This window comes from Mesoplodon bidens (genome assembly GCF_964165515.1).
Source record: "Mesoplodon bidens genome assembly, chromosome: 4".
Lineage (NCBI taxonomy): Eukaryota > Metazoa > Chordata > Mammalia > Artiodactyla > Ziphiidae > Mesoplodon > Mesoplodon bidens.
In genome coordinates this window covers 33,459,174-33,603,352 of record NC_138160.1, presented here as the reverse complement: position 1 = coordinate 33,603,352, position 144,179 = coordinate 33,459,174, and the positions used below count along the sequence as shown (strand labels likewise).

The window sequence follows — 144,179 nt, the reverse complement described above, 5'->3', positions numbered from 1 at the left end:
ATAATAATAGGTGGCATATATTATATAAAATCACATTTAATTTATGTGCACATATGTGTGATGAGTAGGTACAAAGAAAATAAAGACAGGGTGGGGGATGGAGGAAGGAAAGAAGGGAAGAGACTGTGAGAAGAAAGAGAGCCTGTGCTTTCCAGATGTTTCCATTCCTCCTTACTCTGTCAAGAGAATGCAGTTTTCCACAAATTAAGCCACAGATGTCACATTACTCTTTCTTCAATAAACCTAATTGCAGTGCGTCACTCAGCAAGGTTGATAAGAAGTTTGATATCAGTTGCTCTTGGGGTCTGAAGTCTCATATAGATGTCCAGAAAGAGGACTTTTCATCCCCATCCAAGCTTCTATGTTTTCTCCTTCTAGGACCTTGAAGCTGGTTAGGTGTAGCACTCCATCAGGGGTCTCACACCGTGGACACTTGTGCAGATGTTTGCCCAGGACACTTTGGATGGCTGTGTGTTGGTGAGGGGGGCAGGGGTGGTCCATAGGTATCATGGAAACCTCTAGCCTTTTTTTTTAAAGTATAGCTGATTTAAAACGTTGTGTTAGTTTCAGGTGTACAGCACAGAGATTCAGAGTTTTTGCAGATTATATTCCATTATCAGTTATTGCAAGATAATGGGTATAATTTCCTGTGCTATACAGTATATCCTTGTTGCTTATCTATTTTTTTATTAGTTTCTTCTTTATAACAAAGTGAATCAGTCATACATATACATCTGTTCCCATATCCCTTCCCTCTGACGACTCCCTCCCTCCCACCCTCCCCATCCCACCCCTCCAGGCAGTCACAAAGCACCGAGCTGATCTCCCTGTACTCTGCGGCTGCTTCCCACTATCTATCTACCTTACGTTTGGTAGTGTATATATGTCCATGCCTCTCTTTCGCTTTGTCACAGCTTACCCTTCCCCCTCCCCATATCCTCAAGTCCATTCTCAGTAGGTCTGTGTCTTTATTCCTGTTTTACCCCTAGGTTCTTCATGACATTTTTTTTTCTTAAATTCCATATATGTGTGTTAGCATATGGTATTTGTCTTTCTCTTTCTGACTTACTTCACTCTGTATGACAGACTCTAGGTCTATCCACCTCATTACAAATAGCTCAGTTTTGTTTCTTTTTATGGTGGAGTAATATTCCATTGTATATATGTGCCACATCTTTATCCATTCATCCGATGACGGACACTTAGGTTGTTTCCATCTCCGGGCTATTGTGAATAGAGCTGCAATGAACATTTTGGTACATGTCTCTTTTTGAATTATGGTTTTCTCAGGGTATATGCCTAGTAGTGGGATTGCTGGGTCATATGGTAGTTCTATTTTTAGTTTTTTAAGGAACCTCCATACTGTTCTCCATAGTGGCTGTACCAATTCACATTCCCACCAGCAGTGCAAGAGTGTCCCCTTTTCTCCACACCCTCTCCAGCATTTATTGTTTCTAGATTTCTTGATGATGGCCATTCTGACTGGTGTGAGATGATATCTCATTGTAGTTTTGATTTGCATTTCTCTAATGATTAAGGATGTTGAGCATTCTTTCATGTATTTGTTGGCAGTCTGTATATCTTCTTTGGAGAAATGCCTATTTAAGTCTTCTGCCCATTTTTGGATTGAGTTGTTTGTTTTTTTGCTATTGAGCTGCATGAGCTGCTTATAAATTTTGGAGATTAATCCTTTGTCAGTTGCTTCATTTGCAAATATTTTCTCCCATTCTGAGGGTTCTCTTTTGGTCTTGTTTATGGTTTCCTTTGCTGTGCAAAAGCTTTGAAGTTTCATTAGGTCCCATTTGTTTATCTTTGTTTTTATTTCCATTTCTCTAGGAGGTGGGTCCAAAGGATCTTGCTGTGATTTATGTCATAGAGTGTTCTGCCTATGTTTTCCTTAAGAGTTTGATAGTTTTTGGCCTTACATTTAGGTCTTTAATCCATTTTGAGCTTATTTTTGTGTATGGTGTTAGGGAATGATCTAATCTCATACTTTTACATGTCCCTGTCCAGTTTTCCCAGCACCACTTATTGAAGAGGCTGTCCTTTCTCCACTGTACATTCCTGCCTCCTTTATCAAAGATAAGTTGACCATATGTGCGTGGGTTTATCTCTGGGCTTTCTATCCTGTTCCATTGATCTAACTTTCTGTTTTTGTGCCAGTACCACACTGTCTTGATTACTGTAGCTTTGTAGTATAGTCTGAAGTCAGGGAGCCTGATTCCTCCAGCTCCGTGTTTCATTCTCAAGATTGCTTTGGCTGTTCGGGGTCTTTTGTTTTTCCAAACAAATTTTGAAATTTTTTGTTCTAGTTCTGTGAAAAATGCCAGTGGTAGTTTGATAGGGATTGCATTGAATCTGTAGATTGCCATGGGTCGTAGAGTCATTTTCACAATATTGATTCTTCCAATCCAGGAGCATGGTATATCTCTCCATCTGTTTGTATCATCTTTAATTTCTTTCATCAGTGTCTTATAATTTTCTGCATACAGGTCTTTTGTCTCCTTAGGTAGGTTTATTCCTAGATATTTTATTCTTTTTGTTGCAGTGGTAAATGGGAGTGTTTTCTTGATTTCATTTTCAGATTTTTCATCAGTAGTGTACAGGAATGCCAGAGATTTCTGTGCATTCATTTTGTATCCTGCTACTTTACCAAATTCATTGATTCGCTCTAGTAATTTTCTGGTAGCATCTTTAGGATTCTCTATGTATAGTATCATGTCATCTGCAAACAGTGACAGCTTTACTTCTTCTTTTCCAATTTGGATTCCTTTTATTTCCTTTTCTTCTCTGATTGCTGTGGCTAAAACTTCCAAAACTAAGTTGAATAAGAGTGGTGAGAGTGGGCAGCCTTGTCTTGTTCCTGATCTTAGTGGAAATGGTTTCAGTTTTTCACCATTGAGGACAATGTTGGCTGTGGGTTTGTCATATATGGCCTTTATTATGTTGAGGAAAGTTCCCTCTATGCCTACTTTCTGCAGGGTTTTTATCATAAATGGGTGTTGAATTGTGTCGAAAGCTTTCTCTGCATCTATTGAGATGATCATATGGTTTTTCTTCTTCAGTTTGTTAATATGGTGTATCACATTGATTGATTTGCGTATATTGAAGAATCCTTGCATTCCTGGAATAAATCCCACTTGATCATGGTGTATGATCCTTTTAATGTGCTGTTGGACTCTGTTTGCTAGTATTTTGTTGAGGATTTTTGCATCTATGTTCATCAGTGATATTGGCCTGTAGTTTTCTTTCTTTGTGACATCCTTGCCTGGTTTTGGTATCAAGGTGATGGTGGCCTCGTAGAATGAGTTTGGGAGTGCTCCTCCCTCTGCTATATTTTGGAAGAGTTTGAGAAGAATAGGTGTTAGCTGTTCTCTAAATGCTTGATAGAATTCGCCTGTGAAGCCATCTGGTCCTGGGCTTTTGTTTGTTGGAAGATTTTTAATCACAGTTTCAATTTCAGTGCTTGTGATTGGTCTATTCATATTTTCTATTTCTTCCTGAGTCAGTCTTGGCAGGTTGTGCATTTCTAAGAATTTGTGCATTTCTTCCAGGTTGTCCATTTTATTGGCATAGAGTTGATTGTAGTAATCTCTCATGATCTTTTGTACTTCTGCAGTGTCAGTTGTTCTCCTTTTTCATTTCTAATTCTATTGATTTGAGTCTTCTCCCTTTTTTTCTTCATGAGTCTGGCTAATGGTTTATCAATTTTGTTTATCTTCTCAAAGAACCAGCTTTTAGTTTTATTGATCTTTGTTATCGTTTCCTTCATTTCTTTTTCATTTATTTCTGATCTGATCTTTATGATTTCTTTCCTTCTGCTAACTTTGGGGGTTTTTTGTTCTTCTTTCTCTAATTGCTTTAGGTGCAGGGTCAGGTTGTTTATTAGAGATGTTTCCTGTTTCTTAAGGTGGGATTGTATTGCTATAAACTTCCTCCTTAGAACTGCTTTTGCTGCGTCCCTTAGGTTTTGGTTTGTCGTGTCTGCATTGTCATTTTTTTCTAGGTATTTTTTTATTTCCTCTTTGATTTCTTCAGTGATCACTTCGTTATTGAGTAGTGTATTGTTTAGCCTCCATGTGTTTGTATTTTTTACAGATGTTTTCCTGTAACTGATGTCTAGTCTCATAGCATTGTGGTCGGAAAAGATACTTGATACAATTTCAATTTTCTTAAATTTACCAAGGCTTGATTTGTGACCCAAGATATGATCTATCCTGGAGAATGTTCCACGAGCACTTGAGAAAAATGTGTATTCTGTTGTTTTTGGTTGGAATGTCCTATAAATATCAATTAAGTCCATCTTGTTTAATGTATCATTTAAAGCTTGTGTTTCCTTATTTATTTTCATTTTGGATGATCTGTCCATTGGTGAAAGTGGGGTGTTAAAGTCCCCTACTGTGATTGTGTTACAGTCGATTTCCCCTTTTATGGCTGTTAGTATTTGCCTTATGTATTGAGGTGCTCCTATGTTGGGTGCATAAATATTTACAATTGTTATATCTTCTTCTTTGATCGATCCCTTGATCATTATGTAGTGTCCTTCTTTGTCTCTTCTAATAGTCTTTAGTTTAAAGTCTATTTTGTCTGATATGAGAATTGCTACTCCAGCTTTCTTTTGATTTCCATTTGCATGGAATATCTTTTTCCATCCCCTTACTTTCAATCTGTATGTGTCTCTAGGCCTGAAGTGTGTCTCTGCTTATCTATTTTATATATAGTATTCTGTATCTGTTAATTCCATACCCCTAATTTGTCCCTTCCACCTTCACTCTCCCCTCTGGTAACCACAATTTTGTTTTCTATATCTGTGTCTGTTTCTGTTTTGCATATGTATTCATTTGTAATATTTTTTAGATTCTGCATATAAGTGATATCATGTAGTATTTGTCTTTCTCTGTTTGACTTTTTTGCTAAGCATAATATCCTCTAGGTCCATCCGTGTTGCTGCAAATGGAAGTTTTTCATTCTTTTTATGTCTGAGTAATATTCCGTTGTGTATATATATACCACATCTTCTTAATCTGTTCATCTGTTGATGGGCATTTGGGTTGCTTCCATGTCTTGGCTATTGTAAATAGCACTGCTATGAACATAGGGGTGCATGTATCTTTTCATATTAGTGGTTTTGTTTTATTAATATACATACAGGAGAGGAATTGCTGGGTCATATGGTAGTTCTATTTTTTTGTTTTTTAAGGAAACTCCATACTGTTTTCCATAGTGGTTGCACCAATTTACATTCCCACCAATAGTGTACAATGGTGGGAACCTCTGGCCTTAATGCCAAGTTTTTTAGTACAGATCCCACCCCCCAACCTGAGAGTCTGCCACATTTGAGAGATAGACAGTTGCAACACTTTCTTTCTCTAGTCCCCACAATCCAACCACCTTCTTGAGGTGAGACCACTACTCTTTATATCCACAAGAATCCTCTCCATTTTAGACAAGGCAGTTTAAACATCTCTGCAGGTTAAAACCTGAAAAAATAAAGATAAAGTAATGTTTTCCCTGAATTGATAAAAATTCAGACTAAAGAATTCAAAAGCTTCTCTCTCCTCTTGAGAGGGAAATGAAAACATATCAGACCTTTTTTTCTATATCACAGATAATTATTTATATTTATAGCTATTATCAATGTCTACTCATCTACTTCTATATATTAACTATCTGAATCTTTGTATATATCAATCTATAGCTATATCTACATCTACATCTCTATTATCTATCTGTATCTCTTTCTCCATAGCTACCTATTATATCCTAATGGATCATTTGCCGTATTGTGTTGTCAGCAAATCATCTTGATGCACTTATTTTATCCTACTAGCCACACCGTTCCTTTGGAAAGATTGCAAAATCAGAGGAAGTGTAGGGCTGAAAAGAATCTCAGAATTGACTTATTTGGTATTTCCTAAACTTTTAATATTTCAGCAAATATTTGGTATTTCCTAAACTTTTAATATTTACAACTTTTTTTTATACTCACATGTCATAGTCTATTATTTTCTTGATAATTTCTTTAAATCAACTCATTTATTTTACTAAAATACAATATTCTTTAAGTAAATCTTATTAACATAAATGGAGAAAAACTTGCAAAATAATTTGCTTGAGAATAAATAAAATGAAAACAAGACATTGTTCACTCCTAGTTGCTAGAGTAGGCAGACTCTGAGCTTCAGACTGTTTCTTGCCCCGTTTCTTTGTGACCGAAAGGAAAATTTTCAAAGAAATGAACTTCTCTGCTTGTGATTTAATCATACTTAATTCTGAGTCTATATGTTATGAAAAAAAGAAAATATTATGCATCATACTTTGAGAACCACTGATGGAATTTTTCCCTTCACTTTGCTCAAGAATTTAGCCCCAGAGAAAATGGGTTCCTACCTTGCTTCTGACAAAGTGAGACTAGTCTTGGAGTTTCTTGACCTTGAGCTCTGTGCACTAACTCACATCATCCAACTAACTTACCTATAGGTTATTACAGGACCATTCCTTTATCTGTGCCCTGTCACTCTAACTGGGTGGAAAGCTCACTGAGGTCAGGAGCTGTGATCCTGTTCTTTACATACTCTCCTGCACATGGTGTCTTTCACTCCATAGATGCTCAAGAAATAAAGTTGGATTTGATGTGAAATGCTAGTGGTGTCACCAGGAAACGTTTGTGAGGAAATCAGAATTGCCCCTCTGTCACCTCCAGGTTAGGACAAATTGCCAGGCATTATGCCAGAGACTTGGGTGTCTGAGACACAGCCTTTACCCCCAGGAAAGTCCAGGTGGTGGCAGGGAAGAAGACAGATGGATGGTGGAAGTGTTGCATAGATATAACTCTCCTAAAAGCAAGACATGCTGTATGAGTGCTAGTCATGAACAGCTTAAGGAGTACAGAGGGAAGAACCATTATGAGAACAAAAACAGATGAGGAATTAAAGTAGAATGTGCAAGAAGAGGAAAATGAAGAATAAGAGAAAGAGGAAAACCTATTGGTTCAGAAGACTAGAACTCTTTATGACGCTGAGGGAGGACTAGCTCAGCTCAAATAAAAACACTCGAGGAACCTCAGCTATAAAGTTTGGTTTAAAATTAGAATATAATACCCAGAGCTCCCCAGAACAAGGGAATTCAGTTGCAGTGATTTCCAAAATCTCTGTCTAGCCTATGGAGCTGGGTTGACCACATTGGTCCACAGTCTCTCTCTCTCTCACTTACTTAACATGACTGTGTTGATCTCATGTTGGTGGTCTAATGATTTGCTACAGGGCAGACTCTAGTGCCATATGGGAAGCTCGTAGCCATGGACCACCCAAGCCTCAGGTAATGCAGCAAGTGTTGGGGAAAGTCCACCCAGGCAGCTGAGGTGGATCCAGCTCTGCAGCCTGACCTGACAGAAAATTGTCTTGTGTCCCAGATAGAAACTTTTCTCTTTGCCTTATTTCTTAACTTGCCTAAAGGCCAATTTACACTTCTGAGAAAAAAACTCATTCCTTGGGTAATATCCATCTACAATTTCCCTTAACTGCCATATTACTGTAAACAGGAGAGAGCTCAGGGCAGCTGTGTTGGCAGAATCTATTACTGCTGTGTTTTTATGAAAATCTAGCAGCTTCTCAATCCCTTTTATTTTAGCACCCCCCTATAACTTCCCACCTTCACACTCCTGCCACCTATCCCCACCCCTGCTCCTTCTCTGGACTCATTATTTTTCTTGGAAATATTTTTTGACATATCAGCCAACTACAGGAATTGGCCCTGATGCACTCCAGCCTGGAGAGGATTCACAGTTAATGTCAGAAGGAAGAAATTGTCCAAGTTCACTCCAAGAGAACCAATTAGCTTCTAATAACAAACCATCTCCAGAGAATGTGATGGTCTAAGTGTTTGAGCAAAAAACACAGGCTGAATTCCCCACCTCCTACACTCATTTTTCACCCCCAGATATAAAAATCAGTTTTTCCACACTCTTCTGACTCTCATTCATTTTTGTACCTCCCCAAATCTAATATAATGGTGCTGAGCAATGCTCAAAACAGAAGGGTTGCCAAATGAATGATTCATAAGAATTCAGGAATATTCCAGTGAGTTACATGTAAAGGTAAAGTAGATATGTAGATATCCAGTAACTTTCTGGTAATTCAACACATGGTTGTTGCATTACCTAGAGATTTCCTGTAAAGTACTCATAATTGAAGCACTTGTCAGTCATATGTGACTTCTTGGTAGTGTTCTTCGTTGTACTTCGTGAATTCTAAAGCACAAAGTGTTGCTTTAACCCGTATGATTTATTAGTTTAATTAGTAACGCATATAGCCTGTGGAAGCACTATTCTGTTTAGAGAGGTCAGCTATGAGGCTGCCCAGATACTGCCTGCACAGAGCTGTCTGAAGAAAGAGTATATGAATAAGTAAAGAAGACATTGAGAAACAGAGAAAGATGGAGGGCACTAACCTGTCTACAGAACGGGCCTCAAAACAGGGGAGAGGAAGGAGGTCAAAGCACTGAAAATAACTTTCAAGGCATGCCTCATCTTTTCCTGGATCAGCATTGCTTTCCAGGGGGTCTGATCTGGTAGACAGAACATAATGGCAAGATTCTAGGCTGGGGTGCTTTGGGAAGTCAGGTGACCAGTGATCAGTATTGTGATTCCAATTGGTCCATCTGGCTTAAAGCTCAACTCCTATTAACAACTAGGGATGCAGATGGGAAGTTGCAGAGATAAGAAGAATACATTGGTAAAAAACTGGGCAAGAATCCTGTTATGGGTTGGATTGTGTCCCTCCCCTGTTCGTATATTGAAGTCCTACCCCCAGTATCTGAGAACGTGACCTTATTTGGAAATAGGGTCATTGTAGATGTAATTAGTTAAAATGAGGATGTACTGGAACAGGGTGGGCACCTAATCCAATATGACTGGTGTCCTTATGAAAAGAGGAAATTTGGACGCAGACACACACACACACACACACTCACACACTCACACACACACACACACACAGGGAGGACACTATAGAAAGAGTGGAGTAGTATGGCAGAAGCCACAGAACACCAAAAATTGTCAGCAAACTACCAGAAGCGAGGACACAGGCATGGAACAGCCCTCACAGCCCTCAGAAGAAACCAATTCTACTGACACCTTGATCTCAGACATCCAGCTCCAGAACTAGAAGACAATACATTTCTGTTGTTTGAAGCCACTGGTTTTGTGGTATATTGTTAGGGCAGCCTCAGGAAACTAATATAAACCCCCAGTCAAGTCAACTGGCAAAGCTCCAGGGAGCTGGGGCACCAAGCAACACTTGGGACATAAGGTAGACGGGCAGTCACAGGCACTAGGCAGATGTGGCAGAAGTAAGGAGGGGATGGCTACAACATGTCCATGCCACCTCAGTCCCCCCCGCCCCACAAATCCATGCACTGGAAAGAGAGCAAGCCCGATCTCACACACTACCCACTGGGGGCCCAAGCCTCCCCTCACACCCCAATGCTTTGGCCAGTCCAAGGTCTGAGTGGGTCGAGAACAAAAGGGCTGAAATTCCCTGTGTCTATAGGGAAAGATAGCAAGCAGGCACAGCTGATGCCTCATAGAGAGGCTGAATCAGAGGTCATTGCCCGCCAACTCGGAATTCGCAGTTCTTTTCCTGACACGCTTTTACAACCATCCCACAGATTTTTTTCTATGATACCTAACATCCCTTTGGTTCTTAAATGGGTTTGGGATTTAAATCTGAGTTTTTACCTGCCAGTAGCCTACGTTCCCCAAACATCTCTCTTATAAATGCCAACCCCAATATTTGTTTATAATACTTGAATTTCCTTTGGTTCTTAAATGGGCTTTGCTTTTTGGTTTAAGATCTGTGTATACCTGCCACTAGCTTAGACTACCCAAATGTTCACCCTCTGTTCACGATTACCCCCATTTGCCTTCTGGGCTCCTTTCTGGGCTCCACCCTCCCATCTCTGGTTAGTGGATCCTTCTCTTTGACCTCCTGTAATGGACTAGTCACACACCCAGAGACTATTTCTGCTAAGTTCTGTCCCGTGGGACAGGACACCTCCCAAACAGGCAGCCAACAGACAGATTGGGAAATCATATGAGCCAGAACAGCTGCTGTGGGAGATGCTAATAGTCCAACATGATGCGAGTACAGAAAATTACTGGCTGTCCAGAAGCAGAGAATTTTAGAAATGTACCTCATACAACTCTTATTATACAGATCGGGAAACAGATCAGCAATTTCATCATACTCACAGAGCTGGCAATTCAAAGAGCCGGCTGTTTGCCCTGTACCTGGTAGGACCTGCTGTACTTGGGTGGGCAGCAGGTTCTACAGAAAGGAGCCAGCAGCAAAGGCTTGGACAGGAGTGGGAGAGTAAATGAATACTCTGGGCACAGGTATGGGAATGGAACCAGCCAGAGAACATGTTTACAGCAGAGACCTCAGCAAGATGTGCCCAAAGGGAGCTGAGGTGGGCAAGAGAAATACCTCAGAACCACAGGGTAGCTAAGATGGATAGCTAAGATGGATAAGTGAGACTGCGCTCTTGAAATAGCTCGTGGCAGAGGGTAGAGTGATCGGAGAAGGAGCTTTAAAAGAAAGGTGAGGGCTTCCCTGGTGGTGCAGTGGTTGAGAGTCTGCCTGCCGATGCAGGGGACACGGGTTTGTGCCCCGGTCCGGGAAGGTCCCACATGCCGCGGAGCGTCTGGGCCCGTGAGCCATGGCCGCTGAGCCTGCGTGTCCGGAGCCTGTGCTCCACAATGGGAGAGGCCACTACAGTGAGAGGCCCGCGTACCGCAAAAAAAAAAAAAAAAAAAAAGGTGAAAGTCTTACTGTACTGGGTAGAGACCATGTTAGAGAATTAATATATCAATTGTTCTTAGATTTTGGTGTGTAAGATATAGATATTCAGTCCTAAAGATGCTGATTGGAGCCTTTGGAGTAAAGACCCAGAAGTCTATGTTTTTTAACAACACCCACCTCACCTCATGATTCTGAGACTCATTACTGCATGTGAATATGATAAAGACCCAGTTTGTCTTCCAGGCTTTTGCGGCCTATGTGTGGGTATGTGTTTGTGCTGCACTCAAGATGCTAGGGGAAGGGAGTATATGATTCTCAAAATAAAACCTTAAATTTGTAAAATTTAAAGGAAAAACATTCAAGGGGTTATTATTTATTTATAGTAACAGCATGATGTATTTGCTAACACATCATGAATACAGAATTAATATTGAATCAGAGTTTGAAGAAGGGGCTCGGGCTGCAAGTGACAGACAAGGAAAGAGGACAACGACATGCTCATTTCTTTGCTGCCGTGTGTGGAGTGAGAGCAGCTCTGTGACTTGATGGACTTCCTGTAATCCCAGATATTGACAGCGCCCGGCTTGTCAGCACCTGAGCCCTTTAAACAGCTCTATGAGCAGAGCTTCCAAAGAGAATAAAAAGGCAAGTTGTCCATGGCTGTCTACAACTGAAACCAGAGCTGGACAGACCCAGGCCGAGAGCAAACCTGACCCAGCCTGAGACATGCACGTGAGCACACACACAGGCATGAAAAAGAAACCCACGCTGGCTTTTTTTAACCATCAAAGTGTAGGAGTCACATGGGTAATACCTTTGCAAACAGCTAGCACTTAGTCATTTTTCACAGCTGATGGATTGTGTTTCCTTTAGCCTTTTGGATTACATTTTAAAAAAAAAAGAGCAACCACAGGGTCTGCACTGAAATCACCAGGGACAATGAACTGCATTGAATTCACCAGGGAATGCACCCTTCCCTCTTTATCTTCCTTTGCCCTGTGTGTAGAAATACTTACATTTTTCATAACAAGAAAGGATTTGAGACCCTGTGAAAATTTTATAAATTGTTCCTGTGAATCACCCTCGAGTCACCCTCGAGGCCTCTCCATCCCATTCCAGTAAATGTTATTCCAGTTCATGACTGTGCTTGCTGGCTGCTGCGAGATCCCTGGGAACGGCTTGGACCTGGCAAGATGGGTCCTCAGGGTAATGGCCTTCCCTGCCTGCTGGAAAGAATCATTTTTAAGTTCAAGAACAAATATCGTCTTTTGCATTTCAGTTGTTGGGTTTTATTAACCAACTGTGTCTGCTGAAGACATCTTGACCTTAATACTAAAATGTCCATTTGAATCTGTTTCTATATCTTAGTAATCGACTTTTTCATATATTCATCGACAAGTTGATATTGAATACCTACCTTCTTCTCTGCATTGAACAAACATTATCTGGAATGAGCATTCTATAGGAAATAAAAAACGTATATAGAGCCAAAAATTCTTGGTTCATATAAGATTAGATATATGATTAAGTGTCAAAATTAGGTAGACATTCAAATTCCAAGTAATATTCTCATTTGTAAGTGTATTAGGCACATAAGGTGCCACTATGTCAGAAATTACCCAAAGTGGAGATTTTAAGCCCAACTGTAAAATTAAGCTTTGGTTCACATGCCAGGGTTTCAGATGATGCTGGATTCTGTGAAGGGATATTAAGCAGTAAGTTTAACATATAAGTAATTCTGTCCCTGCTTTTTTAACGCACATGGATGGATTTTCATCTAAATCTGAAATTGTGGGTGTTCTATAACTGCATTTGTTGCTTCTTAATGTATATTCTCATCAATAGTTTTCTCACTTCATATCTATTGGGTGACCTTCTTGTGATAAAGGGAGAGAGGATGTTTCTAAGCAAAAAGGTTGACACTGAGTCCACTTGAGTAAGACTAATGATAATTTTGATATGATGAAATGTATTTACTTATTCATTTTTTAAAAAACAAATGACATGGCTGGATTTGCACAGGTTACATTTAAACTGTTCATAGTGTAGAACTTTCCAGTCTCTCTGTGACTTAGCCATTATATATCTGTGTGTTATTTCAGGATTGCTTAGAAGTAGATACCAAGACAGAATTAGATATGCAAGAGATTACTGGGGAAGGAAGCAGAAAAAGGCAAAGAGATCCTTGATATGGGGCCGCAGGTCTGCTACCAGTAGGAGGAGAGAGGAAAAGGAGGGTTGGGTGGAAGAGTTGCAGATGGCAATGAAATTTCAAAAAGTTTTGGCCAGGCCAACTGGAATTCCTTGGGTCTGGTGGAAAGTCCTGCATCTCACAGCAATTGGCCTGTGTTAGTCTCCCCCATCCCCAGCTCACACCCTGTACTCAGTCGTGGCTAGGAGCAATCCTTTGGAAACATGACCACAGCACAGACACAGTGATGGATTCAGAGGGGTGGCAGCTGAGACCCTCTGTCAGTTGACTTGAACAACACATTCTAATGCCCACCACTCTCTGTCCATAAAGGTCTCATCAAGGATGTGGAGAAATTGGAACACTTGTACACTATTGGTGGGAATATAAAATGGTTCAGCCACTATGGAAAACAATATGAAGCTTCCTCAAAAGATTTTAAATAGAACTACAATATGATCCAGCAATTCCACTTCTGGGTATATATCCCAAAGAATTAAAAGCTGGATTTCAAAGAGATCTTTGCATACCTGTGTTCATTGCACATGAACCAAGTGGTGGTTATCTTCACAATAACCAAGAGTTGGAAGCAACCCAAGTGTCCACCAGTGGATGAATGGATAAACAAAATGTGTTATATACGTACAATGGAATATTATTCAACCTTTCAAAAAAAAGAAGGAAATTCTGACATATGCTACAATGTGGATGAACCTTGAGGACATTATGTTAAGTGAAATAAGCCAGCCATAGAAAGACAAATACTGTATGATTCCATTATATGAGATATCTAAAGTAGTCAAAATTTAAAAACAGAAAGTAACAATGGTTGTCAGGGGCTGGAGGGAAAAGGAATATGGGGTTGTTTAAGGATATAGAGTTTCAGTTTTGCAAAATGAAAAAGTTCTAGAGTTCTGTGGCACAACAATGTGAATATACATAACACTGATGAACTGCACTCTTAAGGTGATTAAGATGGTGACTCTTACGTTTTTTTTAACCACAATTTAAAAATTTTTAATTAATAAAAGCATCATCATAACCAAAGTTTGTGGATCCCATTTGTTCACTCATTTATTGAACAAAGCTTTACTGAGATTTACTATGTGTCAGGCACCATGTCCCATACTGCAGACTCTACAGGAAACAAGCAAAGTCTATACCCTCATGGATTATGTTGTAGAGTGTATTAATACCCTTGAAAATATTGCCTGAAAATGAGGCTCTCCTTCACTAGAGACATGTTGCCCACTGCTAATGGTTAAGGAAATGATTACTTTGGATCTTACTTCAAAGTGTCTATTTGGGGACTGAGTTTGCTGTCATTTACTTATTAGAATCTGCACACAACTATGTAAAATGATCCTGCCTGTGTTCTACCCTAATCTTTTAATGTTAATACACTGGATTGAACAATTACATAAGTCAGTATTTCTTAAATGTATTTGACCACACAACCATTCCAAATTCTGTGTGTTTGTGAATTTTCCCTTCGATAGTTGAGTGTGAAATCTAGAATAGTGGATGACAGAGACATACAGAATTGGGGGAATATAGTAGGGATGAGAAGAAGCCATCCTAGTTTTTTTTTTTCCCCAATGTATATCCTGTTTCTACCTCAGTGCATGCTCATTCCCATGTACTACAAAACCTGAAATTCCATCATTAAATATTAATCCCTTTGCGGTAAGGATTAGCCTCTCCAGGTTTTTCTCTTTTTTTTTTTAAATTGCAAATGGTTTGAGAGAAATAATATATACATCATTAACACCTTTGTGTGGTTGAGGCTATCAGCCTACTTTTCCTGGATGAGGGGAAAGAATGTCACATTGGGATTACAAAATGCCTGGAGGTGAGAGGGACTGAACTGATAAACTCTAAGTTTGTCTGTGGTCAAACAGAGAACATCAAAACACACAAGTTGCAACATCATCAGTGAGATGGATGGTGATGGTAAACTGGTCTGCTGGATCCCAACAGGAGTGTTATCTCTGCACATATTCTGGCATTTTTCTTATTCTGTCATTGCAAAGGTATGCAAAAAAAAAATCAGATTTCAAACCAATCTTGAATCTGCAGAACCGTAAAAAACTAGATAATGCTGACCTGTCAAGTGCAATAACTAGGGCAGTTTTCACTGATATTCACATCTTTCAGAGTTATCATCAAGTAAAATAGTTAACTAGATGAAAATGGTTTGGATTGCCCTTATCTCTGCTTTTGGCACCCACCAGTTCCCCTTTGTTCACCCACCTGAAAATCCTGTATCCTGAGCTCTATCCAAGCCTTCCTGACCAGTGTATCATGTTTGGGACCCTTTCCAACTTCATACATCATCATCATCATCATCATCATTGCCAGTATCTATCTAGTGTTTTCTCTGTGCAGGCATATTACATGAATTATCACATTTAACACCCACAGCCCTATTAGGTGTCTAGGTTTTATTATAATCCACATTTAATGAATGGGTACATTGAGGCTCAGGAAGGTTAGGCAACTTGCACAGGGTAAAGAGCTAGAATGTAGAAGAGCTGGGTTTCAGATCCAGACGTGTCTGGCCCATACACTCACCTCACACATGATCAATTCTGGCTACCAGTTTAGGGGAGGTGGACACCAGGCACATCCCAAAATCTATCTAAGGAGAGGTTCGTCCCCGCGTACTATTCTGAATACTTTGTGTTCATACACACATTTGTGTACAAGCTGAAGACATGGCTTGCCTTTACTGGCCTGGGCCTCAAAAGTCTTGACACAAGGGTCTATTCCATAGCAATGAACTCTGGGCTATGCATTCCCATCCCAGGATCAGGAATCTATTTGGGTTTTCAATACTAGCTCAGGAATTCCCCCCCACCCCGCTCCAAGTTTTTCTACTTCCATCTCCACCAGGTTTCTGAGTAAAAACTGCAATTTGTTATTCTCTTTATTTAAGAGAGAGCATCGCAAATGGTAAAAGGTCTCTCTCATGATTCCCTGGTTTTATTTGAAATCAGATGTGATCAGGCCACAGGAATGGCCTCTTGTTCATTTTACAGTCTGGATAAGGATGGCCATGTCAAGCGTGCGATTAGTTAAATGACAAGTAGCTACTATTTGTGGTGCTTTAATCATTCAACACATATTCAATGAATGCCTTCTCTGCCAGGCACTGTGCTAGATTCTGGGCATACAGTGAGCAAGGGAGACTTGTTTCTTGGCCTCACAGAGTCTACTATTTGGAATCCCAATACCCAATATGTACTAATAATCACCATATTCTTTGAATACTTATGCACTCAGTACTTTACATAAATTAGCTCTAATCTTTACAACAACTGTGTGAAGTAAGAAGACAATAGCCCCACTTTACAGATAACTAAACTGAGGCTCAGAGAGGTTATGTAATTTGTTCATTGTCATGTGGCTAATAAGGTCAAAAGCTGGAATCAAAACCAGCTGTTTTTGACTAAAAAGTCCATTCTCTCCTTCATATTATTAACTATAAAGTAGGAGTGAGGGAACCTCGACTCCAGTCCCAGCAGTCTCCCCATGCTGCCCCCTCTGTATTACAAGGTAGCTGTTTTAGGGCCTAAGGAAACCCCTTTACCCCTTTATGTTTCATCTTTCTTAACTGTAAAATGGAAATGATAATTGCACTTTTATAGGAATGCTTAAATGGTGAAAACATCTATAAATACTAAATATCATTATTAATTTAATAATGTGCTCCAATTTTATAATTCCCCCAAATTCCCAGTGAAGATGAATTCGTAGTCCTCTTGCATGCTAAGTGTGTGTGGAGTGAAGGCTCATACAGCCTCCTCCCACTCTAAGTGATGGTTCAAACAAAAATTCGAGTTGCCTTTGGCTTCTCATAAGGCAAACCCCAGCTTTCTGGAAAACGGTGCCAATGAGTATGATTCAGTTGAAAATCAATTTGACTAAACTGGTGGTAAAGTAAAAGTTCTGACCATTTCAATAGAACACAGTAAAAAGAAAACATTGAAGTATATATAAGACAATTAACACTGCATCTGGAACACTGGATTTGCTGATTCAGTTGGATATTTATATGGTCCCAGTTTTCCTGGCACAGATCCAGTTTATGCTGTAATACTAATAGATTTCACTTTTAATTAATAATAGAATTATTAATTAACTAGCAGAGTTTCCACACCAGAAGAAACCAATCCCAAGTATGGTGATTTTGCTGAATGACACAGCAGAACTACATAGATTTTGCTTTAAAGACTAAAAAAACTATCTATATGATCAGAAGCCTAATGAAGTGATTAGAAGCATCCGTCACTCCTCAATATTCTGTCCCTGGGGGCTATGGATAATTCCAGCAAGGACTGGCAAGGGTTAGAGGCCATTATTTTGGAATGTTAAAATTATGAAATCTTAAAGCACCGTACCTACCTTTAAGCCCAGAGTCTCCACTTCCCCCAGTTAGTTGAACAGTGTCAAACAAAGGTCAGAGAAGTTGTTTACATTGAAATAATCAGCACCCTTGTAAAAATCAGTCTGCATCTCAACACTGATGAATCATTTTCACCAACTCCCAGATGAGTTCTTTTAGAAAATCTGTAGCCACATGTACCATCCTCTTCTCCTCTTAGAATAACCAGATTCAGAGACCATGTCACTAATATCTGGGTTCCTTAAAATTTGAAAGCCAGAAGGATACCTTTCAGTGAGCTAAAATCCCTAGTTATTGGGGCCCTAGTAGCCTAAAGAGTTAATATGGCAGTTCTCAAAGCATGGTGCCCAGAATCACAGCAGCATCACCTAAAAACTTGCTAGTAATGCAAATTCTCAAGCTCTCTCCCAAACTCACTGAATCAGTAGCTCTGTGGCTGAGCCCAGAAATCTGCATTTTAACAGACCCTCCAGGCAATTCTGCTGCAAGCCAAAGTCTGAGAATCACTGAGTTAATAATACAAGTCCCCATCATTTCTGATTTATTCTCAGGATGTAAAACTTTTGCAGCTTAGCTCAGGAGCCACGAAGTTGAAAGTTCAGCAACTAACAGACAAAGTCGAGTTTGATAGCAGATTGACTTGCTTGGTGGAATCTCTGTATGAAGTTTCAAAATATGGAAAATTGAGCTCTGAAATGTTATGATGTTGGTATTGGCAACCAGTACTGCTGAATTGCAGAGAAATACAGGATCCTCCTGCTGTTTCTTTTTCGCTGAATTCCTTTCTGGCCTCTTGGAAAGGTTCCCTTGAGGCATTTCTGAAAATATAAACCTCCCCATGTAAATGAGTTGTTTACCCTCCCGATCATTTGTTAGAAAGCATTGAATTTTGCTGAATCAGGAGAAATTGCTTTTGACAAGCATACACATAAAACAGTAAGTGATACTGAAAACACTTGGTGCAAGTCTCAAAACTTGGAACACTCTAGATTCTTAATAATGGGTCATGCCATTTGGCAAATCTTTTCATGCAATCTTAAACAAAGTCAGGCCAACCAACAGAATAACAAAAAGTGAATATTAACAGTTGAACACAAATGAGACCTTATCCTGGTAGAGAGACAGAATGCAAGGCATATTAGAGACTGCAAAATGCTGGAGCTTTTAAATATGATAAGTTTAAGCTAGTCTGTCTCAATACTACTTAACTAGGAAGAGACAAATCTATAGAGAGATAAACTGGACTCAAGGAAGTGGACAGTTTTTTACTGCTCCAGGAATAGAGAAAAAAAAGAGAAAATTAAAAAAAAAAAAAGCAAACTACACTATTTAAAAAAAAAGTTATCTTCCAAATGTAGTTGCATTTTAATCCTTTAGTAATTTTAATTTATGTATAATTTAGCTTACTTTTTCTTTATTTTTTAATTATGAAAGCATAGTATTAAATGCCAGTATTAAATTCAAATATATTTAGAAGAGGCGAGAATAAAAGGTAAAATATGCCCCCCGCCCTGTTCATTTCTTCTTTTTTTCTATCCATACTCTAAGACGTTGCCACTGAAAATTGTTTGGTGTAAATATTTCCAGGCTTTTATATGTGCATGTCTTTAAATTTGAATCATATTTCTGCCTATTGGTCTTTTACTATATCACATGAAATTAGCTCAGTGAATAGTCACCAAATTTTGAGTATATACTTGAAGACATCTTAAATAAAATAAACAAGAGCAGTTTCCAATATTACTCCACATTGAACATGAAAAGGGCAAATATTTGAATTCCATGTATTTTTATTTGGAATTAAGCTGCTTCTCATGTGAGCACTGATCTTCAGCATAAGCCAAGATAAATTACAGCAGGTATTTGTTTAACTAATAATATTTAGGTGTCTCTTCAGACAAAAATGGACACAATAGCTTTGTTTTCTGTTTATTATGAAATAAGTGATTGTACATATTGTCATATATCATGAATTTTTTTCACTGTATTTATTGTGCACAAGTTTGCACGTCAGTTTATACAGATTTACTTCATTCCTGTGGAAATGGGATAACAGCCATCGTATAAATGAAGACTCTACCATGATTTATTAAGCCTCTCCCCATTGATAGGCCTTGGTTTTTTCCATATTTGCTACCATAAATGATCCATCTATAGCCATCCTTGTACATTAATTGTGTGTTTTTGTGAGCATTTTGGTAAAGTAGATTCATAGAAGTAGACTTTCTGAATAAAAAGCAAGGAACATTAGAGTTTTGTTTTGATAGGTACTGCCAAAGCACTCTTTTAAAAGGCAGCAGAGAATGAAAGCACCTATGTTCCCACAGTCACCAAATCTGAATTGTATCACTGCTAAAATACTTTTGTTCTAGTTAGAAAGGGGTATTTTTCTTCAAGATTCATTTCTTTGTTAGAAGATTTGAAAAGCCATTCTGTGGGTTGTCTTTTCACTTTCTTCTTGGTGAAGCACAAAAGTTTTTAATTTTGAAGAAGTCTAATTTATCATTTTCTTTTGTTGCTTATGTTTTTTGTATCCTATCTAAGAAACCATTGTTTAATCCAAGGTCAAAAAGATTTAGTCTATGTTTTCTTTAAAGAATTTTATGGTTTTAGTCTTACATTTAGGTCATTGATCCATTTTGTAATTTTGTGTATGGTGTAAGGTAGGAGTCCAGCTTCATTCTTTTACAAGTGAGTAACCAATTGTCCCAACTCCATTTGTTGAAAAGACTAGTCTTTCCTCCATTGAATTGTCTGGTACTTTTGTCAAAAATCAGTTGCCTGTAAATGTGGTTTATTTCTGCATTATCAATTCTATTCCATTGACCTGTATGTCAATCTTTTTGCCAGTGTTTCACAGTCTTGACTGCTGTAGCCTTGCAGTAAGTTTTGAAATTAGGAAGTGTGAGTTCCTTAAATTTATTCCTTTTCAAGATTATTTTAGCTACCCAGCTCCTTTCCATATAAATTTTATGACCACTTTGTTGATTTCTGCAAAAGCTATCCAGGATTTTGATAGGGATTATACTGAGTATGTAGTTCATTTGGCCCCAAGTTTTTAAAAATATATTTGCCTAATGGCATGTTGACCAACTTGAATTTATGAAACTTTTATAGTTTTATTCAGTCATTCATTCATTCATTTAACACACTTTTAGTAAACACTTAGTATATTCAAGGCACTATGCAAGAAATTCCAGGTTGAATAGGATACAGTGATTCCCTTCAGAAATTCATATACATGTATGTGAATAGATGACATATTCACAGGTAATTGGAATACAAGGCAGTATAAAAATGCAATGTGAAATATGGCATCTTTCATGTGGCATCAACTATGGCAGGGAAACTTCTTTGAAGAGAAGCATTCCATATACAGAGTGAGGAACAGTAGCTATAAGCCCTTTCTAACCTAAGATTATAAAAATTGTTTTTCCCAATCTACTTTAGAGAGTTGTTCAATTCTTACGGGTCTATTTCATCACGCTGATAGAAAAGAAAGAGTGATAAACTGAGCTTCAGTGACTCTGTGCATGTTCAAGTTTTCTGCCTCATCTGATACTTGGAGGTAGTGCGGCAGGGGCGTGCTTCTAGTGCATGGAAAGCCAGCACAGACTTCCCTCTGGCTAAGGCCCCAGGAACAAGTTTCAAATTCTACCACTCATCCTTTACCTGCTGGAATAGTGATTTGCATATCACTGTGGCTCTTGCCCCCGAGTTTGATCTAAGCCTTTCGGTCTGGGCGGATATTTAGAATTGATGTTAATTTAGGAGCACACATATGTATTCCAGTACTAAGATATGAACTAAAGCTGAAAATGGACCAAAGAATAAACTGCCCACCCAGAAAGCCATGTAACCCACACTTGAATTTAACAGAAGAAGAAAAATAAATCCCTGCCATTTACTTTGAGCAAGGCAGTAGAAAGAATGTGGAAGACTGTTGAATCATCTATTCACCTCTCAGCTTGAGATGTATTTTTTTTTTTTACTAATCATATTCCTCTCCACCTCCCTCCTCTTTGCTGAGGGAGAGGGATGGAATCAATACCCTGAACAACCATAACTGTTTTAGGTTGGCAGTGGGTGGGAGAATGGCTCCCCCTCTATGACCGGGCAGTTGACTTGCTGGGCTGTGGCAGTGCGCCATGCATACATTATCCAAATAGCCTGCGGTGCAGCCAGCAACCATGCATGAGGGCAGCAGAGTTACCCCCAGAGGAGTTCACTGTCCCCTCTGGAGAAGAACATTGCTCCACCCACGCTCACTGGCCAGCGTCTGTGTATCAAGGATCGAAAAAAGTGTGGCTAAGGGCAGTTTCTTCTTTTAGAATAAACGTTTATCCTCTTGCGTTAACATCCACTTAAATATCCACCCCAGTCCCTCAAACACAAGAGCACATAGCTGCTTCCAAATGAATCTGTATAAATTGTGTTGAAGGCAGAGGAAGCCTGGTGCCCCCTACACCTCCGCTTACATTCTAGGCTTTGCAAGAGTTTTGTTGGTAACTGGGCCGTGGCTCTCTCTAGCCAGGGATAAAAAACGTTCCCGAGATGAGCGTGCCAACAATCAGTCTTAAAACCCCTTCACCATCACTCAGTCAGAAGTGTTTTCCTGCCCTCTTCAGTACATTGTCCTCGGTCTGTCCCTTCCTAACTGGACCCCCTCTTTAAGACAGTCCTTGTGCTCGCTGTAATCTGATTTCAGCTCCATAAATGATGTTCTGATCTTGTCTTCATTTGAAATTTTGATATAATGATTCCCTCCAGATTTTGTTCACCGTGGATTTTTTTGCACTTATTTTTCTTTTTCATAATGTTGCCTTCAAATACTATTTGTCTTGATGACTGAGTTGTTTGGCACTCTGTACACTCTGTTCCCAAAGCACGTGACTCCATGGCCTTGCCCTAGTGCTGGCCCTGATCAGCAGGGTTACACTCAGGGATTGGACAACGATTGTCCTCCCTCTGTCATGGCCCCAACAGCCAAAGCTCTTTGGAAGTACTGAAATATCAATGAAAACATGAGGTTCTAATAATAAACTCCCTTGTGCCAGAGTCAGTAGTGCTGGAACCCAGAAAGACAATAGCATGCCTACCTCTTCCTGCAACTGTGTTTCTGTGGAATCCTTCTAGAAATGTTCTGGAAAACATTTGAGTACAGCCTAAAGACACATTCTCTATAACATTATTTCTTTGTTCTTGTATTGAGTTTTGCTGTGAGGTGCTCTTACAATAAGTATAAAATTCTAAAGTACAGTGAAGAGAATATCTTGAGGCACATATTATTTATTCTGAGATAGCAGTCTCCTGCTGGTATATGAACACGGATTAAGCAAAGTGGAAACATTATGGAAAATAAATGATGAAGCAAAGCTGACAAGCTTATTTTCAAAGCATGAGATGTGGATCCTGTAATAACTTTCCACTATTGTGACTGTTTCCATTATTCCACATGATTGATGTATGTTTAATGATTTTTATCTGATGTGTCCAGGACCTGGATAAATGCAATTGCTTAGGTTAGTGTACATGTCTTTCTTAACAAGTTAAGATGTTTTTATCCACAAATCGGAGATCTTGCTTCTCAACTTACATTCTTCTTAGAGAATCACCTGGTATGGCTCCTTCACCTTGAGAGATGCAGTCCAGTCACCAGGTTTGACATAATGGTCCCTGTGCTCCTAGTAACATCACATTTATGAGAAAGTTTTATGTGTGTGGTTTTGTTCACCTACTTAAAACGTCATCTTGCAGTGGGTTCACAGGGGAGGAAAGTGGGGTAAGAGAGGATAAATGAAATGTGTAGCTGTGCATTGAACTGGCAGTGGGCTCAGACTGTGTGCTCCAACCTTCTGAGTGTGTGGCCTGTGCTCTTAGCTAAATGGGAGATTTAATTAATTTTTGTGCTTAGATTATTAATATACCCACAAGCACATGAGGTTCCATCTATTTTATATGTTAATTATATCCCTCTTTAGTATCTTGGAGCACAAGCCATGTCTGAGAGCTCACATCTATCTTTCTTTTTTTTTTTTTGCGGTACGCGGGCCTCTCACTGTTGTGGCCTCTCCCGTTGTGGAGCACAGGCTCTGGACACGCAGGCCCAGCAGCCATGGCTCACGGGCCCAGCCGCTCCACGGCATGTGGGATCCTCCTGGACCGGGGCACAAACCCGTGTCCCCTGCATCGGCAGGCGGACTCCCAACCACTGCGCCACCAGGGAAGCCCTATCTTTCTATTTTTATCTGATTTCCACTCCCTTAATCCTACTGAGAGGTCCTCCTACATTAAGAAGCATTCAAGGAGGGGGATGTGTCCTGCACAGCAGAAGCCCTTTAAAATGTTGGTGTTTAAACTGATTTTACCAGAGATGGGATAAGACACTCAACCTATAGGATCAGATTTGTCTTCAGCACATTTTTCTTCTATTATATTTGTTGCTGTTCCTTCCCTCTTATTTATTCTGATCTCTTCCTTTGGGACATATGTTATTCATATTTGGAGATTCCTTCTATGCCTTTTATATCGAATGTCTTCTGGAATCATTTTTGTCTCTTTGTCCCTTCTGATTCTGGAACACATTTTCATCTGTGTCTTCCTACTCACTCCATTTATCTCCTACCGTTTCCATTGTGCCAGTTCTTCTTCTAATGTAAATGTAATCCTGTTATCATAGTTTGGTCTTCTCTTATTCTTTCTCTATCCCCTTTACAGTTTCCTATTTATTTCTGCTTGCCTCCCAGCCAGAAAAGTTTTGCTGTGTTTTGTTTTGAAATCCCAGTCTGGTGTCATATCACCTCATATTTAGTTCACAAGTCCATATGCTCTTGATTTGTATTAAGAATGAAAGCAGGTACGTGTAAAATTATTTCTCATTTCTGCAAATGCTTGTGGTTCCCACAACACCTTTAGCTAAATCTCTTCTTCCATCTTACGAAAGCTTTTAATGGGCCCCATGATGTTTTGTCCTGTTACTCATATATGAATAAGAAAATGTGCATTAGGGAATTTCTCCAAAGTGCATGCGTGCATGCTCCTGGGTTCCTAGGTTGCTCTTAAATACCCTTTCTCAGATATTAAGCTAGAGGACTGACATATGTGTGTTCCTAGCCACCTGAGAAGTGGTGGGAAGAGAGGAGAGTCCCAAGGAACAAGCAACCTCCATGATAACCTCTGTACCTGCAGCAGCCTCCCCTGTTGCAGCCTCGGTGCTTGACTGGAGGCCTCGCTGTTCATGGACCTTTGACTCAAGGGCAGCCCTGGATTGGCCAGCCTTCTATGGGTGTGGCTGCCTGTTTTCTCAGGGGTTCTGCCCACACATTTGCTGCACCTGCTACTCACTGCTTCCTGGGCTCATGACATGAATCCAGGGCCTCTCAGAGGTACTAAAATGCCACTTAGCTCCAGGCTGCTAAATGGAACCCTAGCAGTGTGCTCCTCCAAGTAAGACATTTTGATGCAACCATGTCAGGGTGAGATTTTGATGTAAGCTTTTGGACACATAGTCTTTTATCCAAATGGGCCTGTAAGAGTGTATAATCAATGGTTCTCTATTACCAGCTAGAGTCTGCACAAACATCCCTGAACCCAATGCTGATTATGGTAGACTTCTATATTTGTTGTTATTTCTTGAATTTCTGTGTTGCTGATTTTTCCCCAAAATATAAAATCCTTAGGGAATCAAGTCAGTACAAAGTTTCAGGTGAGTGTGAGAATCTAGAATTAGACTTTTGAGATTAAATTCTGACTCCATCACTTACTAATTGTGTGACCATAAGAAATGTCCATGTGACTCAGTTTCCTTAGCTATAAAATGGGGAAAATAATACACCAAACTTAGCATTTTTAAACTTAGAATAAATTAGTTAATATACATAAGGCTTTAGACTAGTGCCTGTCACTGGCTAATCACTCGATTAATTTTAGATAACATTATATTTTTTAAAGATTTTTGTAAGTGGATAGATGCCCATTTTCTGGAAGAAATGTGAACACTCAGAAGATTATAAAAGAATTAAAGTCTACACTCCTAACCCTTCTAGAACTCATTCCCTTCCATCATAAGCTAGGATAGAGCAATAAGTAGTTGGGGGCAATAAATCCTCTTTTAGGACTACCTGGTGCAATTCCTCTCACATATTGGGCATGCAATAAATGTCAGCTTATTTAAAGGGTCTATCTATGTGATTCCAGGGCATCTTATATATTTCTGGCCCACATACCATTTCCATACTGCACAGGGCATCAGAGACCACATATCCTGACCAAAATGACTGAGAGATGCTGTTTTTAAAGAGACAGAGATAAAAGCTATAAACTGATTTATTCTAGACTACAGAGAAAGTATTAAGGTAGTTGTATTTAAATACTAAAATTATAAGAGACCAGCCCAAAGGCCACCTGGAGGATACATAAGGGCCACCAGTGGTCATCAGACCACACGTAGAGAACTGCTGGTTTATGTCTATTTTTATATCTCAATAGTGAGCTTCCTTTTTAAAATGACACTGCTCTATCATTTTGTCATGGTCAATTTGGGCTTCACTTATACAATGCCACATCCTTTTTCTGCTCTGGGGAGATACAGCAAGTTTAAAATTAGTTTTTTTGCTCTATTTCATTTTTAGAGTCATATAAAATACAGCTTATAAAGACTCAAGCATAAGCCAAAAAAAATGCTTCTAGTAATGCCATCAAGAAAACAGAATAACTCCTGAAAGCATAACATGAAAAAACAAATTTTTAATTGCCATTTCTCTAAGCTGTCTTCCTCCCTACCAAGTTCTATTCCTATTTCCCTATTTCTTTCCTTTGAGGCCCAGCTTTGAAATTGGCACTGAACAGTCAGAGTGGCCATTAAAGATTCCATTGGACTAAATGTGCCAAGCAAACATAAATGCCAAAGTCCTGAATAAACATACTGCCTGGAGCCTTGGGAATCAAGAAGGGATGATGCTTGTATAGGTCAGGGGCACTGGGCCTCCCAGCAGCCATCGACCACAGATGGATTCTGGATCTGAACGACAATGCAGATTTCTGGATTTAAGATCCCCAGCCCTCTAGGCAGGAAGCCTGATCGGAAAGCTTGAAAAGCCAGCGTTCTGTAGGAAATAAATAAGGGACATTTTCTCCCCAAGTATTTCCTGTTTTAAAGAAGAAGTAACAAAACAACTAAATTCGCTGCCATCTCCTCAAGGCTCTGATTTTTTTTGTTTAATATTAAAAACAGTTTTTAGAGAGCAAGCCCCAAAGAGGAGACCTATGCCAACTGGAATTGTGGGAGGAAGATTTCTTCCTAACACTTAACAACTCTTAAGAGCACTGGAGGAGGAGTCAAGACCTACGATTTACTACTTTGAGTTCTCAGGCACTTCATGAACCACGGCTGAGCCACATTTTTAAATCAGCAACATGACTTTTTTGATGGGATATATTAATAATTACCTTTAGGATCCTTTCTAGGTTTAGAGTCTTCTTTTGTTCTTTTGATGCATGATACTATTCTGCTAATGATTTCATACACTCTGAATTTGATAGTATAATAGTAAATAAGAAGGCAGTATAATATTAACATCAAGCCAGTGTAAATCTTAACTCTTTTGTCTTCTAAATCCATATCAATCATTATATTAGCACACAGCCCACCCTCTATTCTTAAAGCTCACTGAAGAAAAGATTGGAGAATTTATATGTATATATATGAATAAAATAGAATATATTCTAGTACATTGTGGGAAATTTTATATATATATACAATGTGAATATATATATATAATTGTATAATATATATAAGAACTGCGACAAAGCACTAGATTTCAAAGTATATAAAGACCTACAAATCAATAAGGAAAAAAGGACAAGCTTACAGAAAAATGGTCAAGACTTGAAGAGTCATATCACAGAAGAGGAGCAACTACATCAGCAATAAACATATTAAAAGATGCTCACCTTCTTTGGTAACCAGGAAAATGCAAATTAAAACCATGATGAGGAATACATAGATAAGCAAAGCTAAAAATTGTCACGAGTTCAAGTGATGATGAGGGTGTGGAGAAAGAGAAACGTTCGTGCACCGTAGGTGGGAAGATAAATTTGTATGACTCTGGAAAACAGTTCTACATCATATAGTAAAGTTGAAGCCTGTGATATAACACTATGACCCAGAAATGCGGGACGTGTTTTCCAAGGCACATGAACAAGAATGCTCATAGCATACTCATAATAGCCCCAGTCTGGAAACAACACAAATATTAACCAACAGTAGCATGGGTTGTCTTTATACACTGGAATACTATACTGCAAAGCAAATGAAAAGGCTCTAACTAACCAACATGAATAAATCACAATATTGAGTAAATGAATATTTATAGTATGGATCCCTTGACATAATATTCAAAAATAGGACAAATAAGACTATATTATTTAAGGATGTGTATAGTGGTAGTAAAACTATAAAGAAAACCAAGGAAAGTAATATAGTAAAAGTTATTCTAGTGAAGGAGAGAGGATGTTATGATGAGGAAAGTGCAGAGGGAAGCAGTTTCAGGTGGGTTATGCTTTGTATTTCTGTTCTGGGTGATAGTGGCATGGATATTCTCTTTATAACCACTTTGTTAAACCCTAGTTTTAGATTTTGTTTTTCTGAATGTACATTATATTTCACAGTTGCAGAATTTAAAGTTTAAAATAGAGAAAGTTTTTAAAAAGACTAGCAGGTTGATGTCTGAAAATTAGAATCTCTACTGAAGAATCAAATACTTGGTTGGAGTGGAAATGACAGGCATTTGGGAGTCAAAGTGTGATGTAGGAATATTCCAAAATTAGGAAACTAACTTCTAAGATTAGGAGCATATTCATTTCCCAGAACAAGGCAAACTATGAGCCAAAAACATTCCTCTTTTAAAATTTTACTTTTATTTTCTTTGGGAAGGAATTCAGAGATCTAAACTGGCTCTACATGTCAAACTGTACTCAGAGTGACGGGTCACCTTGGTTGAAATGGTTAAACAAGTTATAAATATTAACGTAATGAGTAACTTCTCTGAAAAAGTCTGTGAAGCCAGTAACAATGCCAGAGAATCAACTGAATGGGTCTCTAAAGAGTGAAGGGCTCACTCTCTTCAATTCCTGCGTATGATTCACCCATCTGAACACTTACATACATCCCTAGTTTGTTAGTTCTTTTAAATTTTTCATCAACAATCTATTATGTCGACTAGTTTACCTCATTCCTCTGTGCTCCTGTTTAATCTATCTCCACAGAAAATGGAAATAGACAAGATATATATGACTTCATATATATATATATATATATATATATATAGATAGATAGATAGATAGATAGATATAGATATATATATGACTTCAGTTTCTTTCAGTAATAATGCAGTATCCTCAGCCTTAGCTACTTGAGCTCAAACAGTCCCAGTTTTTGGCTGGGTCCCTGTAAATCTCAGCAGTTGTAGGACTTCTTATAGTTCTCCAATTAGTTTTTTGGTTCACTTCCTGTCAATCTTTGTAACATCTACAACCATAGGGTGGATGTTTATTTTCTCTTTACAAAGATTGCCTATTAAATTTAAAACATTTTAAATGTGAATTGCTCAAAAAGAATAAACACAGAGGTCATTCATTACCAAAACTCCTTATCTGAGAATGGATTTGTCATGCTATGCAGACTGCTGATCGCTCAGCACATGCAGGTGATGATCCTGTCCTGTGGCCCAGCGGACAGTAATACCATGTGTGGACAAAACATCATTTCTTTACTAAAAATATGGGAGCGGGGGCAGAAAAAGGGAAAAAACAGCTACTAAAACTTTGCTTCAGATGGCTGCAATTTAAAATGTTTGTTTCCTAAGAATTTATCCAAAGTTATGGGAATACTTTCTTTTTAATCCTAAATCTAGACTACATGTTTTTCACTACATGATTTAAACACCTTTGTTACGCTTTCTCAGTTGCGTCCTGAAGTTCAACTTTGACACCTCACCAGCAAACATTCTTTTGCTCAAGCTTCGTATATGATGTTCTCAGGAATATTTTCCATACTTGAGGACAGACCATTAGAACATGTTATTTTGCTTTGGACTCACCAAGAGAATCATTTTCCTTAACATGGTTTCACCCTGAGATCTGAGACCACCCAGTGTTGAAGCGACAAGGATTCTAGAGTTTTGCTGTCTCTACTCCCCTCCCCTTGAGCCTATGCCTGAAGTTGGTTAAGAACATCTATGCCAAGGGGGCAAGATGTGCAGGCAGAGAGGTGGCGAGGAGGCCCGTAAAGGGAGCTGTTCTGCTCCTTTCCTCCCCTGCACTTCATGCTGTGACCCAGGACAGGGCACACAGTTACCACATCCTGCCAGATGGACTAGAGCACAAAGTCAGCCCTTTCTTCCTATTTCCTACATGTAGAACACCTGAGTGTATGGTAGTCAGAAAATTGTTTCTATTTCATCCAATTATTTACTCCTTTAAAATATAGAAAAAAAGAGATCAAAGTGTCTTTTCTAAAGCCTCCTCCAGTTTTCTGGTCATCCGTATCCTGACCTAGTTGGGTTGAATAACTGCAGTGCAAAGTTATTCTTTCACTGTGGCCACGACAGAGAGGTAAATTGTTAACAAAAGACCAGGTGAGTCCATAATTGCTGACATTCTCGGGTCTCTATGATGTCAGTTGAGGCCACTGTGTAATCAAGTGGCCGGTGTGATGGTTATAAACAGAGCTGAAATGCCATCAGTACACCCAGTCTTCCCATCCAGATCTTCGTTTAAGTTACTGCAATTTCTTTCAGTTACCCTTCCTACCAATCACCCACAGTGTATTTTCTCTCTGGACACAAGTGAAAGTTGGCTATGGCAACCACCATTTACCATGCACATTCTAGTTGTGGATTTTACATGTCAGTCTAAGGAGTTAAGTTTCTTCAGAAAAGTCTCTTTTCTAGTCGACTAAAACTCAGGAATCCCCAGTGCAATAATAAGAAAGTTCATACAGGCAGTCTTTCATGATTAGCTCACTCGTGTTGGACAGGACGAAAGGAAAATTTCCTCCTGCGTGTGCAGGGTGGATTGTGTCTCTCCAGCAGCCAGTGTCTGCAATTGTGATGTGCTGAAACTAAAGGAATCATAAGAAATACATTCTAGAAGACAGAATGAAGGCAAGGCAAGGAGAGGGAGTTCAAGAAGAAAAAGAGAGAGGGGCTCTTTATTTCAGGGGGTCAGAAGACAGAGCCTCCATAAAGTCTGATGAGGAAACCCTGCCAAGGAGGGGCAGAATATGGATTTGGCCAGTGGCGGGGCACTTCTTCAGAGGGGTGCAATCCGGGCTTCTGAAGGGATGCTCTGAATTCAGGGCATTTCGCAAGACCATTGAAAATGCTTAGTAATTGTTTGCAGCTGCTCTTCAGCCATTTCCTTTACATTCCATGGCCCGGGAGACAGAAAGAACAAATTCTTTATGCCCGGTTTTGTGGACCATAGTGTTAGCTGTAAATCCACTGTAGTCTATAAAATATTGTTTTTGTTTCATTGTTTCTACTTCATGCCAAATCATAAAATTTTAAAAAATAAAATAAAATGAAAGGAAGAAACAAATATAAACAACAGAAAGGCTCTTTCAAGGAAATTGCCCTTCATATACAATAAAAGTTCAGTGATTCAGATCTGTCTAGATTAGTGAAAAGTCTGGATTGCAGGCTCTAGAGTTTCAACATTTAGGTTCTTAGAGATAGGTGCACGTGTGTGTATTGGGGCATTTCTTTTCTAGGGTAACATAGATGGCCTAGCATGTGTACTGTGCTGGACGGAGCACTGGGACCCCTAGCAGTCTCTGGGCCTCAGGCAAAGTTCCCTGAAATGAGAGATTGGGACAAGGCAGGATGGCAGATACATGGTATGTGCCAAGTAACTTTCCATCCTTCTCCCATGGCCAATTTTACTAATCTGTCTCAGTTAACTTTCTATTAGGCCCAGAAGCAGCCTCCGAATGTGTCTTAGCATAGAGTTCCAGGAAACAGTCATCAATCTCTCAGCCTCAGCATACACCATTAAGTCTAGGATGGTACTAAGATGATTTCAAAGATTCTTGGAGCACTGTAATTCCAAAATGCAGATAGAGCGCCTGAAGGAACCCACTTCAAGGAATACAACAACATAACTAATATATGGTTTATAATATACAAACCCTTTCCAAGTTGCTTTGCACGTACTTAAAACATCAGCTAACATCATAGAATACAGTAGTTCTCACCAGACTAAAGGGAAGGGGTGGCGAGGAGAAGGAGAAGGCTGGCGGTTGGAATCATCTAGGGAGACTTCTAAAAATACCCAAACCTGGGACCCACCCTGTTCATTATCTTTGCTTAAGTCTGCGATGGAGGCAGGAGAATATTCTTGCTTAAAAATCTGTTAAGTTTTGAGACAGACTCCTGTCCAAAGAACATTTTCTGGAGTCTTGTTTATATGATTTATTTCTTTAGACCACCTATTATTTCCAGAGAAAGCAATGGTAGATGTTATGTCAACCCCTACTTAAATTAAATTTACACATTTCCGATGAGTACAGTGCAAATAAAATGATTTTACCATTGATTGAATATGCAGCTTTATTTCTGGACCAAAGACATTGAATTTTTCAGATAATGGTGTCCACTCAACCCTTCTGGTTTTTCAGGCCAAAAACCCTGGAGTCATTCTCAGCTCTTCTCTTTCTTTCACAGACCTCATCCAATATATTCAGCCAATTCTGTCAGCCCTTGCTGCTTCTCACCACCTCCTTTGCTAGAGCCTTGTGCAGATTATTCCACTATCTTCCTAGCTGGTTTCCTGCTTCAGTCCTCGGTCCCCAGTGTCTAATCTCCACCCAGGACAGAGTGATCCCAATAAAACTGAAGTTGGACCATGCCATTCCTCTGTTTAGAAACATCCAAGTGCCCTCGCAGCTTAGTCCCATTCATCCCCAAAGTCATCGGAATGGCCTGCCAGACCCTGTACCTCTTGACGCTCCCCCTGCCTTCTTTACTCCTTCTTTTGTCCACTCAATCCTGGACAGTTTGCTCCTAAATTTGTATGTATCCTTCTACTGAAAGTTTTGCACATGCTGTTCCCTTTGCTTAGAAGGCAAATCCCCCAGATACCTGTATGACTCTCTCCCTTATCTCTTTCAAGCCTTGAATCAAATGTCATGTTATCAGGGAGCACCTTGCTAATCACCACTCTCATTAAAATTGTAACCCTACTCCCCATACTGCTTTCCTGTTTTAATTTGCTTTATAGAATGTATCACCATATAACATAATAGGCAGTTTAATTACTTATTTTGTCAGCTCCACCAAGGCAGGGGTTTTGGTCTGCTTTGCTCACTTCTCTATCCCTAACATGTAGAATAGTGCCAGGCACATAGAAGATGCTCAATAGATATTTACCTAATCGAAATAAAAGAATGGATCAGCCAATAGACAATATGATTCAGTGATTGGAGGAAGCAATAAGCAATGAATAATTGGGCCAAGGTTTTCTGGGAATTTCCATATTTGGTTTCCCCCACCATAAAACTGACTAATCATTCCTCCCTTTCACCAGGTCACAAAGTTGCAGTTAGAACAAACAGGGATTTATTTTAACACTTTGGAAGAAATGTTCTGTCTTATCTAAATATTCAGGAAATAATTATGTAATTTGCTAGATGTGTCATTTACCTCTTCTTTTCTTTCCCTGCACTATTTCACTTAGCAATTTCATAAAACATCAATAGTTAAAGAAGGGATAAAAGTAAGCTTCAAGAAAATCCATTCAGTTACTTCTCCATTCTCTTTAGATAGAGTCATCATATTTTACAAATAAAATACGTTAGGCTTCAAAAATAATTTGGGGAGAGTTTCTAGATATAAAAGGCAATCTAGAATAAACAGTATGACCCCAAAATATTTGAATTAACCAATGATAATGGCTAGTATTTATGAGCATTTTCTAGACAGTCATTATGCTACAACTTTGCATGCATAATTTTATTTTATCCTCAAATTCTAAAATGGAAGAACATATGAAAAAATTGAGGCTTCAAAATGTAAAACATCTTACCTAAGTTCACACAGCTTAGTGGGTGGCAGAGCTGTGATTCAAATTTCAGTCCATCCAAATCCAAAGACAACATTTGTAAGGGCTTCACTTTTCTAAGACAGTGGTTTATGGGGATGGTAAGATAAAATATTTCAAATGAGGATAGTTCTATAAAAATTGGGTCATAAGCTTAGGGCATTTTACATTATCCTGAATTTCTAAGTGTTGACTGTAAAAACAAAAGTTATTATCCTAACAAGTCAGAAGGAGAAAAACTGCTGATAGTACCACAGGGTGACTTTCCCCCAGGAACCACAAAGTACTTTCACAAGACATACTAACCAAAAAGGCATTCACAGCATAAAGTAAAATGGGGATATGGCATTCGTCCAGATAATTGGATCAATGGGATACAAACTGGATGACTCAGCTCTCAGAGTAATTTTTTTTATTTTTCATTTTGAATTATTCAACTTATCTGTCTCAGGAGATCAATGAATTGAAGCTGGGACTACAATGTCACCTCCTGATTTCCTGTCTGGACCATAACGTATTTCCAAGTGAAGACATCTTGTCAAATTAGCACATGAAGAGATGTCTTTAGTAAGTCTGTCATTTGAAATTATATGCCTATTATTCTGCTTATTTTGGAAAGAGAAGGAGGTATCGGACCTTGCAGAGATACAGGAGAAAAGAGTTGAAGCATACGTATGTGGTGTATGGTGTGGTGTGGGGTGTGTGTGTGTGTGTGTGTGTGTGTATGTGTAGTTTTCCTGGCAACTCATGGCATATCAGAAGTGAGTGTGTAATGGCGTAGGGGTGCTATATGGGGGATCCTAGTTCCTGCCATCCTGTTATTTCCCAGCAAGGTCTTAGGAATTCCTACGATCTTCAAATACGTTCTCTACCAAAACACACACCACAAAAGCAATCATCATGACCTTCATTAAGTCTAAAGTTCTTGTTTTCTTTCCCTTTATAGATGATTTATGTGACCATTTTCTGGATATTGTGAAGCTATTTGTTGCTATAAAATGTTAAAAAGGACTTTCTCCCTATTTAATATATTTTTCTATTTAGAACTTTTCAATCATTCATTTATATCCCAGTAAACCTCTCACATGAAAAGACAGAAAACAGAGACTGTGAATCAGTATAATTTCATGAGTGGAAGATGAGGAATCTTGGTGAATCTAAGAGAAGGTCCATGGAAAATCAAGGAAGTGTCGGGAAAAGAAATAAGTGGTGATGACAAATGGCTCATGGGCTACTCGATACTGGCCCATGTGCCATCTTTGGATCATTAGCTAAACAACATGACTTCTGCCACAAAGGGAGCTGTCGAACTGTAATGTGGGCCCAAGGCTTTGACCTTGAATTAAAACTTTTACTTCTTTTAATGTATAAATGATTATGCTGAACATTAGCCAAGAAAAATTAAATACACAGAATGACCTCATATTTAAGAAACACTTGACATTACAGAAATAAATCATCTTAGAATTAACTAGGATGAGAACATATGATATCTTACTAATGAAGAAAATACAGCCTCCATTTAGGGGAAAGCAAATGTTCTAATTAACACTATTTAAAAAAAAAAAAGAAACTACTAGCTTAGAAAAAAATTTTACTATATTTACCGGAACTGTCTTTGTAACTAAGGCTAAAAGTATGCAGTAGGCAGGTCTTCAGTTTCAAATGTCCTTTCCGAGTTCTGCTTCAGAGTGGAATGAATCAGGTGGAAGCGCTTCCATAGAGGGCTAGGTCAAAGCAGAGACGTGCCACTAATGGGGGCTTTGTAGATGCAACCAGAGATTCCATGGTGTTTAAAAATACAGCCTCTGGTGCTAGACTGCCCAGGTTCAAAACCAAGTTGTGCCACTTACTAGCTGTGCTATACTCAGAGATATTATTTAATTATTTAACATCTAAACTGTACCTCAGCTGTTTCTTCTAGAAAATAGAGACAAAAATGAAGCCTTCTTCATGGGGTTCTCTGGAGGATCAAAAAGTTAACTTATATAAAGTACTTGGAACTGTGCCTTGCACAAGGTCAATGTCATATAGTACTAGCTATTGTTATTTTTATTGTTACAGGTGAATAGAGATACCAAAAAAAAAGCTGGAAACATCACAGTTGTACATGAATCACTCCTATGGCAGAAGATGAAGTAAGCCAAGATGACAAATCACAGGGTGGTACACGGCACAAGATAGATGATTAATAAATATATGTTGAATGAATATATTAATAAGTGAGGGTCCCATTTGTAAGCCAAGAAGATTTAAAGCTAATCTGTACGAATATGAGAACAGCAAAGAAAATAGAAGCAAACTAAGATGGCCAAGACTTGGTTTCATTGTCAGCTCTGTACATCTGGAGTGAACAGGGCTAGACTGCTGCCAAAAAAAAAAAAAAAAAAGGAATACATATTACTAACCTGAGTCACTCACTGTTTTAAAAACTTGTGCTTTGATTTAAGTAATTTTTTTCTTCTACTCCATTCTCAGTGATTTGATGCATTTAAGAAGTCTCAGTAGTATTGCAAAATGACACTGCAATTCACTGGATAATTTTGGTACAATAACAAATAAGGAAATGTGACTAATCTGCCTTCGTCTTATCTTTTTCCTGTAGTAATGAACCAGCTATTTTGGGATGGTTGAATATTGTTTTCCCTTCCCATACACTCCCTTTCCTAAAACACTTTTGGAAGTTTTGTTCGTCAAAAGAAGTGTATTCTAACTACTTCATTCACAACATGCATTTTACAAGCTTCTGACAGAATTCCCTCTTGTACTCTAAAATAGTTTTTTCCTAGAACTCTGTACGAAAAAGACTTTACCGTGTAATGGTTAATATTTTCAAGATTCCATCTAGTCATTACCATGGCCTGGATAGGTCAAATAAAAAGTAAAGAGAATAGCATAACCATCTAGGGACAGTCCAGAATGTCCATTTTACTATGTTGGGTCTTAGTCCACTGACCAGCAGTGTAGGCAGGGGTTACACTCTTCAGGTTATCAACATGAATTCAGATTAGTTAAATAGAATGATGAGGGATTGGGTAGTCATGATGTTGGCAGTACCCAGGATCTCCAGGACTCATATGCAGTACAGAAGATGAAAATACTTTAATTGCAGATTAAATTAAATGCAGATTTAATTAGCATGTGGTGTCTTGGATAGTCTACAGGGCAGCATAGTGGACTTTAGTCAAATGAGTCAGGAAGCAGAGCCTGGCTTGGAGCAGCTCAATGTCTTCAGGCAAGAATTGTACTGAAACTTCCAGAAGTCTCTGCTGCCTTTTCTCTTAGGACAACTGAGGCATCCCTGCTCAGTCTTCTTATTCCTGGCCAGGCTTTTGGGCTTACAGGATCTTCTGTCTATTCTGAATAGGTGGCCTCACCTTCTCTATCTTTCGGCAGGTGCATTCCCTGAAAAAGCAGAGGGGGATTTGCAAGAGAAATTTAAACATTTGGGGGAAAAGGTCTTGGGTCAGAGACTCCCACTCCTGCTGCTATTGCAGCCAAGTAATATCCTAAGAAAGCTCAAAAGTTATGAAAACAAAATTAATTTTAATATTAAAAGATAAACGTCTGCTTTATAATAGTTTGGGATTTTTGATCAAGGGTAGAAATAATACAGTATGAAATTTTAAAAAATTAGATGTAACTATTTTGCAAGTCAAGTGAATGTCAGCCAGAAAGTCTCAGAATGGAAAGTTTGGGGTCTGATTTGTCTCAATTCAGTGGTTTGCCAACCTGGCTACATATTAGGATTGACTGAATGGCTTTTAAGAAATTTACTCTTCAGATAAGTTAAATCAGAATCTCTGGGAGAGGAACCCCCAACACTGGTATTGTTAAAAGTGCCCCAGGTGATTCAGCATGCGTTCAGAATGGAAACCCACGGGTAGAAATTATCCTGATTCGTTAGTTGCCTCGACTAGAGGTTCCCAGACATAGCTGTTTAAATGCTGTTGAAAACAGATTCCTAAGTACAGAAGGATTGAATCAAAGTCTTTAAGAGTGGGAGTGGGTGAAGGAGGGGTTTGAGGGTGTGGTGACATGGTGATAAGAGGCAGAAATCAGTATTTTAAGAGTACTTTATGGGAAGTCACTTCATTTTACCATCCCAACTCTTAGGAACAATTCTGATTCCATGTTTTGGTTTGCTTAAATGAGTAATCTACTAAGTCATACTACTTGGTTCAGACTGTTTTCAGTCTTATTAAGAATATTACCTTGACTTGGCTTGATACAACACAAGTCAACATTAACTTTCCAGATGGCTTTTCTCTGTCAACTTTTTACAAGATAATGAGACTGCTTTGATAAAGACTGCCCTTATAAATCTGTGTGTTGGGCTTTTGGAATTCCTTGCTGGATATGCTCTGTGAACACACATGCCACATGTTATGATGAACCAGGAAGGAAACAAAGATATTGAGTTTTTAACAACTCAGCTTCATCATAGACCCTTACCATAATATATCACCCTACCTTTCTAGTCTCTCGCCCTGGACTGACTCTTCTGAAAGTTTCCCTTTAGCAAACATTAAAGACCACCCTGCTCTCCTAAAGGAACTCCAGTGCTGGAGTGTCATTCACTGAACCACTGCTGGAGCAGAAGGTTGACTTCCTGATTTCCAAATGTGCCTATTTCCACTGGCCAGCAATATTTTATCTATGTGGTTTCCCAGGCCTCTCAATTGACTTTTTCCTCTATAATGGAAAAAGTAGAAAGGCACCGTCTCTGCATTTTTCTCCAGTTCTACTATGACCAAGCACACTTCCTTTTCAGAGGGGAGGTTTATCCACTGGCAGAAAAGTCCACTTTCCCTCTCACCGCTGACTTCCTCTACGTGGAGCTAATGGATTTTAAACTTTGAGATTTGGGTGCTCACCCATGCTGCCTTACTTTGTTCTGAGGCTCTCAGAATGCAACTATAGCTAAGAGTCAACCTAGTACCACAGAAAGGAGAAAATCTGCAAGGGCTGGGCAGAAAGTAGCTGTTTTATAAACACACTTCAACAAATACCTTTGACTAGACCTCCGTCTTATCAAACAGCAAAAACAGACCTGTGGCAGAGAGTCCTGAGGCCATAAATTCAAGAAAGGCTTGCCTCTTAACCCAGTAGAAGAGGAATTTTGTTTATCCCAGAAAACTTTTTTAGTTCTTAATATACAAACTTTCTATTAGAAGATTGGGCCTAAATCAGTGATGAAGGCTGCCTACATTGACCAAAAGCCCTTGAAAATAGCTCAACTTTACACTTCAGTCAACCACTGAATATAACCACATTCAATCCAGTTTCCTCACATAAAAAAGAAATGTTGGTAAATGGAACTTTTTAGGGAAAATTGAGATCAGAGTGAGTGAGGTCAAAGGGAAGAAGGTATTGAATACTGACAATCTTCCAGGAACTCAGTTTGTACTCATAAAGAACAGACATACAAAAATGAGGAAGTGATGGAGAGAAGCATTGCATCCCCAAAACATTCATTTTATAGTGCATCCACCACAGGACAAAGCAAAACAAAATAAAACAAAACAAAAAAAATTGAGTTCTTTCCTTAAAAATATTATAGTCTTTGTAGGAAGATAAGGCAGACACCATGAAAGGTGAAATAAGAATACAGTGTAGTATTTGACTAGATTCTAAGAAATTGGAAAAGAGAGCAAATGTTGTAATGGTTCAGAGATTCTTCTTGGTAGGGTGTTGTCTTGAACCAAGTAGGATACAGCTGGGCCTTCAAAGACAGGTAAGAACTCTAAATAAGGAACAGATTATACCAAAAAAAAAATTAAATGACTATAACAATCATCATAATCTTACACTCACTTGAAATAAAGAATAATAAAGAATTTGTTTATTCATATGTAGCTGTTTTGAATTATTTTATTTTCATGCAACACATATAAGCTGGTTCTAGAAGCTCTCTCAGATTCCATGCAGATCTGAGAGAGTCTTGGATTCCACTGACATCACTGTTGATCCAAAGGACAAAGCTTAACTTTAATTAAAACCCTGAGTCTGTATATCGTGTCACTCAAGAAAACAGGTCTCATTACATGATATTGACCATTATCACCAAACTTGATCCCCACTTATTCACCAAGCTGAATTCGAAATAATGGGAAAAATTAAATCTGTTCTCAAAGGAAAATATTTTACCACTAATGAGGTTATTCAAAGAAACATATGGCAGGTTACAAAAATAATTGCATGCAAAGGAATTCCAAAGTGGTTTCAGGCTGTGGCATCACTGCTGAAATAATACATCCTCTTATGATGAGTACGTGAAGCAAACGCCCTTCTTTGGATCAATGACCATCATTTTAAAAAAATTCAGGCCCATTTCTCTTCAGTCATACCTCATGTAAATGATGTGATTTCAAGGGTTTCTTGGGCTCCCCAATTTTCCATTTGATTTGGGGTTGAGGGAGATTGGACTGAATCACTCCTTGCTGCTTATCTTTTTTTTTTAATATTTAAAATATACCATGATTTTTATTTCCTTCTTTTGCTATTTCTTCACTTTTTTTTTTTTTTTTTTTTTTTGCGGTAGGCGGGCCTCTCACTGTTGTGTCCTCTCCCGTTGCGGAGCATGGGCTCCAGACGCGCAGGCCCAGCAGCAATGGCTCACGGGCCCAGCCACTCCGCGGCATGTGGGATCCTCCTGGACAGGGGCACGAACCCGCATCCCCTGCATCGGCAGGCGGACTCTCAACCACTCCGCCACCAGGGAAGCCCCTTGCTGCTTATCTTGAGCCCACAGAATGGAGGCAGGGAGCAGCATGGTGGAAAGGGCCTAAGCCTTGGAGTCAGACTGACTGTTTCAACCTGGGCTCTACCACCTATTAACTGTGTAGCCTTGGATAAGTCACTTAACCTGTCTGATCCTCAGATACCCTATCAGAAAATAGGGATGATATATACTACATAACAAGAACCTTATAAAGGTAGATTCTCAATACACAGGAGTAATCATCCTGGCATCACCATTAATATTTACTTGTATTATTATTTCTGATGTGATTCTGGATGAATCATTAACTCTTTCCAGGTTTCAAATACCCTGGTTGTATCTCAGTGAGGTGTTATGACAATCTTTTCACTTCCTTCCAGTTCTAAGATTTTATGAAGGAAATCACATCTGCCACCAACCTAAACCACAAACACAAGCTAGGAATTTCTGCTGAGAAGTAGTTCTACTTCTGCATTAATGGAAATTTCACAATTTACTTAAAGAAGACAGAGCAGTGGAGGCAGAGGGTTTGCTAGCTACATATTTCTCCAAAACACACTCTCCAAACTGGGTTCCGGGCGAAAACCCAGTTTAGGCAAGGGGAAGAATACCATCTGTTGGAAACAGGAAAACAGCCCTGACATTTTCCATAGGACTTATTTATACAATATTCACATTATTTTTAGTGAATTTCTCACACAAGATTGTATATAAATCAGGATGCTGTGGCCAGGGAAAAAGAGACAGACAGGCCTGGAAGCAAGGAGGCCCTGCTTTGATTCCCAGCTCTCCCCTCTGCTAACTGTGTGACCTGAGCATCCCTTTTCTTACTATCAAGAATAAGAACTTACACATTTAAGGGTGCTGTGCGTTGACATTGCAGCAGGCCTGGAACATAGTGACTCAGTCCCAATGATCTTCTCTTCACCATCCACAGGAACAGGCATGTCACTGTAGTCTTCTTAGTCAAGAAAACTGCCAGCGCTAGATGGTCAGATAATAGATGTTCAATAAACATTTGCTGGGTTGAATTGGACACACATTCTTTCAGGAGTCAGTTGACTTCCAGAGAAAACTGCAAAAGTTCATTTTTTTAATGATGACCGAAATAGTGATCTGCCAACATTTTATCCCACATCTAGAATCAGGCTGATTTAAAAGCAACGTTTCCCAAAATGTGTAGACAAGAGCTCTTGGAGAAAGGAGTGCAGCTCTCAAATGTTTTTGAAAAAGCTGGTGTTCTGAAAATGTACTACCACCATCCCTCCACTTCTCCCACCCCTTCACCCTCTCCCTACCACACACCTGGACTTAGGAATTCACAGTGTTAAATAACTGGTCAAGGGCTCTATAAAATGCTGCAGCAAGAAATTTGTTTTGCTGTATTTAAGCCAGTAGCATTTGACCATGGAACCCTTAGAATTTAAACTGAGAAATACTGTTTTTTCAAGAAATGGAAAGGAAGTAACAAGTATGCATAATATGTTCAGATTTTGAAAGCCATTATAAAATATGTTTTAGAATTTCAATCAGTGTGCAATTGGGTGCAATGTTTAGATATGAATAAGAAACTTTGAATAAAGCTTTAAAATAGAAAATTAATGTTCCCAGATACTTCAGATCTTTTTCCCCAAACAGGTATTATCATTTAATATCTGGAGGAATTATAGAGAGGAATGAGCTAGCGTTGATCAGTGAGCAATAAATATTCTGAAATAAATTAACAAAAAATAAGTTAATAAAAATGTGACTAACATAACGCCACAATTCATGAAATGACAAGACTAAGAAGAAAATAAATATTTTAAGATTTAATAAGTCTATATATGGTAGATAAATTTTAATGTATTTAGGTTTAAATCTCTAAAATTAATTCAAATTGAGTTCACATTATATTTCAGGTAGGGTGCTGGTTTCTAGAAACAAAACAGTGGGGAAAAATTCTTGCTTGCATGGAGGTTAAGAGATGTAAATCTAATAATAAAAATAGGTGTCAAGTTGTGCTTGCAGTAAGTCCTGTGAAAGAAGACAGACTTGTGCTCTGATTTCCACTTTGGACAATGAGATCAGGAACCACACACATGCCTCACTTGCTATTGTATCCCAGGCCCTGGCACAGAGCCTGGCACAGAGAAGTTGCTCAGTAGGTATTTGTTGAATTATTTGAGCGAATGCGTAAGTGAATAAATGAATGACTGTAAGAGGATATGACAGTCAGAGTTGTCAAGTAAGAGGACCCCTTAATGAAACTAACTTCTGAAGGTTGTTCATCGAGTAAAGAAGGGAGGGAAGGCTATGCCAGCGAATTCATGTGCAAGGGAGGAAGCATGGCACAGGAGGGCTGGGGTGGGTGTCATAAAGAGGAATGGAGTCATCCATGCAAGATGGCACCGGGAGCTAAGCAAGCAGGGGGGAGGAGGTTTTCTAAGACCAGGTGGGAATTTTGTTTTTATCTTAAGGTCAAAGGGAAACCACTGAGTACCTTAAGCCAATGGGAAGTGTAACGCAATCAGATTTGTATTGAAAATAGCTATTTTGCCTGTTGCATCGGGGTGGGGTGGGAGGAGCAAAAGGAGTTGTAGGTGGGCAATCTGGGAAGCTAGCACAGTGGTGTGGGTAAGATGATGGTGACATGGGGCTTCCCTGGTGGCGCAGTGGTTGGGAGTCCGCCTGACGATGCAGGGGACACAGATTCGTGCCCCAGTCCGGGAAGATCCCACATGCCGCAGAGCGGCTGGGCCCGTGAGCCATGGCGGCTGAGCCTGCGCATCCGGAGCCTGTGCTCCGCAACAGGAGAGGCCACAACAGTGAGAGGCCCGCGTACCGCAAAAAAAAAAAAAAAAAAAAATGTAAGATGATGGTGACATGGATTAATGCATCTCATGAGGGAGTGGAATGATTTGAGAGGGGTATCAAGGAAGGCCCCCGGATTTATGGTCTGAATAACTGAAAAGATGGTGTGTCATTCACTGAGTTAGGAAATAATGTAAGGACGGAGGGGCAGGGACTCATGGATTCAGTTACAGTTATGGAATGAATGATTGTGAATGAATACTTTAGGGCTAGAGCAAAAGAATCAGAATATACTTTTTTGCCTCATTCTTTCCTGTTTCATACATAGTTAGTGAGCACTTCTTTTAGCCCAGGTTGTGGTAGTCATTGCTCCTTAAGGCCATTGGTCAGTGTGTGTCCCTGACTTGTTTAAAAAGCCACAAGAAAAAAAAAAGTGTGTAACTATGTGTGGTGATAGATGTTAACTAAACTTATTGGGGTGATCATTTCACCCCAATATTTGATTTGTACATATTTGTACATATATCAAATCATTATGTTGGACACCTTAAACTAAAACAAAGTTATATGTCAATTATACCTCAATAAAACTGGGGGTTGAGGGAGCCAATACAGTGCTGGGCACATGAAAAATGATTTTAGGAGTACTGATACTTTCCCCATACAAAGACGAACAGAATCTCTCTGTAAATGTGATTTTAACATCATTCTTCTTTTAGCATACCTTTTTAAGAAGCCCGTAAAGGATTGAAGAAATGACTGTAGAAATACAAATGAAATAATATGTTGTTGAGGGTTAGAGGTAATCCCCTAGAAGTTCACTCAAAATGCTGAAAATGCAGGAAAGGAAAAATAAAGTCCAAAGAACAACTAACAAGAGAGTAATAATAGTGTCCCCTTCACAAGGCTGTTGTAAGGATTTTAACTGAGACGATTATGGGCCTATTGTATTTCCTGAATGTTAGCTGCTGGTATTATTAGTATTATTAAAGTCATCACATCAGGAGGTGGTTGAGACTAAAAGCACAAATTAGTTGAAGAGTGTTTTAGGTAACTTCATAGTTGATGGATTCACAGGTACTGTAGTTCTCAAGGCGGATCAGAACGTTTGAGGTTAAGGCATATCACTGTGGTATATGATCATTGAGTTTAACCCATTAGGTAAATCTTATATTTTATGTTCATCATTTCTCATTAATCCATTCAGGCTGCCTGCCCAAATACCAATGCTGATAAAACAGATTTGTACCAGTTTCTGGACACAGAGGACTCAAACTGTCATGACAGGCATCAACTCCATGTGAGAAAATTCACCTGCAGGACTATCATAAAAATAGGTTTATGCTCAAACAATTGCATGCTTCTATAATAATAAGACTTTTCCCCTCCAATTCTCTCCCAGTGAAATGCTTTTGTGTCCAACATTGGAGATGCATAAATTACCCAGATTTAAAAAGCATGTGGAGAGAAGACGACATACTCAATCCATCTCATTGAACATGCTGTGGATTTAAAGGGAACTCTGACTCTTTTTGATATGCAGTGTGCCCCACAGGTCCTTCTGGGACACACGGGGGGAGAAAGTCCTTCAAAAATAATTTACTTATTGACGTCAGTTAGTCTGAAGGCGAACAATTAAGTGCTTTCAATTCATTTTATCTCGAACAAGTGTGCATTGAGAGTCAGCTGTACATCTGCCATTGTCCTAGGGGATGTGTAAGGGCAAGGAATTTAAGAGTCAGTTCCTAGGCCCAATAAGTATATGACTGACTTGTCAGAAAAGTCACCCACACATGAACAACAGCAATGTGCAGGACGCCATGAGACTGGTTATCAAAGTGGCATTCAGAGGAGGCACCAAAAGAGGATAGAGATGGGAATGATTGGGGTTTGTGGAGAATATCGCCTGAGGAATTTGATTTGGACCTTGGAGAGTGACTGGATTTGGATGAATCTAGAAGTTGGATAGCCATTCCTGGCCAAAGCAATAAGAACAAGCCTGGCAGCATGTGGCGGTGGAGGACTTGGCATCACTGTGTGCCTGCAGAAAATAATGGAAAATTGTAAAATAATATCCATTCAGTAGAGTGGGGCAGGACCGTGGAAGGAATTTGACAATCAACTGAGGAGACAGGAATGAGAGAGGGCAGTGCACTGGAGGAATAAGGGTGTGAATACATGTATGGTTATATACGTGTATGTACATGTGTATTTAGCTAACAGCTGGGGAAACTGTTGAAACTTCCATTTCCAATATAATATCAGGTGATAATGCTAACACATATATTATGTACCTGTAGCATGTAGCACTTAAATCTTGTCAACAATGAAAGAATTCTGGTGTCAGAGTGTGTGTTCATCCTACTCTTCCAGCCAGGAACTCATATCTAGCAATACATAGAAGGACCCTTTGACTTGAAACTTTTGTGAGATGATGAAAGAATTTACCTACAATGATTACATCCACAATTCTTTAACAAATAAGAATTTTATGCACTTTAATTTTCTAATTATAAACAATGATGTAAAGAAGACCATCAACGTGTTCTACTAAGCAGCTAGTCATAAGACTTGTCTACATGACTAGGGGCTATGGAAACAGATCTGATCTTGTCTGATGCTCTTCTGTGTGTACAATGTGATGTCTGGTTTGGGTTGTCTGGCTGGAATGTCCATTTCTTTCTTCAGGATCCTTATTCCTAAGTCTAGGTCATTATTCATTGCCACGGTTACTCTTTATTGATGAAATTCTTCATAAAGTTCTGCTTCCCTCAAATGCTGACTATACTTTGCTGCACTCTACTCTGTATCTGTAAGTGCCTTCTCCCTGGCAGCTGTGTTTCCTCTGGGAGAACAGTGGCCTTCTGTCTGCTGTCGCAAGCAACAGTCACTTCTTCTTGTAGTGAGAACTGAAACCAGAACCACCATATGCCATTTCCTGGACACTTTCTATTAAAGTCCCCTTCCCCTCACCCACAGAAGCTGTAGTTTAGTGGTGAGGAACATGGGTTCTTGGATTTGAATGTCAGCACTGCCACTTACCAACGGCACGCTCTTGGACATTTAACATTTTTCTATACATCAGCTTTCCTTTTTTTTTTTTTTAGAATGGGATAATAATAGTGCCAACCCATAGAGTCATTGTGAAGATGAACTAAGTTAATACGTGTAAAAGGATTTAGAAGAGTGTTTGGTGCATAACAAGTACTCAAAAAAGGTTGGATTCTTTTTCTTCTTCTTATATCTCCTGATGCCCCAATATCATGTGGATATCACTCAATCACTAACTTTCTCCACTCAAAATAGATTCTAACACTACAACCCATCAGCTAGTTGACACATCCCTGAACCTGTACTCTGGGGCAAACTGAAACAGTGTAAAGCAATGTAATTCCTATTGATGATGTTGTTATAGAGATGAGATTTTTGTGTATGAAAAAAATTAAAAAGCAATACAAAATTGAGCACATTATGGGAGGTCAGGAAAGAGTGAGATAAAACAGGCTGAAATTGTAGTGTGAAGAATGGAGAATAAATACCAGGAAACATTTATGAACAGTAAATGCTATTAAAATGGGGTCATTACAATCTCCTTCCCCAAGAGCCTTAACAAATGAGGATTTAGATATAATCCTATTTTAGCTCAATAATTCAATGCATACTTTGGAGGCAAAGGGAGTGGATTTGATTATCTCGTTAAGGGTCCTTTGGTGCTGTGATGCTACAATGCTGAAAGAAACTGCTTGGTACCTAAATCTCATGTTTCTCAGCTAAAAACAGGAGAATAGTAAATTTGTGTCTACAGTGCTCCGAGATCTTTAAGCTGAAGGTGTTATGAGCAGCAAGGACACATGTATTTATTACTAACTGGGGGAACTGAAAAAAAAGGAGGCCCTCAGAAATTTTTACATAAGTCTTTCTTAGCATTTCTTGATTTTACAAACATTCTAACCAAGTGTAACCAAATGTAACCAAAAACATTCTACAATATTTTTAAAGCGTGTTATATTTCAGTAAAGTTTTTCTTAAAAAAGAAAGTTACTAGAAGCTAAACTCTAAGACTGAATCAACAGGTATTTATTTTAAAAGCATTATAATTGTCTCTTCAGAAAATATAGCACCACTCTCCCCCGCTAAGGTAGAGAATCCATAAGGAATATGCACCTACTGATTTAATCAATAACCCAGCTTTGAGTTCTAGTTACACTGTGTACAAACTTGGAAGATTATTAAAGGACTTCTTTATGTATCTTTCCTACTGTGACCTTACAGAGGAAAATTTCTCCTCTTTGTGTTCATTTTTGAGCTCATAAAATATGCCAGATGCTGTGTTGGATGTGAACTAGAGAAAGACAGATAAAAAAAAAATAAGAAATTTCAAGAATGATATGTGCTGTGATGAAAAAACAACAATGAGTTAGGATGTGTCTGGGTAAGGGTGACTACTTTAAGTTGGGTGATATACCTATCCTTTTTTTAAAATTTATTTATTTATTTATTTATTTATTTATTTATTTTTGTCTGCGTTAGGTCTTCGTTGCTGCACACGGGCTTTCTCTAGTTGCAGCGAGCGGGGCCTACTCTTCGTTGTGGTGTGCGGGCTTCTCATTGCGGTGGCTTCTTGTGTTGCAGAGCACAGGATCTAAGCGCACAGGCTGCAGTAGTTGTGGGACGTGGGCTTCAGTAGTTGTGGCGCACAGGCTCGGTAGTTGTGGCGCACAGGCTTAGTTGCTCTGCGGCATGTGGGATCTTCCCGGACCAGGGCTCAAACCCGTGTCCCCTGCATTGGCAGGTGGATTCTTAACCACTGTGCCACCAGGGATGTCCCAATATACCCATGCTTGATCTGATTCCACTCAGATTAATTTCTCCTCCATGTCCTGCTCTGCTCTGTACCAGAGTGGGGCTGACCTTGCAGGTTACATTCTACAGGCTCCTATGTTAGCTAACTTATGGTTGGGTTTAACAAATGGAATCACTGAGATTGGAGCACTGCAAGAAGGGAGAAATTAACGTGTTTTTCCCCCTCTCTCCCTGCCTTGGGTAATGTCTTCAGCAGAGGCTACATCCCTTCCCTGACTCTTGCCAGTCATGCCTGAAGTGCTTCTAGTTTCTGCTGTGGTCCTGGACTTCAGTAAACCTACCTCCTCTTTTTGCCTCTCCAACCCAGAGTTGGTAGTAGCTTTCTGCTGTTTTCAAGCTCTGGGTTATTTTTCCATCTCCTTTTTGGCTTCTCAGCTCTCCCACCACATGTGTAACAACACTGTGTGTTAAAATTCCTGTTTTAAATACTTAAGCGTGGTTTCATTTTCCTGGATAGACTCTGACTGTGACAGAGTATCAGGTAAGACTAAACGGAAGAAGCGAGATTTAAGATAAGAACTAGGAAACTAAAAGGATCCAGACGTATGATGCTCTAGAAGGAGGACAGTCCAGGTTGACAAACATGAAAGCCCATAAAGAATGAATAGCCTTGGACTTTCTAAGAAGCATAATGCAATCCAGTGCAGCTGTACCATCATGTGAGAATGGACAGTGATCAGTTAAAGCCAGAGAGGCAGATGGATGCAGGATCACATACATAGGTTTTTATTCTAAGTGTGAGAGAGATGGACAGACATGCTTTTTTTTTTTTTAACAGACATGCTTTGATTTGAATTTTTTGAAGATTACTCTGGCTACCTTGTCTATAATGGATTCAATGTTGGAAGGAAAGATAGTCCGAAGTAGCAGCTAAGGAGATGAAGAAAAGTGGGAAGATTCACAAAGAGCTTTTTTAGATAGCGTAAATCCAATTTATTAGTAGTGTCGATGCTGAGTATGAGAGAAAAAAAAGAAGATCCAAGGATGACTGTAAATTTTTATTTGAGCAACCAAGTGGATCTTGGCACCATCAATTGAGAAAAATGAGGAAGAAGCAGGTTGAAGAATGAGAAACAGAGAGAATTAAGAGTTCTTGTCCTGTTAGGTTGAAATGCCTCTTAGACCTCCCAGTAGAGATGTATAAAAGGCAGCAGGTATTTGAGTCTGGAGTTCAGGAGAGAGGTCAGAGCTGGAACATAACTTTAGGAGCTCTTGGTGTATAAATGGTTTTTTAAACCACAGATTTGGATAACATTGCCTGAGAAGGGAGTGAAATTGGAAATGATTTATTGCAAGCCATCTGTGATTGTTCTAAACACAGGATTTTGAAGAGAAAAAAGTCATTAGACATAACCATGTTTTAATAAATAGACTTTTTACAGAACAAGTAGAAACTTTTTGTATGTATGTTTAAAACTAGTCTGAGAACCCAAAGGCTAGCCCTACACAATTAATTTGATTAATGTAGACAGCTTTTCAAATAATTTAGAACACATGACAGATTGCCTGAATGTTTTTTGCCATGTATATGGTCTCAGTGAAACAGATCCTAATTAGAAACTCTTTTCCTTCGGATACATAAATTTTCCCAGGAAATCAGTCATATGTGATGCACTTGAAATGAGTGTAGAAATATCAACTGACCCTGAATATTACAAAGCTTTAACAATTTATCCTCCATTTCCTGTATCTCTCTCAGAGCAAGTAATGAATCATCTTTCAAATATTCTGAGTATGGACACTGAGAAATCTTCAGCTTCTTACTCTCTTTGGCATTCTGTGTTCAGTCAGTTAACCAAACATGACATGTACTTTCTGTAGCTCATATCTCTTCTTCTTTAATCCAACTGCTCCACTTCTAACCCTGTGGTTCTCATCTTATCTCATCTGGATCACCTTCCTCCTTCTGGGCAACCCCTTCCCAACACCATCCACTTCAGATGTTCTCTGACTGCCATTCCCAGAGCAGCATCTTATCCTGTTACCTGGAAAACCTAGAAGGGCTTTCTAATTCATTCCTGATTACATCTTCTGTGTCTCTAGTCCTCCAAAAGAGCATCCACATGGCCTTATCTGAAATCCCAACCTCTCGTACATCTCCAAAACATCACTAGCTGCTTATATCAATGGAATACCAGGCGATTCAGTGTAAAATGTTTGCTATGCTTTGTTCAACATGTGTTTTTAAACATTCAGAGAATAAAGGATGTAGTCCCTAAATAAGAGTAAAATTTATTTTAAAGATTTAGAATTATAAAAGAGGCTGCATTGCAAACTGAGTATTGATAGTGTAGGGAGAGGAAAAGTAAATGGAATGAGTCAGTCCTGTGTTTATTGACTGTTTTCTCTTAATTGAAAAGCATCTCGGGGTTGGAGGATGGTTTTAGCAATGTAAAGAGTGGGATTTTCCCCCATACTTTTCTGACCATGCTAAGAAAAAGGAAAAAAATAAAGGCACTCTAAGTGTAGAGAAGAGATAAATATAAGCCTTCCCAGAGATTTTAAGACAACCCTATTTCTGACAGAGAAATATAAATTTTGAGAACTGAGGAAGAGGAAGCCTTCAAGAGGTCTCAAAATCAAGCATTAGATGAAAGCAAGGAAATGTTGACACTCCATACAGTACAGCTGGATAGACACCAGGTGAGAAGAAATAAGAGTTTCCTGGTCATAAAGAGGAAAGTTAAGGGTAGCATGATGGGAAAAAAAATGAAAATAGTTTTATTATTTATTTTATTTCTTATTAAAATTATACATACAAGTGTAATTTTAATAGTAGGTCACTTAAAGAGATCAACCACCTTCATCTAGGAAAATACCTTGAAAGTTTGCTTTGGGTAGAAAAAATGAGACCTCTCCCAAAACATGGTGTGTAAAACGACAGGTTTTTTTAGAGATTAGATAAGCTGCTCTTCACAAACAGCTAACAGTTAATCAGTGATTGGGGTAAGAAAAAAGAGAAAAGAGGGATGGAAATTAAGAGAAGGATAAAGGAGCTAAGAAACACAGCAGGCTGCAAAGCCTTTAGAAGCAGGGCTCCATGAGAAAGCTCAGTGGCGGGGGACTGGGGGTCACTTGTGAACAGCAGTATTAATGCTCAGTTTAAAGTTATCTGTAGCACTGTGATGGAAATCCCCTGCATTGCCCTAAAGCTTCAGCAAAATCTGTTACACACGTGTGCACCAAGGCTTTCAGAAAATTACAAAGTAATAGGCTTTGTTCAAGCTTAGAATGGCCTGGAGCAGAGAGAAAAGTGGAGCTTCAGTTGATGAGACAGGAAGGGAAACACAAGCTTTCCCCCACCGCACCACCAATTCCTGGATATATTTAGAGGAACAGTAAGAATATAAAATGAGGTATAGGACCTCATTTGTATTTAAATCTGAAAGAGATGTGGATTACATAAGCGTTAACAATAGGTAAATTCATTGGGAGAAATTATTTAATTTCCAATGCAGCTATTTTCACGTCTCGTATTATGTCATACTGGCATGTTTTCAGCTTGTAAAAATAGTAATTTATAATCATCTTTGTTGAAATCCTTACTTTTTATGAAAAAGTTACAATCTCTATAGGAAAAACATTAAGCATTGACTGGCTTGTGGACTAAATGTTACACCCTAAAAGGGGTTACCTCTTGCTTGCACACTCTTCGCCAAGCAGAGAATTTTAGTCAAAGTGCCTAGGAGGAAATTATTACTGATGCCTAACTGTTTCTAGTTTCATGGAACTTTGAGAATCTTTTTTAAACTGTGGATCTTCCATCCAGACGAAGAACACTCACTTAAATGCAAAAGTTTGTATAACATTTCAGGGTTTTATTTACTGCCCTATATCTAAAAGCCCAGCTATATTGTGTGTGCTTTTAAAGGGGATAAGGGGGGGGGGCATAAATTGGGAGATTGGGATTCACATATACACACTACTATATATAAAATAGATAACAAATAAGGACCTACCGTATAGCACAGGGAACTCTACTCAATACTCTGTAATGACCTATATGGGAACAGAATCTAAAAGAGAGTGGATATGTGTATATGTATAACTGATTCACTGTACTGTACAGTAGAAACTAACACAACATTGTAAATCAACTAGACTCCGATAAAAATTAATTAAGAAGGGCTTCCCTGGTGGCGCAGTGGTTGAGAGTCCACCTGCTGATGCAGGGGACACGGGTTCGTGCCCCAATCCGGGAAGATCCCACATGCCGCGGAGTGGCTGGGCCTGTGAGCCATGGCCGCTGAGCCTGCGCATCCAGAGCCTGTGCTCCGCAACGGGAGATGCCACAACAGGGAGAGGCCCACATGCCGCAAAAATAAATAAATAAATAAAAATTAAAAAAAATTAAAAAGTAAAAAGTTGGGAAATGCGGCTCCCTGGCCTGCCTGCCCCAAACCAATACAACCAATCCCTGTTCTCATCAGTTGACTCCTGACCCTCTACCTCATCTAAACCAATTTCACAAAGTGATAAGAAAAAAATAAAAGGAAATGTGTTGCTTTTCTTTATCTTTTTGCTAGAGGTTCTAGAATTTTTTTCAAATATCCCTGTTTGGAATTCATGAAAGTCAATATTGGTTGGATTCTGACCTATAGTTCAGAGAAAAATGGACTTTATCTTCATCCTCAGTCTGAGCATGGCATAATAATAATGAGTGAATGGCCTGTTCTTTATTCAGGTTCCGTGGTTCTTGGATCTCAGCACTAAGAGTTCTACTCTCACTGATAGAACATGGAGAATATCATTTAGGCTCTCTGGGCTCTACCTTATTTATGAAAAGAGGAAGTTTACAATTTCTTCCGGCTCTAGCATTTTATTCATCATAATATAAAATTTTATCAGAATAGATAAATATTCCTCCTTCTGATCATAAATTTCTGAAAGCAGAGCTGTGCCTAGTGCCTCAATAGTCCCTGTTTTTTAAAATATATATGCAGAAAAACACTCTCGTGATTATAGTCCTAGAATATTACCCATTGTGGGGAAAGGATGTTCAAATCTACTACTTTCCAAATACTGTATATTCTTTCATCACAAACATCACACTAAGGAAAAGTAGATCAGATGAATATACTGGTAGTGGTGCCGTGAATTATCAGGATGACTATTTCCATCCAAAGACAATCCTTATTTCTCTGTACTATGGCATCAGCAGTTCAGATTGTTTTCCTGCATCCAAGAATCATGGAGTCAGGAGTCAGGAGGGTTTGGTGCTGAGCTTGCCAGAAACTAAAGCATTAAAGCCAAATAATATGTCATCTTCAGTCCTGAAATGTGCAGAAAAATTCTAAGTGCCTTTTAATAGGTTATGTAACCTATCCTCTATTAATGGGCCTTTGGATTGATTCCAATCTTTTTCATATAAACAATGCTGCCATAGACATTTTTGGATAAATGCCTTTGTGGATGCATTTAAATATGTGTATATGTTATGCGTATGACCTTCATTTGGTGACCATATTATCAAGATGTATGAGGTCTTTCAATCAAATCACAAGTGATTAAACAAAGGTAGTTGAGATTCAGATGGATTGAAACCAATGCCCCGCCTTCTTCTTGTCAGTAGAATGTCCTTTGAGGTTGCAACTGAATAGCAAGGGAATGCCATGGGACAATATACAGGTTCAGATGATATTATTTTAATATATAAAAGAGTTACATTTGAAAGTATATATAAAGAATTCAGGCTCCCACCAAGTTTTACACACTGTAGAGTTAGATATGAAAATCAGTTCCTATCTTAAAACTCAAAAAAACAGCTAAGCTCCTCAGGTAATCAATTAGATGAGAGATAAGGGATCCTTTCAACAGACCATGGATCTCTCCTAACACGAGGTAGGACTAAAATACCAGACTTCAAATTATGAAGTCCCTGTTATGAACTCTTAAACAGGTCTCAGTATGTTCTATCAGAATTCAGTGAATGTCCTGACCTAAATTTCTGGTTGTTAAGTAACCTCAAGAAAGCTGAGAAGTCAACTCGAAAAATGATATTAGATGACATAATTTCTTTAGTAGCTAAGCATCCTTCAAACCTTGAGAAACTTAGAATTAAGTACAGAAACATTTAAGAAGATCAAAACAATCTTATTAATGTTTTTGGTTAAGTGATATATCCATGTTTGGAAGGAACTTGGCATATTAAAATGAGAAATGAGGTCAGTAATTGCAATTTAAAATGCATAATGAAATAATTGATATAGACTTGCAATTTTAACTCATACAATATATATATAAAAGCTTTGGAATATGAAAGAAGATTAACCTTCACTATTTTTATGTGTTTAGTTTTTTTAAAGATTTTTTAAAATATTAAGTATTTGGGAAGGTTTTTCAGATAGATGATCGACATACTTGAAAAGGAAGTCAAGCAGATGAAATTTACAAAATGAGTTTTAAAATATATGGAGGAGGACTTCCCTGGCAGCGCAGTGATTAAGAATCCACCTGCCAATGCAAGGAACAAGGGTTCAATCCCTGGTCCGGGAAGACCCCACATGCTGTGGAGCAGCTAAGCCCGTGCATCACAACTGAAGCTCATGCGCCCTAGAGCCCGTGCGCCGCAACTACTGAGCTCATGTGCCACAACTACTGAGCCCATGTGCCACAACTACTGAAGCCCGCGTGTTCTAGGGCCTGCGTGCCACGACTACTGAGCCCGTGCGCTGCAATTACTGAAGCCTGTGCGCCTAGAGCCCGTGATCCGCAACAAGAGAAGCCACCGCAATAAGAAGCACAGCAACGAAGAGTAGCCCCTGCTGGACATGACTAAAAAAAGCCTGCGCGCAGCAACAAAGACCCAACGCAGCCATATATGGAGTTTAGTTAACTAAGTGCATAAATGTGATTATACACATTCAAAATTTCCCTAAAAATGGTTACTAAAATCATCCAGATTTATAAATAGAGTAATAAATCTGTAAACTGAATTTAAAAGCTTAAGTGAGAAGTACGGCTTTGAATTTTTAATTTTAATCAATTAAGTGCTAAGTTTTTAAGCAAAAGCAAATCTCTGAATAGTCTTTTCTACATACAGAAACTACTTTTAAGACAAAAATATTCATACTTAATAGTTGTCACCTACACTGTATCCCTCATAGCAATGTAATAGGGCTAAGAAATAAATTTTTATAAAGGAACTCCTACACATAAATAATAATAACCCATTAGAAAAATTGGCTAATTTTAAAAGAAACAAAATACAAACAGCCAAAATATATGAAAACGTTCTTAATCTCACTCATAGTTAAAGACAGGGAAAAAAATCAAAAGTGTGGTCCCATACAGATTCAGTGAGACACAGTAACTGTCATATGTAGATAAAAATGTTAACTAGAACTACTTTTTTGAAAGACAATTCGTCAAAAACTGTCATGTTTGAAAATGCACCTATCTTTGGATGTGACATTTCTACTTCCAGGAATTTATCATGTATACATATTTGAATGTGTTCACAAAGGCATTTATCCAAGAATGTCCACTGCAACATTGTTTGTAATTAAAGAGTTGGAATGACCATCAGTAACGGACAAGTCAAATATATTATTAAATCCATGCAGTGGCTTAGTACACAGCCATTCAAAAGAACAGAGTAGCTTTTCATGTATTGATATAGAAAAATCTTCAATTATGTTAATATAAAAATAGATAATAAAGCCAAATATAGAGTAGATATAATATACTTCCAATGTATACTGGAAGGAAAACAGATATTTATGTGTGCATATGCATAGAAATTTTCTGGAAAAATATAAATACATAGATGTCTCTTATAGGTGATTGACTATGAAGATGTATCAGCTTCCTAGGGCTGCTATAACAAAGTACCACAAACTGGGCGACTTAAAACAACAGAAATTTATTCTCTCACAGTTCTGGAGTCCAGAAGTCAGAAATCAAGGTGCTGGCCAAGTTGATTCCTTCTGAGGTCTGTGAAGGGGAATCTGTTCCATGCCCTTCTCCTAGCTTCTGGTGAAAGCTGGCAATCCTTGATGTTCCTTGGCCTGTAGATGCATCACTCCCATCTCTGCCTCTATCTATCTTCACATGACTTTCTCCCCATGTCTTTATGTCTTCACATGGTCTTCTTTTATAAGAACAATAATTGTATTAGACTAGGGACCAATGCTTTTCCAGTACGGCTTCATTTTAACTTAATATCTGCAGTAACCCTATTTCCAAATAAGGTCACATTCTGAGGTACTGGGGATTAGGACTTCAACATATTTTGCCAGGTGGGGGGGATAGAATTCAACCCATAACAGAAGGATATGGCCATCTGGGCTTCGAGTAAAACCTAAAAATTGGTTAATAAGAAAAGACTACTAGTTAAGTGATACAGGCATGATTAAGTGTTATTTGTGGTCCTGATCCATTCTGAGATAAACATTTGGACAGAAAATACCATGCTGTATAAACTGATCTTCCAAATCTCAACATTTGGCATTCAATTAATTTTAACAGTGTTTCTCTCCCCCACTCAGAAGACTTCCTTTTGGTTCAAAAGAACAAGTCATTAAAACTCAATTTCCCTCAAATGATATTTTTAGTTCATGGAGTCTCAGAGGTAAAAGGGCCTTTAGAGACCATTTCGTATATGCCTGAAGTGCTTGACAGTATCTTCAGCAAAAGGCCCAGTCTCTGTGTGAACACTTCTAGGAATGAAAAACCTACTGCTCCCAAAGCAGCCCTTTCTGTGCCAGGACAGCCCTGATGGTTAGAAAGCAGATACTGAAATTCTGCCTCCCTAAAATTTTCACCATTCTGCCTGTGGTCAGCCATCTAAGCTTTGCAAAATCACATGTATATTTAATATTTAAAATTTTATATATATATGTGTATGTAAATATATATTTTATAGAATGTATTAAAATATATTAAAATACATTTACACTACTACTACTAAAATATTGTGGGACATCTTTGGGCTCTATCACATGTCTTACTTGAGTGGCAATTACAACCACTTCTTAGAGGTAAATATCAAAAAAATCAAAATTACAGAAGTAGCAACCAGATAAAGGAAAAATGCCAGAATGAAAGTATTGGATAACACAAGCAATCAGCTATCTAAAAAACAGTAAGTGGCCACATTCTCATTGACATTGATCCTTTCAAATACATGTGTAGCAAATGCTCATCACATAATTTGATTAACATTTTTATAAGAAAACATCCAGTATATATGTAAGTTCTACAACTTTTCTTTGAAGACTCAAGTCTTATTTCCAAGATGTTCCTAAAGAGATATATTCGCTTGGGGAGAATGTTAAGAACAGGAAATTTATCTCATGTATATAGGAAGAGCTGAAAGCCTTGAAAATAATAAGGGAAATTTTGTGGGAATTTTGCCCAAGAAATCTTTTAGAAAACTTAAATACTTTAGGCAGCTTGAACAAAGGCATGAATTCTGTATGTGAAAGGATTCCATAAAATTGTGACAAATTGTTGCATTCAGTTACTCTGCCAGATTTTGTCACACAGTTTGAGAGACATTAATAAATATATGTCAGCTTGTCATTCCTTGACAAAATACTCCCTTCACCCAAATACATGGACTTGTTTGAGGCTACAGTAGCTGTCTTTGTCTAAGAAACACTCACTCAATTTGTAGATACATGCTGTTTGCTTGCAGCACCAATTCACACAAAACTCTTTACACCTGGGCAAAAACAACAATGATGCTTCTTTGGAAATATGAAATATCTCTAGAGCTCTCAGAAGTGCTGTAGGAAAGTACAATCATGAATCACTTGGACTTTTCAATAATAGTCAGAAAATCAAACCTAATGTGTTACAAAAATGAAGCACTGTATCAAAGTAAGTTTGCCACCCAGTTGTACAGTGAAGTAGCTCAGAAAATTGACGATCTAAATTTACCCTCTTTCTTTAATCAATTGTAAAGGATAACATTTCTTCATTGCCTCTATGATTTAAAGAAAACAAGAAAATGTCCCCTGATAATGAAGACCTGAGAATCATAACTTCACAGCAGGAAAAAAAAAAGAAAAATTATCACTTAAAAGATAAAAATTCTACCTTTACAATAATACCTATGACTGACTTGTGATAAAAACTAATGGTTGTACAATCTGTGAGCACTTTTAATGATATATCCCACTGGCTAAGCAACACCCAATCATGGGCTTCTGCTGTAAACAGAATTTTCTTACCAGGAAACAGTTGATTCGGTTCTTAGGGGTGAGCTGTTTATTCCCAAAGATCAGTTTACTCAGCATTAAAAAGTGATACTACTATTATTTAGTCCGTTTAGGATTCATGTTTTAAAGATGGTTTGTTGGTTACTTCTTTGTTTTCCCTTTAACAATGATTTTTGTAGAACTACTCATGACTGTACATTTAGAACTAAATAAAATCTAGACAAAATGTAAAAGAATAGGGCTTCCCTGGTGGCGCAGTGGTTGAGAGTCCGCCTGCAGGGGACACGGGTTCGTGCCCCGGTCCGGGAAGATCCCACGTGCCGCAGAGCGGCTGGGCCCGTGAGCCATGGCCGCTGAGCCTGTGCGTCCAGAGCCTGTGCTCTGCAGTGGGAAAGGCCACAACAGTGAGAGGCCCACGTACCGCAAAAAAAAAAAAAAAAAAAAAAAGTAGAAGAATAGAAACCTTAATAAAGTAATGGTGAAAGGAGGGAGTATATGCAATCAGGATATCTATTAAATTCTGTTTCAAGTTAAGTTAATCTATATGTCCTACATCATACACTGCCAAAAGTCACTGATGGAAGTGCTGCTTATCGGGAAATATATACTATTAATTTGCTCACCAATTGCCAAAATAAATATTTTTTAGCACAATCAAGAGTCTAATATTATTGTAACCTTCTGTCACTAAATTTCAGTAGTGGTTTGATAGTAAGGTTTGTTCCTTGTGGAGTGAACGTTCTGCTATTCTTCTGAAAAATACTTTCTAAATATTGTCTGTCACTTGATTGTACTCAGCCAGAGTTGGTTTGGGACTAGGTTTTGCAAAATCAGGGGTTTTGTCCAACAATGGCTAATTTGGGTTTCGGTTTGGCGTCGTGGCCTATAAGAACATGGAGGGTTTCCACTTTCCAAGTTTTCTTCACTGACTGATGACGTATTCTGAAACAAGGATCCCTGTTTTTCTTTTCAATAATTTGTTCCCGCTTCTGGCAGGATGGCCTGTGAAACTCAGTTAAAACATGTTATTTCAACACTACCAAACAATAAGTCAAACTAAGCTTTACAACTCACTTTGTCGTAGACCTGGATAAGTGTATTGCGGTAAGGAGCTTTATCAACCTGCAGCCTATCTTGTTTATTTAGGAGAAACCCCACAACTTCCTGACACTGCTCCCATTCTTCTTCCATGACTCTGTTTCCTCTTTTCTCTCTGAGCCAGGAAACTTTGATAGTTCCATGGTCTAACAGACCTTATTCCTCGTGCTCTAGAAGTCCAACTCAGGACTCCCATTCTATTCCTTCACAAACTTGGCATACATATATACATATAGTTAACTTATATGTGCCACAATTCATGAACTCTACCACTCCTTTGATTGCAAGATGCACCATTATTTATCTACCACTAAAAAGGTTGATAATCTATGCCAGCCATCAAACGTATGACATATTCCAACTTCAGAAATATTAAAATGTGAAAAAAATTTATTGTAGAATTGATGAACTATGGTAATTTAAGGCAAGAAGAAAAGAGAATACCTTTAAATATCCTTATAAAGGCATTAACAGAACCACTGACTTTCTTCCATTTTGATTTACTGATTGTCTACAGCCCTATCTCATCCTGCACTCACTTTCTGCATTACAAAAAAAAAAAAAAAAGCCTATCATGTGCAGGTCCTATGGTAGGTGCTGAGGACATGCAATAAACAAGAGACATTCTTTGTGCTCAAGATGTTTTCGCTTGGGGAATGGATACCGAAAGCAGCTAGAGAATTATGATAGAGTGATATCACTATACTAGCCAGAAGCAAGAATTCTATGGGAGCACAGTGAAAGGTGACCTAACTCAGCCTTACAGAAGTTATGGACAGCACTCCATAAAGAAAGGCAGCGTCCCTGTTCAAAAGGACAAGGCAGATGAAGAAAGGATACTCAGGTAAAGGAAATAGCATTGTGTTCTGGCAAATGCAAGAATCTCCATAAGACTGCTGGACTGGAAGAAGTGAGGTGAGCTAGGACCAGCTGGTGAATGGCTTTGCCTACTGTGCAGAGGAGATGAAAATTGATTCTGAAGAAGTTGGTGAACCAGTGAAGGTCTTAAGGATAAAGTGACAAGATTAGTTTAACCCTTTATTTTAATTTGTCTTACTTTTACTTTGTAAGGATCAAATTAATCATGAATAATTGGGTCATCTCTGTATCCTTGGCTTCTGAAGTTTCACTGTGATTGTACTGTATAGTCAGTTTTGTTTTTTCCTTCTGGAGATGCCTATCTATCCATTTTGATAAATTTCCTTTAATTCTTTATAATTTTTTTCCTCTAATATCTCTTTCTGAAATTCCTACAGGTCAGATGGTTGGCTCCCTAAATTGATCTTCTATGATTCTTAATCAAATTTTTCACCTCCTCATTTTATGGTTCTACTTCAGAGAGCATTCCTAGAATTTATCTTCCAACCCTACTACTCATTTTTTATGGAAGGAATAGCACTATCATATTTTTAATTTCTATGAGCTCTATAGGGTTTATTTTACAACAATCTGTTATTGTTTATGAATTTAATAGATTTTCACATCTCCCCAAGAATATTATTATAAAGTTTTAGCATATGTATTATCCCTGCATTATCTCCATTTTCTTCTCTTTCCCTGTTTTCACCTCATTTACTTTGGCCCCTCTCTCCATGGTGAGAGCATCCCTTTACATTCTAGTGATCCAAGGCTTTTCATTCATATTTAAGAGTGGAGCTTCAAGACCTGAGTGGAAACTCAGTGTACACGGACAGGGTTAGCGGACTACTTTTCAAGTAGATCTTGTAGGCAGCTGGCCATTCCATTAGGGCTTCCCAACCACTAGTCTATAGGGGGTCTTTCTTCTACATGATTCAATTTTTCTAGAGACCTCCTAACCTCTTGTCTTGGGGACAGCTTCCTGGTTGTGGTGTTGTGTGCATAGGAAGGAAAAGGGGGCTGGAAGAATCAAACTATTCTAGAAGTTTCCAATGAGAGCAGATTTTCTTTGTTTCCTTGTATTGAACTATGTCTCTCACCTTCACTCACCCTCCACCATGTCTGGTGTCTATGAATCATCAGCCACTCTCATTTAATTTCTCCAGTTAATAAATAAAGCTCTGGTTTCTTATGGTAATGATGGGCAAAGTTAGGGATATGGTAGGCATTAATGTTCTGTTCATGGTGGGCATTGGGGAGTTGAAAGGACCTGGTTGTTAGTGTTCTATTACTTGAGGAGAAGATCGATTTATATAACCTTACCATCTGCTCCCTGGTTCAGCCCCATGCCTCAATCCTCCATCTACCTTATCAGCTACTGCCGTGAGTTAAGCCTCTCCAGGGTCCTGCAGTGTCAACTGCTTCTTTATAGTTATTGTGCTACCTGCGTGTACATGAGGTCTGGATTTTTCTGCCTTAATAAACCAACGTCTACACCTTCATCCACTCTCCATTATTCAATGATTTGTTGAAACAGCTTGCCTGCTGATGCTCTCTTCTGTTCTCTTTGTCTTTTTGGGTTTATAGCCTTTTACTCATTTAATAATAGTTTAATGGGGGCTTGGGAGAGAGACAGGGTAACACATGAGTTCAGTCTGCCTTCTTTAGCTGAATACTGTATTTGCAATTTAGATTTGTAATATTTTAAATCAAATAATTTCTTATGCTCATATATGGAATAAACATATTTTATGAACCATAAATTAATAAGCATGATATGAACATTATGAGAGATAATAACCACAGAACATTTGCAATCAGAGCTACCCTGAAAAATTAAGAGTGTACAATCATAGTTCCTAACTGACACCTATTCTCTCCTTCATTTTCATACTTTTTATAGCCTTAATTAAATTTTCTAGTCATAAGCCAAAATGAAATAGTAATATGTCAGAAAAACTTGAACCCAGGCAACTCTCACCCCCAATCCCAGCTTTCTCACTCTCTTCCCCCAGAGTACTTTCACCAATACTCCAAGGAATTTATACATCCAATTTCAGACTTAGACATATTTTTAATCTAGATAACGGCCAACTTTTCCACTCTTGGCTCAGAAGGATATCTATTTTTACTTTTTCGCATGTGGCACAGCACAACTGAACCAATAACTAAGACTTAAAAATCTGTACTTTCTGGTAGTCAGTGAATTTATACAGAATTCACTATTCTCTTGCTCAGTTGTTTGAATTCTTCCATTATCCTTGTAACCTTCTCGACAAAGGCAATGTAAATGGAGCAAAACCTGGAAAGATTCTCAGACACCAAAAACTTTTAAATATATACATATGCATTCTCCCCAAGGAGGGAATAGTTTAATTTAAAATGTCTTGGTAAACCTTTGGGGTGGATGATAATAACTTGAGAGCATGAAAATGCTTCAAGTAAAAGAGATAAAGATATATCAGCATGTCACCAACAAGGATTTAGAAGTTTGCATAATACCCTCCAAGTCTTTCCATGTTTTGCAAATGGCAAAATTTCATTCTTTATTATGGCTGAGTAGTATTCCATCTTCTTTATCCTTTCATCTGTTGATGAACACTTAGGTTGCTTCCATGTCTTGGCTACTGTAAATAATGCTTCTATGAACATTGGGGTGCATGTATCTTTCTGAGTTAGTGTTTTCATTTTCTTCAGATATATACCCTGGAATGGAATTACTGAGTCATACAGTAGCCTTATTTTTAGTTTTGTGAGGAAACTCCATATTGTTTTCCACAGGGGCTGCACCAGTTTACATTCCCACTGACAGTGTACACGGGTTCCCTTTTCTCCACATCCTCACCAATGTTTGTTATGTGTGTTCTTTTTGGTGATAGCCACCCTGACAAGTGTGAGGTGATACCTCACTGTGGTTTTGATTAGCATTTCTCTGATGATTAAAAATGTTGAGCATCTTTTCCTGTGCTGTTGGCCATCTGTATGTCTTCTTTGGAGAAATGTCTATTTGGGTCTTCTGCCCATTTTTTTAAATCAGGTTGTTTGGTTTTTTGACGTTGAGTTGTATGAGCTATTTGTATATTTTGGATATTATCTCCTTATTGGTCACATCACTTGCAAATACTTTCTCCCATTCAGTAGTTTTTTTGTTTTATCAATGGTTTCTTTTGCTGTGCAAAAGCTTTTAAGTTTAATTTGTTCCAGTTTGTTTATTTTTGCTTTTGTTTCCTTTGCCTTAGGAGATAGATCCAAAAAAATATTTCTACGATTTATGTCAAAGATTGTTCTGCCTATGTTCTCTTCTAGGAGTTTTATGGTTGCAAAGACACTAGGGAGCAAACAAAAGGGATTTCTAAACACTCTGCATATGAAAAGAACAAGAATTTGGGCTTGGGAAAAGAGTCTGGCTCTATAAAGGAGCAAAGAATAAGACTTTTAACAATAGGGATTCTAACCTTCAAATATATATTGTGTTGTATATATGTCAAAATGAATATATATGAGTTTTAATATCTATTAAATATATATTTAATTAATATATGTACATCAAATAAAATGTGTATATTCAACACAAGTCAAACAGAGAAAGATAAATTTTGTATGATTTCACTTATACGTAGAATCTAAAAGAAACAAAACAACTGACAAACATAACAAAACAGAAACAGAGTTATAGACACAGAGAACAAACAAGTGCTTGCCATGGGGGAGGGGGGTGGGAGGAAAGAAATAAGTGGGGGAGATTAAGAAGTACAAACTTCCAGCTGCAAAGTAAATGAGTCACAGGTATGAAATGTACAGTGTGAAGAATATAGTCAATAACTATGTAATATCTTTGTATGGTGACAGATCAAAACTAGACTTATGGTGGTGATCATTTTGAAATGTATAGAAATATTGAATCACTATGTTGTGTAACAGGAACTAACAGTGTTGTAGGTCAATTATACTTCAAAAACAAACAAAAGAACTCATAGAAAAAGATATCAAATTTGTGGTGACCAGAGGCAGGGGGTAGGGGGAAGGGAAATTGGATGAAGGCAGTAAAAAGGTACAAATTTCCAGTTATAAGTGCTATGGATGTCATGTACAACATGATAAATACAGTTAACACTGCTGTATGTTATATATGAAAGTTGTTCAGAGAGTAAATAAATCCTAAGAGTTCTCATCACAAGGAGAACAAATATTTTTCTATTTCTTTAATTTTGTATCTATATGAGATGATGGATGTTCATTCAACTTACTGTGATAATCATTTCATAATGTAGGTAAAATCATTCTGCAGTACAACTTAAACTTATATAGTCCCATATGTCAATTATATCTCAGTACACCTAGAAGGAAAAAAAGAACACCTTAAAAAATAAATAAATAAATAAATCCCATTTCACTTCCATACACCTTCAGAAAAGACTGCTGTATCACAAATGTCTTTATTTATGTGGGTTTCATATGCCATACAGTGAATTGATCAAGGAAGGATGTTGAGTTTGACATGGTGCAAAACAGAGAAGGCAGACAAGGAGCAGCAGGGTGAACAATGAGCTGAAAAAAAAATAGCAGAAACATGAGCTCCAAGCCAGCCAAGAAAACTGTAAATCATCTCCCCTCCAGAATCCACAGAGAGATAGGAAGGAACTCAAGGTTCCCACTCTAAGTTCATAATACATCAGCTGACATCTGGGTTAGTTTTATGCAATGTCTCTGAGCCCTAAAAAAAAAAAAAAAGATGCAAGCAAAACCTGTACCTTGCAAAAGGAGGCTGAATCTTCTCCTTTATCTGCTTTTGATGAGGATCAAACAGAAAAGGTATTTAAGCTAAGTAAAGACACAGCAGAATGCCTCAGGAAATCCCCTTTGCTGAGAGTGTTCTAGGGCAAGGTGAATAACTTCTTAGGGCAGGGAGGGTATTGTAGAAGAAATGTAAAGGCTGGCTGGGAGACTGGACTGGATGGGGTTCTTTAAGATCCTGAAAGTCTATGGTTCTAGGTGATATGCATACCATTTCAATTTTCCCCCAATGCAGCTAAATTTAAACAGATGTTATGTATAATGCCTCAAAGCTCTCTTAGCAAAATTCAACACCACCACATGGTAGTCCTTATTCTTGCTCAAGCCAGTGGTGGAGAAATGGAGGTCTTTCAAAAACTATTCCAGTATTTCCTGTTGGATAAACTCTATCATTCTCTAAAACACCAAAAAGAAAAGTGAACAGAGTCAGAAGTAGAAAAGCTTCCAAAACCGGGAGGGCTGGGCCAGGTTGAAAGAGCAGGGCCAGTGGCTTACACAGAGGTCTCCTCCTGGTCGGAACTGGGTTTTTGTTTCTCTGAAAAAGGTTGGCATGCTAAATTATTATTTGTATTTATGATGCTTTCTCATAAGCACCCTGTGGGGACTTGCATTTTAATTCAAGATGTGGTCTTTATTTTAGGGATAAATCAGTAAAAAGGGCCTGTGCTAACCTGTCATTTTCCTCTTCTATTTTGAAGCTCTCTGTATGGGAGTTAACATCTCCCAAAAAAAGCATTTGGAAAATTCCTGGTTAGGCCACTTGCTTGTTTTGTGAATGACGTTTGTGGTCAGCTATATCATATATAGCATGCCTTCTTCTTATTGCTGCCTTTTTCATGCATGTTTTTCTTATTTTGGCATTTTTATGGAAGTGATTAAATATTATTTGGTTTTAAGCTGGTGTAGAAATTGTGGAGGTGTAGAAAATGCTCTCTAGTTGAAATCCAACATACACATACTCACACAATCATAAACACACACACATATGCATGCAACATTCCTAAAATATGTCCCAACAGCTTTTGTTTGATTCAGCTTCTCTTTCTTTCTTTGCTTTTTTTTTCTCTTTCTTTCTCTTTTGAGAGAGAGAGAGAGAGAGAGAGAGAGAGAGAAAGAGAGTAGAGGGAGGGCAATGAAAGTAAATATGATTTCCATTTCATTTTAGACCTGCTTTCTAATAGAAGCAGCATTGTTTGGATGCCCAAGCCTCCTGCCTTCATCCAGAGTTAAATGTTGTTTCAAGTCTTATTCAGAATAACTGAAATATTTTTGCAAGGTGTCACCTTCCAAGCTTTTATTAATGTTTACAGTTTCAAATGCAAATTGTATTGCTATAGTAACTCTTAAAGGAATATTCATTCTCTACCTCAACTTTAAGCTGAAGAGAAAGTAAATCCTGATATTTAGACCAAGAATTCCTGACACATTGATTAATATTTAGTAACTCCCAAAACGTATCCCCAAGAAGCAGAATGTTTCTTATTTTATTAAATCAGTTTCATATCATGTTGTATGATAAAATCTAACTATTTTAAGAGAAACTCTGGTTTTGGTTATTACAAACATCAACTTCTAATTGATACAAAGAGGGAAGCACGAAAGAGTAAAATTGGGAATTGTGGCAGAATAAAATTTTTTGTGAGGAATCCTACAGCTATCAGAAGAGTTAAAAAGTCTACTCAATATTTCATAGCTGTCTGTAGATATAATAAGAGAAAAAACTCTATTTCATTTGATTACTTCCTAGAAGGTTGAATTGGAATATTTTGGCTTCATCACTGTATAATCCACTAGTTGGGTCTGCATAATGTTTATAACTGAAAGGAGATTATATATTTGGATACATTTCTAAACACTCTGTTTATATATGTTATAATAATAATAGTGATTAAAGTCAGATTCAGAATTTTTCTTTACCTATCCATAGTATTTAGTTGCTAGGAGGCAAATATGAATCATCTAATATCATTATTGATAAATGAGTCATAATCCACTTTCAATGTCCAATGCCAGTTGCTTTGGGACATGTATTTATTTAGACTCTGTAGACATATTGTATACTCAGTGCAATAACAACATCTTTCTCTGCCTGATCTTTCATTTGTAATTTGGAGAAAGGTTAATAAACATAAATCTTGCTAACTAAGCATGTTGAGGGTCCCCTAAAAAAGTAAAATGATCTCTAACTCAGAGCACTGTCAAATTATCTGCAATTTAAAATTTTGATGATTTATGTAAATCAGTTGAAAGCAAAAACATATGTTTCATTCTCCTTTCACACCAAAAATGTGTAATGAGAGGTCTTCCAACAGTAGAAGTGCTCTATATAACATTTCTATCATGATTGATTTTATCTCTTTTACCACAATATGCAGGACAGGTATTTTTCAAATTGAAGAATGTCACATATAGAGATCAGTCATTTGCCACAGGACACAAAATAGAGACTGGGACAGTATTAATCACCACTTCAACTCTACCTCAGCCCAATGTACCTTCTATTGGATTGAAAAAAAGTATCTTTTCTACTGAGAAATCTCGAACTTCAACCTTCTTTGTTAAGTAAATTATCCTATGATTTTGTGTCCTCATTAGCTTTTGTGTTCTTTACAGTGTCTTCTATTATATTTTAAGAAGATCCATTCAGATAAATAACAAGTATATTTACTTACTTCTTTACTTAACATAATACTTTTATTGCTTTTAAAAAAATTCTTGAATTTTTGTTGTGTCTGGACTTACATGGTAGTTCAACTTGGAGACTATTCAATAATAATTAAGAGTACAAACTCTTCGGACATCCCTGGTGGTGCAGTGATTAAGAATCCGCCTGCCAATGCAGGGGACACGGGTTCAATCCCTGGTCTGGGAAGATCCCGCATGCTGCGGAGCAACTAAGCCGGCGAGCCACAACTACTGAAGCCCATATGCCTAGAGCCCATGCTCTAGAACAAGAGAAGCCACCACAATGAGAAGCCCACGCACCACAGTAAAGAGTAGCCCCCTCTCTCCTCCACTAGAGAAAAGCCCACGTGCAGCAACGAAAACCCAATACAGCCAAAAATAAATAAATTTATAAAATAAAAAGAACTGCCTGACAAATTCTGGGCTACTACCTATGCGACCTCAGGCAAATTCCTAAGCCCGTGCACCACAACTACTGACCCTGTACTCTAGAGCCCGCGAGCCACAACTACTGAGCCCACATGCTGCAACTACTGAAGCCCGCATGCTTAGAGCCCGCGCTCTGCAACAAAAGAAGCCACCATAATGGGAAGCCCACTCACCGCGACGAACAGTAACCCCCAAATGCCGCAACAAGAGAAACCATGTGCACAGTACCCAAAGCAGCCAAAAATAAAAAGAGTACAAATTCTTAAAAAAGATAACTTCAACCCAAAAGTTTTCCCAATACAAAGAGTAAGTTTTCCACCTGATTCATCTCAGGCTTTACTTTTTTTGTGTGAATAAACACTTCTTTGCCAACCCTACCTCTATTTCCTCACATTGTTTTTCTTGCTTGGATCGAAGGCTATATCTCTTTTATGGGCTTTGCTTAGGAGTGCCATAATCAGTAAGCATTCCTCAGCTAAGAAGAACCAGATGGTCATGAGAGATGTTAATGTTCCCCTCACGTGTCCTCTGGGCAGTCCTCCTTCATAAGGGACAAGTGTGCTGACTTACCACTACTTACCACTACTCTGAGACTTAATGCTAATCCAAATAACCAAGGACAGTTTTCCTATCTTGATGCCAGGCATAAGCCAGCGGATCCTACCTTTGTCTAGCAATTAATCAACTTGTTTGGAGACAGCCCTGAATTGTGCCATATATTATATACAGTACCAAAATAACATTCTGATCCAATGAAAATATTTTAGGCAAAATAGAAGACTCTATGATTTTACATTATAATGTCCGGAGATTCTTGGAGATTAAAAAGAGAATGTATCTAGCACTAATAATAATAATAATAATAATAAATAGCTAAGTTCACAGCATCTGTGCTAATGAAGACATTATGGATAATTTTAAAACCCTAATATCTATACGCTTCTTCCTTGTTTTTCATCAAATGTTTAAGAGGTCATACAGAGTAGTTGAAAGGTCACTGGGTGGGGTAATAAGACTTAGAAGAATTGGTTTGGATCTTGGCACCTTCACAAGCAATCTAAGTGCACTTGAAGGAGTTCCCTGACTTTTCTGAGATATAATTGTATCATCCTTAAAGTGGAGACAATTATACTGGTTTAACTTGCAAGATGAATATTAGGATCAAATAAGAATATATTTGAAAGTCTATTAAACTATAAAGTCTCATGCAAAGAATGCATAACCAGCATCGTCTTCATCGAAGTCAAACAATTTCTGAGTTCTATCCCAGCCCTCTTCTGCCCTTGACAGAGGTGCCACAGCTCTTGAGCAAGAGAAGAAAAAGGAAGAGAAGTGAAATCCCTTACCCCCCACCAAATATCAGCGGTAACTTCATAATGTAGAATTGCCTTTGGTAACCATATCCTGACTACCAAAGACACCCCTGGAAAAAAAAATCTACTTGAAGCACTGTGATTGATTTCCTGACTTTATGAAGCCAGAAAAAAGAAAAAAAACAAACTCTGGAACATCTCATCAGACAAACACATGACAGCAATCTGGGCCTCTGTCTAGGGCTCAGAAGCCAAACAGACTTTGCACCTATTTGTTCTCACCCCCGTGGTGTGAAGCAGACAGGAGAGACGAGGTCATTTTGCAAGTCATCTGACTCCAGCCTGAAGTCAGTAACCCAGAGGAAGAAAAATCTTGGGACCATAGGGGCATCAAAGAAGGGGCCAGGCCTGGGCTTGCTGATAAGGCCTAATGTTGAGTGGAGGGTGGTATGACTCAGTTGATCATTCGTTCCAGAAGGTACTCCTCCAGCAAACACAGATGTCTGGATCCCCTCTGAAGAGGAATTAGGGTAAAACAAAATCACCCTCTCAGACAAGGGGTACTATTATATCTGGAGTCTGATTCCTGAACTTCTCAACACTGACAGAATATTGGTTTTCCTATAAAATAGCTCCATGTGAAAAGTTCTCTGAGCTAAATCATGGAAATCCTAGGGTAAGTTAAGGCTTGTAACCCAACAGTAACTAGCCCATGGAAAAATTGAATAAATGAACTCCATGGAACACCTAATGGTAACGGTGATCTTTAACTTTTCTTATTATGGAAATATTCAAATATAAACCAAAAGAGAGAGAATTGTATACAGAGCCCCCATATACCCATCACTCTGCTTCAACAATCTTGTTTTGTCTATTCTCCCTCATTTGGGGGGATGGAGTAGGTTATCATTTTACCCATAAACACTTTACATCTCTAACTCATAAGGACAATGCATTCACACACTTGCAAAATTAATAATTCCTTAGTATCTTCTAAAATTCCAATTTTTCTGCCTCAAAAATATTTTTTAATGTTTGTTTGCTAGAATCAGAATCCATACAAGACTCACAAAATTGCATAGTTTTCTCCTTGTCTTCATAAATCTATAGAGGTCTTTCCCACACACCCCACTCCATTTTGTTAATACCATTGACTTGTTGAAGAAAGCAGGCTTTTTCTGTAGAATGTGCACATTCTGGATTTGGCTTACATGCCTGGTGGTGTCCTTTAATTTGATTCACTATATGTGTATCTCCCCTAAACTAGTAGATGTATCTAGAGGCTTTCTTAGATTCAGTCTGCTTCAAATATACTTCATACTTAGCTGGGTACTTCCTACAGTATCTCATAGAAGTGATCTTTGAAAAAGCATCAAATGGCAGGAAATCAATTTGGTCTGTCTATATGCCATATATAGGTTATAGCAGGCACATATTCCAGACATGCTAGAAATTCAATCCTCAAATTAAATAACATATACTCTCTCTTTTTGGTCTTATTTGTTTTAATGGATCTGTATTGGTGCAGTAACTATGCACAGCTATTTTCTTGAACCTGAGACAGGAGGAACAGTAGAAGTTAAATAAGTTTAGCAGGTATTCCCCTTACTAAGGAAGCAATGTCACACATGTAGGGATAAACATTTCCAGTTGGAAGAGTAGGTGAGAAGGGAAAGTTAAGTAACGTTTTGAGACTACAGTGATTTGCTAATCGCCACAGTCATGAACCATATTGCTTAAGGGAAACTTAGAAACCATCAGGCTCTTGTCAGTTAGTGAGAGGTGTTATGGAGAAATGTAAATCAGAAGGTATGTAGGAGGTAGAAGGTAGTGGGACAGTAATTTGAAATCAAATGGTTTTGTTTGCTTTCTGGGGCTGCTGTAACAAACTACCGAAGTCTAGGTGGTTTAAAACAAGAGAATTTTATTCTCTCATATTTCTGGGAGTTAGAAGTTTGAAATCAAGGAGGCATTGGGGGGCCTGCTTCTTCCAAAGGCTCTAGGGAAGAATCACTTTCATGTTTCTCCCTTGGCTTCTGTTAACAGCCTCAATCTTTGGTTACCTAGGCTTGCGGCAGCATCATTCCAACCTCTGCCACCAACTTCACTTCACCTTCCTCCCTGTGTGTCTTGTGTTCTAAACTTCCCTTTTGTTTCTGTTTCTTTCCAGTTTTACTGAGATATGATTGACATACAGCTCTATAATTTTAAGGCAAACAACAGAATTACTTGACTTATGAAATGATTATCACAATAAGTTGAATGAACATCCATCATCTCAAATACATATAAGATTAAAGAAATGGAAAAAAAATTTTTTTCTTTGAGATGAGAAGGCTTAGGATTTACTCTCTTAACAGCTTTCATATATAACATACAGCTATGCTAATTATCTTTATCATGTTGTACATTACATCCCTAGCATTTATAACTGGAAGCTTGTACCTTTGGACTGCCTTCATCCAATTCTCCCTCCCCCTCCTCCCACATCTGGTCACCAAAAATCTGATCTCTTCTTCTGAGTTCCTTTGTTTGTTTGTTTTTGAACTATAATTGACCCATAGCACCATGTTAGTTCCTGTTACCCAACATATACACACATATATACATGCACACACACATAGAAATGTATATTTCCATACACTTCAAAATGGTCACAATAAGTCTAATTACAATACAGCACCATGCAAAGATATTACATAGTTATTCACACTGTACATTTCATATCCATGACTCATTTATTTTGCGGCCAGAAGTTTGTACTTCTCGGGAATTTCCTGGTGGTCCAATGATTAGGGCTCCGTGCTTCCACTGCAGGGGGCACGGGTCGATCCCTGATGCCTGGTTCGGGAACTAAGATCCCACAAGCCATGCAGAGTGGCCAGAATTTTAAAAAGAAGAAGAAGGAGAAGTTGTTTGTACTTCTCAATCTCCCTCACCTATTTCTTTTCTCTCCCAACCTCTGTCCCCTCTGGCAACTACCTGTTTTGTTCTTTGTATCTATAACTCCATTTTGTTGCTTGTTCATTATTTTTTGTTTGTTTTTTAGATTCCATACATTTCCTTTTCCTTATAAGGACACCAGTTGTTGGATTTAGGGTCTATCCTAATTCAGTATGACTTTATCTTAACTTGATTACATCTGCAAAAACCTTATTTCCAAATAGGTCACATTCACAAGTTCCAGGCTGGACATGAATTTTTGGAGGACACTATTCAACCTAGTACAATGGTCAAAAAATACTCTCCATGAGAAGGTGATGATTGAGCAACTACCTAAAGTAGTTAGAGAGCTAACTGGTCATGAATCTGAAGAAAGACAGTCCAGGCAGAGAATAACAAGCATGAAGGTCTGAGATGTGAACAGGCCTGGTGAGTGAAGCGAGTGAGGGGAAGGTCAGTAAGTGTGGCAGTTACATAGGTAACACGGGGGTGGAGGGAGGTCCATACAGCCGTGGAGGCCATTTCTAAAGACTCTGGCTTTGACTTTGATGGAGAAGGAATTTTGAAGGGTTCTCAACAAATGTGTGATATTATTGGACCTTTCTCTTGAGAATCACTCTCTCCTCTGATGACAATAGACTGTGGGAGGGATAAGAGCATAAGTAGAGAGAGGTTATTTTAATAATCCATGTGAGGAATGATGATAGTTTGGACCACAGTGGAGGCAGTTGGAGGCTATCAGATAATAAGAACTAAAAATTAAAAAGTTCCAGTTTTTTTCCATCAATACCTATCTACTACGTTATCGAGTGTTTTGTCACCTGTTAGTACTCACCCCCAGACAGTGGAGGCAGCACCAAAAGTTTAAGAATTCTTTTCATAAGAAAATCTTTAAATGAGAAGAATATGAGTTATTTGCCAAGAGTTTGTTATCTTACATCCATCATTATATCATTTAATCCTGAAAATAAACCTGTACCACAAGCATTGTTTCCCATTTTACACATAAGAAGTTTAAGGTTCAGAGAAGTTAAGCAATTCATCCAGTCATATGAACAGTTAATGACAGAGCCAGAATTTGAATTTATACACACTTAATCTCAATCCCATGTGATTTTCATTGTACTACAGTGTGAATTAGGAAAAGTCATTATTCTGTTTCCCTATCTAATCATTATGGCCCAGATCTTATTCCAGAGAAACATTCTTCACTTATAGGTAGTTGATTCATCAATTTAACTGATGGTTATTGACCAGGAATATTGTGAAAATAGACCCTTCGCGAATGAAGGTATTGGGAGAGAAAGAGGCTAGTACATGCCTTATACCAGGGCTGTGCTACAGCCGACACCCATGCTCACAAGAGCTGATCTGTCCATCTCTACATTCAGTGATGTGATGTCACATCATACATTGAAATAAGCCCTGGTGGATGTAGTTACCTCGTGGAAATCAGCTAACACACTAAAGCGGAGCTTTCTTTTTCAGAGACCTGGTTTACCAACATACTATTGCCTATAACTCAATCACAACTACATATAAAGGTGTGGGGCGGGGGACAGAGATGGGGGAGGGGCGGAGATGGGGGAGGGGTGGAGATGGGGGAAGGGCAGAGTGTTATCAAATTACTAAGTATAGTTAATGTCTAACAGTAGTTTAAGAACTGCCTCAATATAAAACGAAATAATAGAAAGTGTCTGCTTGACAGATAAACACATTTAAAGTTTATGATTACATGTTTCCTGGTTGGCCTCAGCAAATGACTATAGGACTTAAGCACATTCACCTGCAACTGCAGAGTTCTAGACTGGTTTTCCCTAAACACCAACACACCTAGCCTAGCTTTGGCAGGTGGTGTTTCTTCAGCAAGTACACCTTTGGTGAGCTCAGTTCCTCCACGGAAGATCAAAGCCACAGCAATCCTGGCAGAGGCAAGCCAATTGCCTGGCTGGCCTGAAGGAATGCTCTTTCACCAAGGAGAGACTGAGGAGAGGAATCAACCTGAATATTAAGCAAAATAAGTATGCTTTCCTTGCCATGGGGACAAATCAGGATACCTTCATTTAGATGGAGTGATTACCTCTGAAAGCCAAGGAGAAATTGTTTGAGGGTTATTGGTTATTTTGAATCATCCTCACACCTTGTATCTTCCACCAGCATTTTTTTTCCACTTTAAAATTGTTTCATTTGCCATAAAACACATATAACATAAATATGTAATTTAACCATTGTTAAGTATACAATTAAGAAGCATTAATTACTCTCACAATGCTGTGCAACCATTACCGTTATCTATTTCCAGAGCTTTTTTTAAATCATAACATAAATCAAACATAAAATATGTACCCATTAAGCAATAACGCCCCATTCCACATCCTCTCCACCTAGCTCCTGGCAAGCTCCAATCTACTCTCTGTTTCCATGAATTTGCCTATTCTAGATATTTCATATAAGTGAAATAATACAATATCTATCCCCCTGTGTCGGGCTCACTTCAGTTAGCACAATGCTTTCAAGGTTCATCCACATAGTAGCATGTATCACAACTCTGTTCCTTTTTATGGCTGAATAACATTCCATTATATGGATATATCACATTTTGTTTATCCATTCATTTGTTGATGGACACTTGGGTTGTTCATTGCAGTATTATTTACAATAGCCAAGATATAGAAACAACCCAAGTGTTCACTGACAGATAAATTGAATATTATTCAGCCATAAAAAAGAATGAAATCCTGCCATTGTGACACTATGGATGGACCTTAAGGGCATCATGCCGAGTGAAACAAGTCAGACAGAGAAAGCCAAATACTGTATGATCCCGCTTATACATTTTATCTATTAAAACCAAACTCATAGAAACAGAGAACAGACCAGCAGTCGCCAGAGGCAGGGGGTGAGGGGTGAGGGAAATGGGTGAAGGTGGTCAAAAGGTAAAAACTTCCAGTCATAAGATAAATAACCTCTGGGGATATAAATGTACAGCATGGTAACTACAGTCAACAGCACTGTATTGTATATTTGAAAGTCGCTAAGAGAGTACATCTTAAAAGTTCTCATCACAAGAAAAAATTTTTGTTAACTACGTGAGTGATTGATATTAATTAAACTTGTGCCAATCATTTCACAGTGTATACATATATCAAATATTATGTTTTGTACCTTGGACTAATACAATGTTATATGTCAATCATAGCTCAATAAACTAGAAAAAATACAATATGAAAAAGAAGAAAAAGAAGAAAAAAAGGCAGATTTCCGGACCTCTCCACAGACCCACTGAATCAGAACCTCTGAGGTAGGACCTGGGAATGTGCATTTATTCCACCTTCCTGGAGACTCTGAAATGGGCCAACGTTGGAGAATCCATGCCCTACGTTGTACTGCCTACCCCTGCACTGGACCAGGGGAAGGGAGTGGGGAGGCCACTGTAGCAGAGGCTATCCTGCTGAGACATATTGATGTGGAAGACTGTGGAGCTTTCAGGGATTTCAGGAACAATGGGCATGCCTGAGGATCCACTATCCCAGACCTGCTGGAGGCCTGTTGACCCCACATTCTTCTCATACTCACATCTCTAACTTCCTTCACCAGGTCCAAGACGAGGCAAATCCCTGGTGTTCTTCAGGGGCACTTGCTTTCACAGAACCCAGAAGGCAGCATCAGCACTGACCCAGTGGACACTCTTAGGCTGCCGACCCTGGTCTAAAGGCTGAACATCCCTGAAGGCCTTCGGTACCACATCCCCTACTCCCATTGTAGCCCGCTCCGAACTTGGGGCTAATGGCTGCTAATGTGGCAGCCATCCTTAGCAGGGAGGGGATCAAAGGAGTTAGAAACATCCTTTTGGAGATGTCATGACACTTGACTGGTGTCATCTCATTTTGTCCTTCAACAGCAGGTGAGAGAGTGTTGATTATCCCCATTTTACAGATGAGGAAGATGAGGCCTGAGACAGGGAATGGGGAGGTAGAATTCCCTGATTGGTCCTCAGATAGACAGGGGAGAGCTGGTAGCTGTCACGTAAGTGGTCACTGCGTGGATAGAGAGCGGGGCCCAGATCCCCACCAGTATTTCTTTTAAAAAACAGCAGCTTATATCCTGAACCAACACACACACACACACACACACACACACACACACATACCCCTGCTACCACCTCTACTCCTACCAAATCTCTCTTAAAACCTTTCTCAGAGAAACTCTCCTTTGCAGGGCCTCATCACTGCTGTCTTCAGCTGGAGTGTATAACTTCCCATTTTCTCTTCTCCCTCTCATGACCACTGTCCAAAAGGGCCAGACCCAGGCTTCAGGCCAGGATAGGACTTCCTCCTCGTGCTCAACATCTAGACACCAGAGATGGCCTGGAAAGATGCCGAAGTCATGATCAAAGACAGACAAATGAATCCGAATGAGGTCATAGATCCAGGGAGGGGAGAAGAGCAAAGAGAGATGAGGTGTGAAGCCCGAGTGTGTGGGGGGCAGTGGAGGGGCAGAGCAGTCGCAGGAGCCAGCAAGCGGAAGTGACTGACGTGCCTTCCAGAGTTGTGCTGGAGAGTCCGTGTCACTTGCAGCCTTCTCATTTCTTCATAACTTCTAACAAGAGTCAGGATCGCATAGGGGTTAATCCACAGACCCTGGAACCACACTATCTGGTTTTAAAACCCGGCTTTGGCATTTTTTAGCCTGTTATGTTCATCAGTTTCCTCAGTTTCTTAATCTGTAACATGGAGAAAATAATACAGGTTTTAACTCACAGGACTGTTATAAGTATTAAGTAAAGTAATATCTATAATGTGTTTAGAAGAGAGTCTATATTAAAAAGCCATAAAAGTAAAACAATACATATCCATGTACCCTGCGGCAAGTCTTAGAAAAAAAATTATCAGCATGATTGGACCTCTCTTTTATTTATCTCTCTTTCTTCTCTCAAAGGAAATCACCATCTTGAAATTGTGATTTATCATCCCCATGCATTTTTGTATTCATTTATATGAGTATTGTGTCTCTAATGCACAATTTTATTTTCTATATTTTAAACCGTCTATGAAGTATTTACGTATTCATCTATACCTTTCTGCTTACGCAGTTCATCTGTGTTGAGGCAAGCAGTTCTGGGTCATACATCCATGTCATTGCTATTATTGTTAGAGTATTCCCAATGGATGCCTGCACCACAATTTATTTATCTGCTGTCCAATTGATAGACACTTAAGTTGCTTCTACTTTTTGCTATTCTAAGCATTCTTAGACATATTTCTTAGTAAATGAGTCAGAGTTCTTCTAAGCTGATTTAGAAGTGAAATTTCTGAGGTTTAGGGTAAGCTTATTTTCAAAATTACTTGATATTTTAAAAATTATTCTTTCAAGATATTCAGACAAAAATCACATTATCATCAGCACTCTACTTGTGCTAACTACGACTACAAGTCTTTTAGACAAATTGATTTGTTTAATCCTCATAACAACACTATGAAGGAAGTTCTATTATTTCCCTCACTTTATTGAAGAGAAGTTCAGCAATTCTCAGATCTCACATTTGGTAAGCTGTGGGGCTGGGATTCACACCTAGATACACTGGTTCCAGAGTTATGCTAAATGAAAATAGGATATAACAAAAAGCCAAGAAATTCTGACCAAAAAGTATCACAAGGTAGATAAAAAGGTTTCACTGAAGGAAATGAGACTTCATATAATCCAATATGAACTCATCTTAACTAATTACATTTACATAGACCTTCTTTCCAAATAAGGCCCATTCTGAAGTTCCAGGGTAGACATGAATCTTGGGGGGAACACTATTTAACCCAGCAAAGGATCCCCTTCTATCTTCTGTGGCCAAAGAGAAGAGTCTAATCTACTTTCCACAGGGCAGGACTTCAGATACTCGGAAAGAGCTCTACTACCCATAGATCTCCACTCCCAACCCCTGGCAAGACGTGCCCGATTCAGTCAGGCCATGCTGGCAGCACATCCAGTAGTTCTCAGTCCCCAAGAAAATTCCCTCACTGTCTAAGTGGCCCTGCTCTGGACGCTCTTCCATTTGCCAGTGTCTTTTGCATGAAGGGGTAGCTACAGCAGATATTGGACAGACCGATACAGGAAACAGTAAACCCTAAGTGTTGTCGCTAACCACTATAATTATGGTTGGGTCATGACTACATAAGCCATACGTTCTAGGTCATTCAGGAAAGTTGAGTAATAGTTCTAGCTCTGTCTCTAACTTTGTAAACAGAAGTAAATCAAGGTTTCTGAGCTTATATTTCTTAACCTTTAGAAAAAGGAATGCTTGCCCTAACCTGTTTGACAATGATGTTGTGGGGACACAAATCAGATTGGTACAAAACACTCAGATAAAAATCTTCAGATAAAAATGAATAGGAGGAATGTGACTAGACAACAAAAATGCAATGGAATTTAATCTTCTTTTACGCCATGAGGTCCTTTGATTATCCAGCGAAATCTGTGGTGCACCTCTTCAGAAAATGCACATGAGCGTGGGCACACACATATACCTAAGCTTCAAAGTAATTGGGGAGGGAATTCCCTGGTGGTCCAGTGGTTAGGACTTCATGCTTCCACTGCAGGGGGCCTGGGTTCCATCCTTGGTCAGGCAACTAAGATCCCTCAAGCCATGCTGCCAAAAAAATAATAATAATTTGGGAGTTAAATTACCCTGGAGTCCAGACATGGTTTCCCTTCCTTCTTTAATTAAGAAGTGATTTTGAGCCTGAGGATTAAATGAGTGCAGCAAATAGTATTCCCCCTTGATTCACAAGTGGCTGTTCCAGTTTAGAACTGAGATTATTAAGCCAACCCAGGAACCCCAGCACAGCAAGTGGCCATAGTTGGAGCAGAGAGGAATCTTTTTTGGATCGAATTGAGTGTCTAGATTTCGAGGCCTCTTTCTCAGTAGTAGCAACAGATCTCCGAAGTAAAAGAGGTTGGTGCTCATTTTCTGCCTTTCCCCTGCTTTTAATATCCCCATTTCAGCAGAAACTCACTCATCTCTCTTTGACAGGATGAAACTGATCCATTAAAGTAATCCTCACTAATATGTTAGAAAATCAGGGTCTGGGATTAGCCCAAGGGATCAGCCTTAGGAAAGTTCACTGCAGCCAGAGGAGCATCATTACCTAAACACATGATTTACTAGTGAGAGAATTTCTGATGTTGGTGGCAGAAATCATTTGGGACAAAAGCACCTTTCTTGTCCCCCTCCCCCCCAATAATGTATTTTTTGAATAATTTTTGCATAATTTATAGTATTTATATAATCTCAAACTTTTCAAAGTCCTCCCAGGTATATAACTTCTTTTTCTTCCCACCAGAAGCCAAAATAGGAGGGGAAGACAGGGCATGCCCATTTTATAGATAAGAAAATTGAGTCCTTGAGAAGTTAGGAAACTTGCAGAAATCTTGTACTTTGTTAAGAGATGGAGCCTGAACTTAAACCCAGATCTGATCTTAAATCTCACTTTCCTTTGCTGTATCAGAAAAACAATTATGTACATAATATACAGCTTCAATTTTCATATGGCCCCTTTGAAGCCAAGATGTAAAATGATGTCAGGGATAGCAGAGGGCCATTCCAGGAGTTGGAGGTCCTATAATCTTCTCTTTCTAGGTAACCTTAAGCTGGATGCAGAGTGGAGTTGACAATCGCCTCCACCTGCTCAAAAATAGGAAAAAAATCGGTCCCTGCTCTTACTGATGTCTGAGATCCTTTTAACACTGGGTAGTGCCTTTCATACCAAGTAAGGGTCATGGTTGGAAATGCAAATGTCTCGGTACAGGTCCATGCAAATGACTGGTATCAGATCCTTCTCTGAAAACAAGTCTTGACAGGGGAGGGGGCAGGGAGAGAAGTCACCACCAGAGCCAGGACACTGTCTGAGGCTGCAGAGAATCAGGGGAGAGAGAAAGGGCAGTATCTAAAGACCAGTGGCACCTGCTTCCTCTCAGCCTTGCTGTTTTCCCTCTCCACACAGTTCTCAGGGCTCAAAGAGGAACAAAATGAGTGTCTTCTTGACCACAGGAGAAACTCAGTGTTTCTCAAAGAGGGTCCCCAACAACACAGCGTCCGAATCACCTGGAAGGGCTGGTTAAACCTGCAGATTCCCATGCACTGCATGCCTCTCCTCCCACACCAACCCCCCACACACACCTTTCCAGGCTCTGGGGCTGGACCCAGGAATTTTCCCGGGAGCAAGTTCCCAGGAGGCCTGTAGTGAACAGTAAAGTTTGAGAACTGTGCTCTAGAGGCCAAATTAGAGCAGGAGGACACTGATGAACACTGACTTCTGAAAGACCTTGAGGAAAACTCCTCAGGGAAAAGCCATCTTATAGCTCTTACAACTCTTCTCTCTCCTCATCTTAAAATCACTTGGTGTATTTTTTTTAATTATACAAACCTATGGATATATCATTTCACTTAAATGCACAAATGAGATCTATAACTATATCTGCATACAGGCTCTTTTAATTTCTTTTCCCTTTTTTCAGGGCTCTCACCCTCCTCCTCCCCCTATCTACCCTCATCTCCATTGGGTCCCCAGTAATCTGTATTGTCACTAGTCTCTAGTGTCCCTGATAACCATGCATATACACGCACACACACTCAAACCTACATAGCTAAGTGTTGCTTTCTGTATTACTAAAATAGAAACATATTTTACATTTTTTTCTATATCTTGTTTTTCTCACTCAACACTACCTAATAGAAATCCTTCCATATTACAAGGTTCAACTCCAATTTTATTCTTTTAAATGACTGCATATGATTTCATAGTGCAGATGAACTGTAATTTATTCAATCATCCCCTTACTGACAGACATCATTTTTTCCCAGGTTCCTGCTATTGTGGACAATGCAGCAAGTAACATCTTTGTATTTTTTAATGTCTATTTTATTTCTAGGGGATAGATTCTTGTTCATAGGATAGAGAACTGTATAAGCATTTGCTACAATAATAATTAATATTAGCATTTTGTAGTATTACATGTGTTTTTATTTTTAATAACTCTTTTCAACTTACTTTCCAAATAAGATAATATTTTAATGAGTAATTCATATGAGGACTCTTTTTCCCCTTTACAACTTCTTATTATAAAAATTTTTATTATAGCAAAATGTAACTAGTTATGTAAATCTACCATATTGAATTTTTCCTTCACTTTACAACATTCCAGCTTTTCAAGTAACATCTGAGTTTCACTAATGTTTCACATCAGAAGCAAATAATAAATATTGAGTTTTGAGGTGCGATACAGGTGTAACCAAGAAAACAAACGAAAGCAACCAACAAGAGAAAATGAAACAAAACAAACAAAAAAACAAACAAAAAAAAGAAAACCAAAACAGGCTGCCTTTAGTAGACTACCCTCCAAATATCTTAGATTTTAGATAGATAGAGAGATAGATGAAAGGGAAAACCCTCCAATGTTTGCCCTGCCTTGCCAAAAGCCAAATCTGATAGGGCCAGTTTTTCTGCATCTATGAATGTGCAGAATGAGTGAAGGTCAAAGAACATTTTCTGGGAACAATAGCTATTCTCTTCTCTCTCTTTTTTTTTTTACAACACCCAGGAGGAAAAAAAAAAAAAAAAAAGATGTGACCTTGCTAGATCCACAGACTTCAACCAGTCCTTGTTTGATTAGAACATCTGGAAGCATCCAGCAAGGAATCAAGGTGCACAGACAGTCTACCTATGGCCAAGTCTAAAGGATCACTTACAATTCATGGGAAATGGCAGGATTCAAAATGGGATGTTGAAGGGAAACAGGAACAGTAGGGAAGGAGATAGGAGAAAGCCTGGAGAAGGGAGAGAGAAAGCCTTTCGTCTCTGAGCTATAGGCGGAAGAAAACCCAGCTTAATTATGGAAGAAAAGACACACACATAGGATAGCTCACACAGGCAGAGTTGCTGTGGAAGCACATTCCAGGAAAATCTTAAGAGATTACTTTAATAATAAACCATGCATTCTTCAGCAAGCCATCACGGGATTAACTACCTCTTTCCTAGGCTGGGAACAGTCGTCAGTTTTGGGGGTTTTTTCTTCCTTTTCCCTTACAAGCAGGTTTTGTGCAAAGAGAGTGTCATGCAAGGATCACAGTTTTTCAAACATTGCACTCAATTTTCCTCACCTTAATTGTCTAAACATTAATTTCAGAAGTTGTAAGAAAAGACCGTGGTTTAGGCAAGGTTAATGTCTGGGTGGGTTTGGGTGTGATTCTCTAGGAGCGAGGATGTTCATTTTAGATTTACCTAAAAGCCAACAACTTCCATGGGACAGGAGACTATGTTCTACCAGGGATAAAAAGGGTTGCATTTATTTTCATTCTTCTCTCTGTCTTTTTATTTTTCTTTCTTTCTTTCTTAATGTGAGCAGGATACTGAATTACTGCCAGAGCAATATCAGAGCCCTAGAGATATAAAAACACACTTCAAGTCAAATCAGAGTTCTCCACTGTCAACTCTTGAGATATCTGTGTGAAATGACAGAGCTGTCCACTTCAAGCTGTATGTGTGAGCCCACTGCTCACAAATGCACTGTTTTCATCAAAAACTTTCTCTTGAAACTACAGCTTATGGCAGATGAAATCATTTTCTTCCTCTGGCTTCTTAGACAAATCCCTTCCATTTGGTGGGGTAGAGCAAACATAAGTCAACATTTCTTGATAAGAGTCTTTCGATTAAAAAAAATAGATGTGGGTGGTCACTTCTGAGAAAGTGTTACATAGTGAGGTTAAAAGAGAGACCCATTTTTTTTTTCTTCAAATTGTCAAAGCCTCTGTTTGCCTGAAATCTACTGTCATTTTTCCAGCTACTTACTTTTTGGAAGGGAAACCAACCCTCTGTACTTCTGGATCTTAAAAATAAAGCACCATGTCCTAAAATGTACCAGAATTAAAGTTCTCTGCACAGAAACTAACACACCACTGTAAAGCAATTATACTCCAATAAAGATGTTAAAAAAATAATAAAACAAAACACAGAATGTGGTATAAAATAAATAAATAAATAATAAATAAATTACTCTGCACAAATGTTATAAATACAGTCCCAAGACTAAATTTTATATACCTCTTGTCATTCACACAAAGTCATTTTTTTAAATAATAGCAAATTACCTCAGAGGAACATTGAAAACTGTCAGCACCACCCTCCTCACCTCTACCTCCCCAGGTATGAGGGGATGAGACAGGTGGCAGAAAGGGTAAAGGTCAAAAGAGGTAGTATTCTCATCGTTGACAGGTTGTGCTGCTCTGCACGCCTGGCTCCAGGGCTGTCCCAAGCCTGACCTACTTGAGAGCAGGGACTGTCACTCACACTGAGCTGTCCCAAATTACGTGGTTTTGCAGTCGGATCTAGGCTGGGACCACAAAATACATATCTGGTGTCCCATGAGCCTGATTTGAACCCCCAGTTTCCAGAGGTAAAATGCAAATCCACTGTGTGTTACTTACTCAATAAAATCAATAACCCCTTCCCATCCAAGTCGCAATTTAGTTTTTTTTCACATTTAGTACACACTGTCTCAGACTTAAAAAAAAAAAAAAGAAGGAAACATAGACATACTTTTCACAAGAATAATTTCATAACTCTTAGAAATCAACAAAGCTTCTGGGGATGTTTTACAATTGTTCATGATTTTAAAATACAGAGAAGATGAATCCCCAGCTTGTTAAGGTCCACCAAGATACACTATGGAGTGTCTTCTACTGCTGAGTACTGTACGTCAATATTTTCAAACATTTTATTTCTCATATTTCAGATTTTTCTTAGAAGTATAGGAAACACTACAGAAATCACTGCAGATAAAGTCATGTTATGTGTCTACACAGGGATGCCCATACTGTGGGAGAAGCCAGTATATAATCTCTCTGTTTATATCAAATATATTATAGCTTGATTAGTTAGGTTATATAGGCATGTGTATCTTTGTCTATATCAATTTCATAGAGAGAGTATTGTCTTTATATCTGTATATACAGGATTATATTTCATACATAAATACAGTATGTTTTACATATACGCACAGATTACCCACCAATTTAAATGGGTGCACTTAAGTGCACCCACGTCTGCCGTGAAAGAGACACGCATTCCTTTAAAGGGGGCAATCACACGTGCAACTGTAGAGACAGCAGATCTGAGCTAGCATCCACTGCTTCTTGCCAGGGAAGTCAGGAGTAGAGGCAGCCCTTTGTTCAAAGGGCCCTACCGGGTTAGGATGACTTGGGACGCCACATCACTGGAAGCGGCAACGCAGAGAAGGAATTTGTGAGATGAAGGTCGCTGGGTCCCACCCCTTTCCTGCGGAGTTTCCCTTTCCTGTCCTTAAGCGCACCATCCCCTGTCCCTTGTCCCCAGCCCCGCGAGTCTGGGCTCCGGACGGCGCCCTGACTCCTTCCTCCTCCCCTTCGCTGGGCTCCGGGCGATCGCCCCGCGCTGGTGGGGCTCCCAGTCCACGGGAGTCGGCTCCTCTGCGCGGCCCCAGCTCGAGTTAATAAACAGTTAAGTTTGGAAGACTCAGCAGACACGTTGAGGGGGAGTTACCCAGCCCAGGCAGCAAAAACATCCCGGCGCATTCCTGGGGAGTCCTCAGCTGCCAGCATCTGATTAGAACCATATCTCGCCGGGAGTGGCCCGCGGCTCCGAGGCTCCCGGGCCGGCGGCTATTTAAGCGCGGCCGCCGTGTCGGCTGCGCGGTAGCCAGGAGGCTCAGGCACCACCGGGAAGTCATGCTCGCATCGCGGAGGCGCTAGCTAGCCTGTGAGTAGCTTTCCGATCCTTCTTCCCTTTGGCTCCATTTTTGGCGACCCCTTTCCCTCCTTTGCTTCCCTCCCGCTCCGCCTTGGGATGCAGACCTGGGACTGCTGGGGCATCTCAGAAAGGAGACGGTGTGCTTGAGCGAACAGGCGGTTTTGTGGCCTGACATCCGAGGAATGCTCCCACGAAATGCGTTTATCTTTGGGGTCTGAATCCAGATGTCCAGCTAGTGACATTTAACAAGCACCTCGTGTGTGTGTGTGCGTGTGTGTGTGTGTGTGCTTGTTTAAAAGCTCTGTGGGCAGCCCGGATCGGACGCTGGTGTGGCTGCTGACCGCCTAATTAACTCCTCCAAGGGGGGTTATTTTTGCCGTGTGACAAAGGCTGGGGACCTGGTTTGTGCCCGCGAGAAGCTTTTTCCCGGTGACTGACGACGTATGGCATTAAAATGTGAACTTTGTCTTACACCCGATTCTTAAGCAAGTATCTGCCCAAGAGACTGAACAAACTTGTTTGAAATACTCCGAGGGTTTAAGTGGTGTTTGCCTGCTTGCTGTAATCTGGAAAGATTAAGTAGGAATTTTGGAAAAGGGGAAAAAAATGAATGGGTTAAAACCGTGGAGCCCCAGTCAACATAGCGGGTTTCATAGCCTAGAGCTGACTCTGTTATTTGTTTCTGTAGTCCTTTCCTCTCGACTTAATTCTTAGCCTGGAATTCAGGTCCGCAGTCAATTTTAGAAGGGAGCCCTTTGAGTCCGAAGGGAAATCGAACTGGATTAAAAACACTTAAAGAATCTGGATGTTATCTGCACCCCATCCATTCCCCTCCTCCCCCCACCTTATCCTCTTTCTTTTTAGTTTGTGTTTGGAAGGAAGAGAGGCACTCTGTAAAACGAGAAGAGCCGAAATAAGCTTCCAGACACATGGAAAGACTTAAAAAGTATGGAGGGGCGACTTCATGAATAGTAAATGTTGTTATTGCACTGTAAAGTGACTTAATGAAAAAATTTCTGGCCCTAATCAGGCAAAGCAGGGGAAGGGGGGAGAGGGAGGTAAGACAGAGCTAACTCAAACAGAAGGAATGGCTGAGGAAAGAAGGCAGCTGCAGAAATGCCCTCAAGAGGTCCGATAAGGCTCTTGGAATGGCTTTGATGGGGTATGTAATTGATCTTCCTGCAGGCTTGAGGTTTGCTCCCCACACAGGAGCATCTAGGGGCTGTTGGGGCAGGAGGGACTAGCTGGGAATGGGGGAGCCTGACAGCTACCAAATGGCTTGCCTCCACGCTCTGTGACACCTCCACCTGGCTTCTGAAACCAGCAGCCAGACCTTGATTAGGCTACTCTTCTCTGGGCGTGGTGCCTGCCCCCTCCGCCCCCGGTTCTGTCTCTCCCTCCTCGAGGGGAGATAGGCCTCTATGACACTGCAAGAAAGTTTATTGCCCTGAGAATTCAGAAGTATTTGAGATTGAGCTCTCCTTCATCTTTGGGGAAGGGTCCTTTTGGTTGAAGTGCTACGTATGTGCTAATAAACAATGGTACACCTAATGCAATGTGCAATCTTGTTGAGAAAGCACAAAGGAGGCCTAGTGGTTTTTTCCAATGTGTATTTCTGGAAGAGATTACTTCTAAATCCCTAGTCAGTATCCTCCTTAGGCCGGCTGGATTCTTTTTCTTGTTGGTGATGAGTAACTTCACTTCCCCTTCCCTTCCCACTCCCAACTCTCTCCCTTCTTACCCAAATGGATGCCCTAGCAACCAGTTCTTCTTAAGCTACACCCTCCTCCATTTTAAAGCAGATGGTAGGAGAACGTCTTCCGACTTTGAGCTGTGACACATAGGTAGTCGCCATTCTGGTGACCTTGGACACAGCTGATCTTCTCCTGAGGATGTGAGAGAGGGAAGGGAGCCACAGTGCTTGTTCAAAGCCTTGCCTCATTTCTAAGGACAGAATCCAGGGTCTGCATTTCCACTCAAGACTTTTTACAGTTGGAGATTCAACTAAAAGTCCAAAGTCCTGTGCATTAGGCTTATGTCTTGCCTTGCCCAAAAGGTTGAATGGATTTCAGCCACCTTGTTTGGGTTGAAGGGAATTGCTTTCAAGACACTTGTTGGCATGAAGGAAGGTGGTACAGGGACCCCTGGAAGCTGCTGACCAGCTGGTTGGGGTGATATTATTGGCCTGCTCGGCCATGCCTCCCATTACCTGAAGATTTAGAGAGCAGGAAGACGGAAGCCTTGGTCATGGCTCCTGGTCCGCAGGGGGCTTTGTGGAGACATGGGTTCTTGGTGGTACAGCCAGTATGTGCTGCTTCATTTCTCTTTCTACCCTCATATGTCTGTAAGCCTACACTTGCTACCACGATATTTTTCACCTGGGTAGTTTTGAAGTTTCTATGTGTTTCCCTTCCTCAGTCTCTCTTGACTTGAGGATTTAATTAATGCTTTTCTTAAAGACAAACCTAGGATGCTGAACTACTTGAGAAGGCTGCCAAAGACAGAGCTCCAGGGTGTTAAGTTGCCCTAAGGGGAAGCAGAAGATGCCTCCCCAGGTGGAAAGCCTTGAAACTGGACCAGTTAGGGAGGTTTTGGTATTTGACCAAACGCATAAGGCTCTGTACACTCCAAGCAGAAACAGAATGAGAACTCGACTCGAAATATGAAACACCTGAGGAACAGGATGTGGTATTTGAAAATTCTCTGGTGCTGCTGTGTAATTCTAAAGTTGAAGCTGTGCCACTGGATTGCACAGAGGTTGGCCAAAATCACATTTAGCTGAAATAGCTGTAACCTCAGATCTATGTATTTAAGGGTAACCTAACTCATGGTAATGTTTCCTGACTAGATTAATCCTGTGTCTCAGAAGGAAAGCAGGCCATCGAGCCCCCTTCTATAAAGAGTACGCTGATTTCTGGTGAGGGGAACAAATGACGCTGCATGTGGACACAAAGGGCTGCCACACAGGCCGTTTCCGCCTCACACCTTGCTCAGCCAGGCAGCGGTTGCGAGTGTGGGTTCTGGGGCCCCATTGCCTGAGTTCAAATCCCAGGGACAGCACTGCTGCTCATGTGACCTTGAGCAAATTGCATCATTTCTCTGACCTTAAGCTTTCTTATCTGGAGAGAATAATAATACCTACCCCCAGGTTTGTTGGGAAGACTGTTAAGCCTGTATGCTTAGAATACTTTATTCTGATGTTTTGTTTTCATGTTGCCCCCTGAACCACTGAATTATGTATCTCTGTGAAAACGAAAGGCAGAACGGGGAATGTCTTTGTCAAAGTTGGACACCACCTGTCTACCTGAAAAATGTTAATCACTTAAGCACTTAATATTAACAAAGCCAGGGAGTTTGCTGTGCTTAACACTGAACCGACTGGGAGTTACTCTCTGTTCTCTGCCTGGAGCCTGCAGTTTGCTTTGGTCAAGCTGACCTCCTCGGGTCTCAGTTAAGTCTTTCCCCCCACCCCCTACCCCCAGAGCCCCTACAGAGAAGGAGCAGTCCTTGCCCCTGAAGTCAGCATTATAGCAGAAGGAAGTGGGAAGGAAGAGGACCACGGGAACTAAACTGAGGGACTGGGCTAGAAATACAAAGTCTTCTGAGTACACAGGGCCCCATACTGTCCTTGCCCACGTAGCTGGGCAGGTTGCCACCGTTACGCCCCTTCCCGAATCTTTCTCCTACCTTGGAAGGAAGCCTGTCACTCTAGGGTAAGCAGAATCTGAACAAACTGCTTCCTGGTCTAAACATGGAAGTTACTTTTTTTTTATTAAGTGAGATAGAATCTCCTCTCTACTTACCTCATCCTTCTAAAGTTATTTTCATCCAAAACTGTAATCCAGATTGTCCAACTCTTGCTAATTCTTACATCATCACGACACAAACATTATGGCTTCTGAAATTTCAGGAACATGAAAGCTGTTGCCTCAATATAGAGCAAGCCAGTCAATGTTTTTCTGCTGCTGTAACTTATAACTTAGCCCCTAAGCTAGCTAGAGGCAAGTGACCTTTAAACTAGTAAGAGCTCTGAGTGAACAGAGCAGGCTGAGTGAGCGTTCAGGGCAGGGGAGCTACGCTGAGGCAGAAGGCATGAGGGCTGTCACGTATATGTTTAGGTAACCATGGAGCCGGTAGGTTAGGAAGTAAGAATACTGGAAAAGCTGGGTTTGAAATGTTCTCCAACCTGGAAGAGATTTGGGTGAGGAATTTACGGTTTAATGTTTTCTCTGGGTAAAAAGCTACCCTATTTCTCCCTAGCAGTGTGAATGCAAAGTGTTATTCTGAAACAGACTTAGAACTTTATGTAACTGATGAGCCATGTAAGTTCTCATTTAACAGTCAGATTCATTCATTCTTTCAAGATTGGACACGTAGTTAGCTAGAGTGTATAGTTCACAGCTAGAAAGAACTCATCTCAGACTAGCTTTCAGAGTGCGGTCTCCAGACCAGCTACATCAGCATCCTTGGGAACTTGTTTGAAATGCAAATTCTTGGCTCCCATGCCACATCCACTAAAGCAAATATGAGCAGTAGGGCCCATCCAGCTGTATTTCAGCAAGCCCCTCACAGGATCTAAGAGTAACTTTCATATTTCAGTTGTTCAGTGGAAAGCACAACAAAGTAACTGAATTCCTACAGTCACGGAAATAGTAAAGCATTGAAACATCGCTCAGTTTAACTGAATCTTAGAAAGATGAAAAAGCACAAACCTTGACATTTTCCCTGCTATCTCACATAATTGCTTTCTTGATTCTAGGAAAACCGATCTACTCCTTAGTTTTATATTGTCACCTCGCTTCCAAATCCTTTTCCCTTTGGGGTTTTTAAAAAACATAATTAATCTCCATTTATTAGAAGACTGTTCCAGTTGCTTCTTTTTAAAAAGATTTCCGTAAACTAGATCATTACTCTTGAATCAGATGGTTCCCTCTAACCTATAAAACTTTTTATTTTGTTTTTTCATGCCTTGCCCAGAGTGCAGATGTAGGCCTTGCCATCATGGTAAATGAATCAGCTGCACTTAGTTTTTATAGCGCTTTGTGGTTTATGAAGTACTATTCCATTCTCCCATTTGACTTTCACTTTGAATAACTTAAGGTAGAAAAGATATCTCCATTTCTTAGCTCCAATATGATCAATAGATATCAGCCTGCCCAAGGTCATACCATTAGGTGGTAGAGCCAGGATTCAAGCGTGAATCTTTATGATTCAAATCGTGATGGTTGTCAGAATATTTAGTAAATACCTGTTCCGTGAAGTATGTTGCTAGGCTAGCAGCGGAAGGACTCCCAGTGAATAGAAGTCTAGAAGGAAGTCTAGAAGAAATTCTATTTTACGTGAAGTAAAGAATGTAGACTCTACTCCTGCAGTGGAATGGGAGCACTGCCATTTCTTAGGTGTGCTACTCAATGTCCCTGACCCTTAGTCACCTCACCCTCCTTGCAAAACAGTCCTAAGAATGACCAGTGTTAATCAGAGATGGGTGTTTAGCAGAGATCACGCCTTAGACTGAAAGATACAAGGGTGTGATCTAGAAGGAGGGAATTGGAACTCTGGCTTTGAAGAGGCAGCATAGGTTAGTGGTTAAGAGCTTGGGCTTTGAACTACAAATGATGGTGTCCACAACCCAGCTTTGCTATTGAAGGCAAGGGATATAACAACTGAGCTTCATTTTCTCCATCAATAAAACGAGTTGTCTCCAAACTAAAATTAAAGGAGAAGCCATGAAAAAAAAAAAAAAAAACTTCCTCAGAGCTGCTGCTTCAGAAATGTACCTGCTCTAGGACTATAATTCTCAATGAAATAACTAAATTGATATTGGAAAAGGGTCTTGTTCTCATTGTTTGTGGTCTTTGGGCAAGCTAAAATCTAGAGATGAACACATTCAGGCTGAAAATGAGACCATCTTCTTTACCTACCGTGAAGGTCAAGCAAGAAGATGCGGCAATGCTTCATAAACAAGTACAGGCACACAGATGTTAATTCTTAAGGTACCACTTAAATGTCCTCTGGGCAGGACAGTTGAGTCCTCCTGAGGTCTAGAATTAATCCAGGCCCAAGTAACTGGAAAGTTAAAAATATCTTCACTAGGGCTTTCCTGGTGGCGCAGTGGTTGAGAGTCCACCTGCCGATGCAGGGGACGCGGGTTCGTGCCCCGGTCTGGGAAGATCCCACATGTCGTGGAGCGGCTGGGCCCGTGAGCCATGGACACTGAGCCTGCACGTCTGGAGCCTGTGCTCCACAACGGGAGAGGCCACAACAGTGAGAGGCCCACGTACCGCAAAAAAACAAAAAAATCTTCACTAATGTATCCATGTTGGGTACAGCTGCCTTCCTTGTTCTAAACATTTCACCCAAAGGATCTCTTATTTTTCATATTTGAAGTTCCCTACTAAGGGGCCAAGAGCTGTTCTAATCTTCTATAATATGTAATGCAGATGTTAACATGTTTTTTGTTACCATTTAGGGCAGCAGAAATAAGCCAAATATGTTTGACTATTTGTCAGAGGGCTCTCATAGTCCTATGAAGAATGCCAAACCAGTCTGGCTTTGGGGCACAATGTTAATTCAGATGAGAAACATGTGATTTACTTGTAGATCAGAGGATCAGAAGTTGGAATGGTACACATAGTAGGTGCTCAAACCTCCCTAAAAGGAAAATGACAGCTGTGTTTTACTACATCAGCATTGGGTGGTGGTAGTGTAATTTTTTGTTTTTGTTTTGGGATTTCTTTTTTTACCCTTTGCTTCTGAAGTCAGATATCTTAAATAAAATCCCAGTTTTGAAGTAGAAAACAAATAGAACAGGCTCCTCCATCCATAGCTGGTTGATGATAAGGAGATTTAATATCGATTTCTGCCTGGACCAAGTTTCAACGATAGCTAAGGCTTTTCAGAAGATTTCGTGTACTTGAATTGAAATGATAGTTTTATTCAATGTCCAACCTGTCTTCTGAAGGATATCTTGATGCATAGATGTTTGCTTGGCTGCCTGATAACTTGTTCTTGGGGTTTCTGATTTGTCCAGGTGATCTAAAGCTTTCATTGGTTGTAATTGAAAGTTGGCTGAAAGCATTTACCTAACACCTGCTAGGGAACACATAAGTGTCAACAATTGCTGCCTACCTGAAATTCAGAGAAAATGACAACCGCTCAACTAACATATGGTTTTATTATAATTAAGTGGTACAGAGTGGTACACAAAGAAAAGGACGCAGGTGTGATGATGGATTTGGCTTTCAAAGGAATGGTGGAAGTCAAATCAAAGGTAGGAAGAAAAATGCATTCTAGGCAGAAGCTCATAAGTACATCATGCAGATGTATGCCCAAATGGCCAGTTTGACCAAGAGAAAGTACAGGTGGTAGAGAGGTAAGGGGTGATATCATTTGGAAAGGAGAGATGGACTGCACTGAGCTTTGGATGTCAGGGCAAGGACTTAGATCTTTATCTGCTAAGATCTCTTTATTAAGAGATCTCTAGATCTCTTTATTAAATCCGGAAAACAAAATGCTGACTCAGATCAATTAACCTGGTTGTATTGGCAGGATGAGTTTGAGTAGCAATTGCTTAGCAGTTGAAGAAAGACCTGTTCTTTCATGGAAAATCAGCAAGGTAAAGAAAAGATTTTAATATTAAGGGACAAATTGTATTACCTCTAATGTTTTAAGTGCACTCCTTCTACCAGACTGCATGAGGGCTAGAAAAGTATGGTAAATGATTCCCTGACCTCAGAGTTTCATTGAGTTAAGGGAAGAGTTCCACATGAATCAGAGGACAACAATAGGTCAAGTGTAGAGAAATGGTAGGGCCGGTGAGAGGTAAGTGAAGACCTAAGACAACACATCTTGAGTGAACTTTGAATGACAGGTAGGAATTTAAGTAGGTGAAGGCAGTAAGTATAACAGGCTAGGGAGGTAACAAGAGAAGGCACTGTGTACTTGTGTGTGCACGCACATGTGTGTGTGTGTGTGTGTGTGTGTGTCCAGGGTAAATGGAAGAGATCAGCTTCTCTAGGGAACAGGTGACTATGAATATATCTACTATGTATTCTAAATATACAAGGCTTTGCATCTCAGATGGACTGTAAATAGAGGAATTGAACACTGATGCCTGATTAATACAAAATCAGGAAGACCCTGAGGTCTGGTAGGGCACCACTACAAGAATTCAGCCATGAAAGTGGGTCAGAGACAACTAGAGGCTCTTACAACTTAGATTCTCATCGGATCCTTTTGAGAAGATGGAAGGGAGAATTAATCCCACAAAGAGCTTTTTTTCTTCAAGTATTCTAAATATGAAATACCTGTGCTGTGTGTATAAAAAATATAACACTGTACTAAGAGTTGGCTAATTGTGAGGAACAAGGTACATGACACAAGATAGTATAGCTTTTTTGGAAGCAGGAACTCGGAATGGTGATGAAGCAAGACTGGGGAGGAATCCCGGAACTAAGTAAAAAAAAATTTTTTTTGTTGGAGAGGGAGAAGAGGTATGGAAATAAAGGGTAATTATGGAAAACAGAGGGTCAAAAGTTTGCCAGATTCAGTAGATATGTGAACAGTCTAAGATAAAATCTTAGCTTCATTCCAAGCTACAGACAATACTGTTGTGGATCTTTCAGGTATATCCATGAACAAAAGAAAATCTGTAGTTCAGTTTCCAGACAGTGTATAGAGATAGAAATCTTCAACACTGTATACAAGAACTCTTTAACAGAAGCAATGGATGCAACTGTGCTCTGTTTTAGGATCCAAATTCTTATATTTCATGCAGCCGACACTTTTTGAGCACCTTACTATTTGGGGTGATAATAAAGCCCATGTTCTTGATGAAGGCTAACCTTAACCAATTGTTACCTAATACTCTCTTGCTAATGCTCTCATAAACTAGGTAGTGCTCCTTAAATAACTAAAGCCACTAGTAGGGACCCATGGTTACATTTTCAAAATATTGCTTCATTTAAATCCACACTTTAGTAGTTTGGCCTGATCTGAAAGTGACCCTGTTGTACTCTTAGAAAAATCTGGTAATTAAGAGTGCCACAGAACATGTTTGGTTCTAGAATATAGAGGTATGTGTCATCTCTGAATTGCTTGTACTCCTGAAGTGACAAAACTGATGCCAAATGAGCATATGTTTCTTTCCTGTGTTTATGAAAAGAGTGCTGATTCAGAACTCTGTATTTTAAGATAACTTTGCAGGAAACATCATTGATATTCCTTCATAACCTAGCATATCACAAGATTTTTTCCTCCCACTGGCTCTGTCACACAGATGGTCTTCCAGATTGCAGTATTATTATAGGAGATTCCCAAATATTTAATGTAAATATCTCCCATCTAATTAATGTTTTAAGTAAATATCATCATTTTAAAACTGTCTATTGAAGAGGGTAATTAAACCTTTAAGATAAAATTTTCATCTTTCTATGGTTGATATTAATAAGAAAACAATATATAGAATTCCTTGAAGTAGTCTAATTTTGTCTTCTCTTCTAAATGTTATTAATGGCAGTGAAACTTTCTACCCTAATCAGAAACATTTCCTCTGAAATACTTAGTACCAGTTGTAACTATTACTTGCTTATTCTCTCTCCCCTGTCTATACTGTAAGCCCCTTGAGAGTAGAGACCATATCTATTTTTGTCACTGTATATATAGCATAATACAGTGCTTGGCACACAGTAGGTATTTGATAAACACTAACCAGATCGCCAGGTTAATGAGTGACTCAAGTGACTCTCATCTGCAACATTAATTGGAATTTATTATAAAGTGAGCAAAACGGAGAACTTCAGCTTGCCCTATCTGTTGGTATAAGCAAAATAGTTCTGAGTCTTTTTTTGACTTTAAGGTTATTTATAATGAGCAATATCCCTAGGTTCCTCTAGTTTATATCTGCTCAGGGCCTGAGAAAAGCCAACAAGCTGTTACTGAAATTCTCCACATGGTGTGGTCTTTTCAAGTCTTTGGTTTAACTTCTACCACTGGAGTATTCATCATGGCTCATACATCTATCTAACCCAATAGATATTATCACAAGGGCCAATAATAATCATAGTGGCAAATAGTTTTCAACCTGATATTTCATCAGGTTGTCCAAGGACAACTTCTTATTCTCCTCTTGTTTTCTCCTTTTAAGAGCATCTACCAAACTATTTACTAAAGAACTAATAAAAATTGAGAAAATAGATGAAACCTTTGGCTCAGTACTGAATAATTAAGGTTATCCCTTTGACTTAACACAATTTCTGCTCAAATCAAAGAAAGCTGCTTTTTAAAATTTGTATGTGCAGCTATACTGAACATACAAATTAGGTTCTTTAATTCTTAAATTAGGTTGCCAACTTGTTCCTATCTACACAGACCCCATTGGATCCAAGAAAACCAGTCTGGAAATAGGCAATAGACCATACTCTGATCAACTTTGAAAATGCTAGCATAAGAGTTTTTTCAAACCCTAGTGAGCAATTGATTCAAAACTTACTGTTCATTTGTTTTAATATATCAGGAGCTTTTCTCAACAATTTTGGATAAGTAAACATTTAACGAAGTCTAAGATGACAGTGTGGAAAGCTTTCTGTGAGCAGCGTTCTGCATGCTTGCAGAGACCTTCAAGTTCATTTTGTAGGTTCTCTTAGCTTTTGAGTTTAATTTCATGTGACTGATACTAGAGTAGCTTTATGATTCTGTCTTTATCCCAAGTAAAACTACAAATTTGCCTGCATTTTAAATATTGCTATCTGACAAATTAGTACATCTCTAAGGAATTTAATTTTAAAAGTGCGGAAAGGCACATGTCACCCTAATATCACTATTCTAAATGTATAAGAAGCAGAAATCTGTCTCTCACCCTACTGCCACCCTTCTTAACCAGCATTTCCTTGCTACTCTTCCTTCTAGTCTTTCAATAGTTATATGGAGAAACATATATACAATGGGAAAATGCTATCTATTCTGCTTTAAGCAAGGAGCTATAATGACATGACTACTTTACTCAATAGCTGCCTTTTACAAGTTCCTTTAGTCGCTCACATTTCAAATATCATTATACTTACATAAGTTTTTATAAAACTGACATTATGGGAATTCTTTTTCTAGGGTCTTAGAATGAAAGTTATAAGACATAATGGCCTTTGATTTTTTTTTTTAAGCCACCTTTAGGACATGTTGTTTATTTGAAGTTTGAGGGTCGCCAAGCATCATAGCTTGGCAAGATGGGATAACCTTGAATCTGACATTTGAGATTGTTAGACCTTAACCTTTCAGTTAAAAGGCTTTGTTTCCAAAAGATTAACCAAGTAATTAAATGAAAGAAACCGGCAGTTTTGAATCACTCAAAATGGCAAGTTCATGCAACTATCATACTACAAAGCTATCTGACTCTTTGATACCATGGCTCCATACACAGATTTGTCACCACCCCGACCTCTACACCATTGCTCAAAACCTCAAAGTCTTCTCAGCACCGTCTAGACAAAATAGAGTTCTGTTAACCCACTCTAATCCAGTCTGACCTACTTTTCAACCTTTTCCCATCATATAACCCAGCACGGGTTTGGTATTCTAGTCAATATTACATAAATATTCTTTTCCCATTGCTATCAATTCCTCTTTCCCAAAAGTATTTTCTGGCTAACACCCATTCCACCTATCTGAAGAACTAGATTAATTCTCTCTTTTGCCTGTATTGTTCTAAAACAAAGACATTAAGAGCATAGATATTAGACTCATGTGACTTTCAGGGGGTTGATTAACTTCTGTACTTCAGCTTCCACTCTTGTCAGAAAGGGATGAAGATAAATTTAACTTTTAAAACATTGGTATTCCTTCTGTGTTTCTTAAAAAACTATTTTTTTGAATTTTATTTAAGTCATTTTTTTATACAGCAGGTTCTTATTAGTTATCCATTTTATACATATTTGTGTATATATGTCAATCCCAATCTCCCAATTCATCACACCACCCCCCTAAAAAAACTATTAAAGCCATCCCCAACCCTGAACTCCCAACCCGCTTTACTCTGCTCTCTTTTTCCAGAGCATCTGTCACCTTCTGAGAGACTATAATCCATTTATGGCTTTCCCCTGCTAGAGTGTAAACCCTATAAGGGAATAGATCTTTATTTTGCTCGCTGACATATCCCAAGCACTAGAAGAGTGCCTGGCACATGGTAGGGATGTAGATTTATTACATGAATTAACTTGTTGGCATTGACCACTGGCATTCAGGAGCTAACTTTGTTTCCAGTCTCTAAATCATAATGGCTTTGAGCAGGGATCAGTCACTAAACCCCATATGCTCTCAACAACATATGAAAAAAGCTGCCCGTATTTGAAGGCCTTCCTAATTTTCTATTAGCATGGCTTCAGAGCAAACTCTAGGGTAGCCAACGATTTACCATCTGTAGAGTCACACTGACTGAGCACAGTGTGAGACAGATGACATGCTCTTAAAAGTCAACAGGGGTGGGGACTTCCCTGGCGGTGCAGTGGTTAAGAATCCACCTGCCAATGCAGGGGACACGGCTTTGAGCCCTGGTCCGGGAAGATCCCACATGCCGCGGAGCAACTAAGCCCGTGTGCCACAACTACTGAGCCTGTGCTCTACAGTCTATGAACCACAACTGCTGAGTCCGCATGCCACAACTACTGAAGCCCGTGTGCCTAGAGCCCATGCTCCACAACAAGAGAAGCCACCGCAAAAAGAAGCCCATGCACCGCAACTAAGAGCAGACCCAACTGTCTGCAACTAGAGAAAGCCCGCGCACAGAAATGAAGACCCTATGCAGCCAATAAATAAATAAATAAATAAATTAATTAATTATTTTAAAAAAGGAGAGTCAACCGAGGTGGCATTTGACCCTTAAGGGATTTCTTAGGTGGAGGTGCAAATGTAGAATGAAATTTCAGTTAGAGAACCTCAACGCTGGAGAGAATGACCCTGAGAAAGAAATTTTATTCACATCTTACTTGTGATAATTAGTCCTGAAAGTAAAACTTTGCTTATCTTAGAGAGACTGAGAAAGCATGTTAGTGTTGTTTCTCTCACTGTTTCCTTTGGTGGAATTCATAGTCTACACACATCTATAGTTTAAGGATCACATTCTGTTTTTTAAAGACATTACAACTATATTACAAACTACTATATATAAAATAGATAAACAAACAAGGTCCTACTGTAGAGCACAGGGAACTATATTCAATATCCTGTAATAATCCATACTGGAAAAGAAAAAGAAAACATTAAAACCATAAACATATTCCTAACTTCAAGTTTTACTACAGTAGAAGGCATCGTTGGGTTATAGAAAAGCTTGATCATTACTTTTTAAAGGATTTGTCTTAACCTCCTGGTCCATAATATTGAGTCTTTTTAATAAAGATTGGATTAGGAACTTAATAGTGGTTTTCAAAGACTTGTCTTTGCACAGGACTATAGAGTTCAGCTAAGGAAACAAATGATCTAATTGCATTCTCTGATGCTAAAAATGCCTACATAAAAAAAAAAAACTAGAAAATAGCAGATGCCACTGTGGATTGAATCTAAATCTTCAAGGACCAACCGAAGTTCCCTTTATTTAATGACCATATATAACAAGGATCGTAAAGAGAAGCTACAAATGAAGTCCTTATCTAATCACTTATATCCATTCATGTTTTCTTCAAGTAGTTAAATGTCAATTACTTAGCAGACACAGAATTTTGAAACAGGTCATTAATGGTTCAGAGAACAGATGAGATTGCTCTAAAAGCTAATGAAACCGCTTGCTTAAATATTACATTTTTTATGAATCAAATAAATTTCCTTCACAGTGAATCATTGATGTTGACATTCCTGTGTAGACTAATCAGAAACCTTTTTATAGTTGAATATAAATATGACATCTCATAATTGGCCAGGAGGTCTCAGTACAAGCCCAGCAAAGTGGCTGGTAATAAGGAACCATGCCTACTAGTTCATCTCATGCTAAAACTCTAGACCCATGTGGCACCCCCATGATTTGTCATCTTAAGAAGACAATGAAACCCAACAGGGATGGTGTACATGCAGCAGGCCTGGGAGCAGGAAGAATTCTCATCTCATCTGCTTATTCTGGGAAAATCTCCTCAAAGTAAGTCACATTGTTGACCAATCGCTTGCCCTAAAGCCAAGCGTTGACCATTAGGTGATACTTGTGACAGTGAGTGCTAGGCAGGTTATAAATAATAACAATGCAAAGGGCAAATACTCGACACAATTTCTTTTTTTTTTAAATTTTGTTGAAGTATAGTTGATTTACAATGTTGTGTTCATTTCTTACAGTTTCTAGCCAAAGCTCTGAGAACTAGAAAACAGACACACTTCACAGGCTTTTAGTGCAACTGTTAGACAATACAGTATTCTCACTTTTCACTTAAGTCAAATTCATTTAGTGGGGAAGGAGTCGAGGGTTAACCAGCATTAGACTCACACTAACACAATCTGCAGCTGGAGATGAGTTTGAATAACACCTTTTAAAAGACACAGATAGATCTAATGAATGAGTCTTTACAGTCCAAAAAGCCAGAGAAACTAGATTGTCCTAGTATATAAATTTATCATTTCAAATCTGTTAAGCTCTTTGGGAAGTAGCAATTCTTTTGTCTCTATATGAATGGATGGTTTATTTAGTTAATGCATTTATTGCCTTTTAACATACCCAAACTGAGTTGTTGATCAGGCTACCAGTGTAGGTTTATAGGAAACAGCATACTGCATTGAAGGTTACTTCATGTAAATATAAAGTTAAGACACTGATTACTTCTTCAATCTTGCAAAATAATATCTAGGTCAAAAGTAAAAAAAAAAAATTATGCTGGACCTGGGGAAGAAAAATCTCATTTTCCTAGGCTCCTCCAAGCCATTGGTTAACGCCACCCAAGGAACTTATCTTTAAAAACAGAGAAAAACAGTAAATGAAATATTCAAGATTTGAGCCTTTGAAAATGGTGTATAATGACATAACCAGGACAATTTTCTTAGATACCTTGTTTTTATGCAGCTGGTACAAATTTGATTTTTTTTTCCCCTTTCTCCTAGCTCTGGAATGATTTTAATATTAGAAGAAATGACTTAAGAAAACAATCCAGTAGAATATATATGTTAGAAAACCTTCAAAGTCACTCTTTAAATCCCAGAATAAACTTTTCAAAATCTGTACAGATTAAGGTGATACTTGAGATCTTTCCTTGTGTTCTTTGATTATTACAACCAAGAAAGAAAATCAGTAAGCTGTATCTTCATTTTCTAAGTACTCTTAACTTGGTGCTCTGAAACACCACCTCCATTTTAACTTTATTTGTAGAATCACTTAAATGATTGCCAAAGGTGGAATAGAAATTGACTTCCTGAAACCTTCTTTAGATTAATCATGGTTAATGTTTGGAATCATATAGGGGTGGCTTTTTCCCAAAGGCTTTAGTAGATACAAGGTTCCCTGAATTACTCTTCCAAACTTGCCAATTGTACATCATGATCCCTAAGGTAGATGTCTAGACATGTTTGTGGAAGGGAGGACCAGTTAATGGTGATGACTTACATGATTGTAACAGGTATAATTTTGGTTGCATTCTCATGAATTTATGTATAGAATTCATGAAACAAAACCTGTCTCACCTATTTAGACTTTATAAACAAAAGTCTGATATTAAGTGGTAGGTTTTTTTTCTTGTAATTGGAACTTCCTGTGCTCATCTATCTCTGCAGTGAATGAACCATATACAGATATTTTGATAAACTAGAACACTTTGTTACATACATTGTTCAATGTAGTTGCTTCAACTGCGAAGCAATTAAAATCCCAAATCTATTTCATTTAGCACATTTCTATATGTGCTGCCATATAGAATTTTTCCATCCCTCAGTTTAAAAATGCACTGACTTATCCCCATGTGCTTATTTGGTCCAATTCAGGGGTTCCCAACCCCCAGCTGCGGACTCCTACCAGTTTGCAGCCTGTTAGGAGCCGGGCCACACAGCAGGAGGTGAGTGGCTGGCAAGCGAGCCATGCTTCATCTGCCGCTCCCCATTGCTCATTACCACCTGAAACGTCTCCCACTCCCATCCCCCCCACTCCATGGAAAAATGGTCTTCCACTAATCTGGTCCCCGGTGCCAAAAAGGTCAGGGACTGCTGCAATACCATTTCCCAAAAGATGAGAGAATAATGATGGCGTATGAACCTTAGTTCAAGTTCAAGGATGCTTGTGCATTTCCACCACTTTGTCCATCTCACTTTGCAGTAGCTTTTATTTTTTTATTTTTTTGGCTGCGTGACATGCAGGATCTTAGTTCTCCAACCAGGGATGGAACCCGTGCCCCCTGCAGTTGGAAGCATGGAGTCTTATCCACTGGACTGCCAGGAAAGTCCCATGCAACAGCTTCTTAGAGTATTTGTGTGCACACAAGTTCAAAGCAGGTGGGCTAGCTATTTCAGACCATTTTTGGAACCTGTCTCCTAAATTTTTAGTACTTGAGTAGAATTAATATATCACCACAAGAAGCAAGAAAACAAGTTGGCAGACTCGCCCTTCTCCTTGTCTAGCAGAATCTGCAATTACCTGGGGATTTCTTATCTGTTATCTAATTTGGCCAGCAACCAAGAAGTAAGCAAATGAGCCTATATGCTTATTTCTTCTGGACGAGTTCCCCTGGCCTTTTAGATAGCATTCTGGAGACTTCCTAACCTTCAGCATGGTAGAACACTGGTGTCGGGTGGCAGGAGAGGGCTGGTTACCAGGTTCCTGGTTCACTATAAACCTGAAATTCAACAAATAAATAGAAAGGTCCCTATTTATTTTTATTATTTTTAAAAATATTTACTTATTTATTTATTTGTTTGGCTGCATTGGGTCTTAGTTGCGGCACACAGGATCTTTGTTGCAGCACTCATGCTTCTCTCTAGTTTTGATGCTCTGGGCTCCAGAGCGTGTGGGCTCAGTAGTTGCAGCACGCTGGCTTAGTTGTCCCACAGCATGTGGGATCTTAGTTCCCCGATCAAGGGTCGAACCTGTGTCCCTTGCATTGGAAGGTAAATTCTCAACCACTGGGCCACCAGGGAAGTCCCCCTTTTTATTTTTAAATGATTCCTTTTTCCTTCATCTTGTTTGAAAACAACCAAGTCTTCTCTAAGGGAAATCAGCTAAATCATGAAGAAGATATCCTTTGACTCGTATATTGAATTATGTTTTGGCTTCTGTTTTTCTCTATGGATTTCACTGTAGTAACTACTAAATTAACCATGTGATTCAATCTATGGTTTTTATTAGTAGGCTTTTCTCAGAGATTTGCATTTTTTCCTGTTTCTCCTCCTTAGGGCAGTTTATACTAATCACTTTGCAGTAGCGTCTTTCTCAGACTACAATAAAAGTTCATTTTTAAACGGTTAAAAAAAATCCTTAAAGTGATAGTTAATATATTCAGCACACAGGTAACAGTAAGTGTTTTTTTAAAAAAAAAAACTATTCTTATCTATGGGGTTAGCAGGGCCATTGTCATTCTTGGAGATGAAGCCCAAATGCCCTGTTGGCTGTAGATATCTTGCCCAACTAGAAGAGATCATGTCAGACGTGGAAATAGGAGTCAGTGGCAAGGTCTCTCATGGAAGGTTAATACCAACTCTAAGGGTAGATTGAACACTAAAACAAAGGGCATATTCTACTGAAAAGGCCACTCAGAACCAGAGATAACACATTAGAATCAAATAACTTAAACTCATCTTATGTTGGGTCTACATAGGTATAAGAACTTTTTTCATGGTTTTGGTCTATGTACAGAAATGTAACAAAAAAGAAGTCCTGACTGTCTACACACACTACATACACCTCAGTTTGACTACTCTGTGCAGGTGTTACAAGGCAGCTGGATTCTTCTTCCTTTAAACTCTCCAAAATACAACACATCTCTGAAACGTGAGTTACAGAAAGATACAGAAACACTCAAGCCATGGCTTTGAAGATTATATGAACGTGGGGCTCTGCCTAGGAACGGAAACCACGTTGGAATTTAATATAATTCAGCCAGGTTATTAAAGAAGAAACTAAATATCAAGCAGTGTTTCTTGCACTGGTTTTGGAAAGTTTAAGATGACCTGCCTGCTTTTAAAATGGCCTGATATGATATATCATAAAATAATTCTACTAGTGTATGTAAATGTTTGTTTATAGCTTAATGTTTAAAATACAAGTGCCTTATTGTATAGTACAGGAAACTATACTCAGTAATTTGTAATAACCTATAAGGAAAAAGAATCTGAAAGACCATATATATATATATATATATATATATATATATATATATATATATATATATATATATATATATATATATATATATATATATATATATATATATATATATATTAACTGAATCACTGTGCTATACACCTGAAACTAACACCACATTGTAAATCAACTATACTTCAATAAAAAATAAAGTAAAATTTAAAAAAATGCACACATACATGCATCAAAAGATACGTAGTAGAATATTCATAGAAGCACTCTTCATCACAGCTCCAAAGTGGATAAAATTTGTGGTGTATTCATACAATGAGATATATGGCAATGATAATGAACAAGATACAACATGTCTGGAACTTCATAAATATTATGTTGAATAAAATAAACCAGACAGAAGCAAAAAAAAATTTTTAAGTAAATAAATAAGATGCAGGTGCTTCTAAATAACATGCTTTCTTGAGCTCTTCTAATATCCACGTGGACTTTCAAGATGACTATTGTAATGGCACTCAAGTAGAAAGTGGAACATGTTTAACAGTTAAGATTTACATATGCAAGCATCATAGGTGAAATCACAGAGGGGCTCAAATGAATAAACTGTGTATCCTGAAGTCCACGTGCTAGGTGTGCTACATGGCTGGGCTGACGCCATTCAGGTTATTTCATTTGGGAACGAGAAAGCACAACTTGATACTGTGCATTCGAGGAAACAAACTGCTAAGATTCATTTGTGTGATTTATTTAAAAACTAGCTTGGAATTAGGAAGAGGGGTGAGTTTTGGTAGAAGTATGTTAAAGTAACCTGGGAAGGATAGACATGAAAACTATGAAGTATTTGCTGGTCAGCTGGGCAAGTATACGTAGATATGAGGGAAGATTATTGAAGAATGTAGGAATAGTGTCAGTGTATTGGCCTAGAAATCAAATGTGCAAAGACAGTCCTTTTCCCTCACTCTGATTCATTGGTATTTTGACTACATTTTCCTGTAAGGAACAAGCATAATATCCACTGTACATTTAGATGCCAAATTCAAAGTAAAAATCATGCATTTTTGTATCATAATGCTTCTCAAAGTATTGCCCCAGAGGCCCTGCAATAGAAAAATTCCAGAGGCTTCCATGTTAGTAGTTTTGGATTGTTTTCTTTTTAATTTAAAACCCTAAAATATTTCATATAAATTGTTCAATCCTTAGAATACTCTCTTCCCTTGCCTTTAGGATGGGAGGGAAGCAGAATGAAGTATAGGGTTCTACTTTACCATCTAATAGTAAAAAATAGAGTTCTTCTAAACTCAGATTTTAAAACTGGTTTATTCCATTCACCCATTCTGGTTATCTATGAACATTTAGCTTTTTAGAATCTTATTCCTTCCACTTGCTTTTTTGGTATACTTTCTGGTTACTATCGCTTCATAACTAGACCAGACTCGGTGAGGACCCCCTTCTGTCACTGTCAGCATGGTGTTCCCAGCGTTATGACAGCACCCAGTGTGAGCTACTGTGCTACCACTAAACCATGATGGCTTTTATCCACTGAAGCAAGTGCTCTGGTGACTGAGGCAGGTGCTGCTCTCTCAGGTCCTGCAGTGGTGACCCAGGGTAGGGGGAGAAGTGCTCTGCAGAGTTCCATCATGTCCCCACAGGCCCTCTAGTCACACAGCTCGTTCAATGTGCTCATACATATCACCCACCAGCCAGGGTACTGAGGCCTGCCCGAAGTGCCAACATATCTTCTTGGCTGGGTTAGATGGGAACCCTGACATTTGAGCCCAGGTCTTGAGTCTAGACGTTTTGTCTTCTACCCGCTCCTCAGATATAAGGAGTTTTTCCACCCCTCCCTCCCACCTCTGCCCACACACACCACCCCATGTTGGACCACTTCAATGCACTGGCCATTTCCCAGAAATGTCTTAGCTTGGTATACAAATTTACCCACTAGTTCGTCAGCTATCTCTGAGCCTAAAGCTCAAGATGTATGGGGAAGGGCAGCCTTTGTCAAGCCTGTCCCACCCCCTCAAAAGCCATATTATCCTTTCCCCCAGAACAATGGATTCCTAATAGCCTTTCCTAGAATTAATGGGAATCACTCCTAGCTCCTTCCATAGGTGACTTGGTATCTCAAAAATAGAAAGAGAAGCAGCTAATAAGGTAGTCCAAGATGGTACTTAATATTATGAACTTCACTCAAGGATGCAGTCATTACCTTACCAATCTCTCTTCCCCACATAGCTCCTGAGGGACAAGTGAAAAAAGGACAATAGCAACAGATAAGGAACAAATACCACATCGGTAGGGGGATCAGGGCCTAATAACCACCAAATGCAGAGCTCTGGTAAATCTAGGTTGAAGCACACTGCACACTAGACCAGAAAAACCCCATTCTCTTTTCCATGTCAAGCTGCACCCGCTACATCACCCTGCCCAACTCACTCGAGATATCCAGAGCACATGTACCATAGCCTAGTTGAGCCATGTCCAAATGGTCCCCGGTGTCAGGGTTACCACAGCCTACCCCAAATGATCCAATGCTAGCAATGTAAAGCAGTGGCACAAACATGATTTTCAAATCTCCAAAGTATCAATATCACTTCCTTCCCTTTATAGAAGGGAGCTAAAGGATAAAGTTGGATTTCAGTTTTCCTATTCTGTTCAGTCTAAGCTAGAGGAAGTCATACTCAAGAACTGGGGTAGAATGATTAGCTGAGATGTTAAAGTTGAGATGGGTATACTCTCTCTTATACTCTTGGGGTATAATCCGACCCCAAGCTTCATGTGTCTGTATTTACAAAAATTCCACACAGCCCAACGACCGCAGAGATATTCCAACAGTACTTTCTCTCTTAGAGTTTGATTAAGTGTAAGGACGGATTCAAGAATCAGTCTGCTATGCCTTTGTTCATACAAGCATATTAACTTGTGCCCAGCTTGCCAAGAGGCTAGAGCATACTCTAACTGTGAATCTACACATTCTACTTTTTCTAACCCTAGCAAAGTGTTCAAAATAACAGTCATTGCACTGAAACAACTAAGTAATGTGATTGCAAAATTGATTGTAAACAATACTTCAGTTAGACTAGTGAGCTATATTTAGACATTTCTAGTGAATTTGTTGCATTGCCCAGTCTAGAGAATGGGCCTTCATTCAGATAACATCAAGCTCCTTCTTAAAGCCTTAAACTCTCCCAAACACTTTTATTATGATGACTATTCTTTAGGCACTGTTAGGAGATACTCCTAATAAAAAGTTATTTTAACAACAAAATGGGTGGAGGTGAATACAAAATTAGGAGAGGTCATAATGAGTCAAGAATATTGGAAAGGGCTTCCCTGGTGGCGCAGTGGTTGGGAGTCCACCTGACGATGCAGGGGACGCGGGTTCGTGCCCCGGTCCGGGAGGATCCCACATGCCGCGGAGCAGCTGGGCCCGTGAGTCATGGCCGCTGAGCCTGCACGTCCGGAGCCTGTGCTCCGCAACGGGAGAGGCCGCAAGAGTGAGAGGCCCGCGTACCACAAAAAAAAAAAAAAAAAAAAAGAATATTGGAAGTTGCCAACTCAAGAACTCAAACTTCCTATTGTGCTTTGAAAAAAAAAAACAAAAAACACTAAAAGGCCAAACACTGAATAGTAGAGAATGTACTGAAATAATGTGAATCCTTTGATCTGTGGGTTGCATCTCAAACCTAGCCAAATACTTTTTTCCAAGCAGCCAAATTAACATTAATGAGCCAGTTTGACCAAGCAGGACTCCAGCTACATAGGCAAAAGAGAATCCAGTGACAATGTTATCATTAGACCACATAAAATCCTTTTTCTGTTTTGGTTCAGAAAACATCTATGAAATTCCATGTTCAAACTATTCTGCTAAATTATCTTCTTGTTGTTGGCTTGGTATATCTACTAAATGGGAGGTGTTCTTGGTTCAGTCTCTATATCATGGGCCTTGTACAGCCTTCTTAAAAAATAGTTTTAAAAAAAAGCTGACTCATACAATCTCTAGAAATAAGACACTAGAGTCTCATTTTAAGATCTAGATTTCTCCTGGTACCAACTCTTATCCACAACCAGCTGTTTAACAGTTAGACAAGTTATATACTCTTTCTTGCCCTCAGTTTCCTAATCTTTATAATGAAAGGGTGTGACCAAATTATTCCCTAGGTTTCTTCCAGCTCAGTAGTCTAACCCACTTGGTATTTCTTTAAGGGGACAAAGGATTATGGAAGTTAGACTACTGTACCTCAGAGTTGTCAGTACATTAGAATCATCTGCGAATCTTGACAATATATTGGAACCTGCATCTCTTCCTTCATAGATTCTGAACTAATGGATCTGGGTGTGACATGGACTTCAGCGTCTTAAGAGCTCTACATAAAATTCCCCAGGGGATGTGAGGTAGACCTTCTAAACTGCCAGTGGTAATGATGTAGGCTTAGATTTGACTCGGGATTCATTAGAACAGGCCTCTCTGTGTAACTTAGAGTAGTTTTTATTCCCACAGTCCTGTTCCTGTCAGAACCTACCTTCTAGAGTCACAGAAGCCAGAGTTGGACAGGATGTGGCTCTAACAGTGTTTCTACTTACTAGCTGTTCACCTATTGGCCGTGCTTGTTCTAAAATCGTTTAAACATGCTGTGGAAGAACAATGGTGGCTACAACACAAGACTGCATACACGACACATAGTGTCCATGAAACCTAGCTGTGATTTAATCAAAGCTGCCATTTGTTGTGTGCTTTCTGTATGCGAGGCACTGAGGTCTCTACATCAGTTCTTACTGATTTTTATAACAACTCTGCAAACTATATTCCCATTTTACAGGTGGAGAAATGAATATTAGATAAGTTGCCTCAAGCCACTGTGCTAGAAAGTAGTGAAAGTATGTAAGACTTCCAAGCCTGAACTCTATCTCACCTCTATCCAGAATGAACTGTCTGAGGAACTCTTAACTCTGGTCTGACTTGATTCCAAAGATAGGGGAAATTTTTCTTGTTCAGAGTTTTATAGGTCCTATCAGTCCTGCAACATCCTTCCTAGGGGTTAACAGCAATGATACGTGCTCTCTGTAAATGCATAACTAGTGTATACCTCCTTGACTTAGGCATGTTTTGTTCCTGAGGCCCCTACAGCAGTGTCAGCATTTACAAGAAAATCTCGTAAGGACTCCTTTTCAGTGTGTGTTAACATAATATTATTTCCCCAGTTAAATAGGCTCCAAAAATCTTACTGTCTACTCAACTTGGCCTTTGCAGTGAAGAATAAACCTTCCTAACAGCATAGAAAGTCAAGTAGTTAAAGGAGAATAGCTTTACATCAAATACCAGAAACTTGGCTGCATCATTTCTGGCAAGGTCCCTTATTCTCAAAAGGCTACTTTGAAGATAGTGGTGAAGGCTGTTTGCTGCCCTCTTGGACCTCGAGATCTGCCCAGGAGGTTAATATTTCACATGTCCTAGTTCATTAGCTCAGCTGAGACAGGCATAAAGTTCCAAAGGACAAGAAAGCACATTTCTGACCTGTACAAAGTGCTGGACACTAGCAAAGACATTTATGTTGCTTTGTTCTTGATTCTCCTTAACTCCCTTTCCTGTGTCTATTTTATGTGGCTCTTTCCAGAAAGTTAATTGATGTGTTAAAGTCAATGGAATTATGACTTTGAAACCAGCTGAAAAAATACAGGTTAAAATCAGTGGAATTAAAAAAAAAAAAGTTAAGTGCAGCAACATATATAGTAGGAAAGGGAACACAGATTGCACTCGGTTTGAGCCCAGCGACTTATTAGTGATTGATCTTGTGTTACCGAGTCCATTTCAGTATTCATAAAATAGATACACGTTCTATTCCATAGAGCTGCCAGGGTAAGTGTTTTAAGGACTTGGTAGGTTAGGTGTTTGTACCATTCCCCTTAACATTAAAAACAAGTCCTCTACCATTTGTGGAATGGGGCTACCGTTAAATAAGTTCTTAACTCAAGTTATTCCTTTTACCAGCATTGAGACTGACCAAGAAAATATCTCTCTGCTCAGGATAATAGGTAAAAAGATAGACTGGGAGGGAGGTGGCAAACATGTGTCATGATATTGCTTTAGAACCCTATAATCATTCATTAGAATCATTGCTGATACCAATACACTCCAATTGGTGGAAAAGGTATGGAGGAATAGGAGGCACCAGCCAAATTTGTCCCTACACAAATTTGTCCCTATTCTGAGTATTTCAAGGTTCTAAATACTTGTATGAATCACTTTAAGTGCTAAATAAACTATAGCAGATTGTTTTGTAGTGCACAGGACATAGTCATCTGAAGATGACTCACACAGTCTTCTGGTATACATTTCTCAGAGCGTTCTCAGAAACCAAAAAAAAGTGTTGCAGCATCTCTCCTGGTCATCTGATTCTTGTGCCATGGAAAGGGGAAGTCCCCACATGGTTTGTATTAAGTCCAAAATCCAAGTTAGATATCTTCACTCAAATGAAGCTAATTTTATTGACTCAGCATAGTTTCGTTTACAACTTTCTATTCTATATTAGGCCTTAAAAAGGAGTCAAAAATATACAGTAGCTTTAGATCCTCATCTGTTTTCAGATGTATCTTCTTATTTCTCTTCTCGAACTTCTAAAGAAGGAAACAAACCTAAGAACTAGAAAAACAAACCAGCTAGATTTAGATGGGGAGCTGTTCGTGTGACCTCTTGTATATGTTTTTGAACTTTAATTAGTAATCCCTCTTTTATGATAACATCCCTTGTGTGTCTGTTTCCTGATTAATTTTTGGTCCTTGGTCAGAAGAGTCCCTGGGACTAAACCCAGTGAATGGGAAGGATTATACTTGCTGGTTGTCCTACACCCATTTGTTCCCCTTTATTAAAAAATCCCTTAGTTTGGGCTTCCCTGGTGGCGCAGTGGCTGAGAGTCCGCCTGCCGATGCAGGGGACACGGGTTCGTGCCCCGGTCCGGGAAGATCCCACGTGCTGTGGAGCAGCAGGGCCTGTGAGCCATGGCCGCTGAGCCTGCGCGTCCGGAGTCTGTGCTCCGCAATGGGAGAGGCCACAACAGTGAGAGGCCCGCATACCGCAAAAAAAAAAAAAAAAAAAAAAATCCCTTAGTTTAATGCAATCTAGACACTTTCTTCAGCAATGCCGAGGTTTGGGAAAGCATTCACGGGAAATGGTAGGGCATCTTTTGGCCCCCAGGTCCCTTTTTCACGTCCAAAGCCTTTCCAAAAATCAGTTCATTATAAAACCTGCTAAAGGTTTTATGAGCACAGCTGACAATTCTATAACATTGTTGGAAGGATTATGCATTTGAATTTTAAACATTGGATTTAAGTTAATTATTCCTACGGAGGGACCTAAGTCTGGAGGAAAGACTTCTTCTGTCTACCACATGTCAAATGGTAACTTGGACATTTGGGAAATCTGTTCTCTTTAAACCTGTGGAGAAAGGAGAATGTTTATCACTCTGGTATACACATAACTGGATGTACACTTTTGTTAAAATTTTTCGATAAACTTTAATGGTTCTTTGTAAGGGGATTTATCTTTGAGTCTTGGAGCCTATGGGTAGAATCTACCTTCCAATCATTTCAGGGAGCATAGATACTTTTTAAATTGTATGGCCTACAATGGAGACCTGCCCTTGGCTATTACAACCCACCATACACATCCTTTTTCTTCTAGGAATAAGCTAAGATGCTAAAGGAACCTTTTCTCCTTACTTTTTTCTCCCTTGCCCCTTGTAACTGCTCAACCCCAACAGTGAAAGGATATAGCCAAAAGATACCAAGTACCTTAAAATAATCCCAGTGCTGTGAAATGTTGTACTTCAGTATCTAACAAGAGAAATTTTTTTGCTGTAAAACCAAGGTAGCACCACTCACTTTAGAGCTCTTCCATTTTGGCCCTGTCTGCCAACACCAGATTTGATGCTGGTTTTGAGTTATAAGGTTGTTACATCTTGTATCACTTTTATGACTAAACCACACACCACCATTCCCTCTCCCAAGCCCCCTCAAAGTGCTCTGTGGCACTTCTCAAATTCCTTTAAAATACTCTCACTTTAGGATAAAGCTTCCCATGTTTAATGAGCTAAGTCTTTTCTTGTCAGAAATAATATCCTACAGAAAAGTATGGTATCAGCTTCAAAGGTGGGCGACAAACTCTTATGCCAGGTTACTTTCCAGCCAGAATTGGAGGGGAGGAAGGGAAAGTCTTCAGGGACAAATAGGTAACTGGGATGGGCAGGAAAATGGGAGAAAAGGGAGCTATGCTGATTTGAAAAGGGAAGGAGTCAAAACCAAAATGTTTTCTAAAAGAAATGAGAAGCATTGGTGTTTCTATCCAAGAATGAAAGAAAAGGATGTTGAAGATAAGTAGGGGTAAAATATTTGAGTCTCATATATAAAGTGAAAAAGTCTCAATCTTTGTCCTAAATGCAAGGGGAGCCCTAAGATTAAGTAGGAAAGCTTTCAGTGTTATTCTAAAATTTAGGGGGCTTCATTTAGCAACAAAAATCTGGATTATCCCAATTCAATAAAAACAAGCCATGGACTGGAGCTTCTGGGTTGTCATGGGAGCAAAATATGGTGGGAAAAGGGCTCTCAAAGAGGTGTAGTATCTGATGCATGCAGTTGGATATCCCCAAAAGGATGAAAGCAAAGTAATTGGATTTGGTCAAGAGAGCCATTAGCAGCTGAAGTTGACTTCCTGTGACTAACTTTAAGATGAACAGTCCTTTGAGGGGAAGGGGATATGAAAATGTGGAGGGTAAGTGCCCATCAGTTTAAGATGTTTAGATCATAAGATGATAACTGGAGGACTACAGGGTCACACGGAAGTGTTTTCCTTATTTCTAAGATGAAGTGAGCAACTAATAAAGGAAAGGGCCCACTGGGGAGAAGGTGAGGATGCAGGAGGATGAATGTTGATGTGTCTCCTTAGATCAGAGCTTATCTCACCTCCTGATATTGTTAATGTGAGTAAATATCCTCTTGATTTGGAATACATTCTCTGAAATTAAGAACATTATTATTGGCTTCCTAAAATTAGAAGAGTATGGATATGACTAAGAGATTATCATGTTGTCAGGAAATAAATCTTGGAACCATGAAGCCAACGAAGGCACACACAGTAGAGGTGTTGTATTAGTTTCCAAGGGCTGCCATAACAAATTACAAAAAACTGGGTCACTTGAAACAACAGAAATATATTCTCTCACAATCTTGGAGGCCAGAAGCCCCCAAATCAAAATGTCATTGGAGTTCATTCCTTCTGGGGGCTCTGAGAGAGAACTCATTCCATGCCTTGCTCTTAGCACCTGGTGGACATTGGCAGTCCTTGGTGTTCCTGATTTGTAGATGTATCAATCCCATCTCTACCTCTGTCTTCATATCACTTCCTCCATGTGTCTCTGTGTCTCAAACTTCCCTTTGCCTTTCTTTTATAGTGACATTTGTTACAGAATTTAGGACCCTCCCTAAATCTAGGATGATCCCATCTCAAGAGCCTTAAGTTAAAGACAATTGCAAATACCCTTTTCTCAGATAAGGTCACATACAAAGGTTCATGGGTTAGGACTTGGATGTATCTTTTTTGGGGGGAGGTGAGGGGCACTATAAGTATATAATAGAGCATCTCTGTAGCTAGCATGAGGCTTCCCATGTGAGACTCATCAGTGTAGTGTTTAAGGAACTCTGGCTTGGGGCCAGACAGCCTGGGTTGGAGACCCGGTTTCAACTTAGCAGCTGCGTTGTTTAAAACCTCTGTGCCTTGGCTTTCCCTCTGGAAAAGTGAAATAATACTGTATCATAATACTCATAGGGTTACCATGAATGTTCTGCAGTTAATACAGTTAAAGGGTTAATAGTGCCTGGCCCCCAACTAAATCTTGAGTAAATAAGGCTTTGAGTCCCCTATAGTCTTCACCTGTAAATAGACTGTCTCCCCAGCCACCTATCAGTCAAGTGTCTTTGGGCAAAATTAACTACTAATGGGACTTCCCTGGTGGTCCAGTGGGTAAGACTCCATGCTTCCAATTCAGGTAGCCCGGGTCCAATCCCTGGTCGGGAAGCTAGATCCTGAATGTGTGCCGAAACTAAGAGTCTGCATGCCACAACTAAGAAGCCCGCGTGCCACAACGAAGATCCCATATGCTGCAATGAAGACCCGGCACAGCCAAAATGAATAAATAAATATTTTTTTAAAATATTTTTTTAATTTTTAGTAAAAAAAATTAACTACTAAATCTTCAAATGAAATAATTCAGATAACATTAATCATACATAGATTTGTGTAATTGTGTATGTATGTATTTTAAAAGACTATTAAGATTATAAAAAATGAAGAGAGCTTTTGGGGGTGGGACGAGTGTACCAGCCCATGCATGGTCTTCACAGGGCTACACCACCATGAGTGGCTTTTCTTTGCTTTAGTCTTCAATTCACATAGAAAGTTAACCTTCCCTAGCACTCTCAGGAGCTGTGTAGAAATTTTCACTCCTGGGAGGTGAAAGAACCTTTTGAAATGTTAGTTGACTTCTGTGTGCTAGCAATGACTTGACTTTATTTTTTTCTTTTACCTACCGTGATACATAGGGGAGCTTTGTGGAGCACATCCCAAAGTGTTCTGAGGATAGTAATACTAAATAATAGCACAAAATGTGTACAATGAGACACCCCATAAATCCATTCTTTCCTTGATATGTGCAGTAGTGTCAAAAATGGATGGCTTTTAAAATATAGTGCTTAGATAGCTCTGGAGATCATATGCAGGATCTTAATATTTAAAAAAAATTTATCTATGAATAAGATAAAATTCATAACTCTCCTCATCACTCTCTATATAGGTACATGATTTTTTGAGGAACCAGAATTTTTAATGCCCAATTTCAGATGCCAGTTGCCATCTTCTCAGCTCAGCATTCAATTTATTTAAACTTTGCTATGAAAACTTATTCATCTACATGTGACACGTTTTGATCCCTATCTTTAATACTACATTTTTATGCCAAAGTTCCAATATGAATTTCTTAGCTAGATAATGACGTTATTTTTTAAATTTTAATGAGATATAGTTGATTTACAATATTATATGTTTCAGATGTACAACAGAGTGATTCACAGTTTTTAAAGATTATACTCCATTTATAGTTATTATAAAATATTGGCTATATTCCCCATGCTGTACAATATATCCTTGTAGCTTTTTTATTTTATACATAGTATCAATAGTTTGTACCTTTAATCACATTAAATGTTATCAGATATCAACTACTTAAAGAAAAATCTGGTAAATACCCTCTTTGTATTTTGGAATCTACAAAGGAAACAGTCCTACCCACTCCTCTGCTGTCAGAGTTCAGTCTAACAGAGAAGAAAGAACAAAATGAGTCTGAAGAACTACACTCACAAATCACTGGTTGTGGGCCTATTAGGACATAAAGTCTGGGTTTGCTGTGTTATGATCTCATTATGCCTCTAAACTCTGCCCACAGGTGTCTGCAGCAGGTTATGTTTGTTTGAGACGTCTCCATCAGGGATCACTGGGTGTCACTAAGTGTCTGCTAGTGCTGGAGTTGGCTGTCTGCCTTCTTGCCATGTCTAACGAAGCAGAAACGAGTGCAACTAATGGTCAGCCTGACCAACAGGCCGCACCAAAGGCACCATCAAAAAAGGAAAAGAAGAAAGGTATGGAGAAGTCATCTTGAGGCCAATGAGGGGAGCTAGTGGTGGTTACCAGTGACGAAGTGTGACGTTCAAGGCAAAGTAAGAGCCGGCCCTTGCCTTAATTCAATCTCAGCCAAGTGTCAACTATTCCTCAACAAGAAAGTAACACTTCGGCAGAGGAGATTGGTTCGATCCATACCTCTGAACTCTGGTTGCGCCAATTTGGGTCCTACTGGGAAGCTTTCACACATCTTGTTCAGTTGGGAAATGCAACTATCAAGTATTACATGGTTATCTTTCAGTAACCTATATACCACTTTGCTTTACTGAAGTAGCCCTTTTATAAAAATCAAGATCTTTATTTTATGAGACCCTCTTCTTTTGACCTGAAGTACTACTAGAAAGTGTCAGCATCCTTAATCATTCATAGTTTGAGAATATGCCGTGATTTCTTTGCCTTTCATGTCCACACTTTAGAAATGGGAATGAGAAGAGAAGCAGAAGTTATAAAGATGGATAATTATCTTAGTTATTTCCAAGGGAATTTACCCACAATTCTCTTCCACTTTATTGACAGTTCAAAAATGCTAGTAAATTGCACAGTGGCTTATTTTCCTTTCATTAAAAAAATATTATCCTCCTTATATTCTTTTTAAAAAATATTTTTAAAACTATGCTGAAGAATATCCCCCAATCCCATCTCACATATTCCCATAAGTTTCCCATAACTCAGCCCATTCTGCATCTTTAAGGGTTTATTTTCTTCTCTGCCTCAATGCCATACACAGTTTTACACAGTGTGATTTTTTTACTCAAAGGAAAGAAGGATAAGGGTAGAATATTGCATATTTGATCAATTGTAGAATAATCAAAATATTTACTACTCAGATTTTTAGATCCTGGAGCATATTTGGTCATACCTGGGGCTGATATTTCAATACATTTATAAACTTCATCCTCTATTTCTTTCTTTTCTCAGGCACTGAAAAGACAGATGAATATCTTTTGGCTAGATTCAAAGGTGATGGTGTGAAATACAAGGCCAAGCTAATCGGCATTGATGATGTGCCCGATGCAAGAGGGGATAAAATGAGCCAAGATTCTATGATGAAACTAAAGGTAAAGGGGAAAAGCATACTTTGTCTCTATCTTAAGCAAATATGCAACAGAGGAAATGGTATTAGAAGTTTGTATTTACCTATATCTCAATTATTTGAAAGAAAAACTTTTCTAATCACATAATTGATCCAGCAGTGCTGCATTTTATGAGAAGCCATGAGTTTGTTTGCATATTTTGAGTGCTGTCTAGAGACCTGATTTAATCAAGTGTAGCAGGACCTTTTCCTTTGAGCGGACCAAATTTCTGAGCCTGGAAGTATCCAGGTAAAATTCAGGAGTCGGCTTTGAAACTGGTGTTTTTTAGTGTTAGCCCTTTGGTTTTTTAAAATTTTTAAATTCTAATACTGCCATGCTGTGAAACTAATTAAGGAAGTAATACTCATTAAATAAGACAAGGTCTAGAAGGAACATCTTTGAATATGTTTGAAGATCTTCTGGTCCAGTCTTCTTGTCTTTGCCAATGACTATTCAGAGGCCAAGGGAATGGGGACTTGTCCAAGTTCACAGAGCTAACTAGTAATTGCCTGGCTCAATGTCTTCTATTTCATCCTGCTGTCTCTTATGAAAGATGCCTAATCCTTTCATAGATGGTAAACCAAGCTGAAAACAAAGCTGATTGCCTTTTAAAATTTTAGAATCAGAAGCATCATAGGGTTCTTTTAACTAGATTTTTCTTGTTTTCCCAATTGCATCAGGGAATGGCAGCAGCTGCTCGGTCTCAGGGACAACACAAACAAAGGATCTGGGTCAACATTTCTCTTTCTGGAATAAAAATCATTGATGAGAAAACTGGGGTAAGAATTCACTTTCACTGACACCTTTCTGACCACCTGAGTCTGACAAATAATTTGTGACATAACTTTCAGCTCCCCTTTTCCCTTTTCAAAATTCTGTAGGGGGAAAAAAATTACATATTACTGCACTTCTCCAGAAGTAACAGGCAAAAAAACAGATAGGGTAGGAGGTGAGGGGTCCAGATACTTTATTTGGAAACTTATTTCCTATAATAGATGCGAACCTCAAGTCTATAAGTCTAACCTAAACACCGGTATGCCATAGATATCAGTTAGGTATTTTTTGGACCAAGATATACAGCACGAGATCAATCCTAACCACTGGTTTGTGATGCTATCATAGATCTATGTATGAGTCTTATTTTAATATAAGGTCATGGGTGAACTTACTGGCTAACCAAACATAGAATACTATCTGAAACATCTTCCTTTTTTTCTCCTCTCTCTTTTCCCTTCCCCCTTACCCCATAGATGTAACCTTGCTCATTTTTTGTGGTTGCTCTTATTCTATCACATGAAGAGTCTTGCTTATTTTTTGTTTGTTTGTTTGTTTGGGCCTTATCAAAAGCTATCATACTTCAAGTCTTCCGGGACTTTTTTCCCTCTACTCAATATAACATCATCAGATTCATCTGCTTAAAATGTTTTTCATTGCTGCACAATAGTTTATTGTATCAGGATACTGTGGGAAGATCTCAAGTTACTATTCAGCCCTTCCTAGAGATTCCCATTATCTAATATGCAAAATCCATTGGTCAAACTTAGGGCCCTGGAACCCTGGCACATGCTCACCCACCCTGCTGTCCTCATGCACTGTTGTCTCCACTGTCCCTTATCTTTTGACTCTTGTTTTCACAAGCCTGCCAGACAATGGTGGCAGTTTTCCCACACAAGCATTCTCTCACTCCCAAACCTCCTAAGGTGCCCAATCTAAACTTTTCAGTGGTCTTAGGTGCTTGGAAACAAAAGCCAAGACACATTCTGAGCATCTACAAATATCCATGAAGAGTTGAGCCCTACCATCTACTTGAAAGGGTCAAGAGAAAAGGAGGAGGGGAATAGAAGGGAAAGCACTGCTAAACCAATAAGCCCTGCCACATGAAACTCCTGTATAATGACGTGGACATCTGTGTGATGTTGACAAATACTTGATGACAGAATTTGGTGACTTCCAGAATGTATTGGGGGTAATTGTCCCAATAATACTTAGGAGGGTTCTCTGGCCAGTCTGAGCCAGTCAAAGGACCCTTGTGAACACTCCTGTAGCTTAGTTATGCTATTCACTTGAGTTTGTTAAGTTGAGAAAGTAGACCTCCTTGGAATGTTTTAGAGGTTATATGTTCCATCTTCACTTTAGAAATTCTTGGTCTCCTAATCTTCAGTCCTCCCTTGCGACGTGGCATCATGTCTTTGGGATAGAGAGAATCAAGTATAGATATTTTAAGAAAGATCATTCTTTCTATTTCTGTTTTCTATTCTTTGTTAGGTTAGGTTAGGTTTGTTAGGTTTTTTGTTTTATTTTGTTTTCCCCTTTGAGCCCTTCCTAGCAACGATAAGTATAGCAGTAGCCTTCAACCAGGAGTGAAAAAATCTTCAAATGTTTTAACCTTTTCATATATGCCTTGGTATCTGATGCTTAGTTGTGCTCCAGATAGAATCTACAAATAGATTCTAGTTTTCTCAATACACCATTTTTGATGTTTCTCTTTTAGGTAATAGAGCATGAACATCCAGTAAATAAGATTTCTTTCATTGCCCGTGATGTGACAGACAACCGAGCATTTGGTTACGTGTGTGGAGGAGAAGGCCAACACCAGTTTTTTGCCATAAAAACAGGGCAACAGGTAAGCTCTAAGCCTTGAAGCATACCTGGAGGGGGACTTGAACATAAGAGTGTGTCTCTCTCAACTAGAGAGCTTGCCGGAAACAGTTGGATGTAGGAGGACTAAACAGTACTTCAGAGGATGACTATCTTTAATTGGTCTAAGGAATCTTCTTTAAATGTCATTGATACCCATGTAGTGTGTGGCGTAAGCATTGTTAGAATGGACTTTCTCATAAGATCATTGCTGATTTTAGAACGATAGTCAATTATTCCCAGAAATCTTGAAAGGACTTGGAAAATTATCATTGTTCTTCTTGTTTTATCTAAGTATTTTATGGAACTGAGGGTTGGGATGGGAGTGGTGGTGATCTTCCACAAACCAGGGGAGGGTAGGAAGGAGCTTTAAGAGAAAGGGAGAAAACATTACTAATCAGAACTGATGGGGGACAAAGGGAAGAAAATAGTAAGATTAAAATACTGATAAAGATGCTTTCTCTTGCTTCAGGCTGAGCCCCTAGTTGTTGATCTGAAAGACCTTTTCCAAGTTATCTATAATGTAAAGAAAAAGGAAGAAGAAAAGAAAAAGGCAAGTACTATCTAATACAGGCTCTATTAGACTTAAGACAACATTCAAGACCATGTCTGAACATTATGTGAACACATGGCCTGCCTGGAGTGTTGGCGTCTATGTGGCTCTTCAAAGTATAGAAAGTGATATATTTTTTGTTCTTCCCAATAGGGCAATGTTTGGATCTTATAGTTAGGCCCTTCTGATTTCTAGTGCCTGACTCTTGCATTTTCTCCCTATAAACTTCACATTGATTCCAGGACTACCAAGTCCAATAACTCTATTCAAATCCAATATTGATATGAAAAGGGGAGGAGAATGTAGGGCAGAAATAATATGCAAGACTCTCTCTTGCTTTCTCTTTGTGAACCCATAGGTATATTTATTCCTTTATTTAATTCTCTTTAACTATAATTTACTAAGATCACTGAATTTGTGTCTTTCTTTTCAGATGGAAGAAGCCAACAAAGCAGTAGAGGTAAAACAGCATCTTTACTTCTCATGAACTGCACGTGTGATGTGTATAAGCCCTTGTTTGCCACCTGCCCAAGCAGGCTTCCCTCTTAGTTTTATTACTATGTGTTCATGACCCCTCTGGTCATAGAAGATGTACAGTTGAATGATTAGTACCAAAATCTTAACTTCTTAGCAAGCCAATACACTAGGAATTAAACTGTGTAGGGAAAACTCACCAACTAAACCTTTAATATTTGCCATCTTTTCAGAATGGGAGTGAGGCCCTAATGAATCTTGATGACCAAGCTTGCAAACTGAAATTGGTATGTATGTGATTTTTTTATGATTCTTACTTACCTGAACACGGGATTTACTTCCTAAAGATGTTGCTAATACCAAATCTGTATTGAATCTGTATGAAAATCCAATTGCGACAACTCTTTCCCTAACTGTTCGTATAACATTTATGTCAATATACAAAGTGATCTTTTTAGTAAACACTTCTGAATCTAATCCAAATACTTTTTTAAAAGTGTACATCAGATGGATTTGTTTGGGGACTTGTCTACACTTCCTTACCTAAATAACCTAATATCAAATCTGTATTAGTTAAGTGAAAATCCAATTGTCACAACTATTTTCCTAAACTTTAGTTTAGGAAACAATTACAACAATATACAAAATCATCTTTTTTAATAGACACATTTGAATCTAATCAAAATACTTTTTTAAGGGTGTTGACCAGATGGATTTGTTTGGGGACATGTCTACACCTCCTGACCTAAGTAGTCCAACAGTAAGTGTCTGTTTTTAAATTTGCAATGTAATGGAAATGACATCTATAACTCAAACTGGCAATTAACCAGAAATCTTGAGCATCTCATTGAAACTTGGAAGGTGACTGCTGATTTTTCTGCATAAAGTGTAAATGGCTACTAGAACAAATTTGCATCTTAAGTCACCACAGGAGCCTATCAGCACTACTTCAGATACATTAATATTGCTTAGAAGTTAAATCTGAGCAATAGGTCAGGCAATGTAGTCCATCTTGGTATTACTTAGGATCAGAAGGAGGAGCTGAATATTAATCCCTGGTGTAAGCCTACTTGGAGGAAACATGTTTGTTAGATGACTAATTGTATAGACTCCTGGCCTCTTCTTTTTTTTTTTTTTTTTTTCTTTCTATTCTTTCTGTTGTGATTTAGCAGCATAAGCTTGGTGTAAAATAAGACTTAAAACAAGAGGCTCAGTTATATTTAACCAAAGCTTGTCTTTGTTAAAAAAGTTGCTCATTCTTTACATAGTGTATCAAGTCTTATTATTGATTGAACTGTAACAACTCTGTGAGAATGGAGCAGTATTTTTCTTTTTTTTAAATGTTGAACCTTCTTTTAATTTATTTATTTTTCTTTTTGGCTGTGTTGGGTCTTTGATTCTGTGCAAGGGCTTTCTCCAGTTGTGGCAAGCGGGGGCCACTCTTCAGCGTGGTGTGCGGGCCTCTCACTGCCGTGATCTCTCCTGTTGCAGAGCACAGGCTCCAGACGCGCAGGCTCAGCAGTTGTGGCTCATGGGCCCAGTTGCTCCACGGCATGTGGGATCTTCCCAGACTAGGGCTCGAACCCATGTGCCCTGAATTAGCAGGCAGACCCTCAACCACTGCACCACCAGGGAAGCTCCAGTATTTTTCTTTACAAATAAGGAAATGGCGATTCAAAAAAACTCTCATTTACCCAAGCAGAGGTCCAGTTTCAAGGCTTAAGCCTAAGTCTCAGACCTTCCAAAACAGTCCTCAAGTGAAATTACTTGTAATTTTGAATGACTTCTTACAACTTATTTTATTTATTTAACAGTTTCTTGAGTACCTGCTGTTTGCAGGGCACAATGTCAATGACATCATGGAGTTTACTGTCTAGCAGGGAGACCAACACTAAAACTAATCACAAAGCCTAACAGTTGATGTTACTTACAAGGTATTTATCCAGTTTAGAGGTTCAGATAATGCCTCTGAGTAAGTGAGTTTCTGGACTTGAACATAAAAGATGAGAAGGCAATAACTAGACAAAAAGGGTATCAGTCTAGAACGTTGGGGAGAATGTTTATCTAGGGGTCTCTTATATCAGGGAATTATCAAGCAAGCCTCTGTGACCAAGAGGGTCATAGGAATTAAAGCAGCAGCAGATTGAGGACTAAAAGTCTCACTTGCTGGAGTACTGCAGAGAATGGCATGCCTATGCAATTTCACACAAATGCCCAGGCCCAGTAAGACGGGGAGGAGCAGGGGCTGCAGACCCTCTTCTCTACCCCTCCTTTTATGAGAATCACAATGCATAATATAGCGTTTAGAGATCCTAAAAAGCCTGCATTAGAGAAGCCCATTTAATGTTCTTTCAAGTAGTGAGTCCTAACTCATTTGTCTGTAAAACTTTTTGTAAAACTTTGTTTGTCTGTAAAACATAAAATGTTTTTCATAACATTTGTTATCATTGTAAGGATAAACTTTTTGAAATACCAGATTAGATAATCCTGAAAGGTCCATCGTAGATCTGAGGTTTTTTGATTCCTAGGCAACTTTGCCCCTCCTCCATGAGTAGCTCCCTTCCCAAAGTAAATTGACATCTGAATGAACTTCATTCCAAGTATTACTGACATTGAAACCAGTAGTATATTGAAAGAGATCAAAACACTCAAGCTATGATGTAGAATTCCAGTGGGATAGGCAAAGAGGCACTGACTGTTTAATCTGCTTCTGTAGACTTCTAGAAAGTTCTAAAAAAGGAAATGAAAAACAACACGAGTAATCTTGAGTCTCATTCTTATGAGACCTTACGCATTCTAAGAATTTTTGGCTTGTTGAAATAAAATGTAAGTTTTAGTTAAACTAACAATAAATTAAAATGATAAATACCATCAAAGTGATGGTATCTGATAAGTAAAAGAATGCTAATGGCGCTAATTATGTGCTAGTTAGACTTTGCCAGTGTGTTCTTACATACTGACTCCATATTCATAGGTCACGAAATAGATTTATCTCTACTTGGTAAAACCAGCATGTTAAAAAATTTTGAAATCTCACATCAGTTGCTCTGGAAGAGATGAAGAAAGGCAGAAATCTAAATTACCTAGACCTTATTAGTGGTTCCCTAACCCAGCTATCCTTCCCCCAACATTTATACAAAATAGTTTTCTGCATTTCAAGTAAAGCTCATGTTGCAAACTAAGTAGCATACCCTAGAATGTAATTTTTATCACCAAACCACTTGAACAATATTCTTCCATACTGTATCTCAAAAAAAAAAAAAAGGAAAAGAAAAAAAGACCAAAAAGACATGATCTCTAACTTTAAAAACTTGACCATTTGAAAGCATGGTTATTATGAAAAGAACATAAAGTGTGGTTTCCCCATCAGATCTGGTATGGCGATGGGAATCAGGGCACCAAGCACAGTGTCATATATACATAAGATGCCATGGGTGGGCACAGGTGAAGTTGAAATAGAAGGATCAATGGGAAAAAGCTTTGTAAAGAATCTGAACTTGTGTTGGGTCGTTGAAGTATGTAGGAAAATAGAGTAGTAGTTAGGCTAAAAGTAAACGAGGTCTCCTGGTGGGTCATTTTGAAAGTCTGGCTAATGGAGATTATTTTAATTCTGGATAGTAGCAGGACGTCACTGAAGGCTTTGAGTAGGGAGGTCCAGGATTTGGTAGGCTGGAATGGTTAGGCAAGATGAGCTACCTGGAGAAGAGGTAGTCTAGAACTTAGTATTTTAAACCTTGTCTGTGCAGACACCTTCTTGGTTGCCTGCTTGACCCTCTTAACAGCAGGGACTATATTTCATGTTCAGTTCTTGTCTCTCAGGTGCTTACGTGACGGCCAAGTGGATGCAGTGTTTACAGTACAACAGAGAATTAAAGAAATGCTGACCAAGGGGGTGGACGAGAAGTCTTCCATCTTTCAGTTGTAGTCTATGAATCAGACTCTTAATCTTGGATTAACAACAACCTCAACCTGAGGAGAGCCTTATACATTTTACTTATAGGGTGACTATTCAGAAGTCTAGCATTGTGGCTCCTGTTTGGTGTCCTAAGGACTTCTTCTGAAGTAAATGAAGGAGAACTCTACCAGCTGTGAACACCCAACTGTTCTAACCCAGAGGTGGCTCATAATAAATGAATAAATATTACAATCACAAGCTTTCGTAATACATTTTGTCCTACCTTTTGATTGTTAAAGACCCCTAGATTAAGAAGCCTTCCAATCAATTTCTTTGATTTTTTTAAAGTTTTTGTTTTGTTTTGTTTTGTTTTTTAATTACAAGCTCTCTCTTCTGACAAGTTCTTCTGGTTATAAAGAGAAAAGCGGGCTTTTAAAAATTGTGCCTTTATACCTAACAGTGAAGGAAGCCAAAATATAGAATACCAATTAGGTCTGATTTAGGACCTAAACTTTTAAAAATTTTGTTCTTTTCTCTTAAAGCTGAGGAGACCTATTCAGTCTCCCTTTTTATTTACTAGTTTGAGAATTTTGTATTCCCTTGAGATCATCTTGATCATTGTCCCAATGACCAAAATATTGAATAATCTGCCCAGGATAATGCTAGAAAACTAACTTCCATTTCAGCTTGACAGTTTTTATTGTTTATATTCTTCTGTGGCTAGTGTAGCTAAGTATTTAATTGATCAAAGTCAATCAGAAGGAAGGTCTGTCAGTATGATAGCTATATCCCAGGGTGAATCCTAATTAGTTGTGTCATTGCCCTGAATAAAGACATGTCAGATTCATCAAATTTGCTGCTTTTATGCTGAGAAGAATGTCATATCTGACAGTTGAGAATCCAAATAATTAACATAACTGAAAAATATAGGGAAGGAATAGAATTTGTAGAGTTATTCATTTAGTATGTCTTTCAAATTAACTCTTAAACCCATATCTCCACCTTATACATAAATTAAAAATTAGATTATACATAAATCAAAGGTGACTTAAACATTAGTTGAATTTATCCACTAAGTAGAGGAGACTCCTGTCATGACACAGGCAACACTAAACTATATTATGAAAAAAGGTACAACTATGAGAGGTTAATGTGATATATTATGTTAGATTATATCAGTAATTTGAGTATCATGTTCTTAGAAGGACATAGACAAAAGAGTACGTCCAGAGGAGAGACTAGGATGATGAGAATGAGAGATCCAACTTGGCTATACCTTCAAAAAGATCCTTAAGTATTTAAAGAGGCATACCTGGCAGGCTGTGATGTGAGGGGGAAATCTTCTTTGCCCCCCTAGAGGAAAGACCAATTGTAGGGAAATGTATTTGACCTTAAACTTTATTATAACTAGAATTATAAGATATGACTATATTAGGCAATGAATTCACTCATCTAGAGAGGTGATATTAGGCGACTCTGGGGGTACAATAGGAGTGTACATCATGTAGGAAGAGGGGCTAGGCCATTTCCTTCAAGCTCAATATACTTAGATAGTCACTTAGAGTGACTCGAAATCAATTCCCTTTAAGACTGTCAAAGGCATGAATTGAAACAATGATGATTATGAACTCAGCCAGTCTGAAAGGGTGAGGGGAGACATATGAAGCAAACAACAGTAAGATTTCACTGAATGAAGGGCCAATGAAGTTGAGACTTAAAAGGGCCTGGGAGGGGCAGGGAGGACCTATTCTACAACTAGTAAAAGCACTCAGGGATGCGATGGGAGGAGGTAATGGTCAACCAGTAAGACTGAAATCTAATGGAAATTTTGATAATCCTAGTCATCTTATGTAGCTTTCTCATTTGAAGTCACAACATGGACTAACACTTTCTTTTTTTTTTTCTTTCCAAATGCGATAGGAAAGCAAAGATATCCTGTTAGTGGATCTAAACTCTGAAATCGACACCAATCAGAATTCTTTACGAGAAAATCTATTCTTAACAAATGGCATCACCTCCTGCTCTCTTCCTCGACCAAAGCCTCAGGCATCTTTCTTGCCTGAAAATGCCTTTTCTGCCAATCTCAACTTCTTTCCCACCCCTAATCCTGATCCTTTCAGTGACGATCCTTTTGCACAGCCAGACCAATCGACACCCTCTTCGTCTGATTCTCTCAAATCTCCAGATCAGAAGAAAGAGAATTTGAGTAGCTCTTCTACCCCTCTGAGTAATGGGCCCCTGAATGGGGATGTTGATTACTTTGGTCAGCAATTTGACCAAATCTCTAACCGGACTGGCAAACAGGAAGCTCAGGCAGGCCTGTGGCCCTTATCAAGTACGCAAACACAGCCAGCAGTGAGAACTCACAATGGGGTATCTGAAAGAGAACAGAACGGCTTCCATATCAAATCCTCCCCAAACCCTTTTGTGGGAAGCCCTCCCAAAGGACTGCCTGTACCGAATGGCGTAAAGCAGGACTTGGAAAGCTCTGTCCAGTCCTCACCACATGACTCCATAGCCATTATCCCACCTCCACAAAGTACCAAACCGGGAAGAGGCAGACGGACTGCTAAGGTGAATTGTCTTCACATATCCATTGGCAGAATGCATGTTCGGTACCAAAGGGTGGTGTGATGCAAGCTCTCTTTCCTGCTGCTAGTGTAGTTTCCTGTGTGGCTGTAAAATAGAAGGTGGGATAAGGCACATCGTTCTCCAGGAATATTTTCCTCTAATTGTCACCCTTTTTAAGCTTCTCACTCGGCAGTATTTGTCACACCCTGCTTTCCGTTTGCATGTCGTCACATATTATTAACTAAACACAAGTTTTTCCGTTTTTAATGCTGCTATGCTTCTGTACCTCCGGTAAGTTTGATCATCATGTTCTGGGAGGGGAGGGGAAGGGTTCCTGTGATTCCCTTTGTACCTTCCCCGTACTAACACACGCCTCCACACACCCCCCATAGGGCATTCATGTCCAAGGTGGTGGTCTAAAATTCTCGAGTTTGTCTCCTCTGATTAATGACTGAACAATCCACTGTCTTAAAAGAAACTTATATATTTACTATTGCCACTTCCTTCAAAAGCAATTTAAAATGTGGCTTATATAAGTTTCATTTTAAAAATCTCATTGGAATATGCTGGCCTAATGATTAAACTACTGTATCATCTTTATGCAGAATGATTTAAATCCAGAAGAAGGATCCAAATATTTAGGCTACTTGCTTATAGTTGCCTTTTCTCTCCCAGCTTCAAGCTTTTAGCTGATAAGGAGACTAGACAGATACAAACGTGTAAATGAGCAAAGTAGATTTCACTTTGAAGGTCCTCCATTCCATCAATCACCAAGACCCAATATTCTGTCCATTGCCAGGATCTGTGTCTTTTTTTTTTTTTTCTGTCTTTTGGAGTTTGTTAGAATAATTTATCAGTAATGGGAAAAAGTTTCTCTTTTTGTGTTCCCAAATTCGAGGTACAGAGTAGGAAACAGAATACAGCTGGATTTCACTGTTCCTGAGTAACTGCTCTGTGTCCCTCTCTGCCCTGTCAGTCTCCAGCAAAAGACTTACTTGCATCAGACATCTTTACTCCTCTCGTCTCAGAGCCTCCAGGCCAGACATCTCCGGGACAACCTGCAACCCTACAGACCAACCCCCTGGACCTCTTCAAAACAAGTGCTGCTGCCCCAGTAGGGCCCCTTGGGGGTCTAGGTAGGTGTTTAGAGGTGGAGTTAGATTTGGCTCTGTTACTTTCACTCCTAAGATGGTAATTCATAGGAGGGTGCACTTCATATCCATAGGGGTTCCTGGGGCATAAGATTTGAGCATCCTAGGGAGCCTTTCTCCCACTTTTACTTCTGTACAACCCACCTCTATTAGGTACTCTTGACTTGTAACTGGAATTTGACGCCTTGAATTGGCATGTGAGAAGAAATCCATTTTTAGTATTGCACTTAGCTGAACCAACTGGTCATGGCTTACTGAAGACAATTGGAAGGGATTCTGAAGCCCAGACCAGCTTCATTGGAGAAACAGGGTTGAGATGAGAGAGCCTTGTCTATCATCTCTATTTGAAAAAGTAGCAACATGCACGTCTTCCATGCAATTTGCCATTACTGAATTGAAGCCCTATCCCCTATTTAACCTCTTGGTTAAAGGAAGGGATATACACCCCAAGAGGGCTATAGGTTAAATCTGAAGCAAGTGTGAGTGATTGAATGAAAGTGCCAGGTTCTGAGCCCAGCTCTGTTTTCTAGGCATATGGTGGGTGTGAGACAGGCATATATCCTGATTAGTCTCTGAATAGTTAAGCCTTAGCAGCTCCTTGCTGGTATTTTGTCTAGTTGGGTGCCTTAGTAGGGTTAGTAAGTCCACAGTATAGAAGTCTGAAGTTGAAAAGAACACAGAAATAAGGGAAGAGATGGAATTTTATCAGATACCTGAGAGGTGATGCTGCTGTCATTCAAAAATGTTTCACCAGCTCTGCAAGCCACTGAGCCACTCTGTGGTAGGACGTTGGGGAAGGCCACTCGGCCGAGGGCTGGCCCTGCTACTCTTTGGCTGAAGCCTCCAGTTCTTTCCTGCCTCCATGGAACAGTCTTCAGAAACCCCACAATGGTCTTTGCTCTCCTGCTGGGGCTTCTCTTTGTTTTTCTACTTCTTAGCTCCTCTACAAGCTCCAAATAGACTCTGTCTTGGGAAGGGTCTGAGGGGGGCTATAGGTGAAGAGAGACTCTCCCCTATTTTGTAAAATTTGACCAGGGATCTTGGTTTTCTCTGCCTCCTGCTGAGTCAATCATCAGGACTCTTTTTTTTCCTGCTGTTTTCCGGCAAAGGAAAATATTTTGGTTCTGTCATCTTAAATCTGTTCCATCATATCTGGAGTGTGGTAGCAACAGGAGGGTTGTTTCCCACCTGCTGAGTGGCTGAAATCCCTGCAGGTGTGAGAAGCCCACTTGTTCCAGGTCCCTGCTTGGCATATTACACCATCAGGAGACTCTCCCCAAGCACTTCATATCTCTTGGGGTCTTCCCCTTTCTGCATCCCTTTCTCCTCCACCCTCAAGTGGAGCTGGTTAGTGTTTTCCCTGCAGAAGAATAGAGAGCCTGTATGTAGTGCCTGCGACTAGGTCCCATCACAGAGCTTTGTAGTTTCATATCAATGTCCTGAAGAATTTTTACAGCCCATATTTAACAAGTCAGCCTGAAAATACAGCTGGACCCTATAACTGTTAATTTATTCAGACGAAGTGAAGCTTTTTGGCTAGGTGCCCCTGTTGAGGCCTTGGGGTATACAACTGCAGAATACTGATGATTCTTCCCAGTTTGGACATGGGACTCAAACTGAGCCCTACAGTATAGCCCCTGTCCACTAGCAGGGATCCTCAGCCAAGCCATGGAAGGTTGTAGGTCTGGCTTCCGCTGGACCCAGCTGGGGGACCGTTTCCTCTGGAGAACTGGGGGTGGGGAAAGGGCATTGTAGAAAGCTGAGCCTTTGGCTCTGACTAGCTGCCCTGAGCTTTAATCTAGCATCTAAAGGTTAATAAAACTAACTTTTTATACCCACACTTTCTTTTTCCTTACCTTTCTCCAGCAGGGCCTTAAATATCTTGGAAACGTGATGCATGGGATCTGGTAGACGGGAATGAAGGCTGGCCTAAGTATACACTGGGAAAGCCTTTAATTCCTCTCAAATGTATTTTTCTCTTTTATCACCACTCCCACTAATACCATCTAGGACTAAAGCCACACATTTTCCTAAGGGAAGGCAAGTCATCCAACATGAAATATGGTAAAATTCTATCCAATTTTTGCACATCCAATTGGTGTAAATTATTAGTGAGTGACTCTGGCTTCAGTTAATAAAATTTAAGTAATTTGTTTTAAAATGCCAGCAATAACTTTGTTTAAACTCAACCCACTTCTAGAAGCCTGTATTATAGGATCTAAGAGAACTGTTCCCTTGATTGGTTGTGAAAGGAATACAGGCATACCTCATTTTATTGCACTTCATTTTATTGTACCTTGGAGATATTGAGTTTTTTACAAATTGATGGTTTGTGGCAACCTTGAGTCGAGCAAGTCCATCAGTGCCATTTTTCCAACAGCATTTGTTCACTTCGTGTCTCTGTATCACATTTTGGTAATTCCTGCAATATTTCAAACTTTTTTGTTATTATTATATTGCTATGGTGATCTGTGATTGATGATCTCTGATGTTACTATTGCAAAAAGATTATGGCTTGCTGAAGGCTCAGGTGATGGTTAGCATTTTTTAACAATAAAGTATTTTAAAATTAAGGTATGTACATTTTTTTTTTAGACATAATGCTACTGCACATTTACTAGACTACAGTATAGTGTAAACATAACTTTTTTATGGGCTGGGAAACCAAACAATGTGTGTGACTCACTTTATTGCCATATTCCTTTTATGGTAGTGGTCTGGAACCAAACCTGAAATATCTCTGAGGTCTGCCTGTATGTATACTCTTGAGTGTACATGAAGTCTAATTTTGGTATATGTCAAATAAGTATTTGAATTAACATTGTAATAAAAAATATAGTTCTGTTCCTTGATGCCAAGGAGACAGAACAGGAGGATAGGGTGCTGGATTTGGAGGTGGTATGCCTGAGTTTTAGTCTCTGTCACAGACCGTGACCCTCTCAATTGTAATAATTAATATTCTTGTGCCCAGTTTCCTCACCCCAAAACTAAGCATGTTGACTTAGTAAGATGACCCACCACTGAAACCCAGCAGTCTTCGTGAGCACACCTTGTGTTCACGGCCAAATGGCTGTTGTTCCTGATGACGGTTGAGTCAAGTAACACCAAGCTCCAGTCCCAAGAAAATTCAAGATACAACATCTTACTATATCAGCCCCTGAACGTTATTTTAAAAATATTTCTCACTCTGGAAACAAAAACATTCCTAACCCAAGTTTGAAGGCCTTCTCCTACTTTGGTTAGAAGACTTTCATAATGAAAGAATGCTCTGCTTCAAAGCTCAAAGCAAGTAGGTTTTGAGAGCAGAGTGTCGTTTGTGAATGGGTATGAGGCTGAATTTAGGTATTCTGTTAGTGGTGACAGTTTAACTGGGTCATTAATACACTTGGGAAGAGGTCGAAGAGAAAATGTGCTACGTATTAGAACAAGATGTAGGGAATGAGCTTCTCAAGAAGAGGAGGGCACACATTGGCGAGACCTAGATTTTAGTGATTTAATGAATTACAAATCAACAATGGCAAGGGTGCAGGTGATAGAGCCATTTCCCCACAAAGAGCAGATGCCTGGATACAGGCAGTTAGTTACATTGCAAGCGTTGTTTTTTTTGTTTGTTTTTTTGCTTCACTTTATCTTGTCTCCCTCTATTCCTCTTCCTCTTTTAAATACTCTGTTCTAACTTCTGGCAAAGTTTAGTGGGTGACACAGGGCAGGAAGCACTTTTATTTGAAACAGCTCTCCTAGGAAAACTAGCCTTTTCTCCATTTTTGTATATAAAAGTCTAAAACTATCTTGGCATCAACCAAATTTTATCATCCTTTTATATAGCTGTGTCCACCTTGGCAGCATTTAAAAGCAAGGAAGCTTTGAAATGGTTTCTTCAGGATGTAAACATGTTAAAGCCTAATGCACATGCCTGATAGCTAGTCTCCATAAGACCTCAGACATGAGCCAGTTGCCAAATGAAAAGGTTAAGTCAGTTTCTCAAGAGTATCGGATGGGTTATATTAATTTACTTCATAACAAGCCTGGTTTCTATATGTAAATGTATTTACTCAACACGTAGGTTCATGCTATTGACAGGCTCTGTTCTAGCTGTTTGAATGACATAAGTGTACATACAAGATGGGCTCATTTTCTTTTTTATAACTAGGTACTTATGGACTGTATTATCTATCTAATGAGGAAAGTGAAAAAGGTGTGGAAGAAAGAAAGGGCTTCGAAATGCAACCAGCATTTAAATGCTCGCTACAGCTAATTCATCTTTAGAGTGAAATAATCTAATAAAAGCCATGTCAGCCTCAAGGCTTAATAAAGGTTTGGCATGTAGATGCTCTCTAAAAATGCTCTCCAGAGAGTTGACTCTCTGAAACTCAAGAATCCTCTTCAGGCTAGTTTCCTGATAAGTCCTTTATCCCATTTCCCTCCTTCAGGTGGTGTGCCAGTTATATCTGCTCAGACAGGACCATGGAACCCAGCACCCTTAGTCTTCAGTCAATCCACTACAATGGTCCCGGGCACTATGATGGCTGGTCAGCCTTCAGGATTCAGTCAGCCAATCGTCTTTACCACAAGCCCAGCTGTTCCAGGTTGGAACCAGCCTTCATCCTTTGCAGCCTCAGCTTCACCTCCAGCCCCTGTAGTCTGGGGCCCGTCAACATCCGTGACACCCAATACTTGGTCATCAACCAGCCCGCTGGGCAATCCTTTTCAGAGCAATGTTTTTCCAGCTCCTACTGTGTCAGCCCAACCCCCTTCTATGCTCTCCTCTCTCCTGGTCACTCCTCCTCAGCCACCTCCCAGAACTGGCCCTCCGAAGGACGTCTCCAGTGATGCCTTCGTTGCCTTGGACCCACTTGGGGACAAAGAAGTCAAGGAAGTGAAAGAAATGTTTAAGGACTTCCAACTGCGGCAGCCACCTACTGTGCCAGCAAGGAAAGGAGAACAGAATTCCTCTGGGACTTCAAGTGCCTTCTCCAACTATTTCAACAACAAAGTTGGCATTCCTCAGGAGAATGCAGACCATGATGACTTTGACGCTAATCAACTGTTGAGAAAGATCAATGGTAAGCTACCTACTTCTCTGTCAACTGTACCAACAAGTATTTCACTGTCATATGGGCTCACAGAGTCCCTCAGAACAACCCTCTCCTGACCCACCAATAGCTTTACTCTTGCTTTTTTTGCCTAGCAGGGGTTATGGAGACAACTTGACCATTTACCTTATGGAGTTAACTGTTTACCTTAGTTAGCTGTTTCTAAGGGCTGGCCCAATGCTGCCCTCTTGTGACAATTCTTAAAAGGGCTGCCAGGAGCTATTGAAATTCAATGGGTCATGGCACCTGGAGGCTGTATGTGTGATAAGGACTCATTTTTTCATGAGTAGGTATGTATGGACTGTACTACCCATCTAATGAGGAAAGTTAAAAAGGTGTGGTAGAACGAAAGCGCTTCAAAATGCAGCCAGTATTTGAATGCTTGCTGTACTGTATTAGTGATTTAATCTTTCGGAACTTTTACTTCTGTGTTGGCCTCAAGGCTTGGTGAAGGTTTGCCATGTAGGTGCTTTTTTTTTTTTTTTTTTTGCTGTATGCGGGGCCTCTCACTGTTGTGGCCTATCCCGTTGCGGAGCACAGCCTCCGGACGCGCAGGCTCAGCGGCCATGGCTCACGGGCCCAGCCGCTCCGCGGCATGTGGGATCTTCCCAGACCGGGGCACGAACCCGTGTCCCCTGCATTGGCAGGCGGACTCTCAACCACTGCGCCACCAGGGAAGCCCCATGTAGGTGCTTTTAAGTGAGGGAATTCTGAATCTCTTCCACTTCAAGCGAATATGCATGGCTCCCTCTTCCAAGAAGGGATGAATTTGCCTGTAATAATCACTGGGAGTCCTGGAATTTGGGGGTGATTTTTGTTCCATTGATGTCAATTTCAAAAGTATGGAACTTAGGGCTTCCCTGGTGGCGCAGTGGTTGAGAGTCCACCTGCCGATGCAGGGGACACGGATTCGTGCCCTGGTCCGGGAAGATCCCGCATGCCGCGGAGTGGCTGGGCCCATGAGCCATGGCCGCTGAGCCTGTGCGTCCGGAGCAAGTATGGAACTTAATTTCTAAGATAAGCCTGACTGGAGAACTTGTGCATGTATTTGGGGAAAGCTTGTCTACTGACTACTTTTTCACCTTCTAGAACTACCAAAGCCAGCTCCCAGACAAGGTGCCCTGCCAGTTTCCAAATCTGCTGACAATGCATTTGAGAACCCCTTCTCTAAAGATTCTTTCCATTCATCACCAGCCTCTGTAAGTATCAACTATTAGAAGATGATGCTCCAAAGTACACGCCACATAGAGTTACCGCCTCCTGAATTAACCTTGCTTGTATCTTTGATGGTAAAGGACATTTGAATAAGATTTATCATTGAGGACCATCGCAGTGTAAACCTCAACTCAAACTGGGGAAAGATTATTTTTGCAAGAACTACTCTCCTGAACTTGAGAAACAAATATCATAAAGAAAAGTCCTTTGTACCTCACTTAACCTAGCTCGGGAAAGCACTTTGAAAGAAAATTGAGCCAAAACACTATCTTTAAAATTTTTTCAAAGATTTAAGTTCCTAATTTCCCACCCATAATTACTTAGCTCATAAAAATAATATTTTGCATTGGGAGGCAAACATAATTCTGAAACTTGGTTTTGATGTAAATAATACACACACACACACACACACACACACATCAATCACAAGCAGGCAAACACAAATCATCATAGACCCATACAATATCTGATTAGTCTGTGACCTAAGTGATTTTTTCTAAAGGGATCTGAGAAGTCTTAATTATAGCTGTTTTCTTACAATTGTAATTATAGTTATTGACTAGATGGTTTTATCTCCATAGATGGCTTCTCCTCAATCCACATCTTCTGATGTATATAGGGATCCATTTGGAAATCCTTTTGCCTAACTTCTGTAAGTAGAAGATCCTACTAAGCTTAGGTTTGGTGAAAAAGGGTGGCATGGGGGTAAGGGTGACATTTTAATTTTAGATTCGGAAAGAAGTTAAATCTCTGTAATGGAGAAGTAAAAGATATGGAACACTATACTTAACTAATTTAGTAATGAATAGGCTGGCCATTTAGGAATAGAGTTCTCATACATATAGAAAACAGTACTATACTCTTATGGATATGGATTTCTGTCATCCTGTGTTTTTGATATTTCACTTCTGGATGGAAGTAAAACTCAATATAACACTTAGCCTTCTAGATTTTTGACCTTCATATTGAAGTGATTGCAAAGCTTCCTAGTAATTACTCAGTTTTCTATAGAAGCTTCAAAATCTGGGGACCTTCTGAAGCCACCAAACAGGTCAGCCAAACAGATCATGATCACAACACTTCTGCCTCCCAAATCAATAGGTATTTCTTTGTGAGGGGCCTCAAATTAGTCTGAACTAGTCTGGCGATGTTAAATCCCAAAGTGGTGACAGCTGCCTGTACCTCCTTCAAAAGTAGTATGAGCTTACATGAGTCTGCTGGTGGGTTTTATCCTTGGTGAGTTATTGTGTGTAACCACCTTAGACTGAGACCCGGGAAGGGGAAAGGGGGAGGGGTGTTTTTCTTTCTCAACAGTGAGTGGAAGCGACTTCAATCTTAAAAGGTTGAAGTTAGTGGAGGAGAGGAGACTTATCTGCATTCTGAAAGGGGTGAACAACAGGAAGAATGAAAAGAACCCAAACCCGTTTTTTTTCAGTCTTGCCCCATTCAAGTGAGACTACCAAACTATGTCTTGACCCACATAGAACTGAATTCTTTTAAATAGATAAATATCTTAAATCTGATACCAACAATAAGATTTGAGTTTATTTGCAATTTGGATTAGCCCCCCTCACTCCACTTCTGTAATTACAGTTATTTCTGAAAGTGCTTTTCTGTAAAATCAGCTTCAGAGAACCGAGTGAGATTACTGAAAAGACAAATTCCTGGGCCCCAGCCCTAAGGAATCCCCCTCAGTGCTGAGGAAAAGCTTCACTTTAACGAGCGTCCAGATGATTTCTAATGTTAATAAAGCAGCATAATATATGGAAGATGTTGAAGGGCTAGAAGTCTTGACAGAGACTCATTATTGCTTCCTCTCCAGGGGAGGCACACACAGACAATAGAAAGGAACAAACTGCACTGGAAGTCTAGGAGGATTGTTTGTGCTAAACTGAATTGACTCGAGTTCTCTTTGGAGGCCCTTTCTTCTTTAGGTCATGAAGGAAGGATAATTTTGGTCAACCTGCTGAATATATAGATTGAGGGGTAGGGAGGACAAGTGCCATGGGAGAAAATAGCTAACATTATTGAGCACTTGTGTTAATCGCTTTATTACAGATTCTACATCGACTATTCTATCCAATCCTCTTGAATCGGTCCTAGGAGATACTATGACTGACATTTTTAAATAATGACTTAATATTTAATACCTTGATAGTCAACCCAAAATTTCTAACCATGGGTTTTTTCTTCTTCACACTTCTCTAGGAACTTGGCATGCTCACAATCCAGAGGAACAAAAAGGTTGGCCTTAGTAGTCAAGGACAAAGCTAATAAGCAGACAAGTCCTGACCTCTGCCCTTGTTCTAGCTTTGACATATTATCTGTTGCCTTATTTCTTGCTGCCTCTTCCACTTGTAGAATGCCTTCCACTTTCTGTTTAGCTAAACTGAATCTATGGATTTAAATAAATTAAGAACCTAAACTCTCTAGCTTAAATGTAAATGAAGTAGTTTCCCTCCTTGAACCCTTGTTTATTGTGTCCCTAGAACCTTCTAGAACACTGTGCTGTGTACCCTCTGGCTGGGCAATGCAGCCACCACAACCCCTCAGATCATACTGTTTTGAATAAATTTTAAAATCCTTACTGTTCAGAGTGTTTGGGGGTTCTGTTTCAGAGCATAAAACCTAAAGATTGTGGTAGAACAAGGCACCTTCTTAAACCTTGCTTCAGACCATCGCTTACAGAGCATTTTTAAAGTAAAATGGAAGCAGGTTCAGCTTCTCTCTGGGGACTTTGAACACACCTAAGAACGTTTTTAAAGATATAACCTCTTTCTGAACATTATTCTTCTCTCAAGGGCAAGATTGTCCTTTCTCCAATCTCTTGCTAGCTATTGCAAATGAGGGAAAATCACTTTTCATCTCTCCTCTTCTTTTCCCTCTGATTCTCTTTTCAGTCATTTTTACTCCTGGGTTTATATAACATTACCTCTCTTTCACAAACAACAGAGTTTTATGGGGCAAAAAAATCTAATGATTCACAGATCTGAAGCCTCTCTGCCTTCTCAGTAATCTCTAATCCCAGTAACTAGAATTGCAAATGGGCACAACCTTTATCCTTTCTATGGAATAGGAGGCCATCCTCCTGAGCTGAAGTTCCAGAAGAGCAGCTCATGTTGAAGAAAAATTGAACTCAATTCAGCAAAGAAGGACCATATTCTGAAGAGAGACACATCACAAAGTTAAATGTGATAGTGCCAAACATATTAGGTGCTTACTTGGGATAATGCCAGGCCTTTATCAAGTAACTGGAAAGCTTTCTTGATGCCACACAGTCTTACAGTTAGTAGGATGATAAATCGGAGAAAAAATCGGCGGTGTTATCATTAAAAATCTAATGCCTGCAATATTTTTCTCCTCATAACCGTGGAAACCTTTCCAGTTCATTTTCAGTCCTATTGTCAGCACAGTTCAAAGGGTTTGTTCTTGCCATATGAGTTTTGTTTTGTTTTGTTTTGTTTATGTTGGGTTTTTTAATGTTGTCTCTTGACCCCTAGTACTCAGGTTCTTGTGGGTGTTAATCAACCACATACAATGTTATCTTTAGGTGGAAGAAGAGGATGACTGCTCAGGATCTAAACAAGATGGTGGCCTCCTGAACCTCTACTGATTAGCTCCAAGTAGTCCGAGCTAAAGTCCTGTGGTTTTACGTTGAATGATAATAGCTGATCACGTATGGCATCATTTTCCATCTGACTTCCCACTCAGTCATTATCAACACAGACTTGAAATAGTATTTTATATGTCCAAATACCTAAATGTGCTAACTGGAGGCAATTATTTCTAGGGAATTGAATTTTTGAAAGTGAGGAACAGCCACACAATTGTTTTGTACATACTTATTTTCTTGTGCACTTTTCTGTATGCAAAGAAAGCTATAAATTTACTCATTTCAATAAACTGGAATGGCAGAATCTCATGTGTTACCATCAGTTCATTTGACCCCTGCTTTCAGTTGACGTAGTAAGTCAAGGTATAGCGTACACCAGGGTAAGGTCAGCAAATGTTAGTTATAATAGATTCTGGATAGTCACAAGAATGAAAAAGTGGAAATCCATGAAATAGGACCACAGGTAAATTACTGTCTCATGCCTTTCAAGCTTCTATTTTCTCTCTCAGACCTATACATAGTCCTTCCCTGGGAGTTTAATGGGAGTCCAGCGGATAAGACCTGTACCAGAACAACCTCAATTATGTCTAGTATAAAAATCATTCCTGGGCTTCCCTGGTGGCGCAGTGGTTGAGAGTCTGCCTGCTGATGCAGGGGACATGGGTTCGTGCCCCGGTCTGGGAAGATCCCACGTGCCACGAAGCGGCTGGGCCCGTGAGCCATGGCCGCTGAGCCTGCGCATCCAGAGCCTGTGCTCCACAACGGGAGAGGCCACAACACTGAGAGGCCTGCGTACCACAAAAAAATCATTCTTTAGTGAACTGTTGGTTCATGCCTTTTACCCTTTGCCTCTCCTTGTTCTTTAGTTAGCCATGTTTGAGTTCATCAAAACACAACTGTGTGGACTGGTCCAGACTTGTATAAGCTACTCAGAAGAGGCTTCTGAGCTTCTGAGTTAGGTGGTCAGGCCAATGCTCAAATGTCTTTAGCACTAGGACACTCTTAAACACTCTCCCTTATTAAAAAAAGTTCAAGGCTCTCATTCATTTCAAGAAGACCTAGAGCTACAGGGAAGATGACCCCAAGGCAGACCCTGCTTGAGTGTAGAAGTCTTGGTGTTAAACTTGACTCCTCTAGGGAATAAGATGAACTTGACAGAGTAGGTGTCATTGATTGGCATTTACTGTTAGGGGATGTTTGGTAATACTGCCTTACCTTTCCCTTTAACTGAAACATTTGGTCTCTTTCTGACAAGGAGTAGAATATAGAGCATGTAAGCAGCTTCCAGTAAACCACAGATGAACTGGAGAAGGCTGCTGATAAGCACAGGTTGCACAAATTTTGTGGCTTATCCAAATGCTCTGCAGTGTATCTAACCCACTGACCTTGTGTGATATTGCCATTTGGTTTAAGCAAGATCTTGCCAGAGCTTAACCCTTGCTCGTGTGTACAAGAGATGACATTCACTTCAGTGTGGTAGGAACTACTGTTGACCAAGCCGAGGGAGGTGCTTCCTGAAGTGTCCCTGCAAAGTAGAAACAGACCTCTTTAGAGTCTCTTAGTAGCAGTGGTGTTCACACCTGTAAGCCAGGAATTCAGCTTTTAGGGTAACACTCTTATCGCAGAAGAGGGTTTCATTTAAGCATCACATAGATCTAAGCTAAAAGCTGAACTTTAACAGCCAGCCTGGGCCTCCACTTCTCTCACATACAGGCAATACAAAGGGAGAAGGTATTGATTTTCTCAAAATAATCTTGCATTTGTGAAGTGTTCTACCATTTACACAACATAACTTCATTCTGTTGCTACTGTAATTCTGCAAAGTGGGATCTGTTATTGTTCCAGCTCATCTGAGAATGTCATCCATGCTTTTAAATGGCTACAATCTGCTTCAACTCTTTGAGTGGTTTCCAAGGTATTTGATTGTGGAACTGTGCATCTTAACTACCTTTACTATAGAAGTTAGTAAAGCTGAAAGCTTGATTTCCCAGCCTCCCTTGCACGTAGCTGTGGCCATGAGACCACATTCTGGACAACGAACCATAGCTGAGGTCTCATTCAGCTATGCAGGGAGATCTTTTCAGGCAGTGATTTCAAACTCCTCCGTCAAAATGTTAACCATCATGTCTCGAGAGCCAAACAGAGTATGATTCTGTGTCTTTCCTGTTCTGATGACAGGGAGGGGAAAGAACAGAGGATATAGTTAACTCAGGAGTTTGGTTGACCCTGCAGTAAGCTGACAAGTGAGGACTCTGACCCATATTCCTGGAATAGCTTCAATACAAAGTCTCTTAGTGAAAGACAGGAGCTCCCCAACAGTCCCTGGTAAATATTTAAGCTATTATAACCGTTGGAGGAGATTGCTAAATAATAAAATGCCTAATTCTTGCTGGGAAATGCTATGTTTTAACGAACCCCCTTCTATTAAAAACAACTACATCTCATGTCCTAAGTCGATATGCCAAACATGGACACACACGGGCTGTGGCAGCAGCAGCCCTGTTAACGTGTCCTAATTACAGCAATGCTGATGGACAAGGCCCACCCAGGTGTCGTCTCACTTAATGAGGGACTGAGCTCCTTGTTCTCCCTTGCTTCTCTGAAAGTATGTGCTTAATTACTGGACCTCTACCATGTGCTGAATTCATACGAGTGACAGTCTCCAGGGAGATGACAGTGGTGGCTGCTCGTGGCAAGGAAACTGGGCTTCTGCGGGGACCAAAGATGGAGTGATCATAAAAGAAGAAGAAGAAGAAAAAAAATAAAACAAAAAACTCCAACTATGAAGGGCTCCAGACTAAGTTTTCCTTATGTTAGCTGTGGGGTTTTCTGTCAATTCTTTTTCATTTGCTTGACTTCAATCTCTATTATCTTACCTTAATTATAAGATAGAGAAATTACTCCTGGTCCAAAAGTTACAGGGTGGCCTGACTGGTCTGAGTCTGGGTTTTGGATGTTTCTGGGGTGTGTCTGAGGCTGCCTCCACCAGGTACCTACTTACACTGATGGATCATCACAGAACCTTTTGTTTGGGAGCAGCTAAGAGAAGTGCTGGAACACAGGAGCTATAGCAGAGAGGGATGAGAAAGAGAAGGAAGGGTCAATAGGACATTGCCTCCCTGTCTCCCTCACTGGCCTGTGAAACTGGTAGAGAGCCTTGATGGTGGAAACAATAGGGTTGAAAGAAGAAGGAATTCTCTTCTTCTGATGAAAGAACTTGGGCAAGGCAGGCAGTTCAGGGCCCATGAGTCCACTAGTAATGAATGGACAAGAGTAATGGAAGGCTCACAGTGGCTAAAATTAGTAGGGGATTATTTTTTTCACAAAAAAGTCTAGATTGATGGCTGCTGGTGTTGGCTCAGCAACTCAACAAGACCCTCAAGGACACAGATGCTTAGCTTTTCACTCCAACTTTTATAGCCTTTGGTCTTTTTTCTTATGTTTATTTCCTAATGGTCACAAGATGGCTGCACAGCACCAAATAGGATATTACTGTTCAAGGAGGGCAGAAGGGGAAAGGCAGTACAATCAATGTCTACTCCTCGAACCAGGCATTTTGGTTTTCCCCAAGCCTTTCCAGTGGACTTCAGCTATGGCTCGCTGGCCAGAATGTGGTCAAGTGGTCACGGCTAAGTGTAAGGGAGACTGGGAAATCAAGCTTTTAACTTTACCAACTTCTATAGGAAGGAAGAGGCAGGGCTGGCTGTATCATTTGTGGGGCTCAGAGCAAAATAAAAACAAAAATGGAGCAAAGGGCTTCCCTGGAGGCGCAGTGGTTGAGGGTCTGCCTGCCAATGCAGGAGACACGGGTTCGTGCCCTGGTCCAGGAAGATCCCACATGCCGCAGAGCGGCTGGGCCCGTGAGCCATGGCCACTGAGCCTGCGCGTCCAGAGCCTGTGCTCCGCAATGGGAGAGGCCAAAACAGTGAGAGGCCTGTGTACCGCAAAAAAAAAAAAAAAAAAAAAAAAATGGAGCAAAAATCCATTGTTCAAAAAACAGGGGAAAAAGTACCATTAAAGGCAATAAAATATAAAGCTATCTCCTTTCTTCTGAAATCTCTCTCTTAACATGATGTATTTTGTTTTCCATTTAATGTTGTTCTAAGTAAAGAAAAATTAAAATGTTAAAATATTAGCGCGAATTTTAACTCTAATCTTTAATTTATATGTGGAATCACTGAAATTACACAATTTTTGTATTTCATAACTCATATATGCACATGTATTTGCACGTATTTCATTCTTCCCAGAACCGTTAGAAACACTGCACAAAGCTAACTCAACTGTTTTTAATTCACTTCTTGATACATGTGCATCCTACCAGCACATCGCACTAATGAGTAAAAAAAGATAGAAAAAAAGAAACTACGTGTTACCCTATTTTTTCTTTCCTTCTACATTGTTATTTTCAGCATTACATGGATGCTGATGCAGTGAAGGAACACTAGTAAGAAAGATATGATAATGTTTCTTGGTCATTTGTGGGGTTTTGTGTGGGTTGGAAGGAAGTTCTGGTTCAGAAAGTGTGACTTCTCAGGGCTGTCAGTGTCCCACCCACAGCCACTTCACCCCCCTCAGCTTAGTCTTAGAGAAACACACTTACCTTATACTCACTTTTACTTTGAGCCACTGAACTCCCACACATCATAAATCCACCTGAATCCCATGTTCACAGGGCAACATAAACACTCTGTGCAAATGGGGTGTCATGGAAAGGGGACACACAGTGCATATTTCTTCTGCTTGTGCACAGGCTCCACCTTCCCATCAAACTCTGCTTTCAAAACAGAAGTCCCAACGTAAAATTCGGAATTTCAAGATGGCACCAGCAGAGCATTAAACAAAGCCTGGGTCCCTCCTGAGTGCTGAGCCCTGTGCTACTTCACATGCCCATGAAGTCAGTCCTGGCAAGAGGGCCTTGGAAATGGGTGACAGATTAACTAATGTGCTTCCCACATGTCTGGGTCATAGTTTAACCCCAAGTTGGCCGACCTCCAAATGTAGATCAGGGCAGTCTTTGACTCCATAGCACCCTCAGGGCAGAAGAGAAGCACAGCTGAGAGCACAATCAGCAAAGCTAATGGTAAGGCACTTTTACTAGAAGGTAGAAGCTAAAGAATGTAGAGGACTAGTCTCTGTAAGTTAGTACCATGAAGTCACCACACATAATAAAATGGAAGGGGGCGAGAAACTACAAGTCACTGCACAGGAGGCTTCAACGTTTTTTATTTATTTATTTATTTATTTTTGGCTGCATTGGGTCTGCGTTGCTGCGTGCGGTCTTTCTCTAGTTGTGGCGAGCGAGGGCTACTCTTCGTTACGGTGCACGGGCTTCTCACTGCGGTGGCTTCTCTTATTGTGGAGCACTGGCTCTAGGCATGCAGGCTTCAGTAGTTGTGGCATGCGGGCTCAGTATCTGTGGCGTGTGGGCTCAGTAGTTGTGGCTTGCGGGCTTTAGAGTGCAGGCTCAGTAATTGTGGCACACGGGCTTAGTTGCTCTGTGACATGTGGGATCTTCCCAGACAAGGGCTCAAACCTGTGTCCCCTGCATTGGCAGGTGGATTCTTTTTTCTTTTTTTAATTGTATAAGCTTTAAGAGGCTCAGTTTTCATAAATATAAATAGATGAATCTTCAACAACATTGATATTTAGTAAATGAAAAGTCACACAGACAAGGTATAAGAACATAAATGGTTCTGAGAGAAAATAGTACCTAATGTTTAAAGATAAGATATGTTCCCTGGCCTATAAAAGCTAGGAACTCATTACTAAATCTTTTCATAAAACTGTTTTATAGCATGTAAAAATTCCCACTATAACTAATGCACTTCTGTTTTCAAAATAAATAGGATTTTTGTTATCGTGCCTTGGGCAGTCATCAATAATCATACCATATCACATGACTACAGCTCATAGCCTCCCTACCTGTTACCACTACTCTTTTTTTTTTATTCCAACAGAAAGTCACAAAAATTATAATCATCCTCATCAGTTCACTCAGTCCCATGTAATTAATTTTTTTCATCTTGATCTTTTGTTAGCACTTTTATGAATTCATCAGTTTTCCATTAGAGTTCTGAAAATGCTTATTCATTCAGTTCAGCAGTATAGTCAGTTACCAGAAACCTGTGCTTGTCAGAGGCTTTTCCACGAATTCCTTGAAGATAAAACCCTTTTATAGGAACATTTTTGCAAAAGCATCAGAGTACACCAAGAACTGTCTGTAAATGACAAAAGACTTAAAAATGACCATGGTTAAAGATTTGATGAAAATTCATAATAATGCAATTGACAAGGAAATTTAGTTATTTCTGAGCTATACATTTTAAAGTAATAACTAGAATTATGACTTATAACATTATACCAGAACATATAAGATTTTTAGAAATTTCATGTAATGTCTGAAACATTTATATTAACATATTTCCACACAAATAACCCGAAGAAAGTTTAGTATTAGTTGTTTTTTCGTTGTTTGTTTGTTTTATTTATACTGCAGGTTCTTATTAGTCATCAATTTTATACACATCAGTGTATACATGTCAATCCCAATCAGCAGGTGGATTCTTAACCACTGCGCCACCAGGGAAGTCCAGGAGGCTTCAATGTTAGTACAACTTAATTTGAACTCAAAGGGATGTGCCATTTCAGTTAAAAGGATCCTGAGGGGAGGACTGTGAAACTCCTGAGTAATTACTTGCTAAAGGGCTTTGAGATTCTTCATTTTAAGGACGTTGCAATTCTTCATTGCAGGCACAACGCTGCCAGATTTGAAAAGCAAGAGTAGTGGCTTCAGGGATGGTCCACAGAAATCGTGGAATAATACCACCAAACATCTACCCAGCATGTACCACAGGCAGACACTCTTTTGAGAGTGTAACAACGAAGAGTTTAATTTCATATTAACTCTATGAGGTGGGCTGCTACTACTACCAGCATTTTATAGAAGAGGACACTGAGGCACAAAGAACTTGAGTCACTGTCCAAAGTC

General features: G+C 39.3%; 1 protein-coding gene and 1 long non-coding RNA gene across 6 annotated transcripts; one reads left to right on the top strand and one right to left on the bottom strand.

Moving 5' to 3' along the window:
* The first annotated feature begins 84,545 nt into the window (after positions 1–84,545).
* DAB2 (DAB adaptor protein 2) lies at positions 84,546–137,492 on the top strand. 5 transcript variants are annotated; one of them, XM_081233212.1, is made up of 16 exons: positions 84,549–84,944; positions 114,681–114,873; positions 115,832–115,971; positions 116,667–116,765; positions 118,478–118,609; positions 119,096–119,176; positions 119,610–119,636; positions 119,884–119,937; positions 120,348–120,410; positions 125,466–126,119; positions 127,093–127,252; positions 131,698–132,330; positions 133,450–133,559; positions 134,157–134,227; positions 135,784–135,819; positions 137,126–137,492. In XM_081233212.1, the coding sequence occupies exons 2-14, from the start codon at positions 114,783–114,785 to the stop codon at positions 134,220–134,222; spliced, it is 2,310 nt and encodes a 769-aa protein (XP_081089338.1). In that variant the 5' UTR covers positions 84,549–84,944; positions 114,681–114,782; the 3' UTR covers positions 134,223–134,227; positions 135,784–135,819; positions 137,126–137,492. The 5 variants fall into 5 exon arrangements, with proteins under 5 accessions (XP_081089336.1, XP_081089340.1, XP_081089339.1 ...); XM_081233210.1 differs by lacking the exon at positions 134,157–134,227 and having other exon boundaries at positions 84,546–84,944; XM_081233213.1 differs by lacking the exon at positions 135,784–135,819 and having other exon boundaries at positions 84,548–84,944.
* LOC308616815 lies at positions 126,144–142,018 on the bottom strand. Its single transcript, XR_014015756.1, has 3 exons — positions 141,792–142,018; positions 138,574–138,713; positions 126,144–126,221 (listed from the first exon to the last, which is right to left on the bottom strand). It is a non-coding gene; the product is annotated as an uncharacterized lncRNA (long non-coding RNA).
* Between the last annotated feature and the right edge of the window lie 2,161 nt (positions 142,019–144,179).

Excerpts from the sequence above, each read along its gene's own strand:
- DAB2 (XM_081233210.1), top strand. The coding sequence starts at position 114,783 with ATGTCTAACGAAGCAGAAACGAGTGCAACTAATGGTCAGCCTGACCAA. Across the intron at positions 119,637-119,883 it reads AAGCCAACAAAGCAGTAGAG|AATGGGAGTGAGGCCCTAAT; the intron begins GTAAAACAGCAT and ends CCATCTTTTCAG. Across the intron at positions 120,411-125,465 it reads CTGACCTAAGTAGTCCAACA|GAAAGCAAAGATATCCTGTT; the intron begins GTAAGTGTCTGT and ends CAAATGCGATAG.